Below are 144,179 nucleotides of genomic sequence, written 5' to 3'. Positions count from 1 at the left end.
GCATACAGTGGACGAGAAACAGTATATTCCAATGCATCCCTGCTGATCCAGAATGTCACCCAGAATGACACAGGATCCTACACCATTCAAATGATAAAACAAGGTGATAAGACTAAAGGAGTAATTGGACATTTCACCTTATACCGTGAGTGATTCCACATGATCCCTGGGTGTTGGGGGGCGGGGTCACTTCTACTTTACACCAACAGGATGGTCAGGCCTAGACGGTGCCTGTGTCCCTCTCTGCATTATGTCGCATGTTGGTGTTTTGGCATTTAGTGGAGGACACACACAGAGGAGACAAACTATAACAGATCAGAATTCCTTTCCTGCCTCCAAACCCTGTAGACACTTGCTGCACAGGAAGGACAGTCTGAAGGGAGGGTGCTCAGCAAGAGATGAATCTCAGCCAAGCACCTCATGCCCTCTTCATAAACTAGATCCTGAGAAAGACCCTGGAGAACTGAGTAGGGCTTTGCCTAAGAGGCCCCCAGAGATACTCTCAGAAAAGCTCAGCCCTGGAGGCCTCAACCCCAGACCCGTCCCTAAATCCTTACTCCAGATAAAGCTGAGGAGGCTGTACCAAGGCTGGGTTGTGGCAGGGCTTACTGGGACCAAGGATTCACCAGGCGTCTGAGGACTGTGTCTCCAGGAGCTGCTCACTGCCAGGGCTCAGTCCTCAGATCCTCATCTGGGCAGGACAGAGCTTTCTTCACCTGACACTCAGAGTGGAGAGGACAGAAAGACAAGCTTTATAGGCCATCAGCCAACTGCTTTGCGAGTCAATGTCCCCAGAAGCAGAAACAGAAGAGAGAAAATGTACCTGGCAGCAGCTTATCCACAGGGATCTGACCTAAAGGTGCTCTCTCATGGAAGTGAGTAATAATGAATGCTGTTTATGTGAACACTTCCACTGTGCCAAACATTAGGTCAGGGGACTGTGAAAAATTTACAATTTATTCACAGATAGCATGAAAAGCCACAGTTCATTTGCAATTTAGCTTATTTGACTGAGAGAAAACTGAGACACAGGAAGGCACAGTCACTGAACCAGAGTCACACAAACACAAAAGGCAGATCAGGGTCACATGAGGTCTGTCTGCAGCCACAGGCCCATCCTCTACTCCACCAGAAGTGAGGGCTTAATGGGTTCCAATGACCCCATAGTCATTCATTGGCTCAAATCCTCTCTTCTTAGGCATCCAAACCTCAAAGGAGTGAGAGCAAATGGTCAGCTGATTAGTCTGCACTCCAGAACTAAATCACCTACCTCAACTGTCAGAGTCAGTGCAAAAAATGTCCAGGCCTCCCCCTCAGATCTTAACCCCTATCACTGAACCTGAAATCCTGTGTTTCCGAAAGTGTCCATGTCACTGCCATGACAGGATAAAAGAGAGGACCTTGTTTTCATTCCCCACTCACACCCCGCACCAGCACAGGCCCAGTGAGAGACACACACTCAGGAGCTCTCACATAACAAATGAAGGAATTGAATGAAGAAATGAATGATCCATAACTTCTTTAGACTGGATCTTGGATGCAGGATCCTAGGAGGTCTAGCCACACCTGTCCCTTGTCATTCAGAGGCTGACATCCATGTTTCATCCCCCACTAACTCTTGCCCCTAAAGCCAACCCATCTCATGTAACTCTGAAGCCCTTTGGTCACTGGAGGGTTTTCAGGCCTGATCCTGGCCTGTGGAACTGGGGACACCTGGTCCCTGGGGTCTCTGAAGTCACTGTAGGCCCCACTGTTCACTGCCATGCTGTCTCTGCCTCTCTCTGCTTCTCTGTGTCCCTCATCTTCCTCCCGCTTCATTCTAACTGGCAAGCCCTGCCCTGCACAGCTTCTTCCTCCACCCCTAGGCCTTCCCCAGACACTCCCTCTAACTAGGTTAATTGTTCTGTTCCCTTCCTGCTAACACTGTGGCCTGGCCCACCTCCCAGGAAACAGGAAAGGCACAGAAATGACCTGGAGTTGCCACTCCTGCCAAGTTTCATCTTGAGCCAATGTCCCCAGGTCACTAAGAGAAGAAGCTTCCACTGTATCCCCATTCAGGGCTCTGTCCTTTTGTGAGGCTGTTTTGTGGACAAGACCATGGGACAGGGATAGGCAGCTCCTCCATCCACTCTTATAATTCCCAGACAAGTTCTTCTGGCCTCGTGCACAAACAAAACCAATTTATCCAGATAGTGATTTGCAGTAAAGAAATATTTTAATGACTCCAAGTGTGCCAAACAGGAGGATGGAGGTTTATTATTACTTAAATCAGACTCCCTAGTGGATCAGGGGTTAGAGATTTTCAAGGATAGTTTCAGGGGCACAGGACTAAAAAATGGGTACTGCTGACTGTTTGGGGATGGAATCATGAGGGCGGAGGGAAATGATCTGTTTGTGCTTGAATCCACCTCTAGGTGGGGACCATGTGACTGGCTGAGCCATTAGTCATGGGTATGGATGAGGTCAGCGGGTTTCCAGAATGCAAAGAATGAGAAACATCTCAAAAGACCAATCTCAGGTTCTACAATAGTGATGTTATCTATAGGAGCAAATAGATACAAATTTTGTAAACTCTGGGCAAATGACATTTGAGCAGTAAGGGATTATAGAAACTGTGCCTCCATTTTAGCAGAATTCAGTTCCCTCCTACAATCTTATTCTCATGGTCTTTCACCAGTTTTACAAAGGCAATCCCTGGGCAAAAGAAGGGTATTAGTGTTATGGAGGAACTATTATCATTCTTGCTTCAAAGTTAAACCATAAATTAAATTCTTCCCATGGTTAGCCTGGCCTATGTCCAGGAATGAGTGAGGACAGCCAGCCTGAGACTCGATGCCAGATGGAGTCAGCCATGCTAGTTTGCTGTCACTGTTGTAATCTTTGCACTGACTCACCAGGGTGTCAGAGGCTGGGCAGGCCTGCAGTCTCCAAAGCCCATGGGCTGATTTCACCCATTTCACTCACGACTCCATCCACAACCTACTATGGAGCTCACATTCTCCAGTCACTTCCTAGAGACTTCTGGTTTCCTGTCAGCCATATAACAGGCTTGAAATTTGTCACTCGGTTCTAACAGTAAGTAAACAACGGAAAACTCAAAAGTCAACAACTCGTTAAAATCCCTCAGAGATGGCCGGCACAGTGGCTAACAACTGTAATCCCAGCACTTTGGGAAGCCAAGGCGAGCGGATCACGAGGTCAGGAGATTGAGACCATCCTGGCAAACACAGTGAAACGCCATCTCTACTAAAAATACAAACAAATTAGCCAGGTGTGGTGGCGGGCACCTGTAGTCCTAGCTACTGAGGAGGCTGAGGCAGGAGAATGGCATGAACCCGGGAGGTGGAGCTTGCAGTGAGCCAAGATCTTGCCACTGCATTGCAGCCTGGACAACAGAGTGAGACTCCATCTCAGAAAAAAAAGGAAAACGAAAAACTTGCTGTTAGAGAAATGAAGAATGTTTTTGATGCCTAGTGGTAGAATGCACACAGCTGAGAAAAGAATCCCTAACTTGAGGATGTGTCAATAGAAACTTCCAAAACTGAAAAAGGAAAGTTCAAAAGGAGTGGGGGAAAAAAATGGAACAATATATCCCACTTCATATTTAACATTTTGTATTGACAATAGCAATTTTTAAATTTTGTAGTTGTGGTACAACCTCCAAGGCTGTAACTTACACATAATGGGAATACTGGTGGTTTCGGGGACCTGTTGGAGGTGGCCAGGGCGTGCTATCTGATGGTTTTACAGCCTGTGCCACATACGATTGTTTCCTCCTGATGATGCCATTTTCATAAGTTGGGGTTCTTTGTGTGGGGGACACATGAGCCACTGGCATCTCACTTAGACTCTTCCTGATTCACACAAACTTAAACTCTAGTTGTATTTCCTGAGGTTAAGAGAAAACGAAGAAAGCATTTCACATACCTGTTTTGGGCTCTTCCCCATTTTTCCTAACTCTGCACAGAAATTAGAAACAGGGATTTCTTACTATATTTACTAACATAACACATATCACTTCTTTTAATTCGGCATCATTCCTCCCTTTATGTAATTGACACACTGACCAGGTCTGTCCCTTTAACGGGACTCTCTCTACTTAAGGAGTTGCTAATTTCAAATCACTTTTGGCATCTTTCTTTGAGCATAATGTGATCCTGTTGGAATTCACCCCACACCTAAACCTTAATTTGGTATCAAGATAAATATTACTAATAGCAATCCATCTCAGATGTTTGGACCATCAGTAAAAATTTCCACTTATGACAACATTTTAATGTTTCCTCCAAATCTTTTTTTGTTTCGTTACTAGAGTCACAACATAACATGACGTCTAAACTCTTGAAAACTTTTAATGGGAAAATTACAGTACTACAAATTGAGCATCCCAAATCCAGAAATCTAAAATCTGAAATGCTCCAGAATCCAACACTTCTGACCACTGATGTGATACTAAAAAGAAGTGCTCACAGGAGCATTTTGGATTTAAAATTTTTCACATTTCGGATGCTAACCCAGTACATCTACCATAAATATTCCAAAATAAATAAAAAAGTTAGAATCCAAAAACCTTGGTTTTAAGCTTTCTGCATAAGGAACACTTTATCTGTATGAACTATAGGCATAAAACTGTACAGGAGATCTCTAGAACCTCCTCATCCTGTATAACTGAACAGCACAGCCATGGAACAATGCCCTATTCCCCCGACCACAGCTCCTGGAAACTACTATTCTACTGTATGATTCACTCTGGAATCCACTGAGATAAGCTACATAGAGTAGTCTAACTCCTAGAATTAGAGAGTAGAATGTCTAATGAGAGAAAGTATCTGCAAGACTTCTTCCCACATATTGCTCTAATAGCCAGCAAACACATATGGTCCATGAGGGCCAGACTGCTGTCATCAGTTCATGTCCGCCCTTTCTACCATTCAGTTCTGCGTTTGCAAACATCTACATGTATTTCTAGAAAGATATACATGGTCCTCACCTGCCCTCTACAGGGGGAAGGGAATATCATGGATGCAGAACAGCGAACATGGTCTTGGTCCAAAGCTCTCAGCTCTTGCCTGTCCCCTTCACTCTTTGTAGGTTATTCCTTGGACTCTGCTCTATCTTTAGTGGTCACTGGCTCAAGTCACTTACTATGAGACAGCTGGGAAAACCGCCCCACCTTGTGGCTCCATTGCCTGGTGACTGAACTGACCTCCAGGCTTGACTCTGGTCTCCCCTGTGTTATTTCTGCTCAAGTACCCAGTCCCAGGCCAGGCTTCCCAGTACTCAAAGGGTTTAAGGACAATGGGAACTTTCATCATGCATCTCTAAGATCCCCTTGGAAAGGGAAGTTGCAGAGAAAACATACCTTGGGGGCAAAGTAAGACTGAAACCAAGAAGATTCCAGCAATGCATGCTCCAGGTGAGGACCGCAAGGTGGGCCAGGCAGGCAGTTGGAGAGGGAGGGACTTAGAGAGGCACCTGGGGCTGTGACTGCTGGTCCCATGTTTTTCCATGACTCAATGCTGCTGCTCAATTCACACTTGAGAAAGTCTGTGCTTCTTCCACATACAGAAGGCAGCCTCACAATCTCTGAACCCTCAGATTGCCATGCATCTGTCTTGTAACACACACATCTGCCATGGGCTTTTTAGGACTTGAGTGGGCTGAGAGGTGGGAAAGACCATCTCTGATTGAAAAATGTCTTTGGAGGAATCAAAGGTGCCACACAGGGCAATCTTCTCTCTGTTATCTGCACAGTGGAGACTCCCAAGCCCTACATCTCCAGCAGCAACTTAAACCCCAGAGAGGCCGTGGAGACTGTGATCTTATCCTGTGATCCTGACACTCAGGATGTAAGCTACCTGTGGTGGATAAATGGTCAGAGCCTCCCTATCAGTCGCAAGTGGCAGCTGTCTGGAAACAACAGGACCCTCGTTCTATTTGGTGTCACAAAGGATACTGCAGGACCCTATGAATGTGAAATGAAGAACCCAGTGAGTTCCAGCCGCAGTGACCCAGTCACCCTGAATCTCCTCTGTGAGTATCTTCTGTTCCTCTGTGAGCCAGGCTGCCATCCCAAATACACATGGCCAGAGGCCAGGCCTCCCAGTCCCTCTCAGGTCCAAGAACAGAGACCTTTAAACCTAGACATCAAAGCTGGCCATGATGACTAAGAGTAGGCTTAGGCTTGATCGACAATGGGAGAGAAGAGGCTGCTCCTGTCATGGGAGATTCAGGGTCCACAGGTTATATGGGAGAAACAGGTGAATGTCTCAAGCTCCAGATCAGTGAACACAGCAGGGATTTGGCTGGGACTTCAGTGTAGTGACCTAGTTCACAGGGTCACCGTGGCTCCTCCACAGGCCAGGATTTTCCCTTCCCTCTGACAACATCAGCTGTGACTTTATTTTCTGCTCAAGATGGCCTAGATACCCCCACCATTTCTTCTTCATACACCTATTACTATCCAGTGGAAGTCCCCAAGCTCTCCTGCCTCACAGACTCTCACCCACTGGCAGAGCAATCTTGGCTGATTGATGGGAAGTTCCAGCAATCAGCAAAAGTGTTCTTTATCCCCCAAATCACTAAAACATATAGAATGGCCTATGTCTGTTTCATCCATAACTCAGCTACTGATGGAACAAATCTCATCATTAAGAACATCATAGTTCCTGGTAAGTGGATCCAGGGAGCATTGGCCATATGTTTTCCAGTGAAGTCTATCTGGCTATCAAGGAAGAACCACCTGCCCTCTGCAGAGGGAGAAGGAAATAAATAACCCAGGACAGGGAATATGTTTCTGCTCCAAAACGACCAGCTTTTGCCTGTCCCCTTCACTCTTTCTAGATCATTCCTTACACTCTGTTCTATTTTTGGAGGTCACTGGCTCAAGTAAGTCATCATGAAACACCTGCAAAAAATTACCCCACCTTGTACCTCCACTGCCCCAGGACTGAACTGACCTCCAGGTTTGACTCTGGTCTCTCCTGTCTTATTTCTGCTGAAACATCCAGTCCCAGGCCAGGCTGTTCAGTATCTTAGGGTTTCAGGACAATGGCAAGTCCCGTTATTACTCATCTCTAGAATGTCCTTGGAAATGGAAGCTGCAGAGAAATCACATCTAGGGGGGCAAAGTAGGATGGAATTTGGAAGGGACCCAGCAGTTGCACATTCCAGGTAAGGAATCCAAGGTGAGCCAGCCAGTCAGTGGATTAGAGAGGGACTGGGAGGTGTACCAGGACCTGTGACTCCCACTGACATGTTTGTCCATGACCCAACACTGCTGCTAAATTCACACTTCAGAAAGTCTGTGCTTCCCTAAGACAGAGCAGGCAGCCTCATAGTCTTTGAGCCCTTAGATCATCATACATCTGTCTTGTGACACACGCACCAGCTATTGACTTTCAAGGACTCGGGTGGGCTGAGAGGTGGGAGATGCCAACTCTGATTGAAGGATGTCTGTGGAGGAATCAAAGGTGCCACACAGGACAATCTTCTCTCTGTTATCCACCCAGCGGAGTTGCCCAAGCCCTACATCACCAGCAACAATTTCAACCCCATGGAGAACAAGAATGATGTATCCTTAACTTGTGTACCTAAGACTCAGGGCTACACCTACGTGTGGTGGGTAAATGGTCAGAGCCTCCCGGTCAGTCCCAGGCTAAAGCAACCCGGTAAAAACAGGATCCTCATTCTAGCCAATGTCACAAGAAATGACACAGGACCCTATGAATGTGAAATACGGGACCGAGTTGGTAGCATCTGCAGTGACCCAGTCATCCTGGATGTCCTTTTTATCTGGTTCCTCTGTGGACCAGACCACCAGCAAAAATCCAAGCCACCAGAGGCCAGGCATCTCAGTCTCTCTCAGGTTCAAATACAGACACTTTTATTTCTGGACACCAGGGCTGGCCATGACTCCCTGCCCTGGGAAAACTTGGCTAGGCACAGCCTTAAGCAAGAATATAAAGGGAGGGGCTGCTCTTGTCATGGGAGACTTGGGGTCTACAGCCTGTGATGGGAGAAACACGTGAATACCTCAGGCCTCTGCTCAGTGAAGACAGAAGGGGTTTGGCTGGGCCTTGAGGGTGTGTCTTGGCTCAGAGGGACACTGTGTCCCTTTGAGAGACCAGGCGCATCCCCTTCCCTTGGACGACAGCACCTGTGGTTTTATTCTCTTTACTCCAGATGGTCCAGACTTCCCCAGGATTTTCCCTTCATTCACGGATTACCGTTCAGGAGATAACCTCTACTTGTCCTGCTTCGCGAACTCTAACCCACCGGCAGAGTATTCTTGGACGATTAATGGGAAGTTTGTGCAATCAGGACAAGAGCTCTTTATCCCCCAAATTAGTACAAAGCATAACGGGATCTATGGTTGCTCTGCTCGTAACTCAGCCACTGGCAGGGAATGTTCCACTTTCAAGATGGTCATAGTCTCTGGTAAGTGGATCCCTGCATCATTGGCAATAGGGTTTTAGGTGGAGTCTATCTGGCTTTCAGAGAAGAGTCAGGAAAACATTTTTATTCCCAGCCTGTGTCCCATGGGCAGAAGCAAATCCTAAATTCTCCTCCTGAACCCTCTCAATTTGTCTCTACAGACTCTCTTCTTCTTGTTTCTCTGTTTTCTCATGGCTGACCTTGTGTCCAGTCTGAGAAGGGTAGGGAGGGGGCTTTGTCAGTCCTGAGCCCTATGTGGTGGAAGAGGCTTCATAGAGGGACAAGAAGGAGAGTCCTCAAGATCAAGTTGCTTCTCGCTGTCTCCAACACATCCCGTTCTGCCACATCTTTGTTTTCTTTTACTTACTCCATGTGCTACAAAGAACATCTGAGGCTTTGAAACAAGCTCACATTTTTCCCCCAAATGAGAGGAGGAAGCCCCTTGGATGAGAGAGGAGCAGCTCAGATTGCTGCATCCTCTGCTCCAGGCTTCTCCAGTGACTGGCCCTTCCTGACTCCACTGGGGTGGGTCCCACTGGGGTGGGAACAGCATGTATGGAGAAAGACCCCTGATGGCCTGTCCTGAATTCGGCTAAATTTAGCTGCCGGTTGAAATGAAGCCTAGGCTGCAGGGAAATAAGAAGAGAGGGAGCCTCGGGACAGACTCTGGAGTTGTATCCTGGCTCTGAAGTCACCAGCCATATAAGGCTGTGGGCACAGCACGTGGGACACAGCACAGAGGACAATGAGTGATGCACATTGGAGAAATAGGGAGATTCACCTCTGGGGGTCTGCATGGCAGGAAAGGGGCAATGCCAGAAAGTGTATATTTATAGAGTGTAAGACTACCAGGACACTTATATATATCTATTATAAGACTTATCATTAACTATTTCTAAGTGTGCAATTTAGTGTTGTGTAACCATCACACTATCCATTTCCAGAACTTTTTCCTTTTACCATATTAAACCTCTGTACCCAATAAACAGTAACTCTCACTCCTTTTCCCCGTAAGTCTTAGCACCCACCATTCTACTTTCTGTCTCTATGTAACTGGTTATTATATCTTTTATAAATGGAATTATAAAATAATTATCCTTTTGTGACTGGCTTATTTCAGTTAGCATAATGTCTTCAAGGTTCATCCATTTTGCACGATGTATTGGAATTTTATTCCTTGTTAAGGTTGAATAACATTTTGATGTATAGATATACCTCATTTGCCTACCCACTTATCTTTCAATGGACTTTCCGTTGTTTCCTTTTTTTTGCTATTGTGAGTAATGCTTCTCTGAACATCAATGTGCAAACATTTGTTCAAATTTCTTTTAATTCTATAGGGAGTATGTCTAGAAGTGGAATTGCTTGATCAAATGGTAATTTATTGTTTACATTTTATGAGAAACAGCCACACCACTTTTTACAGTGGCTGTAACATTTCCCATTCCCATCAGCAATGCACTAGAGCTCCAATTTTTCCATCAATTTGAAAATACTTGTTTTTATGTTGCTGTTATTATTATTGTTTATCAAAGCCATCCTAAAGTGTGTGAGATGGTGTCACATTGTGGTTTTGATTTGCATATCTCTAAGTATTCGTGACGCTGAGGAACTTTGCGTGGACTTATGGGATATTTGTATATCTTCCCTGGTGAAAACTCCGTTGTAATCCTTTGTTCATTTTTTAATTGGGTTTTTGGATGTTTGCTGTTGTTGACTTCTGGTTTTTCATGTATTCTAGAAATTAATTAGGTATCACACATATAATTTGCAAATATTTTTCTCATTTCATGGGTTCCTTTTTTACTTTCTTGATAATGTTCTTAGATATATAAAAGGTTTTGATTTTTATGAAGTCCAATTTATCCATTTTATTTGTTGCCTATTCTTTTGTTGTTACAACCAAGGAATCATTGTGAAATCCAATATCATAAAGATTTTCTTCTACCTTTTCTTCTAGGAGTGGTATAGTTTTTGCTCTTACATTTAGATCGTTGATCTATTGTGGGTTAATTTTTGTATATGGTGTTAGGTAAAGGTTCCACTCATTCTTGCCCTTGGATATCCAGCTTTCCCAATGTCATTTGGTGAGAATACTGTCCTTTCCCCATTGAACGATCTTGGCACACTCGATGAAAATCATTTGGTCATATATGCAAGTATTTCTTTCTGGGCTCTCTCTTCAATTTCATTAATTTCTATGTCCTCCTTTATGCCAGTACCACACTGTATTGGTTACTGGGGCTTTGTAGTAAATGCTGAAATCAGGAAGAGTGAGTCCTCCAGCTTCATTTTTCCTCTTCAAACTTGTTTGTCTATTTAGAGTCATGAGATTCAATATAAATTTTAGGACAGATTTTTCTTTTTCTGCAAAACTGTCACTGAGATTCTGATAGGAAGTGTATTGAATCTGGAGCTCACTTTGGGTAGCATTGTCCTCCTAACAATATTGAGTCTTCTAAATCATGAAAACAAAATGTTTTTCAATTTATTGACGTCATCATTAAGCAATATTTTATGGATTTCAGGTATAATCATTTCTCCTCTTTGGTTAAACTTATTCCTAAAATATTTTATTCTTTTTGATATTAATACAAATTAAAAATATTTTCTTAATTTCCCTTCAGATTGTTCATGGTTAGTGTATTGAAATACGACTGATGTTTGAATGATGATTTTGTATTGTGCAACATTACTGAATTCATTTATTAATTCTAATAAGTTTGTTCCATCTTTAGGATTTTCTACATGTAAGTTCAAGCTATCTGCGAACAGAAATAATTTTACTTCTTTCTTCCAATTTGAATATCTTTTTTAAAATTCTCGCCTAATTTTTCTGACTCGATTTTTCAATACTACATTGAATAGAAGTGTCAAAAGCAGCATCCTTGTCTTGTGCCTGCTCATACAGGGAAAACTTTCAGTCTTTCTCCATTGAGTATGATGTTAGTATTGGGTTTCTCACATATTGCCTTTATGCTGAGGTGGTTTAGCTTCCATTCTTTTTTTTTTTTTTTTTTTTTTTGAGACGGAGTCTCGCTCTGTCGCCCAGGCTGGAGCGCAGTGGCCAGATCTCAGCTCACTGCAAGCTCCGCCTCCCGGGTTCACGCCATTCTCCTGCCTCAGCCTCCCTAGTAGCTGGGACTACAGGCGCCGCCACCTCGCCCGGCTAGTTTTTTGTATTTTTAAAGTAGAGACGGGGTTTCACCGTGTTAGCCAGGATGGTCTCGATCTCCTGACCTCGTGATCCGCCCGCCTCGGCCTCCCAAAGTGCTGGGATTACAGGCGTTAGCCACCGCACCCGGCCTCCTTCCATTCTTAGTTAGAATGTTGTTACTGTGAAAAAACATTGAATTTCATCAAATGCTTTCATTGATTCAATCTTATTACTGATTATAGCTCTATTCATATTTTTGTGTTTTTCTAGGAATTTGTCTATTTCACCTAGGTTATCCAATTTATTGGCATACAATTATTTCCAGAAATTTCATAATCATTTTATTAGAATTGTTAGTAATCACTTCATTTCTTTTTTCTTTCTTTCTTTCTTTCTTTCTTTCTTTCTTTCTTTCTTTCTTTAAGAGAGAGAGAGACAGGCTCTCACTCTGTAGGCTAGCCCAGGCTGAAATACAGTGGTGTGATTATGGCTTACCACAGGCTCAACCTTCTGGGCTCAAGCAATTCTCCTTCTTCAGCCTCCCAAGATACTAGGAATACAGATGCATGCCAATATGCCCAGTTAATTGATTTTTGTTTCTTTTTTTGTAGAGACTGGGTCTCCCCAGGTTACCTATGCTGGTCCAAACACCTGGCCTCAAGAAATCCTCCCATTATGACCTTCCAAAGTGCTAGGATTAAACTATGACCCGTCATATTCAGACTCCATTTTCATTTCTCATTTTAGTAATTTTAATCTCTCTTTTTTCTTAGTCAGTCTACTTAATGGTCGTCAATTTTGTTGATTTTAACTTGAAGAATCAACTTTTGGTTTCATTAATTTACTCTAGTCTTTTTCCATTCTCCATTTTATTTTTATCCACTCTAATCCTTATTGTTTCCTTCATTCACTGTGCTTGGGTTTAGTTTGTTCTTCTTTCAAATGCTGAAGCATGAGGGAGCTTGCTTCATACCATTCTTTTAAAGGTTTATTGCAGTCAATGAAACAAGATGCCACACACAGGCGAACCAATGTCAGCTGCTATATTACTACCATCATCATTAGCCTTGAGGTCAAATAGTCCCAGCATCAAATCTCAGATCCACCTATTACTAGCCATACGACACCAGGAAAGATTTTACACTACTCTAAGCTTCTGTCTTTTCATCGGCAAAATGGAAATACTATCTACCTGACAGGGTTACTGTGTGAATTAAATGAAGTACAGGTAAAGCATTTAACAAAGGGCCTGGCACATAGGACGTGCCCCTCAACAGTACCTGTTTCCATATATATGTAGAAAAAGAGGTAACACATAAAACACTAGGACATGGTTCCTGACTACTTGTGAGAGAGAAAGCAAACAAACTAAGTGCAAAGAATCAAACCTGGTATGTTAGTTTTTACCAACTGAGATGCATCCAGGATGGGATTAGACATATAAGATAATTTATCAGGGAAGACACCTCTGAGGGAATGTGGGGCAGGCATGAAGGTAGTATGGGAGAACTCACAGATCCCTATGCAAAGCAGACTCCTGTGAAAAAGAAAGAGAAAGAAGTTTTAGGTATTAATACAGTTCTAAGAGAGTTTTTGCATGGCTGATGGGGAGTCCTCCAACCAGTTTCCCATTAAAGTTAAACAGAGCCTCAGAGAACTAGGCTTGCTTTCACACCCTTGCTGGGAGCCTGTGGGAAGGAAGCTTTCTGTGCAAAGGACTTGGTGAATTTGAAATGCACTGACCTGGGCCTTCTGTCAATCATGTCCCTGCCATGAAGACCCGGCAGGGTCTCATTCATGGCTACCACCACAGAGACACTGAGAAAAAGATGCAACCATGAAAAGGTGGGAAAGTGGAAAGTTCTAACGACATAGAAAATAGCAATCAGCCTTTCTCCCATCTGAAACCCTTCTGAAATATCGTGTGCTGTTGAGAATTGACAGAGGACTGATCACCAACTTAGAAACATGGTGAGAGGGGAAAAAATCTGCAAGAATATAACCATCTCCCATCAACTTTACAACAGAAATAATATATTATTTGAAGAAACAATTATAGAGTACCTCGTGTTACATGCTTGTTCCTGAGGCTTCCCCCAGTAAAATAACATCACCTCCATTCCTTGTTTTCTTTCTTTCCATGACAGCTCCTTTAGGAAGAGGATATCTATCTTGGGTTATTCCGAAACAACAACCATGATGTCATTTCTGTATTCCAGGAAGACTGGCAGGTATGATGTCCTTTTCTCTTGTCCTGTTTCCTGCAGGGCTGACTGCCATGCTTGGGAAAGGGAAAATACTTATTTGCCTGTATCTGGGACTGGATCTCCTTCCTCCACCAAACTCCTGTTTCTCAGCACTAATTCTTGCAGTTCCCTTTCTCCCTGACCTTTATGCTCCCTGTACCCCACTATCTTTTAGACATAATTATCTCCAGCCTCTGCTCATTTGTTTCTCAGATTCAAACGAGAAACACAATTTCACATTGTGAAACCCTCTTCATTATTTTTCACATCTCTCAATAGTGTAATTCTCTCCATTCCCATAAAGACCAACCACTTCTCAAAGTGTTGCTTGACTTCTGGTCTCCAGACTTTGAAACCTTCCTTGCATATGACTGCCTCATTACCTTTCTAAAATCTAGTTAATTCACTTAAACAAGAATCTCCAAGGGTCTACTCTAGCCTCTTTGTAAGTTCACATTTCTTCTATTTGCTAATCCTTCTCACTTCCTTTACCTCTACTTCCTAGTATAATTCCTCCATCTTAATCAGAACTGTCTTCCTACACATCCCTGCTCCTTCACCCATATAGACATAAAATTCTTAGTCCCAATGCTAAGCCACCCATGAGTTCCAGTTTAAAGGTCTGGAGAGGGACCCAGGCACTGGTAATTTTTAAGTCTTCCCTGACACTTCTAACATGTAACGAGGATGGAGAACTCTTGTTGTAATAGGTAGAACTTAAAACTAAATCAATGATTTTCAGCTGGAAGTACCGGAATGACCTAAGGACCTTTTTCAACATACATAAGACTGTACTTTTTTGGCCCTAATTATTAAGGGGTTACATCAAGAACTCAGTAATCCAGTTAGGAAACAGAAGCTGAATGGAAAAGCCACCTTATTTTATATGTTAAAATATATATACAAAGTGTTTTCAAATGAGTGATAAGTGATGCTAAACCTTCTCTAAATAATATTTATGGGAATTTTAATAATATGAGTATTCTAGGCTGGGCGCAGTGGCTCACGCCTGTAATCCCGGCACTTTGGGAGACAGAGGTGGGCAGATCATGAGGTCAGGAGATCGAGACCATTCTGGCTAACACGGCGAAACCTCGAATCTACTAAAAATGCAAAAACAAAATTAGCCAGGTGTGGTGGCAGGCGCCTGTAGTCCAGCTACTCCGGAGGCTGAGGCAGGAGAATGGCATCAACCTGGGAGGCGGAGCTTGCAGTGAGCATAGATCATGCCACAGCACTCCAGCCTGGGTGACAGAGCAAGACTCCATCTCAAAAAATAAAAATAAAAAAGTTTAAAAAAATGAATATTCTAAAAACTATATGAAATTTCTGGAAATCGAATATGTTATCAGTCATAGTGTCGTATGCCACAGAAGTAACTAGATTTCTATGTGAGCTGTGTCTTTACCATAATAAACCGAATAAAAATCTCATTAGATTTTTCACCAGAGTCATTTTAAATCTTTGTCATTCCCAGACAGTTGCTTTGATTCTTCCTCAAAGTATTTATATTCAGCTACAGTCCAAATTTGCTTTTTCTTCAACGAGATATATGGAAAAGACTCTGACAATGACTCTTGAATACAAGTTTCTGATAACTTCAAGATCATACCACTGGACTCTCTGAGAACTTTCAAAATTTTAATGAACAGGCTGATACCTTCATGAAATTCATGACAAAGAAGAAAAAAACCTCAGTTTTATTGTACTAAATAATCAAAACAATAACGTTTTCATAATTTTTTATTTGAAAATGTGCTGATTCTTTGAATCTTTTCTTCTCCAGATTTATGAACTTTCTCTTTTAAGCTCTTTATACTGCACAGCAATTTACTAAAGTATACTTTTGTGAACAAAAATTGAAACATTTGCTTTTGCTCCCAATATGAGTGCCCCAAAATTGGGAAACTATTCATGAGGATTCATATGCTTATAGTAATAAAGTTATCTGCACAAGTTCAATAAGAATCTTCTCTCTTTATAACAGGACACATTCAAAAACATTGGATATGTTACCAAGGCTTTGACTGGGATGTTCTATTTGACAATATACATAGAATAAACCCATAGGGAACGCAGGGAAAGTCTGAAGATGGCTTTGATTTGGCTTCCTAGTCTCAAAAGGTTTTTGAAAGTTTAATCTGAGAGTTTTATAAAACTTCTAGCAATGCAAAGTTTAAAAGGGGTGTCTATGGTCCATTGCTACACTTGCTGCACTTAGGTAAAAAATCTAGGCAAGTTCGGTGAGACTCAACGTATTTTGCAAACTAATTCATCCTACTGGAATTATCTTTTGTAAAAATAGAGACTCCTATGTAGATAAAAATTATGTTAAAAAGAAAAACTGTGGTACACCTGTTACCAAATTGAACCACTGTTCATTATCTTTGAGTATTTCTAATCCACTGGTAGACTGGACTGGACCCTGAATTCTTTTACTTTTTCCAATGCAATTTTCTCCACTGAAATCATTAAGAACAAGAACAGCTCTGTTGCTGAAGCTCTATAAGCTTGGACAGTGGACGCAGGACAGTGGGTGCAGCCCAACAAGTGAGAGCGGAAGCAGGGTGCGGCATCTCCTCACCCAGGAAGTGTAAGGGGGAAGGGAATTCTCTTTCCTAGCCAAGGGAAACCATGAAAAACACCTGGAAAATCAGTTGACTCCCAGCCTAGTACGACGCTTTACCAAGGGTCTTAGCAAATGGAACAACAGGAGATCATATCCTGGGCCATGCTCAGGGGATTGCTGACCCACAGAGCCTCCCTCATTGCTAGCACAGCAGTCTGAGATCTAACTGCAAGGCAGCAGCGAGGCTGGCGGAGGGGCACCTGCCATTGCTGAGGTTTAAGTAGGTAAACAAAGTGGCCAGGAAACTTGAACTGGGTAGAGCCCACCGCAGCTCAAGGAGGCCTGCCTGCCTCCATAGACTGCACCTCTGGGGACAGGGCATAGCCAAACAAAAGGCAGCAGAAACCTCTGTCGATGCAAATGTCCCTGTCTGACAGCTTTGAAGAAAGTAGTTCTCCCAGCACAAACTTTTGGATCTGAGAACAGACAGACTGCCTGCTCAAGTGGGTCCCTGGACCCTGAGTAGCCTAACTGGGAGACATCCCCACTAGGGGCAGACTGATACCCCATACCTCACAGGGCCGGGTACACCTCTGAGATGAAGCTTCCAGAGGAACGATCAGACAGCAACATTGGCTGTTCAGCAATATTCACTCTTCTGCAGCTTCTGTTGCTGATACCCAGGCAAACAGGGTCTGGAGTGGACCTCAAGCAAACTCTAACAGACCTGCAGATGAGGGTCCTGACTGTTAGAAGGAAAACTAACAAACAGAAAGGACAACCACACCAAAACCCCATCTCTATGTCACCATCAAAGATCAAAGGTAGATAAAACCACAAAGATTGGGAAAAAGCAGTGCAGAAAAGCTGAAAATTCTAAAAACCAGAGTGCCCTCCCCCTCCAAAGGAACACAGCTCCTTGAGAGCAATGGAACAAAGCTGGACAAAGAATAACTTTCACAAGTTGAGAGAAGAAGGCTTCAGACAATCAAATTTCCCAGAGCTAAAGGAGGAACTACGAACCCAGAGCAAAGAAATTAAAAACCTTGAAAAGAGATTTGACAAATGGCTAACTAGAATAACCAATACAGAAAAGTCCTTAAATGACCTGATAGAAATGAAAACCATGAGAGGAGAACTACGTGACAAATTCACAAGCTTCAGTAACCAACTCGATCAACTGGAAGAAAAGATATCAGTGATTGAAGATCAAATGAATGAAATGAAGCGAGAAGAGAAGTTCAGAGAAAAAAGAGTAAAAGGAAATGAAAAAAGCCTCCTGGAAATTTGGGACTATGTGACAAGTCCAAATCTACATCTGATTAGTGTACCTGAAAGTGACTAGGAGAATGGAACAACTTGGAAAACACTCTGCAGCATATTATCCAGGAGAACTTCCCCAATGTAGCACGGCAGGCCAACATTCAAATTCAGGAAATACAGAGAATGCCACAAAGATACTCCTTGAGAAGAGCAACTCCAAGACACATAATTGCCAGATTCACCAAAGTTGAAATGAAGGAAAAAATCTTAAGGGTAGCCAGAGAGAAAGGTCAGGTTACCCACAAAGGGAAGCCATCAGACTAACAGCAGATCTCTCGGCAGAAACTCTACAAGCCAGAAGAGAGTGGGGGCCAATATTCAACATTCTTAAAGGAAAGAATTTTCATCCCAGAATTTCATATCCAAGTAAACTAAGCTTCATAAGTGAAGGAGAAATAAAATCCTTTACAGACAAGCAAATGCTGAGAGATTTTGTCACCAACAGGCCTGCCTTACAAGAGATCCTGAAGGAAGCACTAAACATAGAAAGGAACAACTGGTACCAGTCACTGCAAAAACATGGCAAATTGTAAAGACCATCAATGCTAGGAAGAAACTGCATCAATTAACGAGGAAAACAACCAGCTAACATCGTAATGAAAGGATCAAGTTCCCACATAACAATATTAACCTTAAATGTAAATGGACTAAATGCTCCAATTACAAGACAAAGACTGACAAATTGGATAAAGAGTCAACACCCATCAGCGTGCTGTATTCAGGAGACCCAGCTCACATACAGAGACACACATAGGCTCAAAATAAAGGGATGGAGGAAGATCTACCAAGCAAATGGAGAACAAAAAAAAAGCAAGAGTTGCAATCCTAGTCTCTGAAAAACAGACTTTAAACCATCAAAGATCAAAAGAGACAAAGAAAGCCATTACATAATGGTAAAGGGATCAATTCAACAGGAAGAGCTAACTATCCTAAATATATATGCACCCAATACAGGAGCACCCAGATGCATAAAGCAAGTCCTTAGAGATGAACAAAGAGACTTACACTCCCACACAATAATAATGGGAGATTTTAACGCCCCACTGTCAGCACTAGACAGATCAACTAGACAGAAAGTTAACAAGGATATCCAGGAATTGAACTCAAACTCTGCACCAAGCGGACCTAGTAGATATCGACAGAACTCTCTACTCCAAATCAACAACGTATACATTCTTCTCAGCACCACATCACACTTATTCCAAAATTGACCACAGAGTTGGAAGTAAAGCACTCCTCAGCAAATGTACAAGAACAGAAATTATAACAAACTGTCTCACAGACCACAGTGCCATCAAACTAGAACTCAGGATGAAGACACTCACTCAAAACCACAAAACTACATGGAAACTGAATGACCTGCTCCTGAATGACTACTGGGTACATAACGAAATGAAGACAGAAATAAAGATGTTCTTCGAAACCAATGAGAACAAAGACACAACATACCAGAATCTCTGGGACACATGTAAAGCAGTTTGTAGAGGAAAATTTAGAGCACTAAATGCCCACAAGAGAAAGTAGAAAAGCTCCAAAACTGACACCCTAATGTCACATCACAATTACAAGAACTAGAGAAACAAGAGCAAACACATTCAAAAGCTAGCAGAAGGCCAGAAATAACTAAGATCAGAGCAGAACTGAAGGAGATACAGACACAAAAAAAAACCTTCAAAAAATCAGAGAATCCAGGACCTGGTTTCTTGAAAAGATCAACAAAATTGATAGACCACTAACAAGACTAATAAGGAAGAAAAGAGAGAAGAATCAAATAGACACAATAAAAAATTATAAATGGGATATCACCATTGACCCCACAGAAATACAAACCACCATCACAGAATACTATAAACACCTTTACGAAAATAAACTAGAAAACCTGGAATAAATGGATAAATTCCTGGACACATACACTCTCCCAAGACTAAACCAGGAAGAAGTTGAATCCCTCAATAGACAAATAACAGGCTCTGAAATTGAAGCAATAATTAATAGCCTACCAACCAAAACAAGTCCAGGACCAGACGGATTCACAGCCGAATTCTACCAGAGGTACGAGGAGGAGCTGGTAAAATTCCGTCTGAAACTATTCCAATCAATAGAAAAAGAGGGAATCCCCCCTAACTCATTTTATGAGGCCAACATCATCCTGATACCAAAGCCTGGCAGAGACACAATGAAAAAAAGAGAATTTTAGACCAATATCCCTTACGAACACTGATGAAAAAATCTTCAATAAAATACTGGCAAACCGAATCGAACAGCACATCATAAAGCTTATCCACCATGGTCAAGTGGGCTTCATCCCTGGGATGCAAGGCTGGTTCAACAGATGAAAATCAATAAATATAATCCAGCATGTAAACAGACCCAAAGACAAAAACCACATGATTATCTCAATAGATGCAGAAAAGGCCTTTGACAAAATTCAACAGCCCTTCTTGCTAAAAACTCTCAATAAATTCTGTATTGATGGAATGTATCGCAAAGTAATAAGAGCTATTTATGACAAACCCACAGCCAATATCATACTGAATGGGCAGAAACTGGAAGCATTCCCCTTGAAAACTGGAACAAGACAGGGATGCGCTCTCTCGCCAATCCTATTCAACATACTGTTGGAAGTTCTGGTCAGGGCAACCAGGCAAGAGAAAGAAAAAAAGGGTTTTCAATTAGGAGAAGAGGAAGTCAAATTGTCCCTGTTTGCAGATGACATGATTGTATATTTAGAAAACCCCATCGTCTCAGCCCACAATCTACTGAAGCTGATAAGCATCTTCAGCAGAGTCTCAGGATACAAAATCAATGTGCAAAAATCACAAGGATTCTTATACACCAGTAACAGACAAACAGAGGGTGAAATCATGAATGAACTGGCATTTACAATTGCTTCAAAGAGAATAAAATACCTGGAAATCCAACTTACAAGGGATGTGAAGGACCTCTTCAAGGAGAAGTAAAAACGACTGCTCAATGAAATAAAAGTGGAAACAAACAAATGGAAGAACATTCCATGCTCACGGATAGGAAGAATCAATATTGTGAAAATGCCCATACTTCCCAAGGTAATTTAGAGATTCAATGCGTTCCCCATTTAGCTACCAATTACTTTCTTCACACAATTGGAGAAAACTACTTTAAAGTTCATATGGAACCACAAAAAAGCCCGCATTGCCAAGACTATCCTAAGTCAAAAGAACAGAGGTGGAAGCATCAGGCTACCTGACTTCAAACTGTATTATGATGCTACAGTAACCAAAACAGCATGATACTGGTACCAAAACAGAGATATAGACCAATGGAATAGAACAGAGTCCTCAGAAATAATACCACAAATCTACAACCACCTGATCTTTGACAAACCGGATAAAAACAAGAAATGGGGAAAGGATTTCCTATTTAATAAATGGTGCTGGGAAAACCGGCTAGCCATAAGTAGAAAGCTGAAACTGGATCTCTTCCTTACACCTTACACAAATATTAATTCAAGATGGATTAAACACATAAATGTTAGACCTAAAACCATAAAAACCCAAGAAGAAAACCTAGGCAATACCATTCAGGACATAGGCATGGGCAAGGACTACATGTCTAAAAATCCAAAAGCAAGAGCAACAAAAGCCAAAATTGACAAATGGGACCTAACTAAACTGAAGAGCTTCTGCACAGCAAAACAAACTACCATCAGAGTGAACAGGCAACCTACAGAATGGGAGAACATTTTTGCAATCTACTCATCTGACAAAGGGCTAATATCCAGAACCTACAAGGAACTCAAACAAATTTACAAGAAAAAGACAAACAACCCCATCAAAAAGTGGGCAAAAGATATGAACAGATACTTCTCAAAAGAAGGCATTTATGCTGCCAACAGACACATGAAAAAATGCTCATCATCCCTGGCCATCAGAGAAATGCAAATCAAAACCACAATGAGATACCATCTCACACCAGTTAGAATGGCGATCATAAAAAAGTCAGGAAACAACAGGTGCTGGGGAGGATGTGGAGAAATAGGAACACTTTTACACTGTTGATGGGATTGTAAACTAGTTCAACCATTGTGGAAGACAGTGTGGCGATTCCTCGAGGATCTAGAACTAGAAATACCATTTGACCCAGCCATCCCATTACTGGGTATATATCCAAAGGATTATAAATCATGCTGCTATAAAGACACATGCACACGGACGTTTATTGCGGCACTATTCACAATAGCAAAGACTTGGAACCAACCCGAATGTCCATCAATGACAGACTGGATTAAGAAAATGTGGCACATATACACCATGGAATACTATGCAGCCATAATAAAGGATGAGTTCATGTCCTTCATGAGGACATGGATGCAGCTGGAAACCATCATTCTCAGCAAACTGTCACAAGAACAGAAAATCAAACACCGTATGTTCTCACTCACAGGTGGTAATTGTACAATGAGAACACTTGGACACAGGAAGGGGAATATAACACACCGGGGTCTGTTGTGGGGTGGTGGGGAGGGGGAGGGATAGCATTAGTAGATTACCTAATGTAAATGACGAGTTAACGGGTGCAGCACACTAACATGGCACATGTATACATATGTAACAAACCTGCACGTTTTGCACATGTACCCTAGAACATAAAATATTTTAAAAAAATGTTTAAGACAAAGGAAATTGAAAAAAGAGAAAAGAATTGATGGAAGCCTAAAATTACGGTTATTGAGATCAATGTTAATGCTTTAAGTTTTGGTCATATCCTCACCTAAGTGAGAATACAGACACTCCAAAATAGAGCCACACATGATAAATGTTATATACTCCCACGGAAATTTTAAGGAAGCAGATAGCTCTCAAAACAGATCATATTTTTCTGTAAAAAGATGATTCCAGTCTACCTGAGTGAGCATAATAATGAAGTCACCTCTGCTTTAACTTTTACCAAAAAAAAGTGACCTGAAGTACCCTGATGTTAACCAATCAATTTATTTCTAGGGCCTTGTTTATTGATTCGCATTTGACAAAACCCACTGTTTTGTAATTGTATTGCCGAGGAGGAGTTATCACTGTATCTACAGAGGGAGAGCTGCCCCAACTCATAAAACACAAGTAAAAGCCAATTACATCTAAAATTAAATTAGTTGTAATTTTGTCTTGTCACACATGTTCACAGCAAGCAATGTCCAGTGGAGTCTCTGAGGCTGCATCATTCTCGCCCTGACCCTCCTGCCTTTCTCTTTGACTTACAAGGACCTTTATGATGACACTGGGAGCCACCCAGATAATCCAAAATAAGTTTTCCATCTCAAGATACTCAACTTCATCACCATTGAACATTGTTTTTGCTAAGAAAAGTAAAGGCACGTGGTCCAAGAGTTAGGATGTGGATTTTATTTATTTATTTTATTTTTTGCGACAGAGTTTCACTGATGCTGTCCCGGCTGGAGTGCAGTGGGGTGACTTCGGTTCACTGCAACTTCCACCTCCCAGGTTCAAATTATTCTCCTTCTTCAGCCTCCCAAGTAGCTGGGATTACAGGCATCCACCGCCATGCCCAGCTAATTTTTGCATTTTCAGTAGAAACAGGGTTTCCCCATATTGATCAGGCTGCTCTCGAACTCCTGACATCTTGATTTGCCCGTCTCGGCCTCCCAAAGTGCTGGGATTATACGCGTGAGCCACAGCACACAGCCCGGCTGTGGACACTTTTAAGAGGCCACTAATCTGCCCCATACAGGTCACTTTCATAAACATCACCCACAACAAAAATATGGTTTGCCTTCTTTCCATGTCTCACTTTTCTGTCTGCACAAACCACAGTGAAACATACTAGCTCTGCTATGAAGTGGCTGGATGACCCTAGGACAGACACTCCTTTGACCTCCCTCAGCCTCTTTCCTCATCTGCAGTGTAAGGCTGACTCTTACTGCGTCAGAAAATGACAGTGGAAAAGTTAATTAACATGTGTAAGACATTAGTCACACAGCCTGGTGCCTGAGGAGCCCTGGATAAACATTCCTTTCAGTCTTTTCCTTTCACCATCCCATTTTTCTTGCCTTCACCCATCTCCTCCTTCAACCCCTTTCTCTTCAATAGCTTTCTCAGTCTAACCTGCCAATTAAAGAAGCCACACTATCCATTCTCTCATGACTCTGATGGTGTGTTCTTGTGATGGAGTCTGCTATCCACTCCAGGCAATGGGTATTATTTATATGGAGAGGTCTGTTTGCAACAAGAAATCCTTCTTTTGTTCACACAAAATTTATACGTGATTTCTCTTAACTTACACATACCAGTCTCAATTCTACCCTGTTATTTCATACATGCACTTCATTATTTTATTCTTCAGTCTTTCTCCTTACACTTTAAAACTTAGGATAGTACAAAAACAAAAATAATGGCCTGGGCCAGAAGACGGTATTCCTTTAGCAAGAGGAATGCTTTCCCTTCTCAAGATGAATGCTGTCTGCAAGGCAGCCATGAAGCCTATTTCTGGGTTTGGCTTACATCAAAGTCTTTCAACTCTAGGACACATTCTTAGATTCCCAGGAGATAATGATTGTCATGGAAGCCACACCACTCTGAGTATTCCTACTGTTGGGTAAAGGAATGTTTACAGAATATTGTGCATGACTTACTCCACCTAAATTCTTCTACTCCTGGAAGTTAAGTTTCCTCACTAACCAGCTTCATCTCCAGCTGGCCTGCCTGGACCCTGACTAGAAAGTACCTCCACACTCTGGATGACCAGGGTGGCACTTTTGCCTATTCCCATAATTATAATAGCTCACACACTAACGCAGCACTCACTATGCAACAGGCACATCCTAAGTGCTTTCATGTAGCTACAGTCATGACAAAAAATTCCTAATTACCACCATCCTAATTTTTACAGATTAAAAAAAAAAAACTGTGGCAGAGAAGTATGCGCCCACTGTCACCTAACTCCATAATTTAACCTCATCCTCCACTTCATCTGGTAAGAGGACATTCTAAGATTTACAAGGTCTCCTGAATGACATCCACCTTCAAAAATGATTTTTGTCCCATTTCCTTTCAGAATTTGACAGCCAGCATTTTGTTTTCTGTCTCATCCTTCACTTATGCACCTGTTCCCTAACACTATACTCACAACTGCACAGCCCTGCATAAAAGGTTTTAGAAACCTCAATCTTTTTAGGAAAAAAGAAAGACCAGGTTCCATGTCTCACAAAAAGTCATTTTTTATTCTATTGTCAACAATTTGCATAGCCATTCTCTGGATAGAAACAAGTGCACTAGAAACACAAAGTGTAATGAGAAGAAAGTAGGAGGAAGGTGAGTTTCTAGATAGACACACAGGGAAAAGATTCCAAATCCAGAAAAATTCATAACATGCACCCAGGGAGTGTAGCTTTGAGCGACGACAACCCCACTTGCCACATCCAATGGCTGTTGGCCTCTTACTTCCTTCTCAACCTGCCCTCCCTGGTCTTGCTTTCTTAGACCAGTACAAACTACCAGGGAGCTGGGGTCGGATCAGAGCACTCAGCACTGGGTGGTATGGTTGGGAAAGGCAGAAAAGGAAGAAGAGTGTTTGACTCACGAAGACATGACTTACCGAGGCACACATCAACTAGGCAGGCAATAGATTACTAAAGGGCTTTGCAGGACTCATGGTGGTTATCCAGAATGAAAGACTGAGGCAAGAATCTTGACCAACTGAGTTTTATTGAGCCAGAGCTTGACGGAGCAACCTGGAAAAACAAGAGTTTCAAAAAACTGCTGTGGCTTGTGTTCTCTCTGAAGAGGTTTCTGGAGGCTTAGTATGTATACACTTGATTAAAGGAGAGAAGGCAGGTAGGAAGAGATGGAGTGGGTAGAAAAACAATAGATCTAATCTTGTCTTTATTGTGTGCCTTAGAAAATAAGTATTATCAGAATGAGACTTAAAACAGAGTTAAAATAGAGAATGAGAGTTTTAGGAGCTAGATTTTGATTACTCACCTAAAGTTACAAATGGCATGTCTTTCTTTTACAAAGAAATAAACATCTTGAAAGGTTTTGAAGCAAGGAAAAAATAATTTGTTCAGACAATCATCCAGAGATGCCTGAGATCTTTGGATTTCCTGTTTACCCCGCTCTTTTTCTCTTCTTTCTTTCTTTTTTAATTTTATGTATTGTTTTTAAGAGACACAATCTTGCCCTATCACCCAGACTAGAGTGTACTCACTGAAGCCTTGAACTCCTGGGCTGAAGCGCTCCTCCCACCTTAGCCTCCCAAGTGTCTGAGACTACAGGCATGCATCGCTGCACCTGGCTAATTTGATTTATTTTGTATAGTAAGGATGTGGTCTGCCTCTGTTGCTTAGGCTGGTCTTAAACTCCTGGTTTCAAGTGATCCTCCTGCCTTGGACTCCCAAAGGGCTGGGATAACAGGCCTGTGCCAGCACACCTGGCCCCACAATTCTTCAAAAGCTCTCAGAGAAAGCATTGTAGAAGACCCCTGTGGCTGTATGTTTCATCTGATCCTACATGACTAGGAAGGCTCATTCTTAACAAGTCACGTCCCATGGAAAAGGGGATGAAGACAAATCAGAAAAGGGCAAAGGGAAGTCACAGCAACAAAGGGACAGTATAATCCTGGAACCTTATTAAAGTCACACAAATGCTGCTTCAATTAGAGCAATGTGTTTGGCAAACATCGTTCTAACCCTTTCAGTTGTATGTTGGTTCACCTGTAATGTCAGCAGCAGTCTATAGCTAGCTTTTCTAGAGTTTCTGAAGCATCTTTCAATTGAAATGGCAATCTGACACAATTCTCTGAATTGCAGTCTGAATCCAGTGTTCATGTGTACATTTTGTGTAGTCTACTCATCAGCAGGCATAAAGGTTATTTATATATAAGTTACTATGATTTCTCCAGAAGTTTATATAAGTCTTCTACTTTCAGCTCGCAAGTTTTAATCTACCCATCTGACAAAAGGCTAATACCCAGAATCTACAGGAAACTTAAGCAAATTTACAAAAAAAAAAAAAAAAAACCATCAAACAGTGGGCAAAGCACATCAACAGACACTTCTCAAAAGAAGACATTTATGTGACCAAAAAACATGAAAAAAAACTCATTATCACTGGTAATTAGGGACATGCAAATCAAAACCACAATGAAATACCATCTCATGCCAGTTAGAATGGTGATCATTAAAAGGTCAGGAAACAACAGATGCTGGAGAGGATGTGGAGAAATAGGAATGCTTTTACACTGTTGGTGGGAGTGTAAATTAGTTCAACCATTGTGGAAGACAGTGTGGCGATTCCTCATGGATCTAGAACATGAAATACCATTTGACCCAGGAATCCCATTACTGGGTATATACCCAAATGATTATAGATCATTCTACTATAAAGACACATGCACACGCATGTTTATTGTGGCACTATTCACAATAGCAAAGACTTGGAACCAACGCAAATGCCTATCAATGATAGACTACATAAAGAAAATGTGGTACATATACATCATGGAATTCCATGCAGCCATAATAAATGATGAGTTCATGTCCTTTGCAGGGACATGGATGAAGCTGGAAACCACCATTCTCAGCAAACTAACACAGGAACAGGAAACAAAACACTGCGTGTTCTCAGTCATAAGTGGGAGTTGGATATGAGAACACATGGACACAGGGAGAGGAACATCATACACTGGGGCCTGTTGGGGGGTGGGAGGCTAGGGGAGGAATAGCATTAGGAGAAATACCTAATGTAGATGATGGGTTAATTGCTGCAGAAAAACACTATGGCACGTGTATACCTATGTAACAAACCTGCAGGTTCTGCACATGTATCCCAGAACTTAAACGTGTAATTTTAAAAAATGATAAAATATTGAAAAGCACAGTTTAAATTTATAATACACCAATTTGGAGGAAAAATTGAAGAAATATCTGAAACCATTAGTTATGAAACTTCTGGACAGGAAAAGATTTAGGATTCAGTCAAAATTGTAGGTAAATAACAAAATTCAAAAAAAGAATGAACAAATATAAAATGTAATAATTGTTGTTCTGTTGTTTTCCTCTGAAAAATAATTTTCCCCCTCCTGTTTCCCATTTTATGAAATAGAAATCATTTGGGACCAATTTATTTCCAAAATAAGTTTTAGTCTGATACCTGAATTGTTTACATAAAGTGCAACAAGAATGTAGATTCAAGGTCTCTATGAATACATACATGTTTATACATATATATGAATATATATATTTTTTATCATGTAGAATGGCACTAAGGTATATTAATGGCAGCAAATCTGTACATGTCTGCAGCAGTCTCAATTCTTGTTTCTTCAGAAGAAAGAATTCAACTAAGGGTCATAAGGCAGAAGAAGAGACTGAGGCAAGTTTTACAGCAAGAGTGAAAGTTCATTTAAAAGCTTTAGAGCAGAAATTAAAGAAAGTAAAGTACACTGAAAATAGGGCCAAACAGGCGATGAGATTTCACGTCTGTGGTTTGACCTTTGACTTAGGCTTTGGTATGTTGGCATAATTCTGGAATCTGCATCTCTTTTCCCCTGATTCTTCCCTTAAAGTGGTCTGTCTGCATGTGCAGTGGCCCACCAGCACTTAAGAAGGGAGCCTGTGTAGTGTGTTTCCTGGAGTATAGTTGGAAAACAGACCAAAATAAAACCTATGTATGTCAATAAAATTGGTCTCCTAATAAAATCCTATTATAAATTTCTATCATTGTTGTGTTACCCTGGCATCTATTTTTAATCTTCCTTGAACACACCCAAATTCTCTCTCTCTTTCTTTCTATCTCACTCTCTCTCTGCATTGAGATGTAAATTTACTACCCAATTTCTCTAAAACTCAGCAAGGGCTTCCTCAGACAAACGTTAACTTTTTCTATTTACAAAAGCACTATTTAAATACAACTTTTTCTTTAAATAGTGAGTTTTATGGGTTCCACGCATAAAGTTTTAAAGTCAAAAATCTAAAGTATTTCTGTCTCCCTCTGTCTTTATGTGCACATGTATATGTTGTATGTTGTATCACATATATGTATATGTCCATATCTATGTTTATATAGTGTTTATACATGGTATCAAATTAATATAAAAATAAATGAGTACTCAATTAAGTAAATAATCCCAAATGCTTTTCAACCCATGTGATTTTAGTAATCTTCGATAACAGAAGAACACCTCAAATGAGCATGCATACCTATCTGCAGCCTCCTTAAAAAAAATTATCAGCCAAGAATTTTATATCCAGCAAAACTAAAGTCCATAAATCAAGGAAAGATAACAGTCTTTTTCAGACAAACAAATGCTAAGACAATTTGCCACTACCAAGCCAACACTACAAGAACTGTGCAAAGGAGTTCTGAATATTGAAACAAATCCTGGAAACACATCAACACAGAACCTCTTTAAGCATGAATCTCACAGAACCTATAAAACAAAAATACAATAAATAACTGAATAAAACCAAGGTATCCAGGCAACAAATAGCAGGATGAATGGAACAGTACCTCACATTTCAATACTAACATTGAATGTAAGTGGCCTAAATGCTCCACTTAAAAGATACAGAATTGCAGAATTGATAATAATGCACCAAGCAAGTAGCTACCGCCCTCAAGAGATTCCCCTAACCATAAAGGGTCATATAAACTTAAGGCAAAAGGGTAGAAGAAGACACCCCATGCAAATGGCCACAAAAGTGAGCAGGACTAACTATTCTTATATCAGAAAAAACTAACTTTAAAGCAACAGCAGTTAAAAAAAGACAAAGAAGGATATTATATAATAATAAAAGGACTTATCCAACAGAAAAATATCACAATCCTACATATATATGCACCTAACACTGGAACTCCCAAATTTATATAACTATTACTACTAGACCTAAGAAATGAGGTAGACAGTAACACAATAATAGTGAGGGACTTCAGTACTCCATTGACAGCTCTAGATAGGTCATCAAGACAGAAAGTCAAGAAACAAACAATGGGAGGGGTGCGGAGCAAGACGGCCGAATAGGAACAGCTCCAGTCTCCAACTCCCAGTGCGAGCCACACACAAGAGAGGTGATTTCTGCATTTTCAACTGAGGTACTGGGTTCATCTCACTAGGGAGTGCAGGACAATCGGTGCTGGTCAGCTGCTGCAGCCCGACCAGCGAGAGCTGAAGCAGGGCGAGGCACCGCCTCACCTGGGAAGCGCAAGGGGAAAGGGAATGCTTTTTCCTTGCCAGGGGAACTGAGACACACAACACCTGGAAAATCGGGTAACTCCCACCCCAATACTGCGCTTTACCAAGGATCTTAGAAAACGGGCACACCAGGAGATTACATCCCACACCTGGCCGGGAGGGTCCCACGCCCACGGAGCCTCCCTCATTGCTAGCACAGCAGTCTGTGATCTCGCGGAAAGGCAGCAGCGAGGCTGGGGGAGGGTTGCCCGCCATTGCTGAGGCTTAAGTAGGTAAACAAAGCCACTGGCAAGCTAGAACTAGGTGGAACTCACAGCAGCCCAAGGAGGCCTACCTGTCTCTGTAGACTCCACCTCTGGGGACAGGGCACAGCTAAACAACAACAACAACAACAAAGCAGCAGAAACCTCTGCAGATGCAAACGACTCTGTCCGACAGCTTTGAAGAGAGCAGTGGATCTCCCAACATGGAGGTTGAGATCTGAGAATGGACAGACTGCCTGCTCAAGTGGGTCCCTGACCCCTGACTAGCCTAACTGGGAGATATCCCCAATAAGGGCAGACCGACACCCCACACCTCACACTGTGGAGTACACCCCTGAGAGGAAGCTTCCAAAGCAAGAATCAGACAGGTACACTCGCTGTTCAGAAATATTCTATCTTCTGCAGCCTCTGCTGCTGATACCCAGGAAAACAGGGTCTGGAGTGGACCTCAAGCAATCTCCAACAGACCTATATCTGAGGGTCCTGACTGTTACAAGGAAAATTAACAAACAGGAAGGACACCCACATCAAAACCCCATCAGTACGTCACCATCATCAAAGACCAGAGGCAGATAAAACCACAAAGATGGGGAAAAAGCAGGGCAGAAAAGTTGGAAATTCAAAAAATGAGAGTGCATCTCCCCCTGCAAAGGAACGCAGCTCATTGCCAGCAAGTGATCAAACCTGGACGGAGAATGACTTTGACGAGATGAGAGAAGAAGGCTCCAGTCCATCAAACTTCTCAAAGCTAAAGGAGGAATTATGTACCCAGTGCAAAGAATCTAAAAATCTTGAAAAAAGAGTGGAAGAATTGATAACTAGAATAATTAATGCAGAGAAGGCCATAAACGAACTGACAGAGATGAAAACCATGACAGGAGAAATACGTGACAAATGCACAAGCTTCAGTAACCTACTCAATCAACTGGAAGAAAGAGTATCAGCAATCAAGGATCAAATGAATGAAATGAAGTGAGAAGAGAAATCTGAAGAAAAAAGAAGAAAGAGAAATGAACAAAGCCTGCAAGAAGTATGGGATTATGTAAAACGACCCAATCTACGTCTGATTGGGGTGCCTGAGTGACGGGGAAAATGGAACCAAGTTGGAAAACACTCTGCAGCATATTATCCAGAACTTCCCCAACCTAGTAGGGTAGGCCAACATTCAAATTCAGGAAATACAGAGAACGCCACAAAGATACTCCCCGAGAAGAGCAACTCCAAGACACACAATTGCCAGATTCACCAAAGTTGAAATGAAGGGAAAAATCTTAAGGGCTGCCAGAGAGAAAGGTCGGGTTACCCACAAAGGGAAGCCCATCAACAGCAGATCTCTCAGCAGAAACTCTACAAGCCAGAAGAGAGTGGGGGCCAATATTCAACATTCTTAAAGAAAAGAATTTTAAACCGAGAATTTCATATACAGCCAAACAAAGTTTCATAAGTGAAGGAGAAATAAAATCCTTTACAGATAAGCAAATGCTTAGAGAATTTGTCACCACCAGGCCTGCCTTACAAGAGACCCTGAAGGAAGCACTAAACATGGAAAGGAACAACCGGTACCAGCCATTGCAAAAACATGCCAAAATGTAAAGACCATTGAGGCTAGGAAGAAACTGCATCAATTAACGAACAAAATAACGAGTTAATATCACAATGGCAGGACCAAATTCACACATAACAATATTAACCTTCAACATAAATGGACTAAATATTCCAATTAAAAGATGCAGACTGGCAAACTGAATAAAGAGTCAAGACCCATCAGTTTGCTGTATTCAGAAGGACCATCTCACATACAGAGACATACATAGGCTCAAAATAAAGGGATAGAGGAAGATCTACCAATCAAATGGAGAACAAAAAAAAGCAGGGCTTGCAATACTAGTCTCTGATAAAACAGACTTTCAACCATCAAAGATCAAAAGAGACAAAGAAGGCCATTACTTAATGGTAAAGGGATCAATTCAACAGGAAGAGCAAACTATCCTAAAGATATATGCGCCCAATACAGAGCACTCAGATTCATAAAGCAAGTCCTTAGAGACTTACAAAGAGACTTAGACTCCCATACAATAATAATGGGAGACTTCAACACCCCACTGTCAACATTAGAAAGATCAATGAGACAGAAAGTTAAGAAGGATATCGAGGAATTGAACTCAGCTCTGCAACAAATAGACCTAATAGACATCTACAGAACTCTCCACCCCAAATCAACAGAATATACATTCTTCTCAGCACCACATCACACTTATTCCAAAATTGACCACATAATTGGAAGTAAAGCACTCCTCAGCAAATGTACAAGAACAGAAATTATAACAAACTGTCTCTCAGACCACAGTGCCATCAAACTAGAACTCAGGACTAAGAAACTCAATCAAAACCGCTCAACTACATGGAAACTGAATAACCTGCTCCTGAATGACTACTGGGTATATAACAAAATGAAGGCAGAAATAAAGATGTTCTTTAAAACCAATGAGAACAAAGATACAACATAGCAGAATCTCTGGGACACATTTAAAGCAGTATGTACAGGGAAATTTATAGCACTAAATGCCCACAAGAGAAAGCTGGAAAGATCTAAAATTGACACTCTAACATCACAATTAAAAGAACTAGAGAAGCAAGAGCAAACACATTCAAAAGCTAGCAGAAGGCAAGAAATAACTAAGATCAGAGCAGAACTAAAGGAGATAGAGACACAAAAAACCCTCCAAAAAAATCAGTGAATCCAGAAGTTGGTTTTCTGAAAAGATCAACAAAATTGATAGACTGCTAGCAAGAATAACAAAGAAGAAAAGAGAGAAGAATCAAATACATGCAATAAAAAATGATAAAGGGGATATCACCACCGACCCCACAGAAATACAAACTACCATCAGAGAATACTATAAACACCTCTATGCAAATAAACTAGAAAATCTAGAAGAAATGGATAATTTCTTGGACACTTCCACTCTCCCAAGACTAACCAGGAAGAAGCTGAATTCCTGAATAGACCAATAGCAGGCTCTGAAATTGAGGCAATAATTAATAGCCTACCAACCAAAAAAAGTCCAGGACCAGATGGACTCACAGCAGAATTCTACCAGAGGTACAAGGAGGAGCTGGTACCATTCCTTCTGAAACTATTCCAATCAATAGAAAAAGAGGAAATCCTCCCTACCTCATTTGATCAGGCCAACATCATCGTGATATCAAAGCCTGGCAGGGACACAACAAAAAAAGAGAATTTTAGACAAATATCCCTGATGAATATTGATGCAAAAATCCTCAATAAAGTACTGGCAAACTGGATCCTGCAGCACCTCAAAAAGCTTATCCACCATGATCAAGTGGGCTTCATCCCTGGGATGAAAGGCTGGTTCAACATACGCAAATCAATAAACGTAATCCAGTACATAAATAGCACTAAAGACAAAAACCACATGATTATCTCAATAGTTTCAGAAAAGGCCTTTGACAAAATTCAAAAGCCCTTCATGCAAAAAACGCTCAAAAAAATTGGTATTGATGGAACGTATCTCAAAATAATAAGAGCTATTTATGACAAACCCACAGCCAATATCATACTGAATGGGCAAAAACTGGAAAAAATGGGCACAAGACAGGGATGCCCTCTCTCCCCACTCCTATTCAACATAGTGTTGAAAGTTCTGGCTAAGGCAATCAGGCAAGAGAAAGAAAACAAAGGTATTCAGTTAGGAAAAGAAGTCAAATTGTCCCTGTTTGCAGATGACATGATTGTATATTTAGAAAACCCCATTGTCTCAGTCCAAAATCTCCTTAAGCTGATAGGAAATTTCAGCAAAGTCTCAGGATACAAAATAAATGTGCAAAAATCACAAACTTTCTTATACACCAGTAACAGACAAACAGAGAGCCAAATCATGAATGAACTTCCATTCACAATTGCTTCAAAGTAAATGAAATACCTAGGAATCCAACTTACAAGGGATGTAAAGAACCTCTTCAAGGAGAACTACAAACCACTGCTCAGTGAAATAAAAGAGGACACAAACAAATGGAAGAACATACCATGTTCATGGACAGGAAGAATCAATATCGTGAAAATAGCCATACTACCTAAGGTAATTTATAGATTCAGTGCCATCCCCATCAACCTACCAATGAGTTTCTTCACAGAATTGGAAAAACTGCTTTAAAGTTCTTATGGAACCAAAAAAGAGCCCGCATTGCCAAGACAATCCTAAGTCAAAAGAACAAAGCTGGAGGCATCACGTTACCTGACTTCAAACTATACTACAAGGCTACAGTAACCAAGACAGCATGGTACTGGTACCAAAACAGAGATATAGACCAATGGAATAGAACAGAGTCCTCAGAAATAATACCGCACATCTACAGCCATCTAAACCTGAGAAAAACAAGAAATGGGGAAAGGATTTCCTATTTAATAAATGGTGCTGGGAAAACCGGCTAGCCATAAGTAGAAAGCTGAAACTGGATCCTTTTCTTACTCCTTATACGAAAATTAATTCAAGATGGATTAGAGACTTAAATGTTAGACCTAAAACCATAAAAACCCTAGAAGAAAACCTAGGTAATACCATTCAGGACATAGACATGGACAAGCACTTCATGTCTAAAACACCAGCAATGGCAACAAAAGCCAAAATTAACAAATGGGATCTAATTAAACTAAAGAGCTTCTGCACAGCAAAACAAACTACCATCAGAGTGAACAGGCAACCTACAGAATGGGAGAAAATTTTTGCAATCTACTCATCTGACAAAGGGCTAATAGCCAGAACCTACAAAGAACTCAAACAAATTTACAAGAAAAAAACAAACAACCCCATCAAAAAGTGGGCAAAGGATATGAACAGACAGTTCTTAAAAGAAGAGAAGACATTCATACAGCCAACAGACACATGAAAAAATGCTCGTCATCACTGGCCATCAGAGAAATGCAAATCAAAAAATCAATGAGATACCATCTCACACCGGTTAGAATGGCAATCATTAAAAAGTCAGGAAACAGGTGCTGGGGAGGATGTGGAGAAATAGGAACACTTTTACACTGTTGGTGGGATTGTAAACTAATTCAACCATTATGGAAAACAGTATGGCGATTCCTCAAGGATCTAGAACAGAAGTACCATATGACCCAGCCATCCCATTACTGGGTATATACCCAAAGGATTATAAATCATACTGCTATAAAGACACATGCACACATATGTTTATTGTGGCACTATTCACAATAGCAAAGACTTGGAATCAACCCAAATGTCCATCAGTGACAGACTGGATTAAGAAAATGTGGCACATATACACCATGGAATACTATGCAGCCATCAAAAAGGATGAGTTTGTGTCCTTTGTAGGGACATGGATGCAGTTGGAAACCATCATTCTCAGCAAAGTATCGCAAGAACAGAAAACCAAACACCGCATGTTCTCACTCATAGGTGGGAACTGAACAATGAGATTCATTGGACTCGGGAAGGAGAACATCACACGCTGGGGCCTATCATGGGGGGGGAGGGGGACGGATTGCATTGGGAGTTATACCTGATGTAAATGATGAGTTGATGGGTGCAGCACACCAACATGGCACAAGTATACGTATGTAAAAAAACCTGCACATTATGCACATGTATCCTAGAACTTACAGTATAATAATAATTTTAAAAAAAACAAACAATGGGTTAAAACTATGCCCTAGGGCAAATAGACTTAAGACATATTTACAGAATATCCTACCCAACAACCCAGAATATACATTCTATTCATCAGCAAATGGAACTTGCTTCAAGATAGGTCATATGATATGCCACAAAACAAGTCTCAAAAAATTTCAGAAAATTGAAATTATATGAAGTACTCTCTCAGACAACAGTAGAATAAAACTGGAAATCAACTCCAAAAGGAACCTTCAAAACCATGCAAACACATGGAAATTAATAACTTGTTCCTGAATGATCATTGGGTCAAATATGAAATCAAGAAAATTAAAACTTCTTTGAACTGAACAATAGTGATGCATCCTATCAAAACATCTGGAATTCTGCAGAGTGTGCTAAAAGTTCATAGCCTTAAATGCCTACATCAAAAAGACTGAAAGAGCACAAGTAGACAATCTAAGGTTGCACTTCTAGAAATTCAAGAATCAAGAACACACCAAAACCAAACCCAGCAGAAGAAAGAAAATAACCAAGATCAAAGCACAACTAAATGCAGTTGAAATAAATAGTAGAAACTATAAATAAAACGTAAAGCTGGATTTTTGGAAAACCAAATAAAATTGATACACCATTGGCAAGATTAAATAAGAAAAGAACAGAGAAGAGCCAAATGAGCTCAATTAGAAATGAAATGGGAGCTATTACCACCAACGCCACAGAAATACAAAAGATCATTCAAAGGTACTATGAACCCATTAATGTGCATAAACTAGAAAACTTAGAGGGGATGAATACATTCCTGGAAATATGAAACCCTCCTAGATTAAATCAGAAAGAATTAGAAACCCCGAACAGGCCAATACAAAGCGGAAGATTGAAAAAATAATTTAAAAATTAACAACAAAACAAAACAAATTCAAGGACAATTCCACATGCTAGAGAAAGATGGAATTCTCCCTAAATCATTCTATGAAGCCAGCATCACCCTAATACCAAAACCAGAAAAGGACATAACAAAGGTAACTATAGACCAAAATCCCTGATGCACACAGATGCAGAAATTCTTAACAAAATACTAGCTAACCGAATCCAACAACGCATCAAAAACATAATCCACCATGATCAAGTAGGTTTCACATTAGGGATGCAGGAATGGTTCCACATACACAAGTCAATAAATGTGGTACGCCACATGAACAAAATTTAAAAATCACATGATTCTCTCAATAGACCCTGAAAAGGTACTTGACAACATCCAGCATCGTTTTATGATTAAAACGCTCAGCAAAATTGGCACACAAACCCACAGCCAACATAATACTGAATGAGAAAAAGTTGAAAGCATTCACTCTCAGCAGGGGAACAAGACAAGGAAGGCCACTGGTTCTCACCACTTTTATTCAACAGATTTGGCTGAAAGTCCTAGCCAAATCAATCAAACAAGGGAAATAAATAAAGGGCATCCAAAGCGGTAAAGAGGAAGTAAAACTGTCGCTGTTTGCAATTGATATAATCGTATACCTAGAAGACCCTAAAGACTCCAAAAAGCTGCTAGAACAGATAAATAAATTCAGCAAAGTTTCAGTATACAAAATTAATGTGCACAAATCAGTAGCTCTGCTATACACCAACAGTGACCAAGCAGAGAATCAAATCAAGAACTGAACCCCTTTTACACCAGCAGTTATAAGTGAGAGTTAAGCTATGAGGATGCAAAGGCATAAGAATGATAAAATAGACTTGGGGAAAGGGGTGGGAAGGGGGTGAGAGATAAAAGACTACAAACTGAGTTCATTGTATACTGCTCGGGTGATGGGTGCACCAAAATCTCACAAATCACCACTAGAGAACTTATGTAATTAAATACCAAATCCCCAAAAACCTTCGGAAAGGAAAGATTTTAAAATAAAATAAAATAATAAAAAATTTAAAAACATAGTTCCTACAAAATGCTTCTCAAATGAAAAAAAAAAAAAAAGTCCCCGAAGGTCATATACCGGAAACTCTGTTATGTTACCTCTTAATGCATATATATCAGCTCAGTTGCTCAGTATCTGACAACTTTTCCGGAAGCTGCTGATCACCTGTTGCAGGTGTATTCTATCTATTGTGAGACTATCTCCCTGGCACTACCTGCAACCAATTACTACTTTAGAGAGACGGTTAACAACCACCTGACTTGACCATCACCTGGTGATGTTCACTTGACATTTCTAGTATGTGGAGGTGGAAAGATCTCTCTTGCCCTGCTCACATCTGACCAGCTATCTACTGTTAACACTTTCAGATTTTTTTTCTTTTTCTTTTCTTTTTCTTTTTTTCTTTTTTTCTTTTTTTTTTTTTTTTTTTTTGAGACAGTTTTGCTCTGTCACCTACCCTGGAGTGCAGTGGCGTGATCTCAACTCACTGCAAACTCCATCTCCCAGGTTCACACCATTCTCCTGCCTCAGCCTCCCGAGCAGATGGGATTACAGGCACCCGCCACCATGCCCGGCTAATTTTTTGTATTTTTAGTAGAGATGGGGTTTCACTGTGTTACCCAGGATGGTTTTGATCCCCTGACCTCATGATCTGCCCACCTCGGCCTCCCAAAGTGCTGGGATTACAGGCATGAGCAACTGCACCTGGCCACAGATTTCTTATTATCAGATTTTAGGTAGGACAAACACCTGATATTTCTGGCATTTGATTTGTTTTTTTTAAACAAAAGTGTCCTCCCAAATGAAATTAATAAGCCTTAACCAAGATTTTGGCTTAGCCAAGCATGCATGAGGCATCTTCAAAGAGATGAAGGAGCAACTCAAAAACTCAAAACTCACACAAATATCAAAACAACGCTGGTTCCCTCATCCAAAATTAAATCCAGGATGCAGCAGTAGAAGCATAAAATTTTTAAGTCTTCAGTGACAAGGCAAAGTGGTTTTTATTCTTATTTTCTCAGAGGATCTAAGGCAAGCAGTTTGAGTTTACAAAAAAAAAAAAAATAGCTTTGTTTTAAGTCAGATTTTTGCTCTGTAATTTAGTCAAAAGAAATTTTAAGGCTAGCCGTAACACTATTAGTTGTCTTTCTTTGAAATTCAATCCTCTGATCAACCGTTTGGCATAAGAGTGCTCTAAAATATATTTTTAAATTAGAAGTCCCAATTTAAAGAATCCATCTTCTGGCCATGGACTATTAGAATTTCCAGTGGTGTATTGATTTTAAGTGACTCGATCCAACAGCTTCTTCAGTGAAAAACCAATCCCAATGATCTTTTCCCCACCCCAACAAAATAAAATATGTACTCTCAGGAATAGGCTTAGGAAAGCAAAAGACTCGTGTTGCCACTGCCCTATCTAAGCAAAAAGACTTGGGATGACAAAAGTCCAAGATGGATGGGATTTCTTATGACAAGCCCTCCCGGGAGCTTAACACATTTGGAAAACAAAAGAAAAAGTAAAAAACCTCAGGTTCTCAGCCATGTTAAGGCTGGTCACCTAATAATGACTCAAAAATGTTTCCTCCCCCTGATAGCGGAGATCAAGAGTGAGTGCTCTGACATGGTCACAAATCACAACCTCAATGACATATGACAACATGAGAAAACTTTATCCAGTACCTCCCTTTATGAACAACACTAAAGGAAAGAGATAAAAGAAAAGACTATTTCTGGTAGGAAATGGATTAAACAATCAAAATATTCACGCCCCAACATCACTAAAAAGTACACAAGAATTACTACATTAGGACTAGTACAACACAAATCTTCTCCCATTAATAAAAATTTGGTGGAGGAAACAGTGATTTTTACCATCCATTTGGAAAGAATGCACAGAGAAAAGCCAGGAAACTTGAGATTAATACATTTTTATACCTTAGCTGACTTACTATTTTTTTGCATTTCTGCACATCCAAAACAAGGTTATGGCAGTAAATCAGGTTTCAGTGGTAATACAGGTCATGGAAGAAAGAAAAGAAGTTCACTTAGCAAAGCTGGTCTTGTGTCAGTGAAACTTTGCTGGTAGCAGCCCTCAGAGAAAAATCAATGCTAAATGTTTTATCTTCAAGGTATCAGATTCAGTCCACTTCTCCCAGATCCAGATAAGGGAAGACATGCCTGCATTAATAATGATTCTCTATGATATACTTTTACTCCCCAAAAGGCAACTGTGCAGGGACACTTATATTTGCTGGCCCTCCGACAGACACGTCAAAATTTGTCAAAGAACTACGCCGTGGGTTAAAAATATTTTTATTTTCTTCAACTAACAGGTGTTTCTAGAGGTGGAATTGGATGTTCTGCAGTTACAGAACTTTAGCCAATGTCAAGGCTTGCTTCACCATGATTTAGAGCTCCTGTTAGATTTGGATTTGACCAAGTGAAAGGGTTTTGGACATTAGACAGGGTGAAGAGTTGGCCAAATCCAAAGGAAGAATTATTTTTAAAAAAACACACACACAAATAGTGATTGCACTATTTACATACTATTGAAAACTCTAAGCATAAGGAGAGGTTACAATGAAGTAGTAATAAGTCTTATCTTGCAGCTACCAAATTCTAAAACAAAACCCCAAACCAGCTCCTTAGTTGAGCAGGGACCAAGCTACAGTCTGCTCTCCATTGTCACAGGAGCAGGAAACTCCTGTTCCTTTTTGGAAGTGAGCAAAGCTCCATGAGGAGAGGAGTTCCATGAAAAAACAAAACTCAGATCTCAAACAAAAAAAAAATCTGAGAAAGCAGGGACCTCAAGAGAAAGTAGGAGTCAATTCTCAGAAAGTCACACGATTGGTAAAAACTAAAGCTCTGTAATTGGTACTGAGCATGAACAAAAAAAGAAGCCCTGCAGGTCAAAGGTTCTAACTCCATTAAGAGAACCCCTTCATGGTTGGCAAAATGTTAACCAAATTGAGTGCCTGATTCAAGTTTCTGAATCAATTGAGGTTTATTGGACCAGAGCTTGAGGGCATACCCTGGAAAAACACAAGTTGTAGAAACCCTCTGTGGCTTGTTATGTCCTTGAGGAGGTTTTCAGGAGGTCTGACCTTTTTACATCATCTTAAAGGAGGGAAGGCAGGTAGGAAGAGACAAGTAGGTGGAAGAATATTTGGTCTCATCTTGTCTTTATTCTGTACATAGGAAAAAAAGTATTATCAGTGTCAAGTCTAACAGACTTTAGTTTTAGGAGCTAGACTTAGATTGCACACTTAAAGTTACAATTGATGTGACCTTGCTTTATGAGAGAATATACACGTTAAGATGAAAACGAAGAGGAAAAATCCTGCTATGCACTGGAGACCTTTATGTTTGCACCTCATATAATGCTCACAATGACCCTTTAATCAGTTACTATTATCCATCTATCCCAAAACATCAATGAACTTCTTCCTTATCTCAGAGCCCATTAAAGGCAGAAGCAGGACTCAGACTCACATATCTAAATCTAAAACTCATGCTTCCAGCAAAAGAAACTATCAACTGAAGGAACAGACAAGCTAAGACATCAGATAAAATATTTAGAAACTATGCATCTGACAAAGGTCTGATCCCCAGAATCTATACGAAACTTAAATAAATTTACACAAGAAAAAACCATTAAAAAGTGGGCAAAGGACATGGAGAGACACTTTTTAAAAGAAGTTATACATGTGGCCTACAGCTCGTGAAACAGCTCAATATCACTGATCATTACAGAAATATAAATCAAACCACAACCAGACACCATTTCACACCAATCAGAATGGCTAGTTTCAAAAAATAAAAAGATAACCTGCTGGCAAAGTTGCAGAAAAAAAGGGAATGCTTATACACTGTTGGTGGCAGTGTCAATTAGTTCAATCATTGTGGAAAGCAGTGTGATAATTCCTCAAAGAGCTAAAAGCAGAACTACCACTTGACCCTGGAATCTCATTACAGGTTATATACCCAGAGGAATACAAATCATTCTACCATGAAGACACACGCACACAAATTTTCATTGCAGCACTATTTGCTACAGAAAAGACATGGAATCAACCTATCCATTAAAAAAAAAAAAAATGAGATCTTGTCTATTGCAGGAACATAAATGAAGCTAGAGAATAATATCCTTCGCAAACTAATGCAGGAACCAGAAAATGAAATATTGCCTGTGTAAGTGGGCACTAAATAAAGAGAATACATGGACGCGATGTGAGCGACACACACCAGGATCTACTTGAGGGTGGAGGGTGGGAGACAAAACAACAGAAGAAAAAATAATTATTGAGTATTAGCCTTAGTACCTAATTGATGATATAATCTGTACATCAAACCCCCGTGACATGGGTTTACCTACATAAAAGACCTACAGGTGTACCCTTGAAACTACAACAAGCATTTTTTTTAACAACCACAATGAATTTCAAACATCAACAATTTAATCTCTAATCCTCCATTCAAAATTTTAAAATTTGTTTTAAAAAGGAAACTTTTAATGAGCAGAATAAATTAGCTTCTTTTTTCTAAAATAATAATAAAATATAACTCGCATTTCACTCTACACAATTGTACCTACCAGAATTCAAAGAAAGGAAAGTTGGTTGCATCTAACAGAAATAACTATACAGACGTCATTGAAGAGATGGGGTCTGAAATGGGCCTTAGGACAAAAAGCAATTAAGGAGGTTGAGTGCCTGAGTCGGACCGGCAGACCCTGAAACAGCGACGGATGAGCAAATATACTCAGACACAAATATCCAACGAAAGATGGGGCTGGGCTGCCTAGCCACTCACACATGCCAAGAAAGTTCCAGAAAAGAGTTAGCAGCAGTGGTCCCAATCAGCCAGCTAAGTTTGCATTTATTTAGTACAGATTAAATTACAAGCATCTTGAGTAAACATCACTACAGGGTAATTGACATTACCAACCTCCCAAGTAAAGAGCAATCATGAACCTGCAGATAATCAAAGGGTGTTCTTAAGACCACCTGAGTAAACTCCTCTACAATCCTATGTATCTACACCTTTTAAGAGAATTCAGCTGCCTTCAGCCAACTCATTTACTGAAGCTATGCAAACCCCAACCCCCCCGGCCTTCCAAAAAGGTTTGTGACTATTTCCTATAACTATCTTTATAATTTTTCCTCTAAAATCTTTTCCGCCACCCTGACTAAACTCCCACATCTCTACCTTTTCTGTTTCTCGTATCTGTCTTAAAAAAAAAAAAAAGAAAGAAAGAAAGAAAGATTTCTTCCTACTTGTTCCCAAAGCTCTATGTCTAGCTTACCTTCTTTCCGGAACCATGGGTTAAGTGATACAATTTGCATTAGGTCTCTTAATCGAGCCTGCAAAACCGAGGCTCCAGTGGCTTTAAGCAGTTGTTTGAATACTTTTAGATACTGCTCCTATTGTGCTGATAACTGTTGTCCCGTGATAAAACTCTACCCTGAACAATCCCTCAAAATTGGAGATGCTAAGTAGGCATCGATGACCAACTGACTTACTGACTTATTGACTTACTGGTTTACCAACTGCACAGCCTTCACCTTAGTTTTCGAAGGTTCTGCCGTGATTATTTGCAGCTATACCTCAGACCTGGGGACAAACTGTGAGGGTCCAACTGGCAGACCCTGACCCAGCAATGGATGAACAAATACACTCAGACACTAATATCCAGTGAAAGAGCAGGCTAGGTGGCCAAGTCCCTCCCAGATACCTAGAAGCATTGCATAAAGAGTTAGCAGCAGGGGCCCTGATCAGCCAGTGAAGTTTGCATTTATTTAGTATAGATTACATGACAAATGTCTTGAGTAAACACCACTAGAAGGTAATTGACATTGCTGACCTCCCCCAGAGTAGTTCCCTCAGCATAAGATTAAATGTTGGTTTTAGGATGGCCTGAGTAAACAAGCTATTTAGATAAACTCCTCTACATTCCTGTATATCTATGCCCTAAGCTTTTAAGATAATTCAGCTGCCTTCAGCCAAACCTTTTACAGAAGCTATGCAAACCCCCAGACTTCCAAGAAGGTTTGTGACTATTTCCTATAACTATCTTTATAAATTTTCTTCTAAAATATTTCCCACCACCTTGACTGAAGTCCCACAGTTGAGAAGACAGGGAAGGGCATCACACAAGCAGGAAAAAATTAGAACAAGTTAGGCCATAAGAAAGTAAAATGTTGATCAGGTCTTTCAACACAGATCAAAAAAAAGGGAGATTAGGGCCATGCTGTGAGGACACTGAATGGCAGCCTACATAATGAGAACTTCATCCTACAGATAAGTCACTGGAAAGCTTTGAGAAGGTCACAAACATGACAAACTGCATTTCCAGGAAGATTACTCTGACCAGTATTAGGCAAGATAAGTTGGGAAATGATCTTCAACTTTGGCAACTTCATAGAAATATCTAAAAGATCTATATTTCTTTTCTTTTCTTTTCATGTTTAATTTTGAAATCATTTCAGACTTTCTAAAATGTTCCAAAAATAGGCAAAGTCCTCATATGCTTTTCATTCGACTTCCCCAAATATTAACATTATAGATATGCACCTAATAATCAAAATCAATAAATGATTATTAACACTGTAAAATGAACACCTGTACAGACCTTATCCAAATCCCCTCTATCTTCTGACTAATGTCCTTTTTCTGGACCAGAATCCAATCTAGTATCACATATTGCTCTTTGTTGTACTGTTCTCTCAGTCTCCTTTAATCTGGGAAAGTTAGGATTTACCTTTAAGAGCTTCACATTTTTGAAGAGCATTGGTTACTTATTTTGTAGAATGAACCTCAGTTTGGACTTTGCTGTTAGTTTATCATGATTAAACTCAGGTTATACACTTCGTACAAGAACACTACAGGGATGATGCTGCACCTTCTCCATCCATTATATTACAAGGCCCTAAGATGTCATTAACACTGACTACTGGGGATGTTAACATTGATCACTGGACTAAAGTTCCTCCACTGCAAAATGACCCTTTTCCTTGAAACTATTTTTAAACAACCAATCCCTGGGCCACACTACACATCAGCCAAATTAGATACACTGAGGGATGGTAGAGGTATTGGTAGGCTTTAAATGCCCTACAATTGACTCTAATCAGTATCCGGAAACGCAAAAACATGGCTTAGACAGTGAAGATTAGAATCCTGAAAATCAGCTAGGAGACCATTCCTAAAGCTTCTCTTAAAATGTATATATATATAATTCTAAACAAAAGAGAATACATCTGGATTTTGGCATGGATATATGGTAGAGAAATAGAGGAAAAACAGAAATCACCTAATGGGGAAAGAGGTGAGTGAGTAGACTGCGGTCCAAATTAAAAAAAAAAAAAAAAAGGCAGAATCAGGTGTCATGACACTTGCTTGTAATTCCAGCATTTTGGGAGTGAAAGTGGGCAGATCACTTGAGCCCAGAAGTTTGAAACCAACCTGGGGTTTCACCAGCCTGGGTGAAAACCCATCTCTACAGAAACAAACACAAACAATTAGCTAGGCATTCTGGCACATGCCTGTGATTCCAGCTACTCAGGAGGCTGAGGCAGGAGGATCACTTGAGCTCACAAGTTTGAGGCTGCCATCAATTATGATCTCACCACTGCACTTCAGCCTGGGTAAGAGAGTGAAACACTCTCTTTAAAATAAAAATTAAAAAAAAAAGTAAAAATAATGTTCTAAGGTCAGATCTAGTATAAAAACTGCATCTTATTCTGTGATGTTTAGATGCTATAATTAAAACAGAACATGGAGGTGTTTCTGTATGAATAGCTGAAAGAGTCTATACTTTTTATGCAGCTGCATCATATTCTGTTGTGTAGATATAAGGTAGCCTGTTTAATTAGCATTGTGCTGGTGAAAGTCTAGGTTGTTCCCAATATTTTGCTGTTAAACAAACAGTATAGTGAATAACCCTGATTAAGTGTCATTTTTCATGACTGAGAATGTGATAAATTTTTCCCAGTAAAGTTTGGGAGGCAAAAATATATATATTTTTAAATTCTGACATGCATTAAGAAAGTTTACTCTACAAGGTTTGTAGGTATTTTTATGTTCCAAGAAAAGTAGGGGAGGGTAATATCACATCAGTTGCTCTCACACAAAGGTCCTGAGTGACGGGACCTTTAGGGACACAAGCACAGGGCCATATCCCTGGTGCCAACACAGGGCAGGGGCATCTGGATCCTGGGAAGCTCCAGGAAATGTGAGGGTGCCCTCTAGAGGACACCCTGCTAAGGATCAGAAAGGGGCCAAGGAAGGTGAGAAATTACAGCAGGTCTTAAACTAAGGGAAAGTTCAAGTGGAGGACATTAAGGTTCAAGGAGCAAGCTGAGGTGAGAAAGTGGTAGAGACTGATGGAAGGAGAAGGTAAAAAGCTCCAGGGAAGCTAGGGGAGGCACATAAGGGCTCTCCACTCCTCCTCAGCATTGAACTTTGTAGTGGTCATGCTGGTGGGGCTCTGTGAGCTCTAGAATGTCCAGCACTATCTGGGGACTCTACCCACTCAAGGCCAGCAGGACTCCCTCCCCCAGCTCTGACAACCAGCAATGTCTCCAGACTTTGCCAAATGCTTTTCCCAATGAAAAAACTGCCCCTGGCAGAAGCATTAATCTACACTAATCTATAAAAGCAAATCACCACTAAAATCCATCACCTCTTGGTAGAAGAATTACAAGTGTGAGACAGGTAAAATGGAAGTCTTCAATAGCTACTGAAATGACCTTTACTTAATCAGCAATTTCATGTCCCAGAAGGCATGTTTAGGGATAATGCCACATGGCGGCCTGTACCTCACAGCAGAAAGGATATGGTTTTTCCAAGGGTCTGTAACCGTGAACCAGAAAGGTCTGCAACTGAGAAAGGTAATGACACCCCTTGGGTTACATTAAAATGTGGGATGTAGGGAATTCTGTAGATATTGGGAGAAAAAAATACACAGTGTAAACCCAAACCCCATTCTGATTCTCTCACCATCTAAGGGCCATCTTTGCTATCTATGAATGGTAGCGTTTAGGTTCCTGGCCTGTAGACTGTCTGGCTCAGGGACCTCAAATATTCTCTTATTGTAGAGAAAGAAGAGGTTTTGATCATTCTCATCCTTCACTCATTCACCTCTCACACCTGTCGACCTCTCAAACCTCTTGCCACTCCTGGATTTCATTCTCAATTTTCTGAGCTCCATTTCTGTCCCTCATCCATTCCAACATGTGTTGGGTCCAGATGGTGGCTTCTGCCCATGATTTTGTTAAAAAAAAAAAAAAAAAAAAAAAAAAAAAAAAAAAAAAAAAAAACAGACTTTCAAAATTACTTTGCCTGACACCTCCTCAAACTGACCTCCACCTGCAGCCCCATGATCATACCAGCAGCATTTGGACATGTTTTCTGGTAGTCAGATGCTTTCCATCTCTCATTAGAAAATGTGACTCTCTCCACCCTGCATAAAGATTTCTCAGTGGAAATGAACAGACAGACACTGCCCGTGTGTTCCCAAAGAAAACGGTCTCTATAAGAACATGTGAAAGCTGCAATTATAGAACAGACAACCTAAAACATACATTATGTAGATGATTCTCACCATTCCTTTAAGAGATACATTGTAAAACATGACATTAATAATTATTCGAGAAGAATAAAGCATGTATACTCTTTTCTTAAATTAATTTTAATAAGGTGGTTCCTCCCATGTGCCAAGGCTAGGCCTCTGAACAAAATTCTCCATCTGCAGTGCCAATGCCTGAGAGGATGACATGGACTTAGGCCTGATATGCAGCCACTACTGTCTATCCTGCCCCTGATGCAGGAGAGTACCAGCCCAGGGCCCAAATCTCCTGCTGAAGAACTGGGAGAGAAAATGGAATATCCAAAGCCTCTTACCCTTTTCCAATCCACGGCAATGGGTACCAGTGTAGTCCATTTGCCCCTGAGGACACCCACCTGCTGGTCTTTGGCTTCTAAGAGTCAGACCTCACTGGCTTCTCTGGGTCTCAGCTGCTTTCACTCTGCTGAGTCTTGCTCTTTCACATGGGGGTCACTCCCCTGCCAGGCATGTCCTGCAGCTCCAGCTGACAGGTCAGCTAAACCAGAACCAAGAGAATGAACAAAGATTTCAATATCTAGTACATCTAGCTGAGATGCAATCTGTACAAAAAAATAAAGAAGTAGAGATGCACACACCTTCCCTGACAACATTGTGTCCCAAAGCAATGTCTTCTGTGCCCCTCATGAAGGAGCTCACTGTCCCTCACCACATGGGTAAGTGCTTCCAAGGTCTCTCAATTCCTCAAAGGGAGGCAACACACATCTTAACACAGTACCTCAGCAATGGAAGTGGTGATAATTTACCTTCTTTGATAAAGTTCCTGAAAAGATCCCTAGACTGCAAAATTCCCCTCTGAAAGAAGACAGAAACGGTTTTCCAACTGCACAACATTGGCCTCCTTGCTTTCAAAAAAGTACCCTTGAAAGAGCCAAAACAATTTTGCCAAAAAAAATTCAGAAATTGAACTTTCTTATTTCATATCTCACAAAACATTACAACTATTAAAAACAGAGGCTGCTGGCATAAGAATACAAATAGGGGTCAAAGGGATAGAATTGAGAGTCCAGAAATAAACACTCACCCTTATAGTTCATTGCTCTTGCATAAGGGTGTCAAGATAATTTAATGGAGGAACAATCATCCTCTCAAATAACGGTGCAGAAACAACTAGGTAAAAACATGCAAAACAATAAACTTAGAGAACTATACTTCCAACCGTATCAAACAATTATCTGAAAATGGATCAGTGAGTTAATTATAAGGTCTATAACCATAAAAACATCTTAGAAAAAGACATGGGGTAAAATTTAATGACCTCAAATGTGCCATGGATTCTCAGGTATGACCCAAATGCATGAAAAACAAAACGGAAAAATAGATAAATTGAGCTAAAGATGCAAGCCTTTTGTGCATCAAAGGATATTATCAAGTAAATAAAAAGACCAAACACAGAACGACACATAATAGTTGCAAATCACGTAGACAATGGTTTCATGCCCAGAATATATAAAGAACTGCTACAACTCGACAACAAAAAGACAAACTACCCAATTTACATAAATGGTCAAAGAACTCAAATAGACATTTCTTCAAAGAAGATATGCAAATCATCAAGAGACACCTGAAAAGAAACTCAACATCATTAGTCATTAGGAAAATACAAAGTCAAAACCACAAGGAGATATCACACTACACCTACAAATATGGCTACTATTCTTTTCACATGTTAAATAACAAGTGAAAGCCTTATGTAGAATTTGGAATCCTCATACATTGCTGGTGAGATTATAAAAATGTACAGCCACTAGGAGAAACAGTTGTGCTGGTCCTCAAGAAGCTAATCATAGAATTCTCATATGAAACAGCATCCATTCCTAGGTATATATCCAAAGAATTGAATCCAGGGACTCAAATAGGTACTCGCATGGGAATGTTGATTGCAGCATTACTCACAAAAGATAAAATATGAAAACAATCCAAGTGTTCATCAACATATGAATAAACAAATGTGGTCACACATACAACAGAATGTTAATCTGTCGTAAAGAAGAATGAAGCTCTGACATCCGCTGGAACACGCATGGTCTTTGGAAACATTATGTTAAGTGAAATATGTCAGAAACAAAATAACAAATATGTATAATTCCATTTATATGAAACATCAAGAATAGGCAAATTCATAGAGAGATAGTAGAGATGATTAAGGTCTAGGGTGGAAAATACAGGGAGTTATTATTGTTTAAAAGAAGCAAAGTTTCAGTTTAAAATGATAAAAATTTTCTAGGAAAAATAGTGGTGATGGTAACTGAACACCGTGTATGTGGTTATTTCCACTTGATTGCACATTTTAAAGTGGTTATGTTTGTATTTTAGTAGAGACAGGGTTTCACCATGTTGGCCAGGATGGTCTCGGGCTCCTGGCCTCGTTATCCACCCGCCTTGGCCTCCCAAAGTGCTGGGATTACAGGCGTAAGCCACTGCACCCAGCCAACTGTGTATTCTTTATAACAGAGGCATATAAATTTAAAGGTGCTGGCTCTCTTGGGGCTGCCAGTAATATATCACCCATAAAATGAATAATCTTGCTATTAGAAAATTCTTTTCTACTGGGAACTAAAGCCTGATCTACATGTTACTGATACATGGTAGTACTATTCAGCATTCCCTGAGGAAGCACTTCCCAATGAAATCAGGAAGTTGGCCTTTCATTATTAATAGCTGGTAATGTAAACGCAAATTTTTCTCTGTTCTGTTCTGTGAGAGGAATAGAATAAAAACAGTCCTTTAAGTCAATCACAATTATAGGCCAATCTTGAGCAATCGCCACGGGGGAAGGGGTCCCGTAGGCTGTAGATTAGCGTTAATAGCAGGGAAGTCATGCAAAAGTTTCCATTTGCCAAACTTTTGGGAATGAGGAAATGGCCGAATTCCAAGGACTGTTAGATGGTTCTATATGGCCGGATTTTAATTGTTCCTCAAATAATTCATGGGCTCTTTGTAATTTCTCTCCCTTCAGAGGTCACTCTTCTACCCAACTAAGATTATGAAAGAGCCACATCAGGGGCAGTGGAGGTAAAACAGTGGCCATAATTATAATTTAAATGTAACTTAAATTTTAACAGAGAATTATAATTTGCGATGTTCCTGGTATACAAGGAACACATGAAATTTTACCATGGGCAGCCCGTGGAGCCAGAGAGCAGCGACGCAGGTCCTGGTCAGCGGTCCCACTGCGCTTGCATAGGCACCTCTTTTTGTCTGCATGCCTCCCTCCTCCTACCGCTGGGCAGAGGCTGCTGGCCTGGAGGACCCTGTCAGATTAGACACTGCTGGCTTTTTTCCCGCTGAGCCTTTTCTAACGCACACCGCCTGCTTGGCTGCACAGCTTCGGTTTCTAATGCCTTTTCTTATCTCTTTATAAACATACACCTGACTGCCTTATTGATTTTGCATCACTGGGCAGGCTAAAAGCTCCCCTTCAAATGTCGCTTGCTTAAGAAAGGGTCCCATAGCTGTAGTGTATGCCTTGTCTTTTTTCTTATTTATTGGAGGAGGGGGCTCAGACAAAACCTCCCTTTCCCCTTTGTTATTTTTGCCAGGTGATATTGGGGCTAAGGAACTCAGGGGTGGTAAAGTAGGTGACGGTTCTTTCTCCTTCCCCTTTTTAGGCTCTTCTGCGTATAATGGGAGCAGAGTCGCCCTCACTAAAGCCCATAGCATTAAAGATTATACTGGGACCCGTTGCTCTTGTGCTTGAGGCCAGGAGATTTAGACCATCCTGGCTAACATGGTGAAACCCTGTCTCTACTAAAAATACAAAAAAATTAGCCAGGCGTGGTGGCAGGTGCCTGTAGTCTCAGCTACTCAGGGAGCTGAGGCAGGAGAATGGTGTGAACCCAGGAGAGGGAGATTGCAGTGAGCTGAGATCGTGCCTGCACTCTAGCCTGGGTGACAGAGCAAGACTCTGTCTCTAAAAAGAATTAATAATTTAAAAAAAAAAAACAGAAAAAACAAACAACAAAACAAAACAAAAAACAACAACAACAACAGAAATTTTTCTTCCCTCTTGTTCCCAAAGCTCTACGTCTAGCTTACCTTCTTTCAGGAACCATGGGTTAAATGATACAATTTGCATTAGGTCCCTTAATTGATCCTGCAGAACTGAGGCTCCAGTGACTTTAGGCAGCTGTTTGAATACTTTTTGAATACGGCTTCTGCTGTGCTGATAACTGTTGTCCCCTGATAAAAACCCTACCCTGAACAATTCCTTCGAAATTGGAGATCCCAAGCAGGCACTGATGACCTACTGACTTACTGACTTATCGACTTCCTGGCTTACCAACTGCACAGTCTTCACCTTCATTTTCAAGGGTTCTGTCGTGATTATTTGCAGCTATACCTCAGACCTGGGAACCAACATGCCAGGTCCTCACACGGGGCACCAACTGTCTACGTCCAACCGGCAGCCCCTGACCCAGCAATGGATGAACAAATACATTCAGACACAAATATCCAGTGAAAGAGCAGGCTAGGTGGCCAAGTCACTCACGGATACCTAGAAAGGTCCGGTAAAGAGTTAACAGCAGAGGCCCTGATCAGCCAATGAAGTTTGCATTTATTTAGTACAGATTAAACGACAAAGGTCTTGAGTAAACACCACTAGAAGGTAACTGACATTGCAGACCTCCCAGAAAATAGGTCCCCTGAGCATAAGATTAAATGTTGGTTTTAGGACCGCCTGAGTAAACACGATATTTAGATAAACTCCTCTACATTCCTGTGTATCTATGCCCTAAGCATTTAAGATAATTCAGCTGCCTTCAGCCAATCCTTTTACTGAAGCTATGTAAACCACCAGACTTCCAAGAAGGTTTGTGACTATTTCCTATAGCTATCTTTATAATTTTTCTTCTAAAACATTTCCCACCACCTTGACTGAAGTCCCACAGTTGAGAAGACAGGGAAAGGCATCATTAAGCAAGAAAAAGTTAGAAAAAGTTTGACCATAAGAAAGTAAAATGTTGGTCAGGTTTTTCAGTACAGATCAAAAAACGGGAGATTAGGGCCATGCTATGAGGACACTGAATGGCAGCCTATGTAATGGGAACTTCATCCCACAGATAAGAGAAGTCACTGGAAAGCTTTGAGAAGGTCACAAACGTGACAAACTGCATTTCCAGGAAGATTACTCTGACCAGTATTAGGCAAGATAAGTTGGGAAATGATCTTCAACTTTGGCAACTTCATAGAAATATCTAAAAGATCTATATTTCTTTTCTTTTCTTTTCATGTTTAATTTTGAAATCATTTCAGATTTTCTAAAATGTTCCAAAAGTAGGCAAAGTCCTCATATGCTTTTCATTCTTCTTCCCCAAATATTAACATTTAAGATATGCACCTAACAATCAAAATCAATAAATGATTATTAACACTGTAAAATGAATGCCTGTAGAGACCTTATCCAAATCCCCTGTAGGTTCTGACTAATGTTCTTCTTCTGGACCACGATCCAATCTAGTATCACATATTGCTCTTAATTGTACTGTTCTCTCAGTCTCCTTTAATCTGGGAAAGTTAGGATTTATCTTTAAGTGCTTCATATTTTTTAAGAGTATTGGTTACTTATTTTGTAGAATGACCCTCAGTTTGGACTTCTTTAATATTTTCTCATGATTAAACTCATGTTATACACTTTGTACAAGAACACCACAGGTATGATGCTGCACCTTCTCCATCCATTATATTAGAATGCCTTAAGATGTCGTTGTAGCAGTACAAGGGGCAGACAAAACTCCTCAGACACCGAGTTACAGAAGGAAGAGTTTTATTCAGCCGGGGACATCAGCAAGACTTCAGTGTCAAGAGCTGAGCTCCCTGAGTAACCAATTCCTGTCCCTTTAAATGGCTCACAACTCTAAGGGGGTACATGTGAGAGGGTCGTGATTGATTGAGGAAGCAGCGGGTATGTGACTGGGGCTGTTTGCACCAGTAATTAGATCAGAACAAAACAAGATAGGGATTTTCACAGTGCACTTCTATACAATGTCTGTAATCTATAAGATAACAGAACCAATTAGGTCAGGGGTCGATCTTTAACTACCAGGCCCAGGGTGTGATACCAGGCTGTCTGCTTGTGGATTTCATTTCTGCCTTTTAGTTTTTACTTCTTCTTTCTTTGGAGGCAGAAATTGGGCATAAGACAATATGAGGGGTGGTCTCTTCCCTTATTCGTCCCTTTTGAGACTCTCACTCATTTTATTAGTGGGAGTTCTCACTTTCATTTTCACTACCCATGTCTTCTTGCAAGACAGATCGATAATGATTTATATAGTACACTTGTGCTGAGGCATTTTGGTGAACTAAGGTAGCAATGAAGCTTTTTATCATTCAAAGAAGTACAGGTATCAAACAGGGGAGCAGTAGACAGGTACCTATTATTATTATAACTCCTATTATAAGAGTTTTAAATCCTCCTAGCACTGGGAACCATTTTCCAAACATGGTCCCAGGGTCAAATCCATGCCACACTTGCATGGGCATATGTGCCAGTTTTGTCATATCTCTAACTATGTCTTCAACTACTTGCCCTTGATTATCTATGTGTAGGCAGCAATTAGTAAGGTTAAATTTCCTGCAGATCTCTCCTTCAGTCGCTAGTAAGTAGTCCAGAACTAATCTATTTTGATAGATAGCATTTCTCATCAGAGTTTCTTGCCAGAACAGAATAGTCAAGGCTCTGCCGCTTATATTAGTGATTATTTCTAAGACAGATTGTAACCCTATGATTTGGTTGATTATGTAAATGGGGGTCCGGTATCCCCATGAGCTGTCTCGTGCCCAAGTAGCAGGCCCATAATATTGTATGATTCTCTCAGGGGGCCATTCATCATCTTTCCAATTTCCTATAGCTATGCTTCTCTTTCCACGGGAAGCATAGACAGGGAAGACCAGGAGTTTGCCTGTTTTTATGGGCAGTAAGAAGAAAGATAGTTTAATTGTGCCAATAACACAACTATCTGCCCACTGGTCAGGTAATTTGGCATAAGCTCGATGGCCACATATCCAATACAATCTAGTGGGGGCTGTCCAGTCCCAGTGGGACTCCAGGTGGGTCCACATGGTTTGCAACTTTGGGAATTTGCTAAACGGATTCCTCTCTGTTTGATTTGAACTCTACCAAGTGACTGTTTTTGTGGTACCATGATACAGTTTCTGTCCCAGACAACTAAGTCGTCCTACAGGGTGAGTGAATTCTTTTCCTTCTCTAGCTATCCAATAATTGAGGATTTTAGGACCCAGAAATTATCAGAGTGATTCTTTTGAGCTGGAAATTCATCAGGAAATGGGTCTGTAGGCACTAATTCTTGGGCTTCCCATGGTCATTGATTTCCCATTACAGTTCCTCCACATACATAACATGAAGTGACATTCAGAGACTGGGCTACATGCCTTGGCTAATTGCAAAAACAAATTTCTTGTTTTTTTCTGGAATTTCTGGTACTGGTACATTTGGTTCATCATAGATAATTTGAAACAGTGCCTCAGGAAAGTGTTTGTAAACTTCTTCTCAAACCAAGATATTTACTCGAGGATCCAGTCTGGCCCCATCAATTCCTAAGATCACACACTCCTCTTTTTTCCAGCAAGGATCAATAGTATTGGTTATTACTAGCTCTAACGGGTTACATTGTCCCTTAGTACAGGAAGGGCCATTTTTTCCTTTCTGAAGGTGGATTGGATCCTTTTCATCATTATTTTTTTCTTTTATCCAAGTGGCCTAAAGACACAAGACCAGAATTTACATTTATTTCCACACAGTCCTAATTTATGACAGATGTACTTATTTTCTGCCATATAGCCTCTTTTCTAATTAAGACAACCACACCTTATTCCTAACATTACTATTAATGATAGCACAGGTGTCAAATTTTAAGGTGACTTGTTTGGGCACCCTTTTTTTTCTTCTGTTTTGACTAACACTTTACTCATATCATTTATGAGACCCCACCAGTCCTCAGTCCTTAATCTAATTTTAAAAACTGTGGTCATGGGAGGTTCAGATGGGTCATAACACACATCAGGTTGGTCATTTCCTGGGCTACATACTTTGTATAGAATAACATTATACAAACAAGTTCTATTTAGAGTTCCAGTACACTTATAATAACTGTAAAATAATAGGACCTTAGCAACCTTTTGTCCTACCTCAGTGCTTTGATGTATACACTGGGAACAGCCCTCAGTCTGAGGAAAGTCAGTTGAAGTCTTTACTGTACAAGTCTAAATTTTAAGGAAAATGAATCCCGCGATGAGTTGTCTCATGCTTCAGCTGTGCGTGGACCAGTCAGCTTCTGGGTGTGACTGGAGCAGGGCTTGTCGTCTTCTTCAGAGTCACTCTGCAGGGGTTGGCGGAGCTGCTCCCGTCCACATACCACTTACAGTCTACTGATGCTTAAGGATGGTCTCAGAGTTTGGGCCTGCTAGAATAAACTGAGTCCAATACCTCTACACAGTTATGTTCAACTGGGCTCTCTGTTACAGGGAACAAGGTGGTGGGGTTTAGAGTGTTGCAAACTTCAACAGTTATGTGGAGATTTTCACATAGCAAGCTTTGGTACTTGGTTAATCTAGCATTTTTTAACCAATGATGTCCTTTGGTATTTGTTAAAGTTACCACAGCATGGGGGGCTTTATATTCCGGTTTTGCCTAAGGGTTAGTTTATCTGCTTCTTGTGCTAACAGGACCTTTGCTGCTAGGGCCCTTAGACCTGGGGGCCAGCCTTTGTTAACTCTGTCTAGTTGTTTTGAGAGATAGGCCACTGGCCTTGGCCAGGCCCCACAGTCTGGGTTAAAACTCCAACTGCCATTTTTTCTCTTTCTGACACCTAGAGTGTAAAGAGTTTTGTCAGGTCAGGTAGTATCAGGGCTGGGGCCAACATGAGTTTTTCTTTTAACTCTTGAAAAGCTCGTTGCTATTGGTTGTAATAGATGTAGTTTATCTAATCTACATTTTTATTAACTGTCACCTACTAAAATATTGACTCAAATTCTGCAGCTATTTGATTTCAAACTTTAAATTGATCTGGTATTCCTTGTAGGACTCCAATTGTGTCTAAATAGACATGAGAGTTGAAAGACCCATAAGGGGCTTCTCTCACTTTATGATGTCTTATTAGTATTATTTTTCCTTCTGGTTGATGAAATGCCAGGGTGAAAGGGATAGCCAATTGGACTAAAGTACAAGTGCCACTCCAGTTATTCAGCAGAGTGCCTAGTAAAGCTCCACCACAATACCACCATACATCCACTCAGGGATGAAAAAGGACTGACTGATTGATAAGCTCTTGAAAATTCTCAAGCTCACTGCATCCTTTCAAGTCTCCAAGGAATGCTAAGTTTCCTCCTTGTCGTGAGAGACACGAAGTGAACTTAGTGCTGGGAGACAGAAGCTGGATGGCCCTCGGGGGCTGACCCACAGGGTCTTTTGGATATAGCAGAGAGAGCTGGGCATGACTTATTACTCCAGGCTGTAGAATCCTGGAAAAGAGCTATCAGGCAGCCTACGCCTAGTCAACTGGAGGACCACCTTAGTGGAAGGGGACAATCTGGGCCTCTGGCCTGCCATGTACACAAGCATAACAATTGCTTTTGTTTAATGTGCAAATGGAATATTTGATCAATTTTAACCAGGCATTTGCATCTTGATATCCTGTCTTAATTGCTAAAGTTTGTTTTAAGTCTTTAACTTCTATGATCCTCCAGTAAAATGAATGTGTGGTTTTAGGGAAATTACAAAAAGCAGTTGGGGCAGTCCATCCTTGCTCTTTAGTGGTCCACAGAACATTGGATCAACTATGGCATGAAAGCTGTACATCGGGGTGCAACACTCCTGGTTGGCACTGGGGTCTTTATCGAAATCTCCCTGGATTAAATGGTCCTAGTTTACTAATGTCTAGGCTGAGGGGAGTCAGGAGGGACAGAAGTACTTTTCTGAAGTAGAAAGCTGTCTTTGACTTGGCAAGTCCTCACAGGGTGTAACAAAGCAAGCATTAAATGCAATAGGTTGAGGTGAAATTGACTTGGTTATATTAATAACTAGATGGTCAGTAATAGAACAAGGAAAGAAGAAAGAGTAATGGAATAGATTAAAAGAGTTAAATTTTTCTTAGCTTTAGTTTTGTAGGGTTTTCATCAGGCCTCTGAGCCCAAGCCAAGCCATCGCATCCCCTGTGACTTGCACTTATAAGCCCAGATGGCCTGAAGTAACTGAAGAATCAATCACAAAAGAAGTGAAAATGTCCTGCCCTGCCTTAACTGGTGACATTCTACCACAAAAGAAGTGAAAATGGCTGCTCCTTGTCTTTAGTGATGACATTATCTTGTGAAATTCCTTTTCTTGGCTCATCCTGTCTCAAAAAGCTCCCCAAATGGGCACCTTGTGACTCCCACTCCTGCCCACCAGAGAACAACCCCCTTTGGTTGTAATTTTCCTTTACCTACCCATTTCACATAAAACAGCCCCACCCTTATCTCCCTTCGCTGACTCTCTTTTCAGACTCAGCCCGTCTGCACCCAGGTGAAATAAACAGCTTTTTTGCTCACACAAAGCCTATTTGGTGGCCTCTTCACATGGATGGACGCGCATGACAGTTTTCCCCTGGGACTATGGCCCACGGCTCTGGAGGGGTTGGCGCTTTCTTGACTTGGCTGTGGTGAATCCATTTTTTTTTTTTTTTTTTTTTTTGCTGTATGAACAGCAGTCTTGGTGGTTAGCAGCACAAGGTAGGGTCCTTCCCAGGCTGGCTCAAGTTTTTTTTCTTTCCACCTTTCGATGAGAATGTGATCTTCAGGCTGGTGTTGGTTTACTGGAAATTCTAGGGGTGGTAGATGTGCTAAAAGACTTTTAGGTTTTTTTTTTTTTTTTGTGAGAAAGGAAAGTGGAAGATAAACCAAGTATATAATTTTTAAGAAATTGACCTTTTGTTTTAAATGTGGGGACCTTGGCAGCGGACTTTATAGTCCTTAGTGCCTTTTTACTGAGAAATTTCCTTTAGCACCTATTTTTATTAGTTTTTAAACCAAAGAAAACCAAATACCATTTTACATTTAACAATGCTTCTTGTATAATTTTTACACCAGATAAGCTAAATTTTATCTTTATATTAGTGTGTTATTAATGTTAAACCTAATTTTAATAAAACCTTATAGACATATTTATTTAGTTTTTATGTTTGACCATAAGGTAAGGTTTTACAGACTCTTTTTAATCTTTTATAATTTTTGCTAAAGAGCAGGCTGGTGCTTTAAGAAAAGCTGCTATGCTTTTACTTTAATGTCCAGTTCACAGAAAAACTGGATGATACTTCTTTAACTTTAGCTAATATGTTTACACAATGTTCTTTACAATTAACATTTTAAAACTTGCTTAAACTTTCAAAATAATAATTTTTAACTTTTTAATGTAGGTAAAAATGTACATTCTTATGCCTCCTTATAATCCTTTTACCAAAGATATATTTTGCTTTTCTTATATACCTTGCACATAAACTGCTTTTTTTTTTTTCAATTGTTTTACATTCAGGAGGTCTAATTACTTTTAAATTATACAATATTTTTGCATAAATTCTTTTTTCATACGCTTTTTTTATAACCTTTCTTTTCCCACACCCCCCCCCCACGACTTTTACCAGCAATTTCTTTTTTGACATGCCTTCATTTTCAGACTTATTACAAACATTTCTTTTTTTAAACAACCAGTTAATTTATTTGAGGACAAGAATTTACCACATAACACTCTTTTTATATAAATTCCGTCCCCCCTTTTTTCTTTTTTTATCCGAAGATGATAACCTTTCTTTTCCAAAGTGAACCTTTTTTTTTATGTCTGTGGACTAGACTGTCTAAGGCCACAGATTAGAAGTTACTATAATACATGTCACACTGTTAACTTTTAGCAAACTTTACTTTTGTTGAAAACCTGGTAAGTTTGGGATTTTAATTATCCGTTGCTATTAATAACACCTTGTTTTGTCCAAATTAGAATTGCTATAATGGCTTTTAAAGGAACAGGGTACGCTTTTTTTTTAACTACTTATATATCTCTCTCTTTCTTTCTCTCATTGACTTCCCTTTTGCCTTTGTCTCTTCCTCTCTCTGCCTCTGTCTTTCTCTTTCTCTCTCTCCTTGACTCCTTTTTTGTCTGTCTCTTCCTCTCCATTTCTTCCTCTCTCTCTCGCTTTGCCTCTTTTCCTCTCTGTCTCTTTCCTTTCTCTCTCTCTGCTGGTCTTTCCTTGCCTCTGCCAGCCACTTATGCTGCTGTTCTCTCAACCACTGTGTGTTGGGGGCGGGGGATCTAAAACAAGCTGGTCTGGGTTCCCTGGCTTACAGGTTACCTTCTGCCATACCTTTGAAACAAGGGGCCTGTACATGCTTCCTTCTAATGGCCGACCTACCTCTAATGCTGGCCAGTCTATCTTATACAAAGTTTTAAGTTTTTCTGGTGTCATAGTACTCCATAGTCTCCCTTAAATCCTTTTTTGGAAATTTTTCAACATGGTTCCTAGTGCGGTGGGCTTACTTTTTGCCTCACCCATGTTTGCTCTAGACAAAACACCACGCTCACAACACATGCACACCACAAAACAAAAAACGGGTAAAAACAGCACACACACACTTTTGTAGTTTACACCAAACCAAAATCTGGGTATCCAGAAACCCAAGCCAGGTCAAAACCAAAACCAAAGTGTCAAGCAATCCAAGTCAAGTCAAAAACAAAAACCAAAGTGCCGATACAGGCACACCGTGGGTGATCAGGCCACGCTCCCACTCAAATGGAGTAGGCAAGTTCCCAAGACCAGTCCTGTCAAGCAATTCAAACCAAGTCAAAACCAAAACCAAAGTGCCAATAAAGGCACACCATGGGTGATCAGGCCACACTTCCACTCAAACGGAGTGGGCAAGTTTCAGAGACTAGTCATACCAAGTTTTAGATGCTCAGACTCCAAGTGCCCATTCCTTCCCGGTGTTCAGCGACTGCGTTGATCCTGCTTGGGGGCCTGCCACACACTGCTCTGGTGAGGCGTTCCACAGGGGCAAATGCCTACCCGGGAGCCCTCTCAGGATCCGTGTGGATTGGGCTGGTCGGAGTCCTCCGCAGGGATGTTCCACAGGGCAGGCTTAAGCCGCCTAAGGAGCTGCCTACACCATCCACCATTCACCTCACTTCCCGGTCAGGGAACAAAGAAAGTAACAGGAGGAGCGGCAGACAAAACTCCTCAGACACCGATTTACAGAAGGAAGGGGTTTATTCGGCTGGAGGCATTGGCAAGGCTTCAGTCTCAAGACCCTAGCTCCCCAAGGAACATAAAAAGGACAATTCCTGTCCCTTTTACGGGCTCATAACTCTAAGGGGGTGCATGTGAGAGGGTCGTGATTGATTGAGCAAACAGAGGGTACATGACTGGGAGTTGTTTGCACCGGTAATTAGATCAGAATGAAACAAGATAGAGATTTTCACAGTGCATTTCTATACAATGTCTGCAATCTATAAGATAACAGAACCAATTAGGTCAGCGGTCCATATTTAACTACCAGGCCCAGGGTGCGGAGCCGGGCTGTCTGTCTGTAGATTTCATTTCTGCCTTTTAGTTTTTACTTCTTCTTTCTTTAGAGGCAGAAATTGGGCATAAGACAATATGAGGGGTGGTCTCCTTCCTTATCGTTATCTCTGATTACTGGGGATGTTAACTTTGATCACTGGGCTAAAGTTCCTCCACTGCAAAATGACACTTTTCCTTGAAAGCATTTTTAAACAACCAATCCTTGGACGACACCGCACATCAGCCAAATCAGATACACTTGAGGGATGGTACAGGCATTGGTAGGCTTTAAATGCCCTATAAGTGACTCTAATCAGTATCCAGAATTGTAAACCTATGGCTTAGACAGTGAAGATTAGAATCCTGAAAATCAGCTAGGAGACCATTCCTAAGGTTCTCTTTAAAAAAAAATCTAATTCTAAACAAAAGCAAATACATGTGGATTTAGGCATGGACATATGGTAGAGAAATAGAGGAAAAATAGAAATCACCTGATGGGGAAAGAGATGAGTGAGTAGACTGCAGTCCAATTTGAAGAAAAAAAAAAAAAAAAAAGGCACAATCAGGTGTGATGACACTTGCTTGTAATTCCAGTATTTTGGGAGGGAAAGTGGGTAGATCACTTGAGCCCAGAAGTTGGAGACCAGCCTGGGATATCACCAGCCTGGGTGAAACCCCATCTCTAGAGAAACAAACACAAAAAATTAGCTAGGCATGGTGGCACATGCCTGTGATTCCTGCTACTCAGGAGGCTGAGACAAGAGTATTGCTTGAGTTCACAAGGTTCAGGCTACAGTCAATTATGATCTCGCCACTGCACTTCAGCCTGGGTATGAGAGTGACACACTCTCTCTTTTTAAAAAAAAAAAAAAAAAAAAAAAAAAAAAACAGTAAAAATAATGTTCTAAGGTCACATCTAGTACAAAAACTGCACCTTGTTCTGTGATGTTTAGATGCCATAATTAAAATAGAACATGGAGGTGTTTCCATATGAATAGCTGAAAGATTCTCTACTTTTAATGCAACTGCATCATATTCTATTGTGTAGATACAAGGTAATCTGTTTAGTAAGCATCGTGCTGGTAAAAGTATAGGTTGTTCCCAATATTTTGCTGTTAGACAAACAATACAGTGAATAACCCTGATTAGGCATCATTTTTCATGACTGGTAGTGTGATAAATTTTTCCCAGTAAAGGTTGGAAGGCAAAAATATATAATTTTAAAATTTTGACATGCATCGAGAAATTTTACTCTATAAGGTTTGTACATATTTTTATGTTCCAAGAAAAGTAGGGGAGGGTAATATCACCTCAGTTGCTCTCACACAAATGTCCTGAGTGACAGGACTTGTAGGCACACAGGCATACAGCCATATCCCTGGTGCCCACACAGGGCAGGGGCATCTGGATCCTGGGAAGCTCCAGGAAAGGTGAGAATCCCCTCTAGAGGACACCCTGTTGAGGATCAGAAAGGGGTTAAGGAAGTCCAGAGTTTACAGCAGGTCTTAAACTAAGGGAAAGTTCAAGTGGAGGGCACAAAGGTTCAAGGAGGTGAGAAAGTGCTAGAGACTGATGGAAGGGGAAGGTAAAAAGCTCCAGGGAAGCTAGGGGAAGCACATCAGGGCTCTCCACTCAACTTCAGCATTGAACTTTGTAGTGGTCGTGCTGTTGGGGCTCTGTGAACTCTAGAATGTTCAGCACTATCTGGGGACTCTACCCACTCAAGGCCAGCAGGACTTCCTTCCCCAGCTCTGACAACCAGCAACCAGCAACTGGAAATGTGTGTAACTGTGAAAGAGAATGACACCCACTGGGTTATGTTAAAAAATTGATGTAGGGAATTCTGTAGATATTGGGAGAAAAAAATACACAATGTAAACCCAAACCCCATTCTGATTCTCTCACCATCTTAGGGCCATCTTGTCTGTCTTTGAATGGTAGCATAGTGATTTTTGTATATTTTCAAAACTGTATACTGTTGGATCATTTTTAAAATATGAATAAATCCCAAACTGGATCAAGTAACTGGACACTGCTGGAGTCTCACTTTTGGCCAGGAGAGCTGACAACATCCTGCTCCCCCTGGCCTGGACACTGTCTGGCTCAGGGGACTAAATGCTCTCTTATTATGGAGAAAGATGTTTTGAACATTCATCATTCACTCATTCACCTCTCACACCCGTTGACCTCTCAAACCTCTTCCCCACTCGTGGATTTCATTCTCAATTTACTGAGCTCCGTTTCTGTCCCTCATCCATTTCAACATGTGGTGGGTCCAGGTGGTGGCTTCTGACCATGGTTTTGTAAAAAACAAAAAAACAAAAATAAAAATAAAAAAGACTTTCAAAACTGCTTTGCCGGACACCCCCCTTCAACTGACCTCCACCTGCAGCACCATGATCATACCAGCAGAATTTCAACACTTTTTCTGGTAGTCAAATGCTTTCCATCTCTCATTAGGAAACGTGACTCTCTCCACGCTGCATAAAGATTTCCCAGTAGAAATGAACACAGAGATACTGCCTGTGTGATCCCAAAGGAAATGGTTTCTATAAGAACATGTGAAAGCTGCAATTATAGAAAAGACCACCTAAAACATACATTATGTAGATGATTCTCACCATTCCTTTAAGCGATACATTGTAAAACATGACATTAATACTTATTCTAGAAGAATAAAGCATGCATACTGTTTTCTTAAATTAATTTTAATAAGGTGGTTCCTCCCACGTGCCCAGGCTGGGCATCTGAACAAAATTCTCCATCTTCAGGGGCAATGCCTGAGAGCATGACATGGACTTAGGCCTGATATGTAGCCATCCCTGTCCACCCTGTCCGTGCTGCAGGACAGTACCAGCCCAGGGCCCAAATCTCCTACTGAAGAGCTGAGAGAGAAAATGGAATATCCAAAGCCTCTTAGCTTTCCCCAGTCCACTGGAATGGTTACCAGTGCAGTCCATTTGCCCCTGAGGACACCCACCTATTGGTCTTTGGTTTCTAAGAGTCGCACCTCACTGGCTTCTCTGGGTCTCAGCTGCTTTCACTCTGCTGAGCCCTGCTCTTTCCCATGGGGGTCACTCCCCTGCAAGGCATGTCCTCCAGCTCCAGCTGACAGGTCAGCCAAACCAGAACCAAGAGAATGAACAAAGACTTCTATATCTAGTATGTCCAGCAGAGAACCAAACTGTACAAAAAATAAAGAAGTAGAGTTGAACACAACTCCCCTGACAACATTGTGTCCCAAAGCAATGTCTTCTGTGCTCCTCATTAAGGAGCTCACTGTCCCTCAAATAAAGGTGCAGAAACAACTAGGTAACCACATGCGAGACAATAAACTTAGAGAACTGTATTTCCAACCATATCAAACAATTATCTAAAAATGGATCAGTGAGTTAATTATAAGATCTATAACCATAAAAACATCTTAGAAAAAGACATAGGGGTAAAACTTAATGACCTCAAATGTGCCATGGATTCTCAGGTATGACCCAAATACATGAGAAAGAAAAAGGAAAAATAGATAAATTGGGCTAAAGATGCAAGCCTTTTGTGCATCAAAGATATTATCAAGAAAATAAAAAGACCAAACACAGAATGAGACATAAAAGTTGCAAATCACATAGACAATGATTTCATGCCCAGAATAGATAAAGAACTGCTACAACTGGATAACAAAAAGACAAACCACCAATTTATACAAATGGGCAAAGGACGCAAATAGACATTTCCTCAAAGAAGATATGTAAATCATCAAGAGGGATATGAAAAGAAACTCAACATCATAGTCATTAGGAAAATACAAAGTGAAAGCCACAAGGAGATACCACATTACACCTACAAATATGGCTACCATTCTTTTCACATGTTAAATAACAAGTGAAAGCCTTATGCAGAATTTGGAATCCTCATACATTGCTGGTGAGATTATAAAAAGGTACAGCCACTAGGAGAAACAGATGTGCTATTCCTCAAGAAGATAATCATAGAATTCTCATATAAAAGAGCATCCATTCCTAGGTATGTACCCAAAGAATTGAATGCAGGAACTCAAATAGATACTCGCATGGGACTGTTGATTGCAGCATTACTCATAAAAGATAAAATATAAAAACAATCCAAGTGTTCATCAACACATCAATAAACAAATGTGGTGACACATACAACAGGATTTAAATCTGCCATAAAAAGGAAGGAAGCTCTGACATCCGCTGGAATATACATGGACTTTGGAAACACTATGCTAAGTGAAATATGTCAGAAACGAAATAACATATATATATATATAAAATTCCATTTACATAAACCATCTAGAATAGGCAAATTCATAGAGATAGAGTAGAGATGATCAAGGTCTACGGTGGAAAATACACGGAGTTATTATTGTTTCAATGATACAAAGTTTCAGTTTAAAATGACAAAAATTTTCTATGAAAAACAGTGTTGATGGGAACTTAACACTGTGTATGTGGTTAATTCCACTTGATTGCACATTTTAAAGTGGTTAAAATAGCACGTAATTCACAGAACTGTGAAAAATCGATTTCTATTATTTAATTCACCGAGGCTAAGTTGTTTGTTATAGCAGCTAAAGCCCGTGAATACATCATCTGACCTAGTGTTTTCCATGAAACGTATCACTTTTTCAATCAAGTTAGCTGGAAGCTCCCAAGCCCATGTGCAGTACTCAGCTCTAGACATCACTGTCCCCAGGGTATACACAGTGCCGCCTACTGCACACACACACAAACTCACAGAAGGTGACAAAAATCTGCATTCGGGACATCCGATTGTGAAAGAGGGAGAACAGTGAACGTGGAGCCACAGAGAATGGGACTCACGGGGCTGGAAGGTGATGGAGCTGTAATATAACATATGTGTGACCTCGAGTGAAATGTGCAGATCCTTGTGGAATAAAACACACAGCCTGGCAGGGACTTCGGCCACCCACACTTCCCTTCCAGTCCACCAGAGGGCGGCAGAGTCCCTCCAGCCTGGAGCCTTCCCAGGGGAGGCCGACGTCCCTCAGTAGAACCCATAGCCAAGCAGGGTCCACCCTCACCAGGGTCACCTCGGCCCAAGACCTCAACGTCCTCCATGCTCGCCACATGGACTCTGTCAGCTCCTCCCAGACCTGGCGGCCGCCAATCTAATACCACTCCCTCTGCTGGCAGCTCCTGCCCCACAGGCTTGCTCCTTCCCTGGGCTCAGCTAAAAAGACATCTCCCAGGGCAGCGATGGTGCACACGAAGCCACATTGCACGCTTTCCCCTCGTGACCTCCCTCCATCCTCATCAACTCTTTCTTTTACTGCTGCCTAAATGCCCGCCCGTGATCCATCTGTCCTGTTCTGTGGGGCATCCCGGGCCAAGCCTAGCGCTGACACAGAACAGCGGCTGCCTGAGGGCCCACAGCCTCCCCGGGAATCAGTCAGGCACCCCGTGACCTGTCTACCCGCTGCACCCCGTGGGGCTCAAAGCGTGTGTGATGGTCACACACAGGCACCGTCCAGGATGTGGCCGCCTACCCCCGTCTGTCTCTTGGGAAGACAGACCTCTCCTGTGTCCCTGCCAGGAGAAGGGGATATTATTGCTCTTTGCTCCCAGAACACAACTCACCCTCACCTGCCCTCTCAGGGGTGACCAACGTCCCTCCAAACAGAATCTCTGGCGACTGCCTGTTCCTCCTCTACAGAGAGCAGCTTGGCCAATTCAAAACCCTCAGGATAGACCCCTGGTTATGTCAGCACACGCAGGGCTGAGCCCATCATGACCACAGAGTAAGTCGGGATGAATCTCTCCAGCTCTAAACCCCTGCTCTGTCCCAGGCTCCTCTTCCTGTGTCTCAACGAGCCTTGTTCCACGGGGTTCCTGGGTAACCCCCCACTTCCTCCTGCACCACCATGGGAAAGTGTACTGTGCTGACCACAGTACAGTCAGCTGGGCACAGAAGAGAGGACACAAAAGATGGTCAGGAAGAAATGATAAACCCTGAGCCCCAGCTCAGCCACCAGTCCCCAGGGAGCAATAGAGTGACTGAGAACTGTCTTTTGACCATGGGACTCACAGCCCTCACTGAGCAACCAGCACAGGCCTCTCCTCCCAAGAGGCATGAGAGATTCACCCTGCACACCTCCAGGAAGGACAGTTTCCTGTGGGACACCCAGGTCCTGAATGTCCATCCTTGGAAGCTGCAGTCAAGCTAGACACAATTAGAGAAAGGAATGGTCCCTGTCACCAGGCAACACACAGCTCACCCACAGCACAATGGGGTATCCCTGTGACAGGGACATGGTGCAGCTCCAGCCTCCTGCACTGAAGGGGAGAGCTAGACGGGGATGAAAGAGGGCAAAGGGCACAAATGTGCACACCGACCCAGACCCATGGGGACAGCAGGAGGCTGAGACCCAGGACTGTGCTTGCCCAACCTACAGGGTATGTGTGTGACCGTGTGTGTCTGTGTGTGTCTCTTTTGTGTGTATGTTTGTGTTTCTGCACATAGTGTGTATCGAGGTTTGTTGACAGAATCACTGCTGAAAAAGGCAGAGGCCTCCACAATTCCCAAGGACCTGACACACAGACAAAAGGTAAAAGAGAAGGAGGGACAAGGAGGCAGGACTGAGAGGGGCGGGACAGAGAGGTGCCCTGGGAACAGACCCCACCCATGAACCAGAGAAGTGCTCCTGCCGCGGGAAGAGGCTCAGCACAGAAGGAGGAAGGACAGCACAGCTGACAGTCGTGCTCAGAAAGATTCTGGATCCCAGGCTCATCTCCACGGAGAACACACAGGCAGCACAGACCATGGGGGCCCCCTCAGCCCCTCCCTGCACACTGCACATCACCTGGAAGGAGCTCCTGCTCACAGGTGAGGAGAGAACTTCCTGGGAGAGGACAGGAGGAGGAAGCAGAATGATTGGATGGGGTCTCCTGGAGAGTATGGGGTTCTTAAAAATGAAAGTCAGCACTTTGGGAGGCTGAGTTGGGTGGATCATGAGGTCAGGAGTTCAAGACCAGTCTGTTCAACACACTGAAGCCCCGTCTCTACTAAAAATACAAAAAAATTAACCAGGTGTGGTGGTGTGCTCCTGTAATCCTAGCTACTTGAGAGGCTGAGGCAGGAGAATTGCATCAACCCAAGAGGCAGAGGTTGCAATGAGCGGAGATTGTGCCACTGCACGCCAACCTGGCTGACAGTAAGAGACTCTGTCTCAAAAAAAAAAAAAAAAAAAAAAAAAAATTCAGGATAGAAGGCTCTGTTGGAGCCTGGATAGGGAAAAATATACGCAAGAGGGACAGGGGTCAAAACAGGAAAATCACATTGAACCGGAATTGGTAAGAGGAAGGAAAATCTCAAGTGTTCTTGTTTCCTGGTTAATCATCACTGGACACCACATTTTGAAAAATGATAATAATAACTATTATCAGATTGCACTTCAAATGAAAATGTAAGCAGGGCATGAAACATTGTCCTCAGCAAAAACCTCAACAATTGAGGAAAGAAAACAAAATAGCCCTGGCATGGAGGGCCCTTGGAACCCTCACATCTGCAAGAGTCTGCAGCCTGTCCCAGGCACTGGGGTGCAACCAAGATCATAAAAGTCCCTGTACTCAGTGATCTCATGCTCTCATAGGGAGGAAGACAGACATGCAAAGAGATCTAGAATGTGAGGTCAGGTGTTGACAAGAGCTCCGGAGGGAGCAGAGCAGGGAAATGTCAGAAAGGGAAGACCCAGAGTCTCTGAAGGAGGTATCAGGAAAGAAGTCTAAGGATGCCCTGATGTGAGCAGGACCTGAGGGCAGTGTGGAGGGAGCCGTGCAGACCTCTGGGGAAGAGAATTCCAAACAGAAAAATACCGAGGTCAGAAGTGTTGAAGGAATGGGGTCATGCCACTGACCTTCACCCAGTAGGACAGTAGGACAGTAGGACACAAACACACAATCACACACACACACACAAAAAGAGGTATGTGTGGATTTTGTGTGTGTGTGTGCGTGTGTGTCTTCAAGGCTGATGACTGAAGAGATCTTCTCAGGACGCATGGCCCCATCTTTTCACCCCAATACATAGGTCTCAATATTGACTGATGCTCTCTCCACCTACTAGCATCACTTTTAATCTTCTGGAACTCGCCGACCACTGCCCAAGTCACAATTGAAGCTCAGCCAACCAATATTTCCGAGGGGAACGATGTTCTTCTACTTGTGCACAATTTACCCAAGAATCCTGCTGCCTACATCTGGTACAAAGGGCAAATAATGGACCTCCAAAATTACATTACAGCATATACAATAGACACTGAAAGAATTATATTTGGGCCTGCATACAGTGGACGAGAAAGAGTATATTCCAATGCATCCCTGCTGATCCAGAGTGTGAACCAGAAGGACGCAGGATCCTACTCCGTAAAAATCATAAAGCGAGGTTACAGGACTGAAGGAGTAACTGGACATTTCACCTTATATGGTGAGTGATTCCACATGATCCCTGGGTGTTGGGGGGTGGGGTCACTTCTACTTTGCACACACAGGATGGTCAGGCCTGGACTGTGCCTGTGTCTCTCTCTGCATTATGTCCCATGTTGGGGTTTTGGCATTGAGTGCAGGACACACACAGAGGAGACAAACCTCAACAGATCAGAATTCCTTTCCTGTCTCCAGACCCTGCAGACACTTGCTGCACAGGAAGGACAGTCTGATGGGGGGGGGGGTGCTCAGCAGGAGGAGATCAGCCTCAGCCAAGCACCTCATGCCCTCTTCATAAACTTGACCCTGAGAAAGACCCTGGAGAAGTGAGTAGGGCTTTGCCAAAGAGGACCCCTGAGATACTCTCAGAGCAGCTCAGCCCAAGAAGCCTCAACCCTAGACCCCGTCCCTAAATCCTTACTCCAGATAAAGCTGAGAAGCTTGTGTCACTTCTGGGTTGTGGCAGGTCTTACTGGGACAAAGGATTCACCAGCTGTCTGACGACTGTGTCTCCTGGAGCTGCTCACTGCCAGGGCTCAGCTCTCAGAGGCTCAACTAGGCAAGGACAGAGCTTTCTTCACCTGACACTCAGAGTGGAGAGGACAGAAAGACAAGCTTTGTAGGCCATCAGCCAACTGCCTTGTGGGGCTTAGGACACCCCATAGATAGTCTAATGTCCCCAGAAGCAGAAACAGAAGACAGAAAATCTACCTGGCAGCAGCTTGTCCACAGAGAGCTGACCTAAAGGTGCTCTCTCATGGAAGTGAATAACAATAAATGCTGTTTGTGTGAACACCTCCACTTTGCCAAGCATTAGGTCCGATGACTGTGAAGAATTTACAATTTATTCACAGACAGCATGAAAACTCGCAGTCCATTTGCCATTTAGCTTATTTGACTGAGAGAAAACTGAGGCACAGGAAGGCACAGTCACTGAACCAGAGTCACACAAACACAAAAGGCAGATCAGGGAGGTCTGTCTGCAGCCACAGGCCCATCCTCTCCTCCACCAGAAGTGAGGGCTTATTGGATTCCAATGACCCTGTAGTAATTTATTGGCTCAAATCCTCTCTTCTTAGGCATCCAAACCTCAGAGGAGTGAGAGCAAATGGTCAGCTGATTAGTCTGCACTCCAGAACTAAATCACCAGTCTCAACCATCAGAGTCAGTACAAAAAATGTCCAGGCGTCCCCCTCAGAACTTAACCCCTATCACTGAACCTGAAATCCTATGTTTCCCAAACTGTCCATGTCACTGGCATGACAGGATAAAAGAGAGGACCTTGTTTTCATTCCCCACTCACACCCTGCACCAGCTCAAGTCCAGTGAGAGACACACCCTCAGGTGCTCTCACATAACAAATGAAGGAATTGAATGAAGAAATGAATGATCCATAACCTCTTTAGAGACTGGATCTTGGATGCAGAATCCTAGGAAATTCTCGCCACACCTGTCCCTTGTCCTTCAGAGGCTGACACCCACGTTTCATCCCCCCACTTCCTCTTGCCCCTAAAGCCATCCCACTTCATGTGTTACTCTGAAGCTGTTTGGCCACTGGAGGGTTTTCAGGGCTCCCTGGTCCTGGACTGTGGAAACGGGAGCACCTGGTCCCTGGGGTCACTGAAGTCACTGTATGCCCCACTGTTCACTGTCATGCTGTCTCTGCCTCTCTCGGCTTCTCTGTGTCCCTCATCTTCCTCCCACTTCATTCTACCTGGCAAGCCCTGTCCTGCACAGCTTCTTCCTCCATCCCTAGGCCTTCCCCAGACACTCCCTCTAACTAGGCTGACTGTTCTGTTCCCTTCCTGCTAACACTGTGACCTGGCCCACCTCCCAGGAAATAGGAAAGGCACAGAAATCAACTGGAGTTGCCACTTCTGAAAAGCTTCATCTCGAGCCAATGTCCCCAGGTCACTAAGAGAATGATCTTCCACTGTATCCCCATCCAGGGATCTTTCCCTTTGTGAGGCTGATCTGTGGACAAGACCGTGGGACAGGGATAGGCAGCTCCTCCATCCACTCTTATAATTCCCAAACAAGTTTTTCTGGCCTCCTGCACAAAAAAAACACAATTTATCCCGATGGTGATTTGCAGTAAAGAAAGATTTTAACGAGTCCAAGTCTGCCAAACAGGAGGACAGAGGTTTATTATTACTTAAATCAGCCTCCCTGGTGGATCACGGGTTAGAGATTTTCAAGGATAGTTTCAGGGACACAGGACGAAAAAATGGGTACTGCTGATTGTTTGATGATGGAATCATGCGGGCGGAGGGAAATGATCCCTTTGTGCTTGAATCCGCCTCTAGGTGGGGACCACGTGACTGACTGAGCCATTAGTCATGGGTATGGATGAGGTCAGCAGGTCGCCAGAATGCAAAGAATAAGAAACATCTCAAAAGACCAACCTCAGGTTCTACAATAGTGATGTTATCTATTGGAACAATTACTTACAAATTTTGTACACTCTGATCAAATGACATTTGAGCAGTAAGGGACTGTGGAAACTGTGCCTGCACTTTAGCAGAATTCAGTTCCCTCCTATAATCTTACTCTCATGGTTTTTCACCAGTTTTACAAAGGCAATCCCTGGGCAAAATAAGGGTATTAGTTTTATCGAGGAACTATTATCATTGTTTCTTCAAAGTTAAACCATAAACTACATTCCTCCCATGGTTAGCCTGGCCTATGTCCAGGAATGAGTGAGGGCAGCCAACCTGAGACCAGATGCCAGATGGAGTCAACCGTGCTAATTTTGTGTCACTGTTGGAATCGTTGCACTGACTCACCAGGGAGTCAGAGGCTGGACAGGCCTGCAGTCTCCAAAGCCAATGGGCTTATTTCACCCATTTCACTTGTGACTCCATCCTCAGCCTACCATGGAGCTCACATTCTCCAGTCACTTCCTAGAGACTTCTGGTTTCCCGTCAGGAATACGACAAGCTTGAAATTTGTCACTCTGTTCTAACAGTAAGTAAACAGCTGAACATACTCAAAAGTCAACAACCCATTGAAATCCCCCAGAGATGGCCTGGCACAGTGGCTCACGCCTCTAATCCCAGCACTTTGGGAAGGTGAGGCAGGTGGATCACGAGGTCAGGAGATCGAGACCATACTGGCAAACACGGTGAAACCCCAACTCTACTAAAAATACAAACAAATAGCCAGACGTGGTGGCAGGCGCGTGTAGTCCCAGCTACACGGGAGGCTGAGGTAGGAAAATGGTGTGAACCCCGAAAGTGGAGCTTGCAATAAGCCAAGACCGTACCACTGCACTCTAGCCTGGGCAACAGAACGAGGCTCCGTCTCAGAAATTTAAAAAAAAAAAAGTGCTGTTAGAGAAATGAAGAACGCTTTTGATGCTTACTGGTAGAATGCACACAGCTGAGGAAAGAATGCCTAGCTTGAGGATGTGTCAATAGAAACTTCCAAAACTGAAACAGGAAAGTTCGAAAAGAGTGGGGGAAAAAAGTGGGACAACATATTCTACTTCATATTTAACATTTTGTATTGACAATAGCAATTTTTAAATTTTGTAGTTGTGGGACAACTACCAAGGCTGTAACATACACGTAATGGGAATACTGGTGGTGTCGGGGACCTGTTGGAGGTGGCCAGAGGTTGCTATCTGATGGTTTTACTGCCTGTGCCACATATGATTGTTTACTCCTGATGATGCCATTTTCATAAGTTGGTGTTGTTCGTGTGGGGGACACATGAACCATTGGCGTCTCACTTAGAGTCTTCCTAATTCACACAAACTTAAACTCTAGTTGTACTTCCTGAGGTTAAGAGAAAATGAAAAAAGCGTTTCACATACCCGTTTTGGGCTCCTCCCCATTTTTCCTAACTCTGCAGAGAAATTAGAAACAGGGAGTTCTTTCTATATTTACTAACATAACACACATCACTTCTTTTAATTCGGCATCATTCCTCCCTTTATGTAATTGACACACTGGCCAGTTCTGTCCTTTTAACGGGACTCTTTCTACTTAAGGACTTGCTAATTTCAAATCACCTTTGGCATCTTTCTTTGAGCATAATTTGATCCTGCTGGAATTCACCCCACACCTAAACCTTAATTGGGTATCAAGAGAAATACTACTACCAGCAATTGATCTTAGATGTTTGAACCATCAGTTAAAATTTCCACTTATGACAACATTTTAAACTTTCCTCCAAAATTTTTTTTGGGTCTTGTTACTAGAGTCAGAATATAACATGAGGTCTAAACTCCTGACAATTTTTTAATGGGAAAATTACAGTATTACAAATTGAGCATCCCAAATCCAGAAATCCAAAATCTGAAATGCTCCAAAATCCAATGCTTCTGACCACCGATGTGATGCTGAAAAGATGCTCTCACTGGAGCATTTTGGATTTCAAATTTTTCAGATTACGGATGCTAAAGCAGTACATCTACTGCAAATATCCCAAAAAAAAAAAAAAAGAAGTTAGAAATCCAAAACACTTGGTTTTAAACTTTCTGCATAAGGAACACTTTATCTGTATGAACTATAGGCATGAAGCTACACGGGAGATCTCTAGAACCTCCTCAACCTGCCTAACTGAAACCACACAGCCATGGAAGAATGCCCTATTCCCCCGACCCCAGCTCCTGGAAATTACTATTCTACTCTCTGATTCACTCTGGAATCCACTGAGATGAGGTACATCAAGTAGTCAAACTCATAGAATCAGAAAGTAGAATGTCTAATGACAGAAAGTTTCTGCAAGACTTCTTCCCAAACATTGCTCTAGTAGCCACCAAACGCATATCGTCCGTGAAGGCCAGACTTCGATCATCAGTTCATGTTCGCCCTTTCCACCAGTCAGTTCTCCATTTTCACACATCCACATGTATTTCTAGAAACAACCACATAGTCCTCACCTTCCCTCTACAGGGGGAAGGGAACATCATGCACACTAAACACGGAACATGGTCCTGGTCCAAAGCTATCAGCTCTTGCCTGTCCCCATCACTCTTTGTAGGTCATTCCTTGGACTCTACTCTATCTTTAGAGGTCACTGGCTCAAGTCAGTCACTATGAGACAGCTGGGAAAACTACCCCACCTTGTGGCGCACTGCCTGATCACTGAACAGACCTCCAGGCTTGACTCTGGTCTCCCCTGTGTTTTTTCTGCTGAAGTACCCAGTCCCAGGCCAGGCTTCCCAGTACCCAAAGGGTTTAAGAACAATGGGAAGTTCTATCATCCATCTCTAGGATGTCCTTGAAAGGGAAGCTGCAGAGAAAATATACCTTGGGGGGCAAAGAAAACTGAAACTAAGAAGATTCCAGCACTGCATGCTCCAGGTGAGGACCACAGGGTGGGCCAGGCAGGCAGTTGGAGAGGGAGGCACTCACAGGGGCACTAGGGGCTGTGACTACTGGTCCCATACCTTTCCATGACCCAATACTGCTGCTCAATTCACACTTGAGAAAGTCTGTGCTTCTCTCATATAAAGAAGGCTGCCTCACAATCTCTGAGCCCTCAGATTGCCATGCGTCTGTCTTGTAACACACACAACTGATATGGGCTTTTAAGGACTTGGGTGGGCTGAAAGGTGGGAAATGCCATCTCTGATTGAAAAATGTCTTTGGAGGAATCAAAGGTGCCACACAGGGCAATCTTCTCTCTGTTATCTGCACAGTGGAGACTCCCAAGCCCTACATCTCCAGCAGCAACTTAAACCCCAGGGAGGGCATGGAGACTGTGACCTTATCCTGTGATCCTGACACTCCGAACGCAAGCTACCTGTGGTGGATAAATGGTCAGAGCCTCCCTATCAGTCCCAGGCTGCAGCTGTCCGAAAACAACAGGACCCTCATTCTATTTGGTGTCACAAAGCGTACTGCAGGACCCTACGAATGTCAAATGAAGAGCCCAGTGAGTTCCAGCCGCAGTGACCCAGTCACCCTGAATCCCGTCTGTGAGTATCTTCTGTTCCTCTGTGAGCCAGGCTGCCATCCCAAATACACATGGCCAGAGGCCAGGCCTGCCAGTCCCTCTCGGGTGCAAGTACAGAGACCTTTACCCCTGGACATCAAAGTTGGCCATGACCACAAAGAGTAGCCTTAGGCTTGACCAGCAATGGGAGAGAAGAGGCTGCTCCTGTCATGGGAGATTCAGGGTCCACAGGTTATGATGGGAGAAGTAGGTGAATGTCTCAGGCTCCAGATCAGTGAACACAGCAGGGATTTGGCTGGGACTTCAGTGTTGTAACTTAGCTCACAGGGTCACTGTGGCCCTTCCTCAGACCAGGATTTTCCCTTCCCTCTGACATCATCATCTGTGACTTTATTCTTTTTGCTCCAGATGGCTTGGATGATCCCACCATTTCTTTTTCGTACACCTGTTAGCACACAGGGGAAGTCCTCAAGCTCTCCTGCCTCACAGACTCTCACCCACTGGCAGAGCTTTCTTGGCTGATTGATGGGAAGTTCCAGCAATCAGCACAAGTGTTCTTTATCCTCAAATCACTAAAACATATAGAGGGGTCTATGTCTGTTTCATATATAACTCAGCCACTTTTGGAACAAATCTCATAATCCAGAGGATCATAGTCCCTGGTAAGTGGGTCCCTGGGGCACTGGCAATATGTTTTCCAGTGAAGCCTATCTGGCTATCAGGGAAGAGTCACCTGCCCTCTGCAAAGGGAGAGGGAAAAACAAAACCCCAGGACAGGGAATATGTTTCTGCTTGAAAACCACCAGCTTTTGCCTGTCACCTTCACTCTTTCTATATCATTCTTTAGACTATACACTAACAATGAACAATGTGAAAGGAAATTAAGAAAAGAATTTCCATTCACATTAACATCAAAATGAATAAAATATTTTGGAATAAGTTTAACCAAAACTGTCTAAGGGTTATACCTTGAAAACTACAAAGCGTTACTGAAAGACATTAAAGACGACATCAGTATATGGAAAGACATTTCATTTTCACAGATTGGAAGAATCAATATTGTTAGGAAGACAATACTACCCAAAGTGAGCTGCAGTTTCAAAGCAACACCTAGCAGAATCCCAGTAACATTTTTTGCAGAATTACAAAAACCTGTCCTAAATCTGACCTGACAGGCTCTTATTAATGACTGCCACAACACAGAAACTGAGGAAAAGATGCAATCATGGAAACGTGGAAAGATTTGATGACGTAGGAAATAGCAATCATTATTTCTCACATCCCAAAGCCTTCAAGAATATACAAGTGCCGCATGACCACTACGGAATCGACCAAAAACTAATCACCAAGCTAGAAACGTGGTGAGAGAAAAAAGTAAAGGAAAAAAAAAAGGCAGGAAAGTATTTGGCCTATCACTTCCCACTTTTGCATACTTAACTGATGCTGAAAACAAATGCTCACCTGAGCATTTTAGGTTTTGAATCTTTCCGATTTGAGATGCTACACCAGCAAGTATGTGACAAACGTTTCAGAATCAAAAAATGTCAGAAATCCAAAACACTTTTTGTCCTAACTCTTATGCATAAGAAACACTCAATCTGTGTGAACTATAGGCATCAAGCTGTACAGCAGATCTCTAGAACTTCCTCGTCTTGCATAACAGAAACTGCACACCCACAAAAAACTTCTGATTCTCCCCACTCCCAGCAGCTCTCTTCTCAAATTCACTCTGGAATTCACTTACATGAAGTCCCTAGAGTAGTCAAACCCATGGAATCAGAGAGGAGAGTGTCCAATGAAAAAAAATATTTGCAAAACTTCTCCCCAAATTTGTCTCATATACATCAAACACACATAGTACATGAGGACCAGATTTCCAGAAGTTCATTCCCACCCTTTCCACCAGTCAGTTCTGCATTTGCAAAGGTCCACATGTGTTTCTGGAAAGATCTACATAGTCCTCACCTGTCCTCTGCAGAAGGAGAGGAAACTTAAAGAATCCAGAATAGGGAACATAGTTCTGCTCCTAAGCCAGCAGCTATTGCCTGTACCCTTCACTCTTTCTAGATCATTCCTTGCACTCTGCTCTGTCTTTGGAGGTCACTGGTTCAAGTAAGTCATCATGAAACACCTGCAGAAAACTGCCCCACCTTGTGCCTCCACTGCCTGATGACTGAACTGACCTCCAGGCTTGACTCTGGTCTCCCCTGTCTTATTTCTGCTGAAACATCCAGTCCCAGGCTAGGCTGCTCAGTATCTTCAGGATTTCAGGACAATGGGAAGTCCCATTATTACTCATCTCTAGAATGTCCTTGGAAATGGAAACTGCAGAGAAATCATATCTGGGGGGGCAAAGTAAGATGGAATTTGGAAGGGGCCCAGCAGTTGCATATTCCAGGTAATGAACCCAAGGTGAGCCAGCAAGACAGTTGATTAGAGAGGGACTGGGAGGGGTACCAGGGGCTGTGGGTCCCACTGACCTGTCTGTCCATGACCCAACACTGCTGCTCAATTCACACTTGAGAAAGTCTATGATACCCTAAGACAGAGCAGGCGGACTCAGAGTCTTTGAGCCCTTAGATCATCATGCATCTGTCTGGTGACACACGCACCAGCTACTGACTTTCAAGGACTTGAGTGGGCTGAGAGGTGGGAGATGCCAACTCTGATTGAAGGATGACTATGGAGGCATCAAAGGTGCCACACAGGACAATCTTCTCTCTGTTATCCACACAGCAGAGCTGCCCAAGTCCTACCTCACCAGCAACAACTTCAACCCCATGGAGAATAAGAATGTTGTAGCATTAACTGTGAACCTAAGACTCAGGGCTACACCTATGTGTGATGGGTAAATGGTCAGAGCCTACCGCTCAGTTCCCAGGCTAAAGCAACCCGGTAAAAACAGTATCCTCATTCTAGCAAATGTCACAAGAAATGACACAAGACCCTATGAATGTAAAATACGGGATCGAGTTGGTAGCATCCCCAGTGACCCAGTCACCCTGGAGGTCCTTTGTATCTTTGGTTCCTCTGTGGACCAGGCCACCAGCTAAAATCCAAATGACCAGAGGCCAAGCATTTCAGTCTCTCTCACGTCCAAGTACAGACACTTTTATTTCTGGACACCCGAGCTGGCCATGACTCCCTGCCCTGGGAAAACCTGGGTAGGCACAGCCTTAACCAAGAATATAAGGTGAGGAGACACTCTCATCATGGGAGACTTGGGGTCTGCATCCTGTGATGGGAGAAACAGGTGAATACCTCAGGCCTCGACTCAGTGAACACAGGAGCGGTTTGGCTGGGCCTTAAGGGTGTGTCTTGGCTCAGAGGGACACTGGTGCCTTTAAGAGACCAGGAGCATCTCCTTCCCTCAGACGACATCACCTGTGGCTTTATTCTCTTTACTCCAGATGGTCCAGACGTACCCAGCATTTTGGCTCCAGTCAGGTATTACTACTATACAGGAGAAAACATCCACTTGTACTGCTTCGCGGACTCTAACCCACCGGCAGAGTATTCTTGGAAGATTAATGGGAAGTTTCTGCAATCAGGACAAGAGCTCTATATCCGCGATATTACTACAAAGCATGACGGGCTCTATGGTTGCTCTGCTCGTAACTCAGCCACTGGCAGCGAACGTTCCACATTCAAGAGGATCAAAGTCTATAGTAAGTGGATCCTGCATCATTGGCAATAGGGTTTTAGGTAGAGTCTCTATGGCTTTCTGAGAAGAGTCAGGAAAACATTTTTTATTCCCAGCCTGTGTCCCATGGGCAGAAGCAAATCCTAAATTCTCCTCTTGAACCCTCCCAGTTTGTCTCTGCAGACTCTCTTCTCCTTGTGTTTCTGTTTTCTCATGGCTGAACTTGAGTCCAGGCTGAGAAAGCTTTGTCAGTCCTGAGCCCGATGTGGTAGAAAAGGCTTCACAGAGGGACAAGAAGGAGAGTCCTCAAGGTCAAATTTTTTCTCACTGTCACCAACACTTCCCTTTCCACCACGTCTTTGTTTTCTTTTACTACTCCATGAGCTTCAAGGAACATCTAAGGTTTGAAACAAGCTCACATTTTTCCTCCAAATGGGAGGAGGAAGTCCCCTGGATGAGAGAGGAGCAGCTCAGACCGCTCCCTGCTCTGCTCCGGGCTTCTCTGGTGTCTGGCCCTGCCTGACTCCACCTGGGGTGGGACCAGCTTGTGTGGAGAAAGAGCCCTGGTGGCCTGTCCTGAATTCGGCTAAATGGAGCTGCCAGTTGAAGTGAAGCCTAGGTTGCAGGGAAATAAGCAGAGAGGGAACCTCGGGGCCGACTCTTGAGCTGTTTCCTGGCTCTGAAGTCATCGGCTGTGTGAGGCTGTGGGCACAGCACTAGGACACAGCACAGAGGAGAGTGAGTGATGCACACTTGGAGAAATAGGGAGATTCACCTCTGGGACTCTGCATGGCAGGACACGGGCAATACCAAAAAGTGTGTATTTATAGAGTATAAGACTACGAGGACACTACTTATATATCTAATATAAGGCTTATCATTAACTATTTCTAAGTGTGCAATTTAGTGTTGTGTAACCATCAGACTATCCATTTCCGGAACTTTTTCCTCCTACCATTAAACTTCTGTACCCTATAAACAGTAACTCTTACTCCTTCTCCCCATAACCCGTAGCACTCACCATTCTACTTTCTATCTCTATGTAACTGGCTATTATATCTTTTATAAGTGGAAGTATGTAATAATTATCCTTTTGTATCTGGCTTATTTCAGTTAGCATAATGTCTTCAAGGTTCATCCATTTTGCACGATATATTGGAATTTTATTCCTTGTTAAGCTTGAATAACACTTCTTTTTTTTTTATTATTACTATACTTTAAGTTCTAGGGTACATGTGCATAACGTGCAGGTTTGTTACATATGTATACTTGTGCCATGTTGGTGTGCTGCACCCATCAACTTGTCATTTACATCAGGTATAACTCCCAATGCCATCCCTCCGCACTGCCCCTTCCCCATGATAGGCCCCGGTGTGTGATGTTCCCCTTCCCGAGTCCAAGTGATCTCATTGTTCAATTTCCACCTGTGAGTGAGAACATGCGGTGTTTGGTTTTCTGTTCTTGCCATAGTTTGCTGAGAATGATGGTTTCCAGCTGCATCCATGTCCCTACAAAGGACACAAACTCATCCTTTTTGATGGCTGCATAGTATTCTGTGGTGTATATGTGCCACATTTTCTTAATCCAGTCTGTTACTGATGAACATTTGGGTTGATTCCAAGTCTTTGCTATTGTGAAGAGTGCCGCAATAAATATACATGTGCATGTGTCTTTAGAGCAGCATGATTTATAATCCTTTGGGTACATGACCAGTAATGGGATGGCTGGGTCATATGGTACTTCTAGTTCTAGATCCTTGAGGAACGCCATACTGTTTTCCATAATGATTGAACTAGCTTACAATCCCACCAACAGCGTAAAAGTGTTCCTATTTCTCCACATCCTCTCCAGCATCTGTTGCTTCCTGACTTTTTAATGATCGCCATTCTAACTGGTGTAAGATGGTATATCATTGTGGTTTTGATTTGCATTTCTCTGATGGCCAGTGATGATGAGCATTTTTTCATGTATTTGTTGACTGTATGAATGTCTTCTTTTGAGAAATGTCTGTTCATATCCTTTGCCCACTTTTTGATGGGGTGTTTGTGTTTTTCATCTACAGCCTTCTGATCTTTGACAAACCTGACAAAAACAAGAAATGGGGAAAGGATTCCCTATTTAATAAATGGTGCTGGGAAAATTGGCTAGCCATAAGTAGAAAGCTGAAACTGGATCCTTTCCTTACTCCTTATACGAAAATTAATTTAAGATGGATTAGAGACTTAAATGTTAGACCTAATACCATAAAAACCCTAGAAGAAAACCTAGGTAATACCATTCAGGACATTGGCATGGGCAAGGACTTCACTAAAAGCAACAGCAACAAAATCCAAAATTGACCAATGGAATCTAATTAAACTAAAGAGCTTCTGCACAGCAAAAGAAACTACCATCAGAGTGAACAGGCAACATACAGGATGGGAGAAAATTTTTGCAATCTATTCATCTGACAAAGGGCTAATATCCAGAACCTACAAAGAACTCAAATAAATTTATAAGAAATGATCTGTTTCTGCTTGAATCTGCCGCTAGGTGGGGACCACGTGATTGGCTCAACCATTAGTCATGGGTATGGATGAGGTCAGCCGGTTGCCAGAATGCAAAGAATAAGAAACATCTCAAAAGACCAATCTCAGGTTCTACAATGGTGATGTTATTTATAGGAGTAATTAGTTACAAATTTTGAAAACTCTGACCAAATGACATTTGAGCAGTAAGGGATTATAAAAACTGTGCCTATATTTTAGCAGAATTCACTTCCCTCCTATAATCTTGCTCTCATGGTCTTTCACCAGTTTTACAAAGGCAATCCCTTGGCAAAAGAAGGGTATTAGTGTTATGGAGGAACTATTATCATTCTTGCTTCAAAGTTAAACCATAAACTAAATTACTCCCATGGTTAGCCTGGCCTATGTCCAGGAATGAGTGAGGACAGCCAGCCTGAGACTGGATGCCACATGTATTCAGCCATGCTGGTTTGCTGTCACTGTTGTAAACTTTGCACTGACTCACCAGGGTGTCAGTTGTTGTACAGGCCTGCGGTGCCCAAAGCCCATGGGCTCATTTCACCCATTTCACTCGTGACTCCATCCTCAACCTACTATGGAGTTCACATTCTCCAGTCATTTCCTAGAGATTTCTGGTTTCCTTTCAGGCATATAACATGCCTGAAATTTGTCACTCGGTTCTAATAGTAAGTAAAAAGCTACCAAACTCAAAAGTCAACAACTCGTTAAAATCCCTAAGAGATGGCCGGGCACAGTGGCTCATGACAGTAATCCCAGAACTTTGGGAGGCCGAGGCGGGCGGATCATGAGATCAGGATATCAAGACCATCCTGTCTAATACTGTGAAACCCCATCTCTACTAAAAATACAAAAAATTAGCCGGGCGTGGTGGCGGGCGACTGTAGTCTCAGCTACTCGGGAGGATGAGGCAGGAGAATGGGGTGAACCCAGGAGGCGGAGCTTACAGTGAGCCAAGACGGTGCCAGTGCACTCCAGCCTCAGCAACAGAGCGAGACTCCGTCTCAGAAAAAAAAAAAAAAAAAAAAAAAAAAAAAAAAAAAAAGGGCTGTTAGAAAAATGAAGAATGCTTTTGATGCTTACTGGTAGACTGCACACAACTCAGGAAGGAATCCCTAGCTTGAGGATGTGTCAATAGAAACTTCCAAAACTGAAACAGGAAAATTCAAAAAGAGTGGGAGAAAAAAAGTGGAACAACATATTAAACTTCATATTTAATATTTTGTGTTGACAATCGCAATTTTTCAATTTTGTAGTTGTGGGACAACTACCAAGGCTGTAACTACCAAGGCACGCAATGGGAATACTGGTGGTTTCGGGGACCTCTTGGAGGTAGCCAGGTGGCTGCTACCTGATGGTTTCACTGCCTGTGCTACAAACCATTGTTTCATCATTATGATGCCATTTTCATAAGTTGGGGTTCTTCGTGTGGGGGACACATGAGCCACTGGCTTCTCACTTAGACTCTTCCTAATTCACACAATCTTAAACACTAGTTGTATTTTCTGAGGTTAACAGAAAATGAAGAAAGCATTTCAAATACCTGTTTTGGGCTCCTCCAAATTTTTCCTAACTCTGCACAGAAATTAGAAGCAGGGAATTCTTTCTATATTTACTAACATAACACACATCACTTCTTTTAATTCAGCATCATTCCTCCTTTTATGTAATTGACACACTGACCAGTTCTGCCCTTTTAATGGGACTCTCTCTACTTAAGGAGTTGCTAATTTCAAATCACCTTTGATATCTTTCTTTGAGCATATGTGATCCTGCAGGAATTCACGGCACACCTAAAACTTAATTTGTAATCAGGAGAAATACTACTACCAGCAATTGATCTTAGATATTTGGACCATCAGTAAAAATTTCCACTTATGACAACATTTAATGTTTCCTCCAAATTTTGCTATTGTTGTTGTTACTGGAGTCAGAATGTAGCATGAGGTCTAAATTCCTGACAACTTTTTATGGGAAAATTACAGTATTACAAATTGAGCATCCCAAATCCAGAAATCCAAAATCTGAAATGCTCCAAAATCCAACACTTCTGAAAACTGATGTGATGCTAAAAAGAAGTGCTCACTGGAGCATTTTGGATTTTAAATTTTTCAGATTTGGGATGCTAAACCAGTACATCTACTGCAAATATTCCACAATTGAAAAGAAGTTAGAAATCCAAAACACTTGGTTTTAAGCTTTCTGCATAAGGAACACTTTATCTGTATGAACTATAGGCATGAAGCTGCACAGGAGATCTCTAGGTCCTCCTCATCCTGCATAACTGAAACTGCACACTCACAGAACAATGCCCTATTTCCCAGACCCCAGCTCCTGGAAACTACTGTTCTACTCTCTGATTCACTCTGGAATCCACTGAGATGAGGTACATAGAGTAGTCAAACTCATAGAATCAGAGAATAGAATGTCTAATGAGAGAAAGTATCTGCAACACTTCTTCCCAAATATTGGTCTATATCCACCAAACACATACGGACCATGAGGGCCAGACTTCTGTCATCAGTTCATGTTCGCCCTTTCCACCTGTCAGTTCTCCATTTTCAAACTTCCCCATGTATTTCTAGAAAGATCCACATAGTCCTCACCTGCCCTCTACAGGGAGAAGGGAACATCATGGACAGAGAACAGGGAACATGGTCTTGTTCCAAAGCTATCAGAGCTTGCGTGTCCCCTTCACTCCTTGTACATCATTCCTTGGACTCTGCTCTATCTTTAGAGGTCATTGGCTCAAGTCAGTCACTATGAGACAGCTGGGCAAGTGCCACAACTTGTAGCTCCACTCCCTGATGACTGAACTGACCTCCAGGCTTGACTCTGGTCTCCCCTGTGTTATTTCTGCTGAAGTACTCAGTCCCAGGCCAGGCTTGCCAGTACCCAAAGGGTTTAAGGACATTGGGAAGTTCCATCATCCATCTCTAGGATATCCTTGGAAGGGGAAGCTGAAGAGAAAACATACCCTAGGGGGCAAAGTAAGACTGAAACTAAAAAGATTCCAGCACTACATGCTCCAGGTGAGGACCACAGGGTGGGCCAGGCAGGCAGTTGGAGAGGGAGAGACTCAGAGAGGCACCAGGGGCTGTGACTGCTGGTCCCATATTTTTCCATGACCCAATGCCGCTGCTCAATTCACATTTGGGAAAGTCTGTGCTTCTCCCACATACGGAAGGCAGCCTCACAATCTCTGAGCCCTCAGATTGCCATGCATCTGCCTTGTAACACATACACCTGCCATGGACTTTTAGGGACATGGGTGTGCTGAGAGGTAGGAAATGCCAACTCTGATTGAAAAATGTCCTAGGAGGAATCAAACGTGCCGCACGGTGCAATCTTCTCTCTGTTATCTCCACAGTGGAGACTCCCAAGCCCTCCATCTCCAGCAGTAATTTAAACCCCAAGGAGGCCACGGAGACTGTGGTCTTATCCTGTGATCCTGACACTCCGAACGCAAGCTACCTGTGGTGGATAAATGGTCAGAGCCTCCCTATCAGTCCCAGGTTGCAGCTGTCTGAAAACAACAGGACCCTCATTCTATTTGGTGTCACACAGTATACTGCAGGACCCTATGAATGTGAAATGAAGAGCCCAGTGAGTTCCAGCCGCAGTGACCCAGTCACCCTGAATCCCGTCTGTGAGTATCTTCTGTTCCTCTGTGAGCCAGGCTGCCATCTCAAATACATATGGCCAGAGGCCAGGCCTCCCAGTCCCTCTCAGGGGCAAGTACAAAGACCTTTACCCCTGCACATCAAAGCTGGCCATGACTACAAAGAGTAGGCTTCAGCTTGATCAACAATGGGAGAGAAGAGGCTGCTCCTGTCACAGGAGACTCAGGGTCCACAGCTTATGATGGGAGAAACAGGTGAATGTCTCAGGCTCCAGAACAGTGAACACAGCAAGGATTTGGCTGGGATTTCAGTGTTGTGACTAGGCTCACAGGGTCACTGTGGCCTTTCCACAGACCAGGATTTTCCCTTCCCTCTGACAACATCAGCTGTGACTTTATTCTCTTTGCTCCAGATGGCCTAGATACCCCCACCACTTCTTCTTCATACACCTATTACCATCCAGGGGAAGTCCCCAAGCTCTCCTGCCTCACAGACTCTCACCCACTGCCAGAGCTTTCTTGGCTGATTGATGGGAAATTCCAGTAATCCAGATAAAGAACAAAGTGTTCTTTATCCCCCAAATCACTAAAACATATGGAGGGGTCTATGTCTGTTTCATGCATAACTCAGCCACTGGTGGAACAAATCTCATAATCCAGAGGATCATGGTCCCTGGTAAGTGGATCCCTGGAGCATTGCCAATACGTTTTCCAGTGAAGTCTCTCTGGCTATCAGGGAAGAGCCACCTGCCCTCTGCAAAGGGAGAGGGAAAATCTAAAACCCAGGACAGGGAATATGTTTCTGCTCCAAAACCACCAGCTTTTACCTGTCGCCTTCACTCCTTCTACATCATTCTTTAGACTATACAGTAACAATGAACAATCTGAAAGGAAATTAAGAAAAGAATTTCCAATGACATTAACATCAAAAGGAATAAAATATTTTGGAATAAGTTTAACCAAAAAGGTCTAAGGGTTATATCATGAAAACTACAAAATATTACTGAAAGAAATTAAAGACGACATCATTATATGGAAAGACTATTCACTTTCACGGATTGGAAGAATCAATATTGTTAGGAAGACAATATTACTCAAAGTGAGCTGCAGATTCAACACAACTCCTACCAGAATCCCAGTAACATTTTTTGCAGAATTACAAAAATCTGTCCTAAATCTGACCTGACAGGCTCTTAATTGATGACTGCTACAACAGAGACACTGAAGAAAAGATGCAACCATGAAAAGGTGGAAAGTGTTGATGACATAGAAAATAGCAATCATTATTTCTCACATCCCAAAACCTTCAAAAATATACAAGTGCAGCATGGCCAGTATGGAATTGACCAAAAACTAATCACCAAGCTAGAAACATGGTGAGAGAGAGAAAAAGGACAAGAATGTATTTGGCCTATCACCTCCCATTTTTGCGTACTAATCTGATGCTGAAAAGAAATGCTTACTGGAGCATTATAGATTTTGAATCTTTCAGATTTGGGATGTTAAACCAGTAAGTATGTGACAAATATTTCAGAATCAAAAAATGTCAGAAATCCAAAACACTTTTTGTCCTAAGTCTTATGCATAAGAAATGCTCAATCTGTGTGAACTATAGGCATCAAGCTGTATATAATATCTTGCATAACTGATACTGCACACCCATGACCAACTTCTGATTCTTCCCACTCCCAGCTCCTGGCAACCAGCAGTCTCTTCTCAGATTCACTCTGGAATCCACTTCCATGAGGTCCCTAGAGTAGTCAAACCCATGGAATCGGAGAGTAGAGAGTACAATAAAAGAAAATATTTCCAAAACTTCTCCCAAAAGTTGTCTCATTTCCATCAAACACACATGGTCCAATGAGGACCAGATTTCTAGCAGTTCATTCCCACCCTTTCCACCACTCAGTTCTGCATTTGCAAATGTCCACATGTATTTCTGGAAGGATCCACATAGTCCTCACCTGCCCTCTGCAGAAGGAGAGGAAACTTAAAGATCCCAGAACATGGAATATGGTTCTGCTCCAAAGCCACCAGCTCTTGCCTGTCCCCTTCACTCTTTCTAGATCATTCCTTGCACTCTGCTCTATCTTTGGAGGTCACTGGTTCAAGTAAGTCATCATGAAACACCTGCAGAAAACGGCCCCACATTGCGCCTCCACTGCCTGATGACTGAACTGACCTCCAGGCTTGACTCTGGTCTCCCCTGTCTTATTTCTGCTGAAACATCCAGTCCCAGGCCAGGCTGCTCAGTATCTTCAGGGTGTCAGGACAATGGGAAGTCCCATTGTTACTCATCTCTATACTGTCCTTGGAAATGGAAGCTGCAGAGAAATCACATCTAGGGGGGCAAAGTAGGATGGAATTTGGAAGGGGCCCAGCAGTTGCACATTCCAGGTAAGGAATCCAAGGTGACCCAGCCAGTCAGTACCTGGGGCTGTGACTCCCACTGACGTGTCTGTTCATGACCCAACACTGCTGCTCAATTCACACTTGAGAAAGTCTGTGCTTCCCTAAGACAGAGCAGGTGGCCTCACAGTCTTTGAGCCCTTAGATCACCGTGCATCTGTCTTGTGACACATGCACCAGTTATTGGCTTTCAAGGACCCAGGTGGGCTGAAAGGTGGGAGATGCCAACTCTGATTGAAGGATACCTGTGGGGGAATCAAAGGTGCCAAAGGTGAGTAACGCTTCTCTGAACATCAATGTGCAAATATTTGTTAAAATTTCTTTCAATTCTATAGGGAGTATGTCCAGAAGTGGAATTGCTGGATCAAATGGTAATTTATTGTTTAATTTTTTGAGAAACAGCCACACCACTTTTTACAGTGGCTATAACATTTCCCATTCTCATCAGCAATGCACTAGAGCTCCAATTTTTCCATCTATTTGAAAACACTTGTTGTTTTGTGTTGCTGTCGTTGTTGTTGTTTATCAAAGCCATCAAAGTGTGTGAGGGGGTGTAACATTGTGGTTTTGATTTTGCATATCTCTAAGTATTTGTGACGCTGAGGAGCTTTGCATGGGCTAATTGAATATTTGCATATCTTCCTTGGAGAAAACTCTATTTTAATCCTTGGTTCATTTTTTAATTGGGTTTTGAATGTTTGCTAGTTTTTCATGTATTCTGGAAATTAATTTCATATCACACTTATAATTTGCAAATATTTTTCTCATTTCATGGGTTGCCTTTTTACTTTACTGATAATGTTCTTTGATATATAAAAGGTTTTGATTTTTATGAAGTCCAATTTATCCATTTTATTTGTTGCCTATTCTTTTGTTGTTACAACCAAGGAATCATTGTGAAATCCAATATCATTAAGGTTTTCTTCTATCTTTTCTTCTAAGAGTTGTATAGTTTTTGCTCTTACATTTAGATCTTTGATCTATTGTGGGTTAATTTTTGTATATGGTGTTAGGTAAAGGTTCCACTCATTCTTGCCCTTGGATACCCAACTTTCCCAATATCATTTGGTGAGAACACTGTCCTTTCAACACTGAACGATCTTGGCACACTCGATGAAAATCATTTGGCCATACATGCAAGTATTTCTTTCTGGGCTCTCTGTTCAATTTCCTTAATTTCTATGTCCTCCTTTATGCCAGTACCACACTGTATTGGTTACTGGGGCTTTGTAGTAAATGCTGAAATCCGGAAGTGTCAGTCCTCTGGGCTTCATTCTTCCTCTTCAAAGTTGTTTGTCTATTTAGGGTCATGCGTTTCAATATAAATTTTAGGATAGATTTTTCTTTTTCTGCAAAAATGTCACTGAGTTTCTGATAGGAATTGTATTGAATCTGCAGCTCACTTTGGGTAGTATTGTCCTCCTAACAATATTGAGTCTTCCAATTTATGAAAACAAAATGTCTTTCAATTTATTGATGTCATCATTAAGCAATATGTTATGGATTTCAGGTATAATCATTTTACCTCTTTGGTTAAACTTATTCCTAAAATATTTTATTCTTTTTGATATTAATATGAGTTAAAACTTTTTCTTAATTTCCCTTCGGATTGTTCATGGTTAGTGTATTGAAATACGACTGATGTTTGAATGTCGATTTTGTATTGTGCTACATTACTGAATTCATTTATTAATTCTAATAGGTTTGTTCCATCTTTAGGATTTTCTACATATAAGTTCAAGTTATCTGCAAACAGAAATAATTTTACTCCTTTCTTCCAATTTCAACGTCTTTCTTAAAATTCTCGCCTAATTTTTCTGACTAGACCTTTCAATACTACATTGAATAGAAGTATCAAAAGCAGCATCCTTGTCTTGTTCCTGCTCATATAGGGAAAGCTTTCAGTCTTTCTCCATTGCGTATGATGTTAGCATTGAGTTTCTCACATATAGCCTTTATGTTGAGGTGATTTCCTTCCATTCTTAGTTAGAATGTTTTTACTGTGAAAAAAACATTGAATTTGATCAAATGCATATATTGATTCAATCTTGTTACTGATTATAGTTCTAATCATATATTTGTGTTTTTCTAGGAATTTGTCTATTTCATCTAAATTATCCAATTTATTGGCAAACAATTATTTACAGTAATTTCATAATCATTTTAGTAGAATTGATAGTAATCACTTCATTTTCCTTTTTCTTTTTCTTTTCTTTCTTTCTTTCTTTCTTTCATTCTTCTTTTAAGAGAGAGACAGGCTCTCACTTTGTAGGCCAGCCCAGGCTGAAATACAGTGGTGTGATTATGGCTTACTGCAGCCTCAACCTCCTGGGCTCAAGCAATTCTCTTTCTTCAGCCTCCCAAGATACTAGGAATACAGATGCATGCCAATATGCCCAGCCAATTGGTTTTTAATTTTTTTTGTAGAGACTGGGTCTCCCCAGGTTACCTATGCTGGTCCAAACACCTGGCCTCAAGAAATCCTCCCATTGTGACCTCCCAAAGTGCTACGATTAAAATATGACCCATCATACTCAGACTCCATTTTCATTTCTGATTTTAGTAATTTTAATCTTCTCTCTTTTTTCTCTTAGTCAGTCTATTTAATGGTCTTCCATTTTGTTGATTTTAACTTGAAGAATCAACTTTTGGTTTCATTAATTTACTCTATTCTTTTTCCATTCTCCATTTTATTTTTATCCACTCTAATCCGTATTGTTTCCTTCATTCACTGTGCTTGGGTTTCGTTTGTTCTTCTTTCATATTCTGAAGTATGACAGAGTTTGCTTCATATCATTCTTTTAAAGGTTTCATGCAGTCAATGAAACAAGATGCCACACACAGGCGAACCAATGTCCGTTGCTATATTACTACCATCGTCATTAGCCTTGAGGTCAAATAGTCCCAGAATCAAATCTCAGATCCACCTATTACTAGCCAAATGACACCAGGAAATCTTCTACACTACTCTAAGCTTCAGTCTTTTCAATGGCAAAATGGAAAAAATATCTACCTGACAGGCTTACTGTGTGAATTAAATGAAGTACAGGTAAACTATTTAGCACAGGGCCTGGCACATAGGACGTGCCCCTCAAGAGTACCTGTTTCCATATATATATAGAAAAAGAGGTAACACATAAAACTCTAGGACATGGTGACTGATTACTTGTGGGAGAGAAAGGAAAAAAGCTAAGTGCAAAGAACCAAGCCCGGCATGTTAGTTTTTACCAACTGAGATATATCCAGGATGGGATTAGACATATAAGATAATTTATCAGGGAAGACACCTCTGAGGGAATGTGGGGCAGGCATGAAGGTAGTATGGGAGAACCCACAGACCACTATGCAAAGCTGACTCCTGTGAAAAAGAAAGAGAACGAAGTTTTAGGTATCAATACAGTTCTAAGAGAGTTTTTGCAAGGCTGATGGCTAGTCCTCCTACCAGTTTCCCATTAAAGTTAAACAGAGCCTCAGAGAACTACATTTGCTTTCATGCCCTTGCTGGGAGCCTGCGGGAAGGAAGCTTTCTGTGTAAAGGACGTGGTGAATTTGAAATGCACTGACCTGGGCCTTCTGTCAATTCTGTCCCTGCCATGAAGACCTGACAGGGTCTCATTCATGGTTGCCACCACAGAGACACTGAGAAAAAGTTGCAACCATGAAAAGGTGGAAAAGTGCAGATTCTAATGACATAGAAAATAGTAATCAGCCTTTCTCACATCTGAAAGCTTTCTGAAATATCTGAGTGCAGTTGAGAATTGACAGAGGACTGATCACCAACTTAGAAACACGGTGAGAGGGGAAAAAACCTCCAAGAATATAACCATCTCCCATCAAATTTCCTACAGAAATAATACATTCCTTGAAGAAACAATTATAGAGTACCTCATGTTACATGCCTGTTCCTGAGGCTTCCCCCAGTAAAATAACATCACCACCATTCCTTCTTTTATTTCTTTCCATGACAGCTCCTTTAAGAAGAGCACAGCTATCCTGGAATATTCCGATATAGCAACCGTGATGTCATTTCTGTATTTCAGGAAGACTGGCAGGTATGATGGCCTTTTCTCTTGTTCTGTTTTCTGCAGGGCTGACTGCCATGCTTGTGAGAGGGAAAAGACTTATTTCCCTGTATCTGGGACTGGATCGCCTCCTTCCTCCACCAAACTCCTGCTTCTCAGCACTAATTCCTGCAGTTCCCTTTCTACCTGGCCTTTATGCTCCCTCTACCCCAATGTCGTTTAGACATAATTATCACCAGTCTCTGCTCATTTGTTTCTCAGATTCACATGAAAAACACAATTCCACATTATGAAACCCTCTTCATTATTTTTCACATCTCTCAATAGTGTAATTCTCTCCATTCCCATAAAGACCAACCACTTCTCAAAGTGTTGCTTGACTTCTTGTCTCCAGATTTTGAAACCTTCCTTGCATATGACTGCCTCGTTACTTTTCTAAAATCTAGTTAATTCACTTAATCAAGAATCCCCAAGGGTCTACTCTAGCCTATTTGGTAAGTTCACATTTCTTCTATTTACTAATCCTTCTCACTTCCTTTACCTCTACCTCCTAGTATAATTTCTCCATCCTAATTACAACGGTCTTCCTACACATCCCTGCCCCTTCACCCATATAGACAAAAAATTCTTAGCTCCAATGCTATGCCTAAAAACAGGGTGAACTCCCCTCCACAACCTGCACTACAGACTTAACCACACCCTTCATCACAAGCAATCTCCGACCTCATGGAGAACAAAGACTTTAGGATTAGCCTGTGTACCTGAGACTCAGAACAAAACCTATGTGTGGTTGAGACTTTTTCCTGATGACCAATTCACGTGTTCAGAAAAGATACAAAAATGAAGATGGCAAAGTCCCTACCCCAGGGGACATAAAGCCTAAGACAGGGAATGAGATCTGAAAGCAATCATGATACCAAAGTAGAAAAAAAGTGAAGGCCACCAGAAATCAGAGAAATCTGATGGGAAATATAGCTACACATTGGAATCAATGGAAAATATTATTAAAAGTGGATGCTCAAGCCCCACCCATGAGTTCCAGTTTAAAAGTCTGGAGAGCGACCCAAGCACTGGTAATTTTTAAGTCTTCCCTGATACTGCAAACATGTAACGAGGAATGAGAACTCCTGTTGTAATAGGTAGAACTTAAAACTAAATCAATGATTTTCAGCTAGAAGTACTGGTATTACCTAAGGCCCTTTTTCAACATAAACAAGACTATACTTTTGTGGCCCCAATTATTAATGGGCTACACCAAGAACTCAATAATCCAGTTGGGAAACAGAAGGTGAATGGAAAAGCCACCTTATTTAATATATTAAAATATATATAAAGTATTTTCAAATGAGTGATAAGTGATGCGAAACCTTCTCTAAATAATATTTATGGGACTGTTAATAATATGAGTATTCTAGGCTGGCGCGGAGGCTCACACCTGTAATCCCAGCACTTTGGGAGGTCGAGGCTGGCAGATCATGAGGTCAGGAGATCGAGACCATCCTGGCTAACACGGCGAAACCCCGTCTCTTCTAAAAATACCAAAACAAACTTAGCTGGAGGTGGTGGCAGTCACCTGTAGTTCCAGCTACTCCGGAGGCTGAGGCAGGATAATTGCATGAACCCAGGAGGCGGAGCTTGCAGTGAGCAGAGATCATGCCACTGAACTCCAGCCTGGGCGACAGAGCAAGACTCCATCTCAAAAAAAAAAATAAAAGAATTTCAAAAAAATGAGTATTCTAAAACCTCTATGAAATTTCTGGAAATCCAATGTGTTATCAGTTATAGTGTCATATGCCACAGAAGTAACTAGATTTCTACATGAACTCTGTCTTTACCGTAATAAACCTAATAAAAATCTCATTAGATTTCTAACCATATTCATTTTAAATCTTTGTCATTCCCAGATAATTGCTATGATTCTTACTGGAAGTATTTATAATCAGCAACTGTACAAATTTGCTTTTTCTTCGAGGTGATATATGTAAAAAGTCTCTGACAACGACTCTTGAATACAAGTTTCTGATAACTTCAGTATCATAGCACCGGACTCTCTGAGAACTTTCAAACTTTTAATGAACAGGCTGATATCTTCCTGGAATTCAAGACAAAGAAGAAAAAAAAAACTCAGTTTTATGGGACTAAACAATACAAAGGATAAGGTTTTCATAATTTTTTATTTGAAAATGTGCTGATTCTTTGAATTTTTTTTCTCCAGATTTATGAACTTTCTCTTTTAAGCTATTAATACTTTACAGCAATTTGGTAAACTATACTTTTGTAAAGAAAAATGAAACATTTGCTTTACTCCCAGTCTGAGTGCCCCAGAATTGGGAAACTATTCATGAGTATTCATATGCTTATGGTAATAAAGTTATTTGCACAAGTTCAGTAAGAATCTACTCTGTTTATAACAGGACACACCTGAAAACACTGGTTATACTACCAAGGCTTTGACTGGGATGTTCTATTTGAGAATATACATAGAATAAACCCATACGGAATGCAGGCAAAGTCTGAAATTGGCCTTGGTTTGGCTTCCTAGTCTCAAGAGGTTTTGGAAGTTTAATCTGAGAGTCTTATAAAACTTCTAGCAAAGCAAAATTTAAAAAGAGCCCTATGGTCCCTTGCTACTCTTGCTGCACTTAAGAAAAAAATCTAGGCAACTTCGGTGAGACTCAATCTATTTTGCAAACAAATTCATCCTACTGGAATTATCTTTGGTAAAAATAGAGACTCCTATATAGAGAAAAATTATATTGAAAAGAAAACTGTAGTACACCTGTTACTGTATTGAACCATTCTTCATTATCTTTGAGTATTTAAAATCCATTGGTAGACTGGATTGGACCCTGAATTCTTTTAGTTTTTCCAATTCAATTTTCTATAATGAAATAATTAAGAACAAGAACAGCTCTGTTAAACCCTCATGTCTGAGGTGTGGGCCACTCTCAGTTCACCAAATGTTCAACACCATAACTTAGAGAAACTTAAACTGCAAACCAGGACAACAAGTTGATGAGTGTACACTGTGGACAGCTTTTCTCAAGATGTCAGAAAAAGACTATCGATCATGATGAAATTCTTACCTCTCTTAATTTGTCCTTGCTTATGCCTGTCTCCTTTGCTTCTCAGAATAATGCTGTACTTAGGATTTCACAAGAAATACCTTCTGAGAGTAAGTTAACAGTGTCAGATATATCATGTCAACCACACCTTTTACTTTTAAGGTGGAGTTTCTCTCTTCTTGCCCATGCTGGAGTTCAATGGCACAATCTCGGCTCACCACAACCTCCGCCTCCTGGGTTCAAGTGATTCTCCTGCTTCAGCCTCCCTAGTAGCTGAGATTATAGGCATGCGCCACAACACCAGGCTAATTTTGTATTTTTAGTAGAGACAGGGTTTCTACATGTTGTTCAGGCTGGTCTCGAATTCCCGACCTCAGGTGATCCGCACGCCTCGGCTTCCCAAAGTTCTGGGATTACAGGTGTGAGCCACCACACATGGTACACACATTTTTACATAACCAGAGATCCTTTAATAAACCCAAAGTCTGACGTAAGCTGCATCTTTAACACAATATTTCCCTCAAATGTATGGAGTTTTTTTTAAGCTTCTACTTCTATACTTGCCTATTCTTCTCACTGCCTGTTTTAATTTAAAGTAGACATGCAATGCTAGAAAATAGAATTGCTCTCTACCAGCTAAACAGGGGGGAGCCTGTGCAGCTTCTGACACTTCTTCTTGCACATAGATAAATACATCGGGTATTATAGAGACTCAGTTGTAAAATCAACAAATGTGCTGCCTGGTTAAAATGACTAGACTCTTCTGGCTTCTTCTTTGATCTATTCTATTGTAGTTAGTTTGCATCTTGCCTAAGGTGTATATTCCAAACTGTTGATATTTTCGTCCTGACAGTCATACTGGTACTCTCCCTCATGTGGTGCAATTTACAAACATTTTTATTTGTGGGCAAATGTTTGTGTGCAGCCATCCTTCAAATATCAAATTGTTTCCCTTGGGCTGCAATTCAAAAACTCAAGGAAATGTGTGGTTTATGGGCCGGGAGCAGTGGCTCATATCTGTAATCCCAGCACTTTGGGAGGCCAATGCAGGCAGATCACAAGGTCCAGAGTTGGAGACCAGCCTCGTCAATATGGTGAAACGCTGTCTCTACTAAAAATACAAAAATTATCCGGGTGTGGTGGCGTACACCTGTAGTTACGTAGGGAGAACCCCTGAAACCATTGCTATGGAATAAAAGATGAAACGCTCCTGATTATTGTAAATACAAAATTGCATGCAGGATTGTGTATTTACACAATGCCAGTTTGGGCTGCCAGAATGACTCAACAGCACGTGGTGTACTTCCCCCTGCAGAGAGCCTATAAATGGACGTATAGTCAGGGAGGTTTCACATCACCAAGATTCCTATCCCAGAAAAGCAGATATTCAAAGCTCTGGGAATGGAATACAACCCTTGTGGAGAGCCTATAAATGGACACACGAGGGGAGCCTGTTCATACGGATAAGATAGGGTTATAAATGCCCTTATCTTGCCACAGCTCTTCTAGGTCTCTTTAGGGTTAAGGCATACTCTCTTCAAAGAATTTTTTGGTTTACCCGGTTGTCTAGCTTCATGTCCTGTTTCTTTTTTTTTTTTTTTTTTTTTTTTTTTGAGGCAGAGTCTTCACTCTGTCGCCCAGGCTGAAGTGCAGTGGCACCATCTCGGCTCACTGCAAGCTCCGCCTCCCGGGTTCGCGCCATTCTCCTGCCTCAGCCTCTCGAGTAGCTGGGACTACAGGCGCCCGCCACCATGCCCAGCTAATTTTTTGTATTTTTTAGTAGAGACGGGGTTTCACCGTGTTAGCCAGGATGGTCTCGATCTCCTGACCTCGTGATCCGCCCACCTCAGCCTCCCAAAGTGCTGGGATTACAGGCGTGAGCCACCGTGCCCGGTCGTCCTGTTTCTATTGATTGTTTGCAACCAGCTTTTCCTGCAACTGTTACTGCTGATTAATATCTTGCTAATCATAGGTTATGGATTGACTGTGTTTCTGTTTCAAGGCTCTGTTAGAAATTGCTGATGCACACACTATGCTGTAAATTCTTATCTCGGGGGGGGGGGGGCGGAGCAAGATGGCCGAATAGGAACAGCTCCAGTCTCCAACTCCCAGCGCGAGCGACACAGAAGACCGGTGATTTCTGCATTTTCAACTGAGGTACTGGGTTCATCTCACTGGGGAGTACCGGACGATCCGTGCTGGTCAGCTGCTGCAGCCCGACCAGCCAGAGCTGAAGCAGGGCGAGGCATTGCCTCACCTGGGAAGCGCAAGGGGGAAGGGAATCCCTTTTCCTAGCCAGGGGAACTGAGACACACAACACCTGGAAAATCGGGTAACTCCCATCTCAATACTGTGCTTTAAGCAAACAGGCACACCAGGAGATCATATCCCACACCTGGCCGGGAGGGTCCCACACCCATGGAGCCTCCCTCATTGCTAGCACAGCAGTCTGTGATCTACTGGCAAGGCAGCAGCGAGGCTGGGGGAGGGGCGCCCGCCATTGCTGAGGCTTAAGTAGGTAAACAAACCTGCTGGGAAGCTCGAACTGGGTGGAGCTCACAGCAGCTCAAGAAAACCTGCCTGTCTCTGTAGACTCCACCTCTGGGGACAGGGCAATAACAAACACAGCCGAAACCTCTGCAGACGCAAACGACTCTGTCTGACAGCTTTGAAGAGAGCAGTGGATCTCCCAACACGGAGGTTGAGATCTGAGAAGGGACAGACTCCCTGCTCAAATGGGTCCCTGACCCCTGAGTAGCCTAACAGGGAGACATTCCCAACTAGGGGCAGTCTGACACCCCACACCTCACAGGGTGGAGTACACCCCTGAGAGGAAGCTTCCAAAGCAAGAATCAGACAGGGACACTCGCTGTTCAGAAATATTCTATCTTCTGCAGCCTCTGCTGCTGATACCCAGGCAAACAGGGTCTGGAGTGGACCTCAAGCAATCTCCAACAGACCTACAGCTGAGGGTCCTGACTGTTAGAAGGAAAACTATCAAACAGGAAGGACACCTACACCAAAACCCCATCAGTACATCACCATCATCAAAGACCAGAGGCAGATAAAACCACAAAGATGGGGAAAAAGCAGGGCAGAAAAGCTGGAAATTCAAAAAATAAGAGCGCATCTCCCCCGACAAAGGAGCGCAGCTCATCGCCAGCAACGGATCAAAGCTGAACGGAGAATGACTTTGACGAGATGAGAGAAGAAGGCTTCAGTCCATCAAATTTCTCAGAGCTAAAGGAGAAATTACGTACCCAGCGCAAAGAAACTAAAAATCTTGAAAAAAAAGTGGAAGAATTCATGGCTAGAGTAATTAATGCAGAGAAGGTCCTAAACGAAATGAAAGAGATGAAAACCATGACATGAGAAATACGTGACAAATGCACAAGCTTCAGTAACCGACTCGATCAACTGGAAGAAAGAGTATCTGCGATTGAGGATCAAATGAATGAAATGAAGCGAGAAGAGAAACCAAAAGAAAAAAGAAGAAAAAGAAACGAACAAAGCCTGCAAGAAGTATGGGATTATGTAAAAAGACCAAATCTACGTCTGATTGGGGTGCCTGAAAGTGAGGGGGAAAATGGAACCAAGTTGGAAAACACTCTTCAGGATATCATCCAGGAGAACTTCCCCAACCTAGTAGGGTAGGCCAACATTCAAATCCAGGAAATACAGAGAACGCCACAAAGATACTCCTCGAGAAGAGCAACTCCAAGACACATAATTGCCAGATTCACCAAAGTTGAAATGAAGGAAAAAATCTTAAGGGCAGCCAGAGAGAAAGGTCGGGTTACCCACAAAGGGAAGCCCATCAGACTAACAGCAGATCTCTCGGCAGAAACCCTCCAAGCCAGAAGAGAGTGGGGGCCAATATTCAACATTCTTAAAGAAAAGAATTTTAAACCCAGAATTTCATATCCAGCCAAACTAAGTTTCATAAGTGAAGGAGAAATAAAATCCTTTACAGATAAGCAAATGCTTAGAGATTTTGTCACCACTAGGCCTGCCTTACAAGAGACCCTGAAGGAAGCACTAAACATGGAAAGAAACAACAGGTACCAGCCATTGCAAAAACATGCCAAAATGTAAAGACCATCGAGGCTAGGAAGAAACTGCATCAACTAACGCGCAAAATAACCAGTTAATATCATAATGGCAGGATCAGGTTCACACATAACAATCTTAACCTTAAATGTAAATGGACTAAATGCTCCAATTAAAAGACACAGACTGGCAAACTGGATAAAGAGTCAAGACCCATCAGTCTGCTGTATTCAGGAGACCCATCTCACACGCAGAGACATACATAGGCTCAAAATAAAGGGATGGAGGAAGATTTACCAAGCTAATGGAGAACAAAAAAAAAGCGGGGGTTGCAATACTAGTCTCTGATAAAACAGACTTTAAACCATCAAAGATCAAAAGAGACAAAGAAGGCCATTACATATTGGTAAAGGGATCAATTCAACAGGAAGAGCTAACTATCCTAAATATATATGCACCCAATACAGGAGCAGCCAGATTCATAAAGCAAGTCCTTAGAGACTTACAAAGAGACTTAGACTCCCATACAATAATAATGGGAGACTTCAACACTCCACTGTCAACATTAGACAGATCAACGAGACAGAAAGATAACAAGGATATCCAGGAATTGAACTCATCTCTGCAGCAAGCAGACCTAATAGACATCTATAGAACTCTCCACCCCAAATCAACAGAATATACATTCTTCTCAGCACCACATTGTACTTACTCCAAAATCGACCACGTAATTGGAAGTAAAGCACTCCTCAGCAAATGTACAAGAACAGAAATTATAACAAACTGTCTCTCAGACCACAGTGCAATCAAACTAGAACTCAGGACTAAGAAACTCAATCAAAACCGCTCAACTACATGGAAACTGAACAACCTGCTCCTGAATGACTACTGGGTACATAACGAAATGAAGGCAGAAATAAAGATGTTCTTTGAAACCAATGAGAACAAAGATACAACATACCAGAATCTCTGGGACACATTTAAAGCAGTGTGTAGAGGGAAATTTATAGCACTAAATGCCCACAAGAGAAAACAGGAAAGATCTAAAATTGACACTCTAACATCGCAATTAAAAGAACTAGAGAAGCAAGAGCAAACACATTCAAAAGCTAGCAGAAGGCAAGAAATAACTAAGATCAGAGCAGAACTGAAGGAGATAGAGACACAAAAAAAATCAATGAATCCAGGAGTTGGTTTCTTGAAAAGATCAACAAAATTGACAGACCACTAGCCAGACTAATAAAGAAGAAAAGAGAGAGGAATCAAATTGACACAATTAAAAATGATAAAGGGGATATCACCACGGACCCCACAGAAATACAAACTACCATCAGAGAATACTATAAACACCTCTACGCAAATAAACTGGAAAATCTAGAAGAAATGGATAATTTCCTGGACACTTACACTCTTCCAAGACTAAACCAGGAAGAAGTTGAATCCCTGAATAGACCAATAGCAGGCTCTGAAATTGAGGCAATAATTAATAGCCTACCAACGAAAAAAAGTCCAGGACCAGATGGATTCACAGCTGAATTCTACCAGAGGTACAAGGAGGAGCTGGTACCATTCCTTCTGAAACTATTCCAATCAATAGAAAAAGAGGGAATCCTCCCTAACTCATTTTATGAGGCCAACATCATCCTGATACCAAAGCCTGGCAGAGACACAACAAAAAAAGAGAATTTTAGACCAATATCCCTGATGAACATCGATGCAAAAATCCGCAATAAAATACTGGCAAACCGGATTCAGCAACACATCAAAAAGCTTATCCACCATGATCAAGTGGGCTTCATCCCTGGGATGCAAGGCTGGTTCAACATTCGCAAATCAATAAACATAATCCAGCATATAAACAGAACCAAAGACAAGAACCACATGATTATCTCAATAGATGCAGAAAAGGCTTTTGACAAAATTCAACAGCCCTTCATGCTAAAAACGCTCAATAAATTCGGTATTGATGGAACGTACCTCAAAATAATAAGAGCTATTTATGACAAACCCACAGCCAATATCATACTGAATGGGCAAAAACTGGAAAAATTCCCTTTGAAAACTGGCACAAGACAGGGATGCCCTCTCTCACCACTCCTATTCAACATAGTGTTGGAAGTTCTGGCTAGGGCAATTAGGCAAGAGAAAGAAATCAAGGGTATTCAGTTAGGAAAAGAAGAAGTCAAATTGTCCCTGTTTGCAGATGACATGATTGTATATTTAGAAAACCCCATTGTCTCAGCCCAAAATCTCCTTAAGCTGATAAGCAACTTCAGCAAAGTCTCAGGATACAAAACTAATGTGCAAAAATCACCAGCATTCTTATACACCAGTAACAGACAAACAGAGAGCCAAATCAGGAATGAACTTCCATTCACAATTGCTTCAAAGAGAATAAAACACCTAGGAATCCAACTTACAAGGGATGTAAAGGACCTCTTCAAGGACAACTACAAACCACTGCTCAGTGAAATAAAAGAGGACACAAACAAATGGAAGAACATACCATGCTCATGGATAGGAAGAATCAATATAGTGAAAATGGCCATACTGCCCAAGGTAATTTATAGATTCAATGCCATCCCCATCAAGCTACCAATGAGTTTCTTCACAGAATTGGAAAAAACTGCTTTAAAGTTCATATGGAACCAAAAAAGAGCCCGCATCTCCAAGACAATCCTAAGTCAAAAGAACAAAGCTGGAGGCATCACGCTACCTGACTTCAAACTATACTACAAGGCTACAGTAACCAAAACAGCATGGTACTGGTACCGAAACAGAGATATAGACCAATGGAACAGAACAGAGTCCTCAGAAATAATACCACACATCTACAGCCATCTGATCTTTGACAAACCTCAGAGAAACAAGAAATGGGGAAAGGATTCCCTATTTAATAAATGGTGCTGGGAAAATTGGCTAGCCACAAGTAGAAAGCTGAAACTGGATCCTTTCCTTACTCCTTATACGAAAATTAATTCAAGATGGATTAGAGACTTAAATGTTAGACCTAATATCATAAAAATCCTAGAGGAAAACCTAGGTAGTACCATTCAGGACATAGGCATGGGCAAAGACTTCATGTCTAAAACACCAAAAGCAACGGCAGCAAAAGCCAAAATTGACAAATGGGATCTCATTAAACTAAAGAGCTTCTGCACAGCAAAAGAAACTACCATCAGAGTGAACAGGCAACCTACAGAATGGGAGAAAATTTTTGCAATCTACTCATCTGACAAAGGGCTAATATCCAGAACCTACAAAGAACTCAAACAAATTTAAAAGAAAAAAACAAACAACCCCATCAAAAAGTGGGCAAAGGATATGAACAGACATTTCTCAAAAGAAGACATTCATACAGCCAACAGACACATGAAAAAATGCTCATCATCACTGGCCATCAGAGAAATGCAACTCAAAACCACAATGAGATACCATCTCACACCAGTTAGAATGGCAATCATTAAAAAGTCAGGAAACAACAGGTGCTGGAGAGGATGTGGAGAAATAGGAACACTTTTACACTGTTGGTGGGATTGTAAACTAGTTCAACCATTATGGAAAACAGTATGGCGATTCCTCAAGGATCTAGAACTAGATGTACCATTTGACCCAGCCATCCCATTACTGGGTATATACCCAAAGGATTATAAATTATGCTGCTATAAAGACACATGCACACGTATGTTTATTGCAGCACTATTCACAATAGCAAAGACTTGGAATCAACCCAAATGTCCATCAGTGACAGATTGGATTAAGAAAATGTGGCACATCGGCCTGGCGCGGTGGCTCAAGCCTGTAATCCCAGCACTTTGGGAGGCCGAGACTGGCGGATCACGAGGTCAGGAGATCGAGACCATCCTGGCTAACACGGTGAAACCCCGTCTCTACTAAAAAATACAAAAAACTAGCCGGGTGCGGTGGCGGGCGCCTGTAGTCCCAGCTACTCGGGAGGCTGAGGGAGGAGAATGGCGGGATCCCGGGAGGCGGAGCTTGCAGTGAGCTGAGATCCGGCCACTGCACTCCAGCCTGGGCGGCAGAGCGAGACTCCATCTCAAAAAAAAAAAAATAAAAATAAAAAAGAAAATGTGGCACATATACACCATGGAATACTATGCAGCCATCAAAAAGGATGAGTTTGTGTCCTTTGTAGGGACATGGATGCAGCTGGAAACCATCATTCTTAGCAAACTATCACAAGAACAGAAAACCAAACACCGCATGTTCTCACTCATAGGTGGGAACTGAACAATGAGATCAGTTGGACTCAGGAAGGGGAACATCACACACCGGGGCCTATCATGGGGATGGGGGAAGGGGGAGGGATTGCATTGGGAGTTATATCTGATGTAAATGACGAGTTGATGGGTGCAGCACACCAACATGGCACAAGTATACATATGTAACAAACCTGCACGTTATGCACATGTACCCCACAACTTAAAGTATAATAATAATAAATAAATTTTAAAAAAAAGAAAAAAAATTCTTATCTCTGTATACTGTACTTCTGCATAAAGATGTTATGTTAAAGAATTCCTTCATCCCCATGTGACCATCTCACCTCGTAATCAAACAACAATGAATCCCTCGCTAACCTACCCCCACCCTCACTAAACTTAATAATAAATGTTGGTATATCCAGTACATTGGTGGCATCGCAGGACCAGAAGGCAATGACCCCCCTGAACCCAGCTTTCACTATCGTGTGTGTGTCTTTTATTTCTTGACCTGCCAATCCACCTGGGAACAAAGAAGGAGACCTGTTGCATGGCGGGCTGCTGGCCAGATCCCGCAATATCATCTCAGCTACTTGGGATGCTGAGGCGGGAGAATCGCTTGAACTCGTAAGGCGGAGTCTGCAGTGAGCTGAGATCATGACACTGCAATCCAGCCTGGGCCACAGAGCGAGACTCCATTTAAAAAAAGAAAAGGAGGAGTGGCGCCAAATGGCCGAATAGGAACAACGCCAGCCTCTAGCTCCCAGCATGAGCAACACAGAAGACAGGTGATTTCTGCATTTCCAACAGAGGTACGGGGTTCATCTCACTGGGGCGTCTTGGACATTGGGTGCAGGACAGTAGGTACAGCCCAATGAGTGAGATCAGAAGCACGGTGAGGCATCACCTCACCAGGGAAGTGCAAGGGGGAAAGGAATTCCCTTTCCTAGCCAAGGGAAACCGTGACACACAACACCTGGAAAATCAGGTCACTCCCACCCTAGTACTACACTTTACCAAGAGTCTTAGCAAACGGCATACCAGGAGATCATATCCTGCACCTGGCTCAGAGGGTCCCATGCCCATGGAGCCTCCCTCATGGCTAGCACAGCAGTCTGAGATCTAACTACAAGGCGGCATCGAGGCTGGGGAATGGGTGCCCACCATTGCAGCGGTTTAAGTAGGTAAACAAAGCAGTCAGGAAGCTTGAACTGGATGGAGACCACCGCAGCTCAAGGAGGCCTGCCTGCCTCTGTAGACTCCACCTCTGGGGACAGGGCATAGACAAACAAAAGGCAGCAGAAACCTCTGCCCATGCAAATGTCCCTGTCTGACAACTTTGAAGAGACTAGTGGTTCTCCCAGCATGGAGTTTGAGATCTGAGAACGAACAGACTGCCTGCTTAAGTGAGTCCCTGACCCCTGAGTAGCCTAACTGGGAGACATCCCCACTAGAGGCAGACTGACACACCACACCTCACATGGCCGGGTACAAGTCTGAGATGAAGCTTCCAGAGGAATAATCAGACAGCAACATTCGATGTTCAGAAATATTCACTCTTCTGCAGCTTCCACAGCTGATACCCAAGCAAACAGAGTCTGGAGTGGACCTCCAGCAAACTCCAACAGACCTGCAGCTGAGGGTCCTGATTTTTACAAGGAAAACTAGGAAACAGAAAGGAGATCCACAACAAAACCCCATCTGTATGTCACCATCATCAAAGACCAAAGACAGATAAAACCACAAAGTTGGGGAAAAAGCAGTACAGAAAAGCTGAAAATTCTAAAAATCAGAGCCCCTCTCCCCCTCCAAGGGAGCACAGCTCCTTGCCAGCAACAGCACAAAGATGGAGAGAGAATGACTTTGACGAGTTGAGAGAAGAAGCCTTCAGACAATCAAACTTCTCTGAGCTAAAGGAGGAAGTACGAACCCAGAGAAAAGAAACTACAAACGTTGAAAAAAGATTTGACAAATGGCTAACTAGAATAACCAATGTAGAGAAGTCCTTAAACGACCTGATAGAAATGAAAACCACGAGATGAGAACAACGTGACAAATGCACAAGCATCAGTAACCAACTCGATCAACTGGAAGAAAGGGTTCAACTTGAAGATCAAATGAATGAAATGACGCAAGAAGAGAACTTTAGAGAAAAAAAGTAAAAAGAAATGAATAAAGCCTTCGGGAAATTTGCGACTATGTGAAAAGACCAAACCTACATCTGATTGGTGTACCTGAAAGTGACTAGGAGAATGAAGCGAGTTGGAAAACACTCTGCAGGCTATTATCCAGGAAAACTTCCCCAACCTAGCAAGGCAGGCCAACATTCAAATTCGGAAAATACAGAGAATACCACAAAGATACTCCTCAAAAAAGCAACTCCAAGACATATAATTGCCAGATTCTCCAAAGTTGAAATGAAGGAAAAAATGTTAAGAGTAGCCAGAGGAAGGTAGGGTTACCCACAGAGGGAAGATAGAGACACAAAAACCCCTTCAAAAAAATCAACGAATCCAAGAGCTGGTTTTTTGAAAAGATCAACAAAATTGATAGACCGCTAGCAAGATTAATAAAGAAGAAAAGAGAGAAGAATCAAATAGACACAATAAAAATTGATAAAGTGTGTATCACCACTGACCCCACAGAAATACAAACTACAATCAGAGAATACTATAAACACCTCTATACAAATAAACTAGAAAACCTAGAAGAAATGAATAAATTCCTGGACACTTACACTCTCCCAAGACTTATCCAGGAAGAAGTTGAATCCTTGAAGAGACCAATAGCAGGCTCTGAAATTGAGGCAATAATTAATAGCCTACCAAACAAAAATAGTCCAGGACCAGACAGATTCACAGCCGAATTCTACTAGAGGTACAAGGAGGAGCTGGTACCATTCCTTCTGAAACTATAGAAATAGGGAATCTTCCCTAACTCATTTTATGAGACCAACATCATCCTGATACCAAAGCCTGGCAGAGAGACAACAACAACAAAAAAAAAGAATATTAAACCAATATCCATGATGGAAAAATCCTCAATAAAATACTGGCAAACCGAACCCAGCAGCACATCAAAAAGCTTATCCACAATGATCAAGTGGGTTTCATCTCTGGGCTGCAAGACAGGTTCGACATATACAAATAAATAAACGTAATCCAGCATGTAAACAGAATCAAAGACAAAAATCACATGATTATCTCAAGAGATGTAGAAAAGGCCTTTGACAAAATTCAACACCCCTTCATGGTAAAAACTCTCAAAAAATTCGGTATTGATGGAACGTATCTCAAAATAATAAGAGCTCTTTATCACAAACCCACAGCCGATATCATAGTGAATGGGCTAAAACTGGAAGCATTCCCCTTGAAAACTGGAACAAGACAGGGATGTCCTCTCTCACCACTCCTATTCAACAGAGTGTTGGAATCTCTAACCAGGGCAATCAGGCAAGAGAAAGAACTAGAGAGTATTCAATTAGGAGAAGCGGAAGTCAAATTGTCCCTGTTTGCAGATGACATGATTGTATATTTAGAAAACCCCATCGTCTCAGCCCAAAATCTCCTTAAGCTCATAAGAAACTTCAGAAGAGTCTCAGGAGACAAAATCAATGTGTAAAAATCACAAGCATTGTTATACACCAATAACAGACAAACAGAGGGCTAAATCATGAATAAACTGTCATTCACAATTGCTTCAAAGAGAATAAAATACCTAGGAATCCAACTTACAAGGGATGTGAAGGACCTCTTCAAGGAGAACTGCAAACCACTGCTCAATGAAATAAAAGAGGACACAAGCAAATGGAAGAACATTTCATGCTCATGGATAGGAAGAATCAATATCATGAAAATGGCCATACTGTCCAAGGTAATTTATAGATTCAACACCATCCCCAGTGACCTAGCAATGACATTCTTCGCAGAATTAGAGAAAACTACCTTAAAGTTTATATGGAACCAAAAATAGCCCGCATTGCCAAGACACTCCTAAGCGAAAATAACAAAGCTGGAGGCATCACGCTACCTGACTTCAAACTTTACTACAAGGCTACAGTAACTAAAACAGCGTGGTAGTGGTACCAAAACAGAGATATAGACCAATGTAACAGAACAGAGCCCTCAGAAATAATACCACACATCTACAACCATCTGATCTTTGACAAACCTGACAAAAACAAGAAATGGGGAAAGGATTCCCTATTTCATAAATGGTGCTGGGAAAACTGGCTAGCCATAAGTAGAAAGCTAAACTGGATCCCTTCCTTACACCTTAAACAAAAATTAATTCAAGATGGATTAAAGACTTAAATGTTAAACTTAAAACCATAAAAACCCTGGAAAAAAACCTAGGCAATACTATTCAGGATATAGGCATGGGCAAGGACTACATGTCTAAAGCACCAAAAGCAATGACAACAAAAGCCAAAATCGACAAATGGGATCTAATTAAACTAAAGAGCTTCTGCACAGCAAAGAAAAACTACCATCACAGTGAACAGGCAACCTACAGAATGGGAGAACATTTTTGCAATCTACTCATCTGACAAAGGGCAAATATCCAGAACCTACTAAGAACTCAAACAAATTTACAAGAAAAAAACAAACAACCCCATCAAAAAGTGAGCAAAGGATATGAACAGACACTTCTCAAAAGAAGACATTTATGCAGCCAACAGACACATGATAAAATGCTCATCGTCACTTGCCATTAGAGACATGCAAATCAAAACCACAATGAGATACCATCTCACACCAGTTAGTATGGCGATCATTAAAAAGTCAGGAAACAACAGGTGCTGGAGACGATGTGGAGAAATAGGAACACCTTTACACTGTTGGTGGCACTGCAGACTAGTTCAGCCATAGTGGAAGACAGTATGGCAATTCATCAAGGATCTAGAACAAGAAATACCATTTGTCCCAGCCATCCCATTACTGGGTATATATCCGAAGGATTATAAATCATGCTGCTATAAAGAGACATGCACACATGCGTTTATTGTGGGAGTATTCACAATAGCAAAGACTTGGAACCAACCCAAATGACCATCAATAACAGACTGACTTAAGAAAATGTGGCACAAATACACCATGGAATACTATGCAGCCATAATAAATGATGAGTTCGTGTCCTTTGTAAAGACATGGATGCAGCTGGAAACCATCATTCTCAGCAAACTGTCACAGGAACAGAAAACCAAACACCGCATGTTCTCACTCATAGGTGGGAATTGAAAAATGAGAACACTTGGACACAGGAAGGGGAACATCACATACTGGGGTCTGTTGTGGGGTAGGGGGAGGGGGGAAGGATAGCATTAGGAGATACAGCTAATGTAAGTGACGAATTAAAGGGTGCAGCACACCAACATGGCACATGTATACATATGTAACAAATGTGCATATTGTGCACATGTGCCCTAGTACATAAAGTTTAAAAAATATTTTTAAAAGACAAAGGAAATTGAAATAAAAAAGAAAAGAAATGATGGAAGCCCAAAATTATGGTTATTGAGAATAATGCTAATTCTTTAAGTTTTGATCATATTCTCACCTAAGTGAGAGTACAGACACTTCAAAATAAAGCCACATATGTTAAACGTTGTATATTCCCACTGAAAATTTAAGGAAGCAGATAGCTCTCAAAACAGATCATATTTTTCTGTAAAAAGAAGATTCCAGTGAACCTGAATGAGCATAATAAGGAAGTCCCCTCTGCTTTAACTTTTACCAAAAAAAGTGACCTGAAGTACTCTGACTTTAACCAATGAATTTATTTCTATGGCTTTGTTTACTGATCCGCATTTGTCAAAACCCATTGTTTTGTTATTGTATTGCCCAGGGGAAGTTATCACTGTATCTGTAGAGAGAGAGCTGCCCCAAATCATAAATGACAAATAAAAGCCAATTACATCTATAACTAAATTAGTTGTAATTTTGTCTTGTCACACATATTCACACCAAGCAATGGCCAGTGGAGTCTCTCAGGCTGTATAATTCTCCCCCTGACCCTCCTGCTTTTCTCTTTCACTTACAAGGACCTTTACGATGACACTGGGAGACACCCAGATAATCCAGAATAAGCTTTCCATCTCAAGATACTCAACTGCATCACCGTTCAACAGTGCTTTTTCCAAGAAAATAAATGCATGTGTTCCAAGTGTTATAATGTGGATTTTTTTTTTTTTTTTGACAGAGTTTCATTCATGTTGCCCCAGCTGGAATGCAATAGGGTGATCTCAGCTTACAGCAACCTCCACCTCCCAGATTCAAATGATTCTCCTGCCTCAGCCTCTCAAGTAGTTGGGATTACAGGTGCCCACCACCACGCCCAGCTAATTTTTGCATTTTTAGTAGAAACAGGGTTTCACCATGTTGACCAGCCTGGTCTCGAACTCCTGACCTCGTGATTTGCCCTTCTCGGCCTCCCAAAGTGCTGAGACTACAGGCATGAGCCACCGCACCCAGCCCGGATGTGGACATTTTTAAGAGGCTATTATTCTGCCTCATACATGTCACTATCATAAACATTACTCACAATAAAAATATGTTTTGCCTTCTTTCCATGTCTCATTTTTCTGTCTGCACAAACCACAGTGAAATATACTAGCTCTGCTAAGAAGTGGTTGGATGACCCTAGGCCACTCCTTTGACCTCCCTCAGCCTCCTTCCTCATCTGCAGTCAGGAAATGACAACGGAAGAGTAAATTAACATGCGTAAGACATTAGTCACAGAGCATGGTACCTAATGAGCCCTCGGTAAACATTCGTTTCAGTCCTTTCCTTTCACCATCCCATTTTTCTTGCCCTCAACCATCTTCTCCTTCAACTCCTTTCTCTTCAGTAACTTCCTCAGTCTAACCTGCCAATCAAAGAGACACACTACCTATTCGCTCATGACTCTGATGGTATGTTCTTCTGATAGAGTCTGCTATCCACTCAAAGCAATGAGTATTACTTATATGGAGAGGTCTGTTTGCAACAAGAAATCCTTTTTATGTTCACACAAAATTTATACACCATTTCTCTTAACTTACACATACCAGTATCAATTCAACCCTGTTATTTCATACATGCACTTCATTATTTTATTCTTCAGTCTTTCTCCTTACAACTTAAAAATTAGGATAGCACAAAAACAAAAATAATGGCCTGGGCCTGAAGTGGGTATTCCTTTAGCAAGATGAATGCTTTCCTTTTTCAAGATGAATGCTATCTGCAAGGCAGCCCTGAAGCCTATTTCTGGGTTTGGTTTACATCAAAGCCATTTGAGCCTTGGATACATTCTTAGATTCCCAGGAGATAATGATTGTCACGGAAGCCACACCCACTCAGAGCATTCCTACTATTGGGTAAAGGAATGTTTACAGAATGTTGTGCATGAGTTACTCCTCCTAAATACTACTCCTGGAAGTTAAGCTTCCTCACTAACGAGCTTCATCTCTAGCTGGCCTGCCTGGACCATGACTGGAAATTACCTGCACACTCTGGATGACCAAGGTGACACTTTTGCCTACTCCCATAATTATAATAGCTCACACACTGATGCAGCACTCACTATGCAACAGACTCTAGCCTAAGAGCTTTTCATGTAGCTACAGTCCTGACAAAAAATCCTAAGTGCCACCATCCCCATTTCTACAGATTATTTAAAAAAAAAAAAAACTGTGGCATAGAAGTATGTGCCCACTGTCTCCTCACTCCATAATTTAACCTCATCCTCCACTTCATCCGGTAAGAGGACACTCTAAGATTTACGAGGTCTCCTGAATGACATCCACCTTCAAAAATGATTTTTGTCCCATTTACTTTCAGGATTTGACAGCCAGCATTTTGTTTTCTGTCTCATCCTTCACTTATGCACCTGTTCCCTAACACTACACTCACAACTGCACAGCCCTGCATAAAAGCTAGCTTTTAGAAACCTCAATCTTTTTTGGAAAAAAGAAAGGCCAGGTTCCAAGTCTCACAAAAGATCATTTTTTTATTCTATTGTCAACTATTTGCATGGCCGTTCTCTGGCCATAAACAAATGCACTAGAAAAAGAAAGTGTAAGGAGAAGAAAGTAGGAGGAGGGTGAGTTTCCAGATAGACACACAGGGAAAAGATTCCAAATCTGAAAAATTCATAAAATGCACCCAGGGAGTGTGGCTTTGAGCCAAGACAGTCCCATCTGCCATGTTCCATGGCTGTTGACCTCTTACTTCCTTCTCAACCTGCCCTTCCTGGTCTTGCTTTCTTAGACCAATACAAACAACCTGAGAGCTGGGGTCAGATCAGAGCACACAGCACTGCGTGGTAGGGTTGGGAAAGGCAGAAATGGAAGAAGAGTGTTTGACTTAAGAAGATCTGACTCACCTAGATACACATCAACAAGGCAGACAACAGATTACTGAAGGGCTTTCCAGGACTCATGGTGGTTATCCAGAATGACTGACTGAGGCAAGGGTCTTGAACAATCGAGTTTTATTGAGCCAGAGCTTGACACGGCACCCTGGGAAAACATGACTTTCAAAAAACTTCGGTGGCTTGTGTTTTCTCTGCAGAGGTTTCAGGAGGCTTAGTATTTATACATTTGATTAAAGGAGGGTAGGCAGGTAGGAAGAGATGGGGTGGGCAGAAAAACAATTGATCTAATCTTGTCTTTCTTCTGTGCCTCAGAAAATAAATATTATCAGAATGAGAGTTAAAATACTTCAGTTTTAGGAGCTAGATTTTGATTGTTCACCCAAAGTTACAATCAGCATGTCTTTCTTTTGCAAAGAAACATACATCTTGAAAGGTTTTGAAGCCAAGAAAAAACAATTTGTTCAGGCAATCATCCGGAGATGCCTGAGATCTTTGGCTCTCCTGTTTACCCCATTCTTTTACTTTTCTTTCTTTTCTTTTTTTTTTTTTAAGAGACACAATCTTGCTCTGTCACCTAGACTAGAGTGTACTCACTGCAGACTTGAACTCCTGGGCTGAAGCGGTCCTCCCACCTTAGCCTCCCAAGAATCTGAGACTATAGGTATGCACCACTGTACCTGGATAATTTGATTTATTTTGCTTTGTAAATACTTGGTCTGCCTTTGTTGCTTAGGCTGGTCTTAAACTCCTGGTTTCAAGTGATCCTCCTGCCTTGGACTCTCAAAGTGCTGGGATTACAGGCCTATGCCAGCACACCTGGCCCCCCAATTCTTCAGAAGCTCTCAGGGAATGCATTTTAGAAGATCCCTGTGGCCGTATGTTTCATCTGATTCTATATGTCTAGGAAGGCTCATTCTTAAGCAGTCATATCCCATGGAAAAGTGGAGGAAACAAAGCAGAAAAGGGCAATGGGAAGTTGCAGTAACAAAGGGACAGTATAATTCTGGAACCACACTAAGTCACACAACTGCTGCTTCAATTAGAGCAGTTTGTTTGGCAAACATCACTCTAACCCTTTCAGGTGTATGTTGGTTCACCTGTAATGTCTGCAGCAGACTATAGACTAGGTTTTCTAGGGTTTCTGAAGCATCTTCCAATTGCAGTGGCAATCTCACACAATTCTCTGAATTGCAGTCTGAATCCAGGGTTCATGTGTACCTTTTGTGTTGTTTACTCATCAGCAGGAATAAAGGTTGCTTATATATAAGTTGCTATGATTTCTCCAGAAGTTTACTTAAGTCGTCTAGTTTCAGCTTGCAAGGTTTAATCTACCCATCTGAAAAAAGGCTGATATCCAGAATCTACAAGAAACTTAAACAAATTTACAAGAAAAAAAACAACCCCATCAAAAAGTGGGCAAAGCACATGAACAGACACTTCGCCGAATAAGACATTTATGTGACCAACAAATATATGAAAAAAAGCTCATCATCGTTGGTCACTAGAGACATGCAAATCAAAACCACAATGAGATACCATCTCACACCAGTTAGAGTGGTGATCATTGAAAGGTCAAGAAACAACAGATGCTGGAGAGGATGTGGAGAAATAGGAATGCTTTTACACTGTTGGTGGGAGTGTAAATTAGTTCAACCATTGTGGAAGACAGTGTGGCGATTCCTCAAGAATCTAGAACAAGAAATACCATTTGGCCTAGTAATCCCATTACTGGGTATATACACAAAGGATTATAGATCATTCTACTATAAACACACATGCACACATATGTTTATTGTGGCACTATTCACAATAGCAAAGACTTGGAACCAACGCAAATGCCTATCAATGATAGACTGAAGAAAGAAAAGGTGGTACATATACTCCATGGAATTCGATGCAACCATAATAAAGGATGAGTTCATGTCCTTTTCAGGGACATGGATGAAGCTGGAAACCACCAATCTCAGCAAACTAACACAGGAACAGGAAACCAAACACTGCATGTTCTCACTCATAAGTGGGAGTTGGACAATGAGAACACATGGACACAGGGAGGGGAATATCATACACTGGGGCTTGTTGGGGGGTAGAGGGCTAGGGGAGGGATAGCATTAGGAGAAATACCTAATGTAGATGACGGGTTAATTGTTGCAACAAAACACCATGGCACGTGTATACCTATGTAACAAACCTGCAGGTTCTGCATATGTATCCCAGAACTTAAAAGTGTAATTTAAAAAAATGATACAAAATTGAAAAGCACAGTTTAAATTTATATAATACCAAAATGCAGGAAAAATGGAAGAAAATTCTGAAATCATTAGCTTTGAAACTTCTGGCCAGGAAAAAATGTACGATTCAGTCCAAATTGTAGGTAAATAACAAAATTCAAAAAAAAATGAACACATCTAAAATTTAATAATTGTTGTTCTGTTGTTTTCCTCTGAAAAATAATTTTCCCCCTCCTGTTTCCCATTTTATGAAATAGAAATCATTTGGCACCAATGTATTTCCAAAATAAGTTTTAGCCTTATACCTGGATTGTTTACATAAAGTGCAGCAAGAATGTAGATTCAAGGCCTCTATTAATACATATATGTTTTTATATATACATGAATATATATATATATATTCTGTCATGTAGAATGGCACTAAAGTATATTAGTGGCAGCAAATCTGTACAAGTCTGCAGTAGCCTCAATTCTTGTTTCTTCAGAAGAAAGAATTCAACGAAGGGTCATAAGACAGAAGAAGAGACTGAGGCAAGTTTCACAGCAAGAGTGAAAATTTATTTAAAAGCTTTAGAGCAGAAATTAAAGAAAGTAAACTACACTGAAAATAGGACCAAACAGGTGATGAGATATCATGCGTTTGGTTTGACCTTTGACTTAGGCTCTTGTATGTTGGCATAATTCTGGAGTCTGTATCTCTTCTCCCCTGATTCTTCCCTTAAAGTGGGCTGTCTGCATGTGCAGTGGCCCATCAGCACTTAAGAAGGGAGCCTGTGTAGTGTGTTTCCTGGAGTACAGTTGGAAAACAGAGACCAAAATAAAAGTTATGTATGTCAATAAAATTGGTCTCCTTATAAAATCCTGTTATAAATTTCTATCATTGTTGTATTACCTTGGCATCTATTTTTAATCTTCCTTGAACACACCCAAATTCTCTCTCTCTCTTTCTCTCTGTCTCTCTCTCTGCATTGAGATGTAAATTTACTACTTACTTTCACTAAAACTCAGCAAGGGCTTCCTCAGATAGCTGTTAACTTTTTCTACTTACAAGAGCACAATTTAAACCCAACTTTTTTTTTCTAAAATAGTGAACCCTATGGGTTCCACGCATAAAGTTTTAAAATCAAAAATCTGAAGTATTTCTGTATCATTATCTTTATGTGCAAATATATATGTTCTATGTTGTATCACATATATGTATATGTCCATACCTATGTTTATATATTGTTTATACATGGTATCAAATTAATACAAAAATAAATGAGTACTCATCAAGTAAATAATCCCAAATGCTTTTCCACACATGCGATTTTTGTAATCTTCAATAACGGAAGAACACCTCAAATGAGCATGCATACCTATCTGCAGCCTCCTTAAAAAAAATTATCAGCCAAGAATTTTATATCCAGCAAAACTAAAGTCCATAAATAAAAAAAAAGATAACAGTCTTTTTCAGACAAACAAATACTGAGAGAATTTGCCACTACCAAGCCAGCACTACAATAACTGCTAAAAGGAGCTCCGAATCTTGAAACAAATCCTGGAAACACATCAACACAGAACGTCTTTAAGCATGAATCTCACAGGACCTATAAAACAAAAATACAATAAATAACTGAATAAAACCAAGGTATCCAGGCAACAAATAGCAGGATGAATGGAACAGTACCTCACATCTCAATACTAACATTGAATATAAGCAATCTAAATGCTCCACTTGAAAGACACAGAATTGTAGAATTGATAATAATGCACCAAGCAAGTATCTGCTGCCCTCAAGAGACTCCCATAACCATAAAGAGTCATATAAACTTAAAGCAAAAGGGTAGAAGAAGATACCCCGTGCAAATGGCCACAAAACTGAGCAGGAGTAACTATTCCTACATCAGAAAAAACTAACTTTAAAGCAACAGCAGTTAAAAAGGACAAAGAGGGACATTATATAATAATAAAAGGACTTGTCCAACAGGAAAATATTACAATCCTAAATATATATGCACCTAACACTGGAGCTCCCAAATTTATATAACTATTACTACTAGACCTAAGTAATGAGATAGACAGTAATACAATAATCCTGAGGGACTTCAGTACTCCACTGACACCACTAGAGAGGTCATCAAGACAGAAAGTCAAGAAAGAAACAAAAGATTTAAACTATGCCCTAGAGCAAACAGACTTAAGATATATTTACAGAATATTCTACCAAACAACCCAGAATGTATATTCTATTCATCAGCACGTGGAACTTTCTTCAAGATAGGTAGTATGATAGGCCACAAAACAAGTCTCAAAAATTTTAAGAAAATTGAAATTATATGAAGTATTCTCTCAGACAACAGTAGAATAAAACTGGAAATCAACTCCAAAAGGAACTTTCAAAACCATGCAAACACATGGAAATTAATAACTTGCTCCTGAATGATCATTGGGTCAAATATGAAATCAAGAAAATTAAAACTTCTTTGAACTGAACAATAGTGATGCATCCTATCAAAACATCTGGAATTCTGCAAAGAGTGTGCTAAAAGTTCATAGCCTTAAATGCCTACATCAAAAAGACTGAAAGAGCACAAGTAGACAATCTAAGGTTACATTTTTAGAAATTCAAGAAACAAGAACACACCAAACCCAAACCCAGCAGAAGAAAGAAAATAACCAAGATCAAAGCAGAACTAAGTGAAGTTGAAACAAAATCATAGAATCTATAAATAAAATGTAAAACTGGTTTTTTGGAAAAACAAATAAAATTGATAGACCATTGGTAAGATTAAATAAGAAAAGAAGCAAGGAGCCAAATGAGCTCAATTAGATATGAAATGGGAGCTATTACCACCAACGCCACAGAAATATAAAAGATCACTCAGAGGTACTATGAACACATTAATGTGCATAAACTAGAATACCTAGAGTGGATGAATAAATTCCTGGAAATATAAAACCCTCCTAGATTGAATTAGAAAGAATTAGAAACCCTGAACAGGCCAACAAAAACCGGCAAGATTGAAAAGATAATTTAAAAATTAACAACAAAACAAAACAAATTCAAGGATGATTCCACACATTAGAGAAAGATGGAATTCTCCCTAAATCATTCTATGAAGCCAGTATCACCCTAATACCAAAACCAGAAAAGGACATAACAAAGATAACAATAGACCAAAATCCCTGATGCACACAGATGCAGAAATTCTTAACAAAATACTAGCTAAATGAATCCAACAACACATCAAAAACATAATCCACCATGATCAAGTAGGTTTCATATTAGGGATGCAGGAATGGTTGTACATACACAAGTCAATAAATGTGGTACGCCACATGAACAAAATTTAAAAATCACATGATTCTCTCAATAGACCCTGAAAAGGTACTTGACAACATCCAGCATCGTTTTATGATTAAAACTCTCAGCAAAATTGGCACACAAACCCACAACCAACATAATACTGAATGAAAAAAAGTTGAAAGCATTCACTCTCAGCAGGGGAACAAGACAAGGATGGCCACTGGCTCTCACCACTTTTATTCAACAGAGCACTGAAAGTCCTATCCAAATCAGTCAAACAAAGGAAATAAATAAAGGGCATCCAAAGCGGTAAAGAGGAAGTAAAACTGTCGCTGTTTGCTGATGATATAATTGTATACCTAGAAGACCCTAAAGACTCCTCCAAAAAGCTTCTAGAACAGATAAATGAATTCAGCAAAGTTTCAGGATACAAAATTAATGTGTACAAATAGTAGCTCTGCTACACACCAACAGTGACCAAGCAGAGAATCAAATCAAGAACTGAACCCCTTTTACAACAGCAGTTACAAAGAAATAATAACTAGGAATATATCCAGACAAGGAGGTGAAAGACCTCAAGAAAAACTACAAAACACTGCTGAAAGAAATCATAGATGATGCAAAACATGAAAATGGACCCCATGCTCATGAATGAATAGAATCATTATTGTTAAAATGACCTCACTGAAAAAAACAATCTACAAATTCAATGCTATTCCCATTAAAATGCCACCATCATTCTTCATAGAACTAGAAAAAAAATTCTAAAATTCATATGGAACCAAACAAAAGCCAACATACCCAAAACAAGAATAAGCAAAAAGAACAAATCTGGTGGTGTCACATCACCTGAATTCAAACAACACTCTAAGTCCATAGTCACCAAAACAACATGGTGCTGGTATAAAAATAGGCACATAGACCAATGGAACAGAATACAGATCCCAGAAATAAACCTAAATACTTACAGCCAAGTTATCTTTGACAAAGAAAACAAAAACATAAAATGGGTAAAGGACACCTTATCCAACAAATAGTGCTGAAATAATTGGCAAGCCAAAGTAGGAGAATAAAATTGGATCCCCATTTCTCACCTTATACAAAAATCAACTCAAGATGAATCAAGGACTTAAACCTAAGACCTGAAACTATAAAAATTCTAGAAGATGATATTGGAAAAACCCTTCTGGACTTTGGCTTAATCGAAAAGTTCATGACCAAGAGCCCAAAAGCAAATGCAACAAAAGCAAAAATAAGTAGGTGAGAATTCATTAAACAAAAGACCTTCTGCAGAGCAAAGCAACAGTCAGCAGACTAAACATGTAACCCAGAGAGTGAAAGAAAATCTTCACAATCTATACATCTGAAAGATAATCAATATCCAAAATCTACAAGAAACTCAAACAAATTAGCAAACAAACAAACAATCCCATTAAAACGTCAGCTAAATAAGTGAATAAACAATTCTCAAAAGCAGATACACAAATGGCCAGCAAACATAGGAAAAAATGTTCAATATCACTAATGATCAGGGAAATGCAAATCAAAACCACAATGTGATGCCATCTTACTCCTGCAAGAATGTTCATAATAAAGAATGAAAAAATAATAGTTGTTGGCCAGGCAAAGTGACTTACACCTGTAATCCCAACACTTTGGGAGGCCAAGATGGGCAGATCACTTAAGGTCAGGAGTTTGACGCCAGCATATACAACATGGTGAAATCCTGTTTATACTAAAAATACTAAAAAAATTACGCGGGCGAGGTGGCACACGCCTGTAATCCCAGCTGCTCCAGAGGCTGAGGCAGAAGAATGGCTTGAACCTGGGAGGCAGAAGTTACAGTGAGCCAAGATCATGCCACTGCTCTCCAACCTGGGTGAAAGAGCAAGACTCCATCCATCTCAAAAATAAATAAATAAAAATAATAGATGTTGATGTGGAAGCAGTGAAAAAGGAACACGTCTACACCGCTGCTGGGAATGTGAACTATAAATGAGTGCATTAAGAAATTGTGGTATATATATGATTGAATACTACTCAGCCATAAAAAGAATGCATTAATGGCATTCGCAGCAACCTGGAAGAAATTGGAGACTATTATTCTAAGTGAAGTAACTCAGGAATGGAAAACCAAACACTGAATGCTCTCAGTCATAAGTGAGAGTTAAGCTATGAGGATGCAAAGGCATAAGAATGATAAAATAGACTTGGGGAAAAGGGTGGGAAGGGGGTGAGCAATAAAAGACTACAAATTGAGTTCAGTGTATACTGCTCGGGTGATGGGTGCACCAAAATCTCACAAATCACCACTAGAGAACTTATGTAATTAAATACCAAATCCCCAAAAATCTTCGGAAAGAAAAGATTTAAAAATAAAATAAAATAACAAAAAATTTAAAAACAGTTCCTACAAAATGCTTCTAAAATGAAAAAAAAAGTCCCTGAAGGTCATATACCACAAACTCTATTATATTGCCTCTTAATGCGAATATTTCAGCCCACTTGCTCAAATCTGACAACTTTTCAGGAAGCTGCTGATCACCTGTTGCAGGTGTATTCTATCTATTGTGAGACTGTATCTCCCTGGCACTATCTGCAACCAATTACTACTTTAGAGAGACAGTTAACAACCACCTGACTTGACCATCACCTGGTGATGTTCACTTGACATTTCTAGTGTGTGGAGGTGGAAGGATCTCTCCTGCCCTGCTCATGTCTGACCAGCTACCTACTGTAACACTTTCAGATTTTTTTTCTTTTTCTCTTTTTTTTTTTTTTTTTTGAGACAGAGTCTTGCTCTGTAACCTAGCCTGGAGTGCAGTGGCATGATCTCAACTCACTGCAACCTCCACCTCCCAGGTTTACACCATTCTCCTGCCTCAGCCTCCCAAGCAGCTGGGACTACAGGTGCCCACCACCACGCCTGGCTAATTTTTTGTATTTTTAGTAGAGGTAGAGTTTCACTGTGTTACCCAGGATGGTTTCTATCTCCTAACCTCGTGATCCACCCGCCTCAGCCTCCCAAAGTGCTGGGATTACAGGTGTGAGCCACTGCTCCTGGCATCGTATTTCTTATTATCAGATTTTAGGTAGGACAAACACCTGATATTTCTGGCATTTGATTTGTTTTTTCAACCAAAAGTGTCCTCCCAAATGAAATTAATAAGCCTTAACCAAGATTTTGGCTTAGCCAAGCATGTATGAGGCATCTCTAAAGAGGTGAAGGAGCAACTCAAAAACTCAAAAATCACACAAATATCAAAACAAATAAGGCTGGTTCCCTCATCCGAAGTTAAATCCAGAATGCAGCAGTAGAAGCATAAAACTTTTAACTATTCAATGACAAGGTAAAGTGGCTTTTATTCTTATTTTCTCAGAGGATCTAAGACAAGCAGTATGACTTTACAAAAAAAAAAATTAGTTTTGTTTTAAGTCAGATTTTTGCTCTGTAGTTTAGTCAAAAGAAATTTTAAAGCTAGCCATAACACTATTAGTTGTCTTTCTTTGAAATTCAATCCTCTGATCAACCGTATGGAATAAGAGTACTCTAAAATATGTTTTTAAATTAGAAGTCCCAATTTAAAGAATCCGTCTTCTCGCCATGGACTATTAGGATTTCCAGTGGTGTATTGATTTTAAGTGACTCGATCCAACAGCCTCTTCAGTGAAAAACCAATCCCAGTGATCTTTTCCCGCACCCCAACAAAATAAAATATGTACTCTCAGGAATAGGCTTAGGAAAGCAACAGACTCATGTTGCCACTGCCCTATCCAAGCAAAAAGACTTGGGGTGACAAAAGTCCAAGATGGATGGGATTTTTTATGACAAGCCCTCCTGGGAGCTTAACACATTTGGAAAACAAAAGAAAAAATAAAAAACCTCAGGTTCTCAGCCATGTTAAGCCTGGTCACCTAATATGACTCAAAAATGATTCCTCCCCTGATGGTGGAGACCAAGAGTGAGTGCTCTGACACAGTCACAAATCACACCCTCAATGACATATGACAAGATGAGAGAAAATTTTATCCAGTACCTACCTTCAGGAACAACAAAAAGAAAAGAGATAAAGGAAAAGACTATTTCTGGGAGGAAATGGATTAAACAATCAAAATATTCACACCCCAACATCACTAAAAAGTACACCAGAATTACTACACCAAGACTAGTACAACACAAATCTTCTCCCATTTAATCAAAATTTGGTGGAGGAAACAGTGATTTTTACCATCCAAATGGAAAGAATGCACAGAGAGAAGCCAGGAAACTTGAGACAAATACATTTTTACCCTTTAGCTGGCTTGTATTTTTCTGCATTCCTGCACATCCAAAACAAAGTTATAGCAGTAAATCAAGTTTCAGTGGTAATACACGTCATGGAAGAAAGAAAAGAAGTTCAGTTAGCAAAGCTGGTCCTGTGTCAGTGAAACATTGCAGGTAGCAGCCCTCAGAGAAAAATCAATGCTAAATGTTTTATCTTTAAGGTATCAGATTCAGTCCATTTTTCCCAGATCCAGATAAGGGAAGACATGCCTGCATTAATAATGATTCTCTATAATGTAAATTTTTTCCACAAAAGGCAACTGTGCAGGACCACTTATATTTGCTGGCCCTCTGACAGGCACATCAAAATTTGTCAGAGAACTACATCGTGGGTTAAAAATATTTTTATTTTCTTCAACTAACGTGTTTCTAGAGGTGGAATTGGATGTTCTGCAGTTACAGAACTTTAGCCAATTTCAAGGCTTGCTTCACCATAATGTAGAGCTCCTGTTAGATTTGGATTTGACCAAGTGAAAGGGTTTTGGACATTAGACAGGGTGAAGAGTTGGTCAAATCCAAAGGAAGAATGATTTAAAAAAAAAAAAAAACCCACAAATAGCGAATACACTATTTACATACTGTTGAACACTCTAAGCATAAGGAGAGGTTAGAATGCAGTAGTAATCAGTTGTATCTTGCAGCTACCAAATTCTGAAACAAAACCCCAAACCAGCTCCTTAGTTGAGCAGGGACCAAGCTGTAGTCTGCTCTCCATTGTCACAGGAGCAGGAAACTCATGTTCCTTTTAGGAAGTGAGCAAGGCTCCATGAGGAGAGGAGTTCCATGAAAAAACAAAACTCAGATCTCAAACAAAAAAATCAGAGAGAGCAGGGACCTCAAGAGAAAGTAGGATCCAATTCTCAGAAAGTCATATAATTGGTCAAAACTAAAGCTCTGTAGTTGGTACTGAGCATGAACAAAAAAAGAACCACTGCAGGTCAAAAGTTCTAAACTCCATTAAGAGAACCCCTTCATGGTTGGCAAAATGTTAACCAAATTGAGTGCCTGATTCAAGTTTCTGAATCAATTGAGGTTTATTGGACCAGAGCTTGAGGGCATACCCTGGAAAAACACAAGTTGTAGAAACCCTCTGTGGCTTGTTATGTCCTTGAGGAGGTTTTCAGGAGGTCTGACCTTTATACATCATCTTAAAGGAGGGAAGGCATGTAGGAAGAGACAAGTAGGTGGAAGAATATTTGGTCTCATCTTGTCTTTATTCTGTACATAGAAAGAAAAAGTATTATCAGTGTAAAGTCTAACCTGCTATGCACTGGAGACCTTTATGTTTGCACTTCATTTAATGCTCACAATGACCCTTTAATCATTTACTATTATCCATCTATCCCAAAACATCAACGAACTGGTCCCTTATCTCAGAGCCCATTAAAGATGGAACCAGGACTCAGACTCACATTTCAGAATCTAAAACTCATGCTTCCAGCAAAAGAAACTATCAACAGAGTGAACAGACAAGCTAAGAAATGAGAGAAAATATTTAGAAACTATGCATTTGACAAAGGTCTGATACCCAGCATCTATACGAAATTTAAATAAATTTACAAGAAAAAAACCATTAAAAAGTGGGCAAAGGACACGGAGAGACACTTTTTAAAAGAAGTTATACATGTGGCCTACAGCACGTGAAACAGCTCAATATCACTGATCATTACAGAAATATAAATCAAAACCACAACCAGACACCATCTCATACCAATCAGAATGGCTATTATCAAAAAATAAAAAGATAACATGCTGACAAAGTTGCAGAAAAAAGGGAATGCATATACACTGTTTGTGGCAGTGTCAATCAGTTCAATCATTGTGGAAAGCAGTGTGACAATTCCTCAAAGAACTAAAAGCGGAACTACCACTTGACTCTGCAATCTTATTACAGGTTATATACCCAGAGGAATATAAATCATTCTACCATAAAGACACATGCTCACAAATTTTCATTGCAGCACTATTTGCTACAGAAAAGACATGGAATCAACCTATCCATGGAAGAAAAAGAATGAGATCTTGTCTATTGCAGGAACATAAATGAAGCTAGAGAATAATATCCTTAGCACACTAATGCAGGAACCAGAAAATGAAATATTGCATGTATAAGTGGGCACTAAATAAAGAGAATACATAGACGCGATGGGAGCGACACACACCAGGATCTACTAGAGGGTGGAAGGTGGGAGGCAAAACAACAGAAGAAAAAATATTTATTGAGTATTAGCCTTAGTACCTAACAGATATATAATCTGTACATTAAACCCCGTGACATGGGTTTACCTATATAACAGACCTACATGTGTACCCCTGAAACTAAAACAGGCATTTTTTAACAACCACAATGAATTTCAAATATCAACAATTTAATCTCTAATCCTTCTGCATTCAAAATATTAGGATTTGTTTTAAAAAGAAAACTTTTAATGAGCAGAATAAATTAGCTTCTTTTTTCTAAAATAATAATAAAATATAACTTATATTTCACTCTACACAATTGTACCTACCAGAATTCAAAGAAAGGAAAGTTGGTTGCCTCTAACATAAATAACCATACAGACGTCATTGAAGAGACAGGGTCTGATATGGGCCTTAGGACAAAAAAAATTAAGGAGGTTGAGTGTCTGTGTCGGACCGGAAGACCCTGAAAGAGCAACAGATGAACAAATATACTCAGACACAAATATCCAATGAAACATGGGGCTGGGCTGCCTAGCCACTCACACATACCAAGAAAGTTCCGGAAAAGAGTTAGCAGCCATGGCCCCAATCAGCCTGCTAAATTTGCATTTATTTAGTACAGATTAAATTACAAGCATCTTGAGTAAACACCACTAGAGTAATTGACATTACCAACCTCCCAAGTAGAGAGCAATCACGAACCTGCAGATAATCAAAGGGTGTTCTTAAGACCACCTGAGTAAACTCCACTACAATCCTATTTATCTACACCTTTTAAGAGAATTCAGCTGCCTTCAGCCAAATCTTTTATTGCAGTTATGCAACACCCCCTGCCCCCAGCCTTCCAAGAAGGTTTGTGACTATTTCCTGTAACTATCTTTATAATGTTTCCTCTAAAATCTTTTCCACTACCCTGACTAAACTCCCACATCTCCCCCTTTTCTGTTTCTCATATGTTTCTCGAAAAAAAAAAAAAAACAACAACAACAAAAGAAATATTTCTTCCTACTTGTTCCCAAAGCTCTAAGTCTAGCTTACCTTCTTTCGGGAACCATGGGTTAAGTGGCACAATTTGCATTTGGTCCCATAATTGAGCCTGCAAAACCGAGGCTCTAGTGGCTTTAAGCGTTTGTTTGAATACTTTTAGATACTGCTCCTGTTGTGCTGGTAACTGTTGTCCCATGATAAAACCCTACCCCGAACAATCCCTCAAAATTGGAGATCCTAAGCGGGCACCATGACCTACCGACTTATTGACTTATCGACTTACTGGCTTACCAACCGCACAGTCTTCACCTTAGTTTTTGAAGGTTCTGTCGTGATTATTTGCAGCTATAACTCAGACCTGGGCACCAACATGCCAGGTCCTCACATGGGGCACCAACTGTGTGTGTTCGACCAGCAGACCCTGACCCAGCAATGGATGAACTAATACACTCAGACACTAATATCCAGTGAAAGAGCAGGCTAGGTGGCCAAGTCACTCATGGATAGCTAGAAGCATTGGGTAAAGAGTTAGCAGCAGGGGCCCTGATCAGCCAGTGAAGTTTGCATTTATTTAATACAGATTAAATGACAAAGGTCTTGAGTAAACACCACTACAAGATAATTGACTTTGCGGACCTCCCCCAGAGTAGTTCCCCCAGCCTAAGATTAAATGTTGGTTTTAGGACCGCCTGAGTTAATAAGCTATTTAGATAAACTCCTCTACATTCCTGTGTATCTATGCCCTAAGCTTTTAAGATAATTCAGCTGCCTTCAGCCAAACCTTTTACTGAAGCTATGCAAACCCTCAGACTCCAAGAAGGTTTGTGACTATATCCTATAACTATCTTTATAAATTTTCTATTTCCCACCACCTTGACTGAAGTCCCACAGTTGAGAAGACAGGGAAGGGCATCAGACAAGCAAGAAAAAATTAGAACAAGTTTGGCCATAAAGACACATGCACACGTATGTTTATTGTGGCACTATTCACAATAGCAAAGACTTGGAATCAACCCAAATGTCCATCAGTGACAGATTGGATTAAGAAAATGGGGCACATATACACCATGGAATACTATGCAGCCATCAAAAAGGATGAGTTTGTGTCCTTTGTAGGGACATGGATGCAGCTGGAAACCATCATTCTTAGCAAACTATCACAAGAACAGAAAACCAAACACCGCATGTTCTCACTCATAGGTGGGAACTGAACAATGAGATCACTTGGACTCAGGGAGGGGAACATCACACACAGGGGCCTATCATGGGGAGGGGGGAGGGGGGAGGGATTGCATTGGGAGTTATACCTGATGTAAATGATGAGTTGATGGGTGCGGCACACCAATATGGCACAAGTATACATATGTAACAAACCTGCACATTAGGCACATGTACCCTACAACTTAAAGTATAATAATAATAAATAAATTAAAAAAAAAAAAGAAAGAAAGTAAAATGTTGATCAGGTCTTTCAACACATATCAAAAAAAGGGAGATTAGGGCCATGCTATGAGGACACTGAATGGCAGACTACGAAATGGGAACTTCATCCTACAGATAACAGAAGTCACTGGAAAGCTTTGAGAAGGTCACAAACATGACAAACAGCATTTCTGGGAAGATTACTCTGACCAGTATTAGGCAAGATAAGTTGGGAAATGATCTTCAACTTTGGAAACTTAATAGAAATATCTAAAAGATCTATATTTTTTTCTTTTCTTTTCATGTTTAATTTTGAAATAATTTCAGACTTTCTAAAATGTTCAAAAAATAGGCAAAGTCCTCACATGCTATTCATTTGACTTCCCCAAATATTAACATTATAGATATGCATCTAATAATCAAAATCAATAAGTGATTATTAATACTGTAAAATGAATGCCTGTACAGACCTTATCCAAATCCCCTCTATCTTCTGACTAATGTCCTTTATCTGGACCAGTATCCAGTCTAGCATCACATATTGCTCTTCACTGTACTGTTCTCTCAGTCTCCTTTAATCTGGGAAAGTTAGGATTTACCTTTAAGAGCTCCACATTTTTGAAGAGCATTGGTTACTTATTCTGTAGAATGAACCTCAGTTTGGACTTTTCTATTACTTTCTCATGATTAAACTCAGGTTATACACTTTGTACAAGAACACTACAGGGATTATGCTACAACTTCTCCATCCATTATATTACAATGCCCTAGGATGTCGTTAACACTGATTACTGGGGATGTTAACTTTGATCACTGGGCTAAAGTTCCTCCACTGCAACATGAGCCTTTTCCTTGAAACTATTTTTAAACAACTAATCCCTGGGCCACACCACACATCAGCCAAATCAGATACACTTGAGGGATGGTACAGGTATTGGTAGGCTTTAAATGCCCTACAATTGACTCTAATCAGTATCCAGAAACACAAAAGTATGGCTTAGACAGTTAAGATTAGAATCCCTAAAATCAGCTAGGAGACCATTCCTAAGGCTTCTCTTAAAATATATATATATAATTCTAAACAAAAGCAAATACATCTGGATTTTGGCATGGACATATGGTAGAGAAATAGAGGAAAAATAGAAATCACCTGATGGGGAAAGAGATGAGCGAGTAGACTGCAGTCCAATTTAAAAAAAAAAAAAAAGGAGAATCAGGTGTGATGACACTTGCTTGTAATTTCAGCATTTTGGGAGTGAAAGTGGGCAGATCACTTGAGCCCAGAAGTTTGAAACCAACCTGGGGTTTCACCAGCCTGGGTGAAACCCCATCTCTACAGAAACAAACACAAACAATTAACTAGGCATTCTGGCACATGCCTGTGATTCCAGCTACTCAGGAGGCTGAGGCAGGAGGATCACTTGAGCTCACAAGTTTAAGGCTGCAGTCAATTATGATCTTGCCACTGCACTTCAGCCTGGGTATGAGAGTGAGACACTCTCTCCTTAATTAAAAAAAAAAAAAAAAAAAAAAAAAAGTAAAAATAATGTTCTAAGGTCAGATCTAATACAAAAACTGCATCTTATTCTGTGACGTTTAGATGGTATAATTAAAATAGAACATGGAGGTGTTTCCATAGGAATAGCTGAAAGATTCTATACTTTTTATACAGCTGCATCATATTCTATTGTGTAGATATAAAGTAACCTATTTAAATAGCATCGTGCTGGTGAAAGTCTATGTTTTTTCCAATATTTTGCTGTTAAACAAACAATACAGTGAATAACCCTGATAAGTGTCATTTTTCATGACTGAGAGTGTGATAAATTTTTCCCAGTAAAGTTTGGGAGGCAAAAATACATATTTTTTTAAATTTTGATATATATTAAGAAATTTTACTCTATAAGGTTTGTACATATTTTTATGTTCCAAGAAAAGTAGGGGAGTGTAATATCACCTAAGTTGCTCTCACACAAAGGTCCTGAGTGACAGGACCTTTAGGGACACAAGCACAGGGCCATATCCCTGGTGCCCACACAGGGCAGGTGCCTCTGGATCCTGGGAAGCTCTAGGAAAGGCGAGGATGCCCTCTAGAGGACACGCTGCTAAGGATCAGAAAGGGGCCAAAGAAGTTGAGAGATTACGGAAGGTCTTAAACTAAGGGAAAGTTCAAGTGGAAGATATTAAGGTTCAAGGAGCAAGCTGAAGTGAGAAAGTGGTAGAGACTGATGGAAGGAGAAGGTAAAAAGCTCCAGGGAAGTTAGGGGAGGCACATCAGGGCTCTCCACTCCTCCTCAGCATTGAACTTTGTAGTGGTCATGCTGGTGGGGCTCTGTGAGCTCTAGAATGTCCAGCACTATCTGGGGACTCTACCCACTCAAGGCCAGCAGGACTCCCTCCCCCAGCTCTGACAATCAGCAATGTCTCCAGACTTTGCCAAATGCTTTTAAAAATGAAAAAATTGCCCCTGGCAGAAGCATTAATCTACACTAATCTATAAAAGCAAATCACCACTAAAATCCATCACCTCTTGGTAGAAGAATTACAAGTGTGAGATGGGTAAAATGGAGGTCTTCAATATTTACTGAAATAACTTTTACTTAATCAGCAATTTGATGTCCCAGAAGGCATGTTTAGGGGTGATGCCACATGGCTGCCTGTACCTCACAGCAGAAAGGGTATGGGTTTTCCAAGGGTCTGTAACCATGAACTGGAAAGGTCTGGAACTGGGAAAGGTAATGACACGCAATGGGTTACTTTAAAAAGTGTGATGTAGGGAATTCTGTAGATATTGGCAGAAAAAAATACACAATGTAAACCCAAATCCCATTCCGATTCTCTCACCATCTTAGGGCCATCTTGGCTATCTATGAATGGTAGCATTTAGGTCCCTGGCCTGTACACTGTCTGGCTCAGGGACCTCAAATGTTCTCTTATTGTGGAGAAAGAAGACGTTTTGATCATTCTCATCCTTCACTCATTCACCTCTCACACCTGTCGACCTCTCAAACCTCTTGCCAATCCTGGATTTCATTCTCAATTTTCTGAGCTCCATTTCTGTCCCTCATCAGTTCCAACATGTGATGGGTCCAGATGGTGACTTCTGCCCATGATTTTGTAAAAAAAAAAAAAAAAAAAAAAAAAAAGACTTTAAAATTACTTTGCCTGACACCTCCTTAAACTGACCTCCACCTGCAGCCCTATGATCATACCAGCAGCATTTGGACATGTTTTCTGGTAGCCAGATGCTTTCCATCTCTCATTAGGAAATGTGACTCTTTCCACCCTGCATAAAGATTTCCCAGTAGAAATGAACACAGAGATACTGCCTGTGTGTTCCCAAAGAAAATGGTCTCTATAAGAACATGTGAAAGCTGCAATTATAGAACGGACAACCTAAAACATACATTATGTAGATGATTCTCACCATTCCTTTAAGAGATACATTGTAAAACATGCCATTAATAATTATTCGAGAAGAAAAAAGCATGTATACTCTTTTCTTAAATTAATTTTAATAAGGTGGTTCCTCCCATGTGCCAAGGCTAGGCCTCTGAACAAAATTCTCCATCTGCAGTGGCAATGCCTGAGAGGATGACATGGACTTAGGCCTGATATGCAGCCATTACTGTCTATCCTGCCCCTGATGAAGGACGGTACCAGCCCAGGGCCCAAATCTCCTGCTGAAGAACTGGGAGAGAAAATGGAATATCCAAAGCCTCTTACCTTTTTCCAATCAACGGCAATGGGTACCAGTGTAGTCCATTTGCCCCTGAGGACACCCACCTGCTGGTCTTTGGCTTCTAGGAGTCAGACCTCACTGGCTTCTCTGGGTCTCAGCTGCTTTCACTCTGCTGAGTCTTGCTCTTTCACATGGGGGTCACTCCCCTGCCAGGCATGTCTTCCAGCTCCAGCTGACAGGTCAGCTAAACCAGAACCAAGAGAATGAACAAAGATTTCAATATCTAGTACATCTAGCTGAGATGCAATCTGTACAAAAAAATAAAGAAGTAGAGATGCACACACCTTCCCTGACAACATTGTGTCCCAAAGCAATGTCTTCTGTGCCCCTCATGAAGGAGCTCACTGTCCCTCACCACATGGGTAAGTGCTTCCAGGGTCTCTCAATTCCTCAACGGGAGGCAACACACATTTTAACACAGTACCTCAGCAATGGAAGTGGTGATAATTTACCTTCTTTGATAAAGTTTCTGAAAAGATCCCTAGACTGCAAAATTCCCCTTTGAAAGAAGACAGAAACGGCTTTCCAACTACACAACATTGGCCTCCTTGCTTTTAAAAAAGTACCCTTTAAAGAGTCAAAACAATTTTGCCAAAAAAAAAATGCAGAAATTGAACTTTCTTATTTCATATCTCACAAAACATTACAACTATTAAAAACAGAGGCTGCTGGCATAAGAATACATATAGGGGTCAAAAGGATAGAATTGAGAGTCCAGAAATAAACACTCACCCTTATAGTTCATTGCTCTTGCATAAGGGTGTCAAGATAATTTAATGGAGGAACAATCATCCTCTCAAATAACGGTGCAGAAACAACTAGGTAAAAACATGCAAAACAATAAACTTAGAGAACTATACTTCCAACCGTATCAAACAATTATCTAAAAATAGATCAGTGAGTTAATTATAAGATCTATAACCACAAAAACATCTTAGAAAAAGACATGAGGTAAAATTTAATGACCTCAAATGTGCCATGGATTGTCAGGTATGACCCAAATGCATGAAAAACAAAAAGAAAAATTGATAAATTGAGCTAAAGAAGCAAGCCTTTTGTGCATCAAAGGATATTATCAAGAAAATAAAAAGACCAAACACAGAATGACACATAATAGTTGCAAATCACGTAGACAATGGTTTCATGCCCAGAATATATAAAGAACTGCTACAACTCGACAACAAAAAGACAAACTACCCAATTTACATAAATGGGCAAAGATCTCAAATAGACATTTCTTCAAAGAAGATATGCAAATCATCAAGAGACACCTGAAAAGAAACTCAACATCATTAGTCATTAGGAAAATACAAAGTCAAAACCACAAGGAGATATCACACTACACCTACAAATATGGCTACTATTCTTTTAAAATGTTAAATAGCAAGTGAAAGCCTTATGTAGAATTTGGAATCCTCATACATTGCTGGTGAGGTTATAAAAAGGTACAGCCACTAGGAGAAACAGTTGTGCTGGTCCTCAAGAAGCTAATCATAGAATTCTCATATGAAACAGCATCCATTCCTAGGTATATATCCAAAGAACTGAATCCAGGGACTCAAATAGGTACTCACATGGGAATGTTGATTGCAGCATTACTCACAAAAGATAAAATATGAAAACAATCCAAGTGTTCATCAACATATGAATAAACAAATGTGGTAACACATACAACAGAATGTTAATCTGTCGTAAAGAGGAATGAAGCTCTGACATCCGCTGGAACATGCATGGTTTTTGGAAAATTATATTAAGTGAAATACGTCAGAAACAAAATAACAAATATGTATAATTCCATTTATATGCAACATCAAGAATAGGCAAATTCATAGAGAGATAGTAGAGATGATCAAGGTCTAGGGTGGAAAATACAGGGAGTTATTATTGTTTAAAAGATGCAAAGTTTCAGTTTAAAATGATAAAAATTTTCTAGGAAAAATAGTGGTGATGGTAACTGAACACGGTGTATGTGGTTATTTCCACTTGATTGCACATTTTAAAGTGGTTATGTTTGTATTTTAGTAGAGACAGGGTTTCACCATGTTGGCCAGGATGGTCTCAGGCTCCTGGCCTCGTTATCCACCCCCCTTGGCCTCCCAAAGTGCTGGGATTACAGGCGTAAGCCACTGCACCCAGCCAACTGTGTATTCTTTATAACAGAGGCATATAAATTTAAAGGTGCTGGTTCTCTTGGGGCTGTCAGTAATATATCACCCATAAAATGAATAATCTTGCTATTAGTAAATTCTTTTCTACTGGGAACTAAAGCCTGATGTACATGTTACTGATACATGGTAGTACTATTCAGCATTCCCTGAGGAAGCACTTCCCAACGAAATCAGGAAGTTGGCCTTTCATTATTAATAGCTGGTAATGTAAACGCAAATTTTTCTCTGTTCTGTTCTGTGAGAGGAATAGAATAAAAACAGTCCTTTAAGTCAATCACAATTATAGGCCAATCTTGAACAATCGCCACGGGGGAAGGGGTCCCGTAGGTTGTAGATTAGCGTTAATAGCAGGGAAGTCATGCAAAAGTTTCCATTTGCCAAACTTTTGGGAATGAGGAAATGGCCGAATTCCAAGGACTGTTAGACGGTTCTATATGACCGGATTTTAATTGTTCCTCAAATAATTCATGGGCTCTTTGTAATTTCTCTCCCTTCAGAGGTCACTGTTCTACCTAAGATTTTGAGAGAGCCACATCAGGGGCAGTGGGGGTAAAACAGTGGCCATAATTATAATTTAAATGTAACTTAAATTTTAACAGAGAATTATAATTTGCGATGTTCCTGGTATACAAAGAACACATGAAATTTTAACATGGGCCGCCCTTGGAGTAGGAGAGCAGCGACGCAGGTCCTGGTCAATGGTCCCACTGTGCTTGCATAGGCACCTCTGTTTGTCTGCATGCCTCTCTCCTCCTACCGCTGGGCAGAGGCTGCTGGCCTGGAGGACCCTGTCAGATTGGGCACTGCTGGCTTTTTTCCCGCTGAGCCTTTCCTAACGTACACCGCCCGCTTGGCTGCACAGCTTCGGTTTCTAATGCCTTTTCTTATCTCTTTATAAACATACACCTGACTGTCTTATTGATTTTGCATCACTGGGCAGGCTAAAAGCTCCCCTTCAAATGTCGCTTGCTTAAGAAAGGGTCCCATAGCTGTAGTGTATGCCTTGTCTTTTTTCTTGTTTATTGGAGGAGGAGGCTCAGGAAAAACCTCCCTTTCCTCTTTGTTATTTTTGCCAGGTGATATTGGGGCTAAGGAACTCAGGGGTGGTAAAGTAGGTGACGGTTCTTTCTCCTTCCCCTTTTTAGGCTCTTCTGCGTATAATGGGAGCAGAGTCACCCTCACTAAAGCCCATAGCATTAAAGATTATACTGGGACCCGTTGCTCTTGTGCTTGAGGCCAGGAGATTCAGACCATCCTGGCTAACATGGTGAAACCCTGTCTCTACTAAAAATACAAGAAAATTAGCCAGGCGTGGTGGCAGGCGCCTGTAGTCTCAGCTACTCAGGGGGCTGAGGCAGGAGAATGGTGTGAACCCAGGAGAGGGAGATTGCAGTGAGCTGAGATCGTGCCACTGCACTCTAGCCTGGGTGACAGATCAAGACTCTGTCTCTAAAAAAGAATTAATAATTTTAAAAAACAGAAAAAACAAACAACAACAAAACAAAACAAAAAACAACAACAACAACAGAAATTTTTCTTCCCTCTTGTTCCCAAAGCTCTACGTCTAGCTTACCTTCTTTCAGGAACCATGGGTTAAATGGTACAATTTGCATTAGGTCCCTTAATTGATCCTGCAAAACTGAGGCTCCAGTGACTTTAAGCAGCTGTTTGAATACTTTTTGAATACTGCTTCTGCTGTGCTGATAACTGTTGTCCCCTGATAAAAACCCTACCTTGAATAATTCCCTCGAAATTGGAGATCCCAAGCAGTCACTGATGACCTACTGACTTACTGACTTATCGACTTCCTGGCTTACCAACTGCACAGTCTTCACCTTCTTTTTCAAGGGTTCTGTCATGATTATTTGCAGCTATACCTCAGACCTGGGAAACAACATGCCAGGTCCTCACATGGGGCACCAACTGTCTGGGTCCAACCGGCAGCCCCTGACCCAGCAATGGATGAACAAATACATTCAGACACAAATATCCAGTGAAAGAGCAGGCTAGGTGGCCAAGTCACTCACGGATACCTAGAAAGGTCCGGTAAAGAGTTAACAGCAGAGGCCCTGATCAGCCAGTGAAGTTTGCATTTATTTAGTACAGATTAAATGACAAAGGTCTTGAGTAAACACCACTAGAAAGTAACTGACATTGCAGACCTCCCAGAAAATAGTTTCCCTGAGCATAAGATTAAATGTTGGTTTTAGGACCGCCTGAGTAAACAAGATATTTAGATAAACTCCTCTACATTCCTGTGTATCTATGCCCTAAGCATTTAAGATAATTCAGCTGCCTTCAGCCAAACCTTTTACTGAAGCTATGTAAACCACCAGACTTCCAAGAAGGTTTGTGACTATTTCCTATAGCTATCTTTATAATTTTTCTTCTAAAACATTTCCCACCACCTTGACTGAAGTCCCACAGTTGAGAAGACAGGGAAAGGCATCATTAAGCAAGAAAAAGTTAGAACAAGTTTGGCCATAAGAAAGTAAAATGTTGGTCAGGTTTTTCAGTACAGATCAAAAAAAGGGAGATTAGGGCCATGCTATGAGGACACTGAATGGCAGCCTACGTAATGGGAACTTCATCCTACAGATAAGAGAAGTCACTGGAAAGCTTTGAGAAGGTCACAAACATGACAAACTGCATTTCCCGGAAGATTACGCTGACCAGTATTAGGCAAGATAAGTTGGGAAATGATCTTCAACTTTGGCAACTTCATAGAAATATCTAAAAGATCTGTATTTCTTTCCTTTTCTTTTCATGTTTAATTTTGAAATCATTTCAGATTTTCTAAAATGTTCCAAAAATAGGCAAAGTCCTCATATGCTTTTCATTCATCTTCCCCAAATATTAACATTATAGATATGCACCTAACAATCAAAATCAATAAATGATTATTAACACTGTAAAATGAATGCCTGTAGAGACCTTATCCAAATCCCCTGTATGTTCTGACTAATGTTCTTCTTCTGGACCAGGATCCAATCTAGTATCACATATTGCTCTTCATTGTACTGTTCTCTCAGTCTCCTTTAATCTGGGAAAGTTAGGATTTATCTTTAAGTGCTTCACATTTTTGAAGAGTATTGGTTACTTATTTTGTAGAATGACCCTCAGTTTGGACTTCTCTAATATTTTCTCATGATTAAACTCATGTTATACACTTTGTACAAGAACACCACAGGTATGATGCTGCACCTTCTCCATCCATTATATTAGAATGCCCTAAGATGTCGTTGTAGCAGTACAAGGGGCAGACAAAACTCCTCAGACACCGAGTTACAGAAGGAAGAGTTTTATTCAGCCGGGAACATCAGCAAGACTTCAGTCTCAAGAGCTGAGCTCCCTGAGTAATCAATTCCTGTCCCTTTTAAGGGCTCACAACTCTAAGGGGGTACATGTGAGAGGGTCGTGATTGATTGAGCAAGCAGGGGGTATGTGACTGGGGCTGTTTGCACCAGTAATTAGATCAGAACAAAACAAGATAGGGATTTTCACAGTGCATTTCTATACAATGTCTGTAATCTATAAGATAACAGAACCAATTAGGTCAGGGGTCGATCTTTAACTACCAGGCCCAGGGTGCGATACCAGGCTGTCTGCTTGTGGATTTCATTTCTGCCTTTTAGTTTTTACTTCTTCTTTCTTTGGAGGCAGAAATTGGGCATAAGACAATATGAGGGGTGGTCTCCTCCCTTATTCGTCCCTTTTGAGACTCTCACTCATTTTATTAGTGGGAGTTCTCACTTTCATTTTCACTACCCATGTCTTCTTGCAAGACAGATCGATAATGATTTATATAGTATATTTGTGCTGAGGCATTTTGGTGAACTAAGGTAGCAATGAAGCTTTTTATCATTCAAAGAAGTACAGGTATCAAACAGGGGAGCAGTAGACAGGTACCTATTATTATTATAACTCCTATTATAAGAGTTTTAAATCCTCCTAGCACTGGGAACCATTTTCCAAACATGGCCCCAGGGTCAAATCCATGCCACACTTGCATGGGCATATGTGCCAGTTTTGTCATATCTCTAACTATGTCTTCAACTACTTGCCCTTGATTATCTATGTGTAGGCAGCAATTAGTAAGGTTAAATTTCCTGCAGATCTCTCCTTCAGTCGCTAGCAAGTAGTCCAGAACTAATCTATTTTGATAGATAGCATTTCTCATCAGAGTTTCTTGCCAGAACAGAATAGTCAAGGCTCTGCCGCTTATATTAGTGATTATTTCTAAGACAGCTTGTAACCATATGATTTTGTTGATTATGTAAATGGGGGTCCGGTATCCCCATGAGCTGTTTCGTGCCCAAGTAGCAGGCCCATAATATTGTATGATTCTCTCAGGGGGCCATTCATCATCTTTCCAATTTCCTATAGCTATGCTTCTCTTTCCACGGGAAGCATAGACAGGGAAGACCAGGAGTTTGCCTGTTTTTATGGGCAGTAGGAAGAAAGATGGTTTAATTGTGCCAATAACACAACTATCTGCCCACTGGTCAGGTAATTTGGCATAAGCTCGATGCCCACATATCCAATACAATCTAGTGGGGGCTGTCCAGTTCCGGTGGGACTCCAGGTGGGTCCACATGGTTTGTAACTTTGGGAATTTGCTAAACGGATTCCACTCTGTTTGATTTGAACTCCACCAAGTGACTGTTTTTGTGGTACCATTATACAGTTTCTGTCCCAGACAACTAAGTCGTCCTACAGGGTGAGTGAATTCTTTTCCTTCTCTAGCTATCCAATAATTGAGGATTTTAGGACCCAGAAATTATCAGAGTGATTCTTTTGAGCTGGAAATCCATCAGGAAATGGGTCTGTAGGCACTAATTCTTGGGCTTCCCATGGTCATTGATTTCCCATTACAGTTCCTCCACATACATAACATGAAGTGACATTCAGAGACTGGGCTACATGCCTTGGCTAATTGCAAAAACAAATTTCTTGTTTTTTTCTGGAATTTCTGGTACTGGTACATTTGGTTCATCATAGAAAATTTGAAACAGTGGCTCAGGAAAGTGTTTGTAAACTTCTTCTCGAACCAAGATATTTACTCGGGGATCCAGTCTGGCCCCGTCAATTCCTAAGGTCACACACTCCTCTTTTTTCCAGCAAGGATCAATAGTATTGGTTATTACTAGCTCTAACGGGTTACATTGTCCCTTAGTACAGGAAGGGCCATTTTTTCCTTTCTGAAGGTGGATTGGATCCTTTTCATCATTATTTTTTTCTTTTATCCAAGTGGCCTAAACGACACAAGACCAGAATTTACCTTTATTTCCACACAGTCCTAATTTATGACAGATGTACTTATTTTCTGCCATATAGCCTCTTTTCTAATTAAGACAACCACACCTTATTCCGAACTTATTACTATTAATGATAGCACAGGTATCAAATTTTAAGGTGACTTGTTTGGGCACCCTTTTTTTTCTTCTGTTTTGACTAACACTTTACTCATATCATTTATGAGACCCCACCAGTCCTCAGTCCTTAATCTAATTTTAAAAACTGTGGTCATGGGAGGCTCAGATGGGTCATAACACACAACAGGTTGGTCATTTCCTGGGCTACATACTTTGTATAGAATAACATTATACAAACAAGTTCTTTTTAGAGTTCCAGTACACTTCCAATAACTGTAAAATAATAGCACCTTAGCAACCTTTTGTCCTACCTCAGTGCTTTGATGTATACACTGGGAACAGCCCTCAGTCTGAGAAAAGTCAGTTGAAGTCTTTACTGTACAAGTCCAAATTTGAAGGAAAATGAGTACCACGATGAGTTGTCTCATGCTTCAGCTGTGCGTGGACCAGTCAGCTTCTGGGTGTGACTGGAGCAGGGCTTGTCACTTTGCAGGGGTTGGCGGAGCTGCTCCCGTCCACATACCACTTGCAGTCTTCTGATGCTTAAGGATGGTCTCAGAGTTTGGGCCTGCTAGAATAAACTGAGTCCAATACCTCTACACAGTTATGTTCAACTGGGCTCTCTGATACAGGGAAAAAGGTGGTGGGGTTTAGGGTGTTGCAAACTTCAACAGTTATATGGAGATTTTCATATAGCAAGCTTTGGTACTTGGTTAATCTAGCATTTTTTAACCAATGATGTCCTTTGGTATTTATTAAAGTTACCACAGCATGGGGGGTTTTATATTCCGGTTTTGCCTAAGGGTTAGTTTATCTGCTTCTTGTGCTAACAGGACCTTTGCTGCTAGGGCCCTTAGACCTGGGGGCCAGCCTTTATTAACTCTGTCTAGTTGTTTTGAGAGATAGGCCACTGGCCTTGGCCAGGCCCCACAGTCTGGGTTAAAACTCCAACTGCCATTTTTTCTCTTTCTGACACCTAGAGTGTAAAGAGTTTTGTCAGGTCAGGTAGTATCAGGGCTGGGGCCAACATGAGTTTTTCTTTTAACTCTTGAAAAGCTCGTTGCTATTGGTTGTAATAGATGTAGTTTATCTAATCTACATTTTTATTAACTGTCACCTACTAAAATATTGACTCAAATTCTGCAGCTATTTGATTTCAAACTTTAAATTGATCTGGTATTCCTTGTAGGACTCCAATTGTGTCTAAATAGACATGAGAGTTGAAAGACCCATAAGGGGCTTCTCTCACTTTATGATGTCTTATTAGTATTATTTTTCCTTCTGGTTGATGAAATGCCAGGGTGAAAGGGATAGCCAATTGGACTAAAGTACAAGTGCCACTCCAGTTATTCAGCAGAGTGCCTAGTAAAGCTCCACCACAATACCACCACACATCCACTCAGGGATGAAAAAGGGCTGACTGATTGATAAGCTCTTGAAAATTCTTAAGCTCACTGCATCCTTTCAAGTCTCCAAGGAATGCTAAGTTTCCTCCTTGTCGTGAGAGACACGAAGTGAACTTAGTGCTGGGAGACAGAAGCTGGATGGCCCTCGGGGGCTGACCCACAGGGTCTTTGGGATATAGCAGAGAGAGCTGGGCATGACTTATTACTCCAGGCTGTAGAATCCTGGAAAAGAGCTATCATGCAGCCTATGCCTAGTCAACTGGAGGACCACCTTAGTGGAAGGGGACAATCTGGGCCTCTGGCCTGCCATGTGCACAAGCATAACAATTGCTTTTGTTTAATGTGCAATTGGAATATTTGATCAATTTTAACCAGGCATTTGCATCTTGATATCCTGTCTTAAATGCTAAAGTTTGTTTTAAGTCTTTAACTTCTATGATCCTCCAGTAAAATGAATGTGTGGTTTTAGGGAAATTACAAAAAGCAGTTGGGGCAGTCCATCCTTGCTCTTTAGTGGTCCACAGAACATTGGATCAACTATGGCATGAAAGCTGTACATCGGGGTGCAACACTCCTGGTTGGCACTGGGGTCTTTATCGAAATCTCCCTGGATTAAATGGTCCTAGTTCACTAATGTCTAGTCTGAGGGGAGTCAGGAGGGACAGAAGTACTTTTCTGAAGTAGAAAGTTGTCTTTGACTTGGCAAGTCCTCACAGGGTGTAACAAAGCAAGCATTAATTTATTAAAACCATTAGATCTCATGAGAACTCCCTCACTATCATGAGAACAGTATGGGGAAAGCTACCTCCATGATCCAATCACCTCCCACCAGGACCCTCCCTCAACACCTGGGGATTTGGGTGGGGATACAAAAACAAACCATATCATCCCTATTCCTCTTCATCTCTTTGTGTATGTGTAAATGCATAGACAAACATAATAAAAGGTGCACACAGTGAAAAAAAAATAGTTTGAGGTGAAATTGACTTGGTTATATTAATAACTAGATGGTCAGTAATAGAACAAGGAAAGAAGAAAGAGTAATGGAATAGATTAAAAGAGTTAAATTTTTCTTAGCTTTAGTTTTGTAGGGTTTTCATCAGGCCTCTGAGCCCAAGCCAAGCCATCGCATCCCCTGTAATTTGCACTTATAAGCCCAGATGGCCTGAAGTAACTGAAGAATCAATCACAAAAGAAGTGAAAATGTCCTGCCCTGCCTTAACTGGTGACATTCTACCACAAAAGAAGTGAAAATGGCTGCTCCTTGTCTTTAGTGATGACATTATCTTGTGAAATTCCTTTTCTTGGCTCATCCTGTCTCAAAAACGTCACGCTCACAACACATGCACACCACAAAACAAAAATGGGTAAAAACGGCACACACACACTTTTGTAGTTTACACCAAACCAAAATCTGGGTATCCAGAAACCCAAGCCAGGTCAAAACCAAAACCAAAGTGTCAAGCAATCCAAGTCAAGTCAAAAACAGAAACCAAAGTGCCGGTACAGGCACACCGTGAGTGATCAGGCCACGCTTCCACTCAAATGGAGTAGGTAAGTTCCCAAGACCAGACCTGTCAAGCAATTCAAACCAAGTCAAAACCAAAACCAAAGTGCCAATAAAGGCACACCATGGGTGATCAGGCCACACTTCCACTCAAACGGAGTGGGCAAGTTTCAAAGACTAGTCTTACCAAGTTTTAGATGCTCAGACTCCAAGTGCCCATTCCTTCCCGGTGTTCAGCGACTGTGTTGATCCTGCTTGGGGGCCTGCCACACACTGCTCTGGCGAGGCGTCTCACCGGGGCAAATGCCTACCCGGGAGCCCTCTCAGGATCCGCGTGGATTGGGCTGGTCGGAGTCCTCCGCAGGGATGTTCCACAGGGCAGGCTTAAGCCGCCTAAGGAGCTGCCTACACCATCCACCATTCGCCTCGCTTCCCGGTCAGGGAACAAAGAAATGTAACAGGAGGAGCGGCAGACAAAACTCCTCAGACACCGATTTCCTTCTGTAGAAGGAAGGGGTTTATTCGGCTGGGGGCATTGGCAAGGCTTCAGTCTCAAGACCCTAGCTCCCCAAGGAACATAAAAAGGACAATTCCTGTCCCTTTTATGGGCTCATAACTCTAAGGGGGTGCATGTGAGAGGGTCGTGATTGATTGAGCAAACAGAGGGTACAGGACTGGGAGTTGTTTGCACTGGTAATTAGATCAGAATGAAACAAGATAGGGATTTTCACAGTGCATTTCTATACAATGTCTGCAATCTATAAGATAACAGAACCAATTAGGTCAGGGGTCCATATTTAACTACCTGGCCCAGGGTGCGGAGCCGGGCTGTCTGCCTGTGGATTTCATTTCTGCCTTTTAGTTTTTACTTCTTCTTTCTTTGGAGGCAGAAATTGGGCATAAGACAATATGAGGGGTGGTCTCCTACCTTATCGTTATCTCTGATTACTGGGGATGTTAACTTTGATCACTGGGCTAAAGTTCCTCCACTGCAAAATGACACTTTTCCTTGAAAGCATTTTTAAACAACCAATCCCTGGACAACACCGCACATCAGCCAAATCAGATACACTTGAGGGATGGTACAGGCATTGGTAGGCTTTAAATGCCCTATAAGTGACTCTAATCAGTATCCAGAATTGTAAACCTATGGCTTAGACAGTGAAGATTAGAATCCTGAAAATCAGCTAGGAGACCATTCCTAAGGTTCTCTTTAAAAAAAAATCTAATTCTAAACAAAAGCAAATACATCTGGATTTAGGCATGGACATATGGTAGAGAAATAGAGGAAAAATAGAAATCACCTGATGGGGAAAGAGATGAGTCAGTAGACTGCAGTCCAATTTGAAGAAAAAAGACAAAGGCACAATCAGGTGTGATGACACTTGCTTGTAATTCCAGTATTCTGGGAGGGAAAGTGGGTAGATCACTTGAGCCCAGAAGTTGGAGACCAGCCTGGGATATCACCAGCCTGGGTGAAACCCCATCTCTAGAGAAACAAACACAAAAAATTAGCTAGGCATGGTGGCATGTGCCTGTGATTCCAGCTACTCAGGAGGCTGAGACAAGAGTATTGCTTGAGTTCACAAGGTTGAGGCTACAGTCAGTTATGATCTCGCCACTGCACTTCAACCTGGGTATGAGAGTGACACACTCTCTCTTAAAAAAAAAAAAAGTAAAAATAATGTTCTAAGGTCACATCTAGTACAAACTGCATCTTGTTCTGTGATGTTTAAATGCCATAACTAAAATAGAACATGGAGGTGTTTCCATATGAATAGCTGAAAGATTCTCTACTTTTAATGCAACTGCATCATATTCTATTGTGTAGATACAAGGTAATCTGTTTAGTAAGCATCGTGCTGGTAAAAGTATAGGTTGCTCCCAATATTTTGCTGTTAGACAAACAAGACAGTGAATAATCCTGATTCGGCATCATTTTTCATGACTGGTAGTGTGATAAATTTTTCCCAGTAAAGTTTGGAAGGCAAAAATATATAATTTTAAAATTTTGACATGCATCGAGAAATTTTACTCTATAAGGTTTGTACATATTTTTATGTTCCAAGAAAAGTAGGGGAGGGTAATATCACCTCAGTTGCTCTCACACAAATGTCCTGAGTGACAGGACTTGTAGGGACACAGGCATACAGCCATATCCCTGGTGCCCACACAGGGCAGGGGCATCTGGATCCTGGGAAGCTCCAGAAAAGGTAAGAATCCCCTCTAGAGGACACCCTGTTGAGGATCAGAAAGGGGTCAAGGAAGTCCAGAGATTACAGCCGGTCTTAAACTAAGGGAAAGTTCAAGTGGAGGGCACAAAGGTTCAAGGAGGTGAGAAAGTGCTAGAGACTGATGGAAGGGGAAGGTAAAAAGCTCCAGGGAAGCTAGGGGAAGCACATCAGGGCTCTCCACTCAACTTCAGCATTGAACTTTGTAGTGGTCGTGCTGTTGGGGCTCTGTGAACTCTAGAATGTTCAGCACTATCTGGGGACTCTACCCACTCAAGGCCAGCAGGACTTCCTTCCCCAGCTCTGACAACCAGCAATGTCTCCAGACTTTGCCAATTGCTTTTCCGACGCAAAAATTGTCCCTGGCAGACGCATTAATCTACACTAATCTATAAAAGCAAATCACCACTAAAATCCATCACCTCTTGGTAGAAGAATTACAAGTGTGAGAGGGGTATAATGGAGGTCTTCAATATCTATTGAAATGACTTTTACTTAATCAGCAATTTGATGTCCCAGAAGGCATCTTTAGAGGTGATGTCACAGGGCTGCCTGTACCTCACAGCAGAAAGGGTGTGGGTTATCCAAGGGTCTGTAACCATGAACTGGAAATGTGTGTAACTGTGAAAGAGAATGACACCCACTGGGTTATGTTAAAAAATTGATGTAGGGAATTCTGTAGATATTGGGAGAAAAAAAATACACAATGTAAACCCAAACACCATTCTGATTCTCTCACCATCTTAGGGCCATCTTGTCTGTCTTTGAATGGTAGCATAGGGATTTTTGTATATTTTCAAAACTGTATACTGTTGGATCATTTTTAAAATATGAATAAATCCCAAACTGGATCAAGTAACTGGACACTGCTGGAGTCTCACTTTTGGCCAGGAGAGCTGACAACATCCTGCTCCCCCTGGCCTGGACACTGTCTGGCTCAGGGACTAAATGCTCTCTTATTATGGAGAAAGAAGATGTTTTGAACATTCATCATTCACTCATTCACCTCTCACACCCGTTGACCTCTCAAACCTCTTCCCCACTCGTGGATTTCATTCTCAATTTACTGAGCTCCGTTTCTGTCCCTCATCCATTTCAACATGTGGTGGGTCCAGGTGGTGGCTTCTGCCCATGGTTTTGTAAAAAACAAAAAAACAAACAAAAATAAAAATAAAAAAGACTTTCAAAACTGCTTTGCCGGACACCCCCTTGAACTGACCTCCACCTGCAGCACCATGATCATACCAGCAGAATTTCAACACTTTTTCTGGTAGTCAAATGCTTTCCATCTCTCATTAGGAAATGTGACTCTCTCCACGCTGCATAAAGATTTCCCAGTAGAAATGAACACAGAGATACTGCCTGTGTGATCCCAAAGGAAATGGTTTCTATAAGAACATGTGAAAGCTGCAATTATAGAAAAGACCACCTAAAACATACATTATGTAGATGATTCTCACCATTCCTTTAAGCCATACATTGTAAAACATGACATTAATATTTATTCTAGAAGAATAAAGCAGGCATACTGTTTTCTTAAATTAATTTTAATAAGGTGGCTCCTCCCACGTGCCCAGGCTGGGCCTCTGAACAAAATTCTCCATCTTCAGGGGCAATGCCTGAGAGCACGACATGGACTTAGGCCTGATATGCAGCCATCCCTGTCCACTCTGTCCCTGCTGCAGGACAGTACCAGCCCAGGGCCCAAATCTCCTGCTGAAGAGCTGAGAGAGAAAATGGAATATCCATAGCCTCTTAGCTTTCTCCAGTCCACTGGAATGGGTACCAGTGCAGTCCATTTGCCCCTGAAGACACCCACCTATTGGTCTTTGGCTTCTAAGAGTCAGACCTCACTGGCTTCTCTGGGTCTCAGCTGCTTTCACTCTGCTGAGCCCTGCTCTTTCCCATGGGGGTCACTCCCCTGCAAGGCATGTCCTCCAGCTCCAGCTGACAGGTCAGCAAACCAGAACCAAGAGAATGAACAAAGACTTCTATATATCTAGTATGTCCAGCAGAGAACCAAACTGTACAAAAAATAAAGAAGTAGAGATGAACACAACTCCCTTGACAACATTGTGTCCCATAGCAATGTCTTCTATGCTCCTCATTAAGGA

At 41.2% G+C, this 144,179-nt stretch overlaps 2 protein-coding genes and 1 long non-coding RNA gene across 3 annotated transcripts in view; 2 read left to right on the top strand and 1 right to left on the bottom strand.

Moving 5' to 3' along the window:
* Window positions 1-14,510, top strand: part of LOC723091 (pregnancy-specific beta-1-glycoprotein 7-like) — a 19,767-nt gene extending 5,257 nt beyond the window's left edge. The window contains exons 3-7 of the mRNA XM_077979914.1: window positions 1-145; window positions 5,755-6,033; window positions 7,512-7,805; window positions 8,185-8,439; window positions 12,205-14,510. The exon at window positions 1-145 is cut by the window's left edge and continues 215 nt beyond it. Coding sequence (XP_077836040.1) covers window positions 1-145; window positions 5,755-6,033; window positions 7,512-7,805; window positions 8,185-8,439; window positions 12,205-12,272 — 1,041 coding nt within the window. The 3' untranslated portion in view covers window positions 12,273-14,510. The remainder of the gene's footprint in view (window positions 146-5,754; window positions 6,034-7,511; window positions 7,806-8,184; window positions 8,440-12,204) is intronic.
* Window positions 14,511-24,924: 10,414 nt separating this feature from the next.
* On the bottom strand, window positions 24,925-80,993 carry LOC144337550 (uncharacterized). Its single transcript, XR_013410756.1, has 3 exons — window positions 78,547-80,993; window positions 47,717-47,856; window positions 24,925-25,451 (listed from the first exon to the last, which is right to left on the bottom strand). It is a non-coding gene; the product is annotated as an uncharacterized LOC144337550 (long non-coding RNA).
* On the top strand, window positions 67,640-78,992 carry LOC114675612 (pregnancy-specific beta-1-glycoprotein 11-like). Its single transcript, XM_028842833.2, has 4 exons — window positions 67,640-67,780; window positions 69,020-69,379; window positions 75,029-75,307; window positions 78,696-78,992. Exons 1-4 carry the CDS (start codon window positions 67,717-67,719, stop codon window positions 78,980-78,982), a joined length of 990 nt encoding a protein of 329 aa, XP_028698666.2. The 5' UTR covers window positions 67,640-67,716; the 3' UTR covers window positions 78,983-78,992.
* Window positions 80,994-144,179: the final 63,186 nt, after the last annotated feature.

This window comes from Macaca mulatta, chromosome 19 (genome assembly GCF_049350105.2).
Source record: "Macaca mulatta isolate MMU2019108-1 chromosome 19, T2T-MMU8v2.0, whole genome shotgun sequence".
Lineage (NCBI taxonomy): Eukaryota > Metazoa > Chordata > Mammalia > Primates > Cercopithecidae > Macaca > Macaca mulatta.
The sequence above is the reverse complement of the archived record's forward strand: the minus strand, read 5'-3'. Positions and strand labels throughout refer to the sequence as shown.

Coding starts and splice junctions, on each gene's coding strand:
- LOC114675612 (XM_028842833.2), top strand. CDS start 67,717: ATGGGGGCCCCCTCAGCCCCTCCCTGCACACTGCACATCACCTGGAAG. Junction 69,380..75,028: donor TGGACATTTCACCTTATATG/GTGAGTGATTCC, acceptor TTATCTGCACAG/TGGAGACTCCCAAGCCCTAC. Junction 75,308..78,695: donor AGTCACCCTGAATCCCGTCT/GTGAGTATCTTC, acceptor TCTTTACTCCAG/ATGGTCCAGACGTACCCAGC.